The sequence below is a fragment of the Pongo pygmaeus genome, chromosome 9, assembly GCF_028885625.2.
Source record: "Pongo pygmaeus isolate AG05252 chromosome 9, NHGRI_mPonPyg2-v2.0_pri, whole genome shotgun sequence".
Taxonomy (NCBI): Eukaryota; Metazoa; Chordata; class Mammalia; order Primates; family Hominidae; genus Pongo; species Pongo pygmaeus.
The window spans coordinates 126,086,321-126,230,499 of record NC_072382.2 but is presented as its reverse complement, the minus strand read 5'-3'; the positions used below and the strand labels follow the sequence as shown (position 1 = coordinate 126,230,499).

Genomic DNA, 144,179 nt, shown 5'->3' with positions numbered 1-144,179 from the left:
CAACAAGAAGAGAAATCAAACACAGAAGAGGCATGGGTTAGAGAATGAACAGGACAGAAGAGGATAGAGGAGAGGAGAGGAGAGGAAGCAACACAGCTAACCCATGGTAATTTCAACTCTGGCAACATTTTGGTTTCTTCTGATTTTCCACCTCTACCCCATGATTTGATCACCTGTATTTTTGCTTGATTGTTGCTGTCCTGGAGGAAGAGACATTGAGCTCTTAAGATGCCAGAATGGCAAACATTTTCAATTCAACAAACATTTATGTATTAACTTATATATCTATTTTAAAAAATAAGAGATGGTTTGAGCTCAGAGAGGTTGGAAATTATAACTCTTATCCTCACAAGTAAAAAGCCAAACAAACTGAAAATCAACCACTTTTCTTAGAGCCATCAGAGAACTGAGGTCATAGAACAAACTGACTCCCTGAAAACTGTAGAAAGAAGTGAGAAGAGAATAACTGCTTATCCAGAGCAGAAGCTACTGGAGTTAGTATGCATGTGTGTACATAGCTATATGAACACAGAACACTTGAGAGGTAGTTGATGAATTGCTGGAGTCTGAGTGTGGACCAGCTTGAAAGGTAAAAACTCCAGGGTACCCAGTCTTGGTGGGGGAGTCCCCACACCGTTGGGAGTTCTACCTCCAGGAGACCCACCGGGTTTTCATGGTGAAGATCAGAGTCTACTTTCACTAGTGTTGGACAGGGAGAGGGGAAAAGGTACCATTTCAAAATACACTCAGAGCTTTTTGTTCTCACTTAACCTCCCAGAAAACCATACTTCAGTCTACACAATATTGGAGAAGTGAAATTCCCAACTTCAGTCCCCTCCCGCTCCCTCTCGTCTTTCTGTCTCACCTAAGGAGTAGAAAGAGCTGAGAAGCACTTGTGAAGGTGACAACCCCACGGAATAGGCCAACGAAAAGGCCGAGACTTAATCATAGCACTAGAGAATGTTTTGCCTCCCACCACACTTTACTATCACATCCATTAATCTCCTGTATAAAAACAGGGGGTTAGAGCACAGCTCAGACTCTGTTTAAGAGAGTTTCTAGGGAAATCCTGAGACAACAGGGGGAGACAAGATGGTACTAGAGAAAGTTGAAGCTTTAGACACCTACAGCTACAGTAAACAGTAAACAGACAAAACAAGCAACCACACTAAGGTATAAGGGAGGATGTTGGAATGATCAGACTGGGAATTTAAAACAGCTATGATTAATACGCTCAGGGCTCTAATAAAAATAGCAGACATCTGGCAAGAACAGATGAGCAATGTAAGCAGAGAGATGGAAACTTTTAAGAAGGAATCAAAAGGAAATACTTAAAAAAACAAAAACCACTGTAAGAGAAATGAAAAATGCCTTTGATGGACTCATAAGTAGACTGGGTATGGCAGAGGAAAGCATCAGTGGTCCTAAAGATATGTTAACTGACATTTCCCAAACAGAAATGTCAAGAGAAAATAGAATGAAAAAAAAAAATGGAACAGAATATACAAGAATTGTGGGACAATTATAAAAGGCATGACATATGCATAATAAAAATACCAGAAGAGAGAAAAAAGAAAAAATCCAGAAGAAATATTTAAAATAATAATGGCTAAGAATTTTCTAAAATTAATAACAGACATCAAAACTATAGATCTAAGAACCTCACTAAACAGTAAGCAGAATAAATATCAAAAAGTCTACACCTAGACATATCATATTCAAATGGCAGAAAACCAGACAATAAAAAAAAATCTTGAAAGAAGCCAGAGGAAAAATACCCATCTTACTTCTATCATCTTATCTATAAAAGAATAAGGATAAGAATTACATTAGACTTCTATTCAGAAACCTTGCAAGCAAGAAGAGAGTGGACTAACATATTTAAAGTGCTGGAAAAACAACAACAGCAACAACAACAACAATTCACCAACCTAGAGTTTTGTATCTGGTGAAATTACCCTTCAAAAGTAATGGAGAGTTAGGTAAAAACTTCTTCGGACAAACAAAAGCTGAGCGAATTTGTTGCTGGTACAGCTGTCATGCAAGAAAGGAGTTCTTCAGAAAGAAGATCTACATAAAAAAAGGGAAGTCATTAGAGGGGGAATAAGTGAAAGTTAAATAAACTACTTTTTCTTAGTCTTAATTAATCTAACAGAGAAATGACTGCTAAAATGATAATAGCACTAACATATTAGGTAACCATAGCTTATGAACAGGTGAAATTAATGACAGCAATGTTATAAGGGATGGAAGGGAGGGATTGGGAATACTCTGTTATAAAGTACCCGCACTACCCAGGATGTGATATGGTGTTATTTGAAAGTAGACTTCTATTAGTTGTAAATGCACATTGCAAACTTTAGAGTACCCACTAAAATTTTTTTTAAAGTATAATTGATCAGCTAACAAGGGAGAAAAAGATAGAATCAATATAAAATTCTTCATTAAGACCAGAGAAGTTTAAAGAAAAAAAAAGACAAGATCTTATCAATAGATGCACAAAAAACACTTGACAAAATCCCACACCCATTCATGAAAGAACTTCCTGAAAAACTATGAATAAGGGGAAGTTTTGTATCTGATAAAGAACCTCTACAAAAAAAACCTACTGATAGCATCATATTTATTGGTGAGAAACTAGGTGCTTTCTTCCTATGATCAGAACAAAGACAGGATGCTGCTTCTCACCACTCCCATTTAACATGGTATTGGAAGTCCTGGCTAATGCAATAGTAAAAGAAAATGATGTAAACAGTATACAGATTGGGAAGGAAGAAATAAAACTGTTTGCAGCTGACATAAATGTCTGTGTTGAAAATCGCAAAGAATGAACATAAAAAAACCCATGGAACCAATAAGCAATTAAAACGAGTTTCAGGAGACAAGGTTACTATAAAAATAGAAAAAAAATATAAAAAGTTAATTGCTTTCATGTATACCAGCAATGGATAAATGGAATTTGAAATTAAAAACACAAAACCATTCACGTTAACACTTGAAGTGTTTAGGAATAAATCTTACAAAATATGTACAAAATCTCTATGAGGAAAACTATGAAACTCTGATGAAACAAATGAAAGATCTACATAAATAAAGAGCTAGTCCATGTTCATGAATAGAAAGACACAACCTTGCTAAGATTTAAGTTCATTCCAACTGATTTATAGATTTAATGCAATCACAAAATCCCAGCAAGTTATTTTATTTATATGAGCAAGCTGATTCAAAAAGTTATATGGAAAGAGACAAAACTCAGAGTAGCCAACACAATTCTGAAGAAGAAGAATAAAATCAGAAGACTGATACCACTTGATTTCAACACTTACAACGACGCTGTATTATTGAAGACAGTGTGGTGTTGGTTAAAGTATAGATACACAGATGAAGAATATAAATTCATTGAGGGCATGGTTACCTCAACATTGCTTGGAAGAATGACTGGCCGTGGATGCTTAATAACTATTTAGTTGGTGAAAGAATGAAGATTCCAGGAGGTTGAGAAAATTATTTTTTACAAGGCCACGTTTGATTTCCTGAAGCCATTAATTTAAACACATTTAAAGAGAACAGATAGCATCTCAAAATATAAGTGAATAGCCCATTCTCTTCACAGTGGTTGCTCTCTGTTCTTGAGAGTTAATTCTATATCCACCCCTCTGTCTTCTTTATCTCTGAGTGAGAAGGATCTTTTCCTAAAGGGATTCAGGTGTAAGTGGGAAGTGTAGTGCACACAGTCAGAAATTAGCCTCATTAGGGCAGCACTTTATAAAAAGTGGAGATTCTACTTAAATGTTTTTTTTTTTTCTACTTAAATGTTTTTTGTCAACTCTCACCTTCATAATCTTTATCTAGCAGTCAATTAGGGTCCTCAGAAAACCGGCATCTTTATGTAGCAAAACTTGAAAGAGCACTTTAAGTTTGGACTTCATAGGGACTGCAAAACTTCTTATTTAGAAAAATTGAACCCACTCTTTGGTGGGAGAACTATATATATAAATGACACATTGTAACACAAACACTGTCCAAAGGGTTTATTCCTAATTCAAAATCTCTTTCCTTTTGGTGAAGGAAGTGGGGATCCAACTTGATCATTTATGGAAAGGAGGGCAACATAGCCAGTGAGTCGGAAAGGGATCCTGCAATCAATCAATCGAGCTAGATTTTTCTTTAGGGTGCTAGGAACTTGCTCTCACTTTTCACTTACCTCCTTCTATTTTTGTAGGTGGCTTCTTGCTTTTCTGGACTCTTATAGGGTTTTTAGGCTTTGTTCCTGCTCAAAGTCTGAATTTTAAGAAATATAGATATAAAAGAATACATATCTAGCAGTTATGTATGATTTAGAAGCTCTAAATTCAGTTCAGCTCACATGCCGGAGTTGTCCTTGTCAGTGGTAGTGGGGCTAGAGTATTTACGCCTTCACACTAATCAGTCATTCCTTCTGGGTTGCCTCCAATGAAGTGCAAATTTCCAAGTAATTTTGCATCTCCTGTGTAGGTAAACCACACTTCAGCACCCTGAGGCAAGCTCTCTGGAAAACAGAAGCAGGAACAGGTGTTTGAATTTCGTGAAAACTTACTTGAAGCTATTGTGCATAAAAATCCGATAAGAGGCCAAGCACGGTGGCTCATGCCTCTCATCTCAGCACTTTGGGAGGGTGAGGTGGGTGGATCACTTGAGGTCAGGAGTTCGAGACCAGCCTGGCTAACATGGCGAACCCCATCTCTACTAAAAAATACAAAAAAAATTAGCCGAGCATGGTAGCACACGCCTGTAATCTCAGCTACTGGGGAGGCTGAGGCAGGAGAATTGCTTGAACCTGGGGGGTGGAGGTTGCAGTGAGCCGAGATTGTACCACTGCTTCCAGCCTGGGCGACAGAGTGAGACTCCATCTCAAAAAAATAAAAATAAACATAAAAATAAAAATAAAAAATAAATAAAATCTGATGGGGGACATAGGAGGAACACTGAAAGGATGTGGTACAGCTCCCAGCTGACAGGTGTTTTCAGGTTTGCTGTTGTGATGTTAGTGAAACCCACATCCCCAAATCCAAACTGCATTGCATTTGAATTGTTTGTCTCTTGAGCTTTTCCTTTGTTTGGTATACTTATCTATATTTTTAGTTTCTATTTGTTGAGTAAAGTTTTGGTTTTGCCCATTGGAATCAATTATTCCCCCTTAGAATGGAAAAGAGGCCTGTTTTACTGTTGGCGATATCCTTGCTTCCTCCGTCTTTACTCTTCCCATTTAGAGCTGCAACCACGATTCCGTCCCACTTACCCTGGCACTGTTCCATTTCTGACGAAAACTAGCAGTTTTCAACAGATCCCGCCCCCCTGGAGGACTTGGATGTCTTCTTGCTGTTCCCGGCCTCCCGTTCCATATGCCTGAGATAGTTGGGTGGCCTACATTTTATCATTTTACTTGTCCTACCCATTTGGGCCTCATTTGTAGGGTTGTGTTTCTGACTGTGCTGATTGCCCTCTGTTCGACATTGAAATGCAGTCTCTGCACTTATCTGTCCTGCACTGTCCCCTGGGAGTCCAGCTGATCTGAACTGCATTAGCAGACTTTCTTGCCCTTTGTCTTAGTGAACAATGCAGGGGGAAAAAAAAAGCAAGGCAGGATATTTATTTCTCTGTCCTCTTCCTGTGGGAGTGCTGTGGACCGCATCCATCCACCAGGAGTCACATTGATGCCAAGCGAGGCCCTCCCACACAGCTCTCTCCTTGTCCACTTCAGCCTACACATCGTAATGGTGCCTCCTTTACTAGCCCTGCACTAACCCTGTGATTTTCCTACATCCCACTGACAACACTGTAAACCATATGGGTTTATGCTGTTCTGTAGATTCTGCACCAGAGAGCTGAGCTGGTGAACCAAAAGATCCATTTTCCAAGCTCTTGGCTGGCCAGTGTGGGTATACTCACCTACTTTACCAGGCTGTAAGATAGAGGCACAAAGGAAAGATGAAGATTATGATCAGCAGTTACACATCTCTCTTCTCTGCTTGCTCATGGAAAGAATGGTGGAGTAGAGTTTCTTGTCCATGCTCTAAATTCAGGAATCTCATCCTAAGTTGGAAGTGCTGGTGAATTGCTTCAGAGCAGTGTTTCTCTTTCTCAAAGTTATCTACGGTGCAAGCAGGCTTGTAATATAGCTCCCAGAGACATCCCAAATAGGGTAGGATGTCTCTGAAGTGTTTTTGATTTGAGAAACATTTTGTTAAGCTATCTAAAAAAAATTATACCCAAATATCCTGACCTCCCAGATCGCAGTTCACATCACTGACTAGTACAGGAAAATAGGTAGATTGAGGGGAAGCTATGTTTTTAAACTTTCTATTTACTTCTTTGGGGCTTTAAAAAATTAGATATTTTGCACTCAAACACAAGGAGATTTGAGTTATATTTACGGAATGTTGGGAACAAGATTTTACCTGTGGCTATGCATATATGTGAGATACATGTTTCTATGTTGGCCCATAAGAGGAAATATGACTTTGTGCAAATAAATCCTGTGAAGGGGCTGATCTTTGGTTTAAAGCAGATGATTCCATTCCTCTTTGACTGGAAACCTATCTTTCCATGCCCTAGGGGAGCATAGAATGAAAATAATTCTTTCTTGCTCACATTTCCTTCCTTACTCTTTCTAAAGGGGTTGTTATGCTCCCGACTGCTAGGACTGGGAGACCAAACCGAGCATGTGACGTGTTCTCGCCCAATTTGTAGGGAAGTGATCATAGCTGGGTTTGTAAAATTACTCTGTGGCGTTAGAAGGCATTAGGGAATTCCATTGTAGTTGCAGATCCAAGCTCTGCCTTCCAATCAACTTTTACCCAAATTAAATCTCCTCTTTTGATCTCCTTTTGACTACTGTATCTTATTTCTCCATTAGTTCTCCCCTCAGAGTGCTGAATGGAGACTGATTATCCCTGTTACCATTCCTCTCACCCAAATATTCTATCGACCTCTTTATACACTCAGTGATTCATCTCCTAGTATCACTTGCTTTTCCCCAAATGTGTAGGGTTTGGGACTCTGGTCATTCCTCTGCCTGGAAAGGTCTGCCCTCTCCTCTACTGGTCAGCTTCTACCTATCATTCAGGACTCATAGCAATATGTTCCTAGCATAACATAAACCTGACCATGTATTTCTATAGTAACAATGCTATAATGAGACATGGTGTCTGAGGGGAAATTTAGCGTCAAATAAAAATATTATCAATGATCTGTCCTAAAAGCAAAAAGATACATCATATACAATAAGCAATAATTATTTTATAATTAAAATCAGATCTCTGATTTTATAAAATGAACAATAAACTACTTCCTGTATTGATTACATAGGGCACCTCGATAGTCATTAACCAGTAAATCATAGCCCATGAAAAATAGATCTTTGTCATAACATAGACCATTTAAAATCTAAATGCCAAGTATATTCATTTTAATTCAACATTAAATTGATAACTATGTCATTAGATTTAATAAGCATTAACACATTTGGTGGATTAACTGATGGTTATTATTTTACAAAACTGTCCAGAAAATGTTCAGTTGATATATATGTATATTCAATATATTACCTCTGTGTAGCAAATGAACTCTTTTTATGTTTATTCTATCATCATGAAAGCATCAAAGTTTGTCTTACTCTTTTGATTTTATTTTATTTTTAAGTTCGGGGGTACATGTGCAGGATGTGCAGGTTTGTTACATAGGTAAATGTGTGTCATGGTGGTTTGCTGCTCCTATTAATCCATCACCTAGGTATTAAACCAAGCATGCATTATCTCTTTTCCCTTATGCTTTGATAAAAGACTTACTCTTTTAAGAAATACCTACTGTTATCAACAGCAGATGCATAAATAAATTACATATTTATACTTAGTGTAGGTGCAGCAATAAGAAGGAATGATCTACTGCATCACCCAACATGGATGATGCTCACAGACATAAGGAACCAGGCATAAAAAGCTATGTATTAAATGGCTCCGTTTATATAAAGTTCAAGGACAAGGAAAAGTAATTGTACGTGATAGAAGACAGAAAAGACTGGGAAGGGGATGAAGGAATCTTCTGATGTGTTGGAAATATTCTGTACCTTGAGCTGGATAGACATTGATTTAGACACTGGAAATTCCTGCATTTTACCTTTTTTGTTCCTACATTTTATTCCTGCATTACATACAATCTAGAGTGCAGGAGTGTATGTGTGCATATCTTACAGTGATAAAGGGCTTAAGAATCCCACCAAGAATTTTAGGTGTGAGCAGATGAAGAATGGCGGTCTTCAGAATCTGATCTTTTTATCCATTTTTTTCCTCAAACTCTATCAAAAGCAGCCTGGAAGGTTTAAATACATCCAAACAGAGCACAGTTTTTGTGTGTGTGTGGGAAGCAAAAGGAGGGTCTGTCATCCCGTCACTAAGGTGATGATGTATGGGGTTTATGGGAAATCACTGGGGCATGAGAGAGCTGCTGCACAGCCTGGACACTGGCCTCCTCCCACCTCTTCCACAGCCCTGTGCCAGGCCAGCTTCCACTGTAACCAGTCAGGGTTCTTAGGTGCAAACAACTGTATATGACACTGGTTAACTTGCGCAAGAGGAGAGTTTATTGGAAGGAAATGGGCTATTGGAAAGAACTAGGTTTGAGAACAGGCAGGATTCAGGAGAAGGCAGACAGCCGGAAACACAGCCAAGTCACACCGCAAACTGTCAGGATGCTGACGGGCACATCCAACACCACCTCCACAGGCAGCTGAGCACTGCTGGCAGCAGTCCCACCCCCAAATCTCACCACACTCCAGAGCTGTTGCTGGAACATGTTGCCTCTGCCTTCTCCATTATGAACTCTGCATTTCTTCAGAGACATGGTCATGAGTGGAATCACCCAAGTGGCTGAGCCTGGGTCATGTGTTCGATGGTGGCTGCTTCCATCACGTGGAATCAATATTTAAAGTCTCACTTGAATATGCCTGTCTCAAAGTCCAGGTACAGAGGGAGGCTCGCTTTTCCCTCCTCAATCTACGTAGGGCTATCTTTCTCAGTGTTGGCTTTTGTTTGAGAGTCTATGTCTCCCTTGGGAGACTGACACTGCCAATGCCTTTGACTTTGCATATGAAATCCTACTACCTAGCAGCGTTCATCATTGTTCTCACAGTAAATGAGGGAGTTAGAGTTTGAAGCAGCTTGGACTGGCCTTAAAACCTATATTTTTGCACTGAATGATATGGCTGTATCATTTTAATTTCTCTGAGAATAACAGAACTAATTATTGCCTGGATCCCACCTTATTATAACCATAACCTACTAATCAGTTATAATTTTTAATCTGTTATAAGTTTGGTTATATTGCAGCCTGTTATACTGATAATGGCATACTCTCCTCAGATATAGTAGGCATGAGTTTGTAGCTCTGCTCTTTTACTAACCAGATGTATTGGAGCTAATTATTTTACTATATTAAACTCAGTTTAGTTCCTTGTAAAATGGGAATAATGCCAGTCTCATATGGCTGTTACATTAATGTATGTAATTTATGGAAAGCACTTTTCTTAGTGTCAGATACTTCTTTTCAGTTGATTTCCTTCCTTTCTAAAGGAAATATGAAGTTTTATATTCGAAATTAAATTTAGTAAAATTTATTTTTGAAGTACTATATAATAAGTAAGAACATAAAAGGGAGCCACTTCTTGAGTTGGACACCAGTGACAGGTAAGTTCTCTTTTCCCATTTAACAGATACAGTAACTGATGCTTAGACACATTCAGTAACTTGCTACTTACAGCTAACATTCCAGAAAAGTTGTGGAAATATTATCACACATTTTTTCTTTTTTCTTTTTCCTCCCTTCTCATAGAAACAGTTTTGCAATTTTTCTGCCCTTCCCAACCCTGGCAGAAGTCTTAAAGTTTACTCTGTGGGGAGTTTGAATTGGAGGACCCCTGGACTCTGGATACAAGGCACAGTTGAGGGTAAGGGGACTGAGCTCAAAAGACAGGGATTATGTGAAATTCTTGGAGTTAATCACTGAACTCTCTTAATATGGCTGGCATCATTATTAAGGCCGCTCTCTCTCCACCCCATAAATTAGGAGACTGTGGTCTCCTTTCTGGGGAGACTTACCAGCCTATAAGGAAAGACCTAGAGATACTGAAATTGGTGTTCCTCCAAAAAATAGCCCACATGAACCACAATGAGTGACATCCTCCAGTTTCCATGCATGACACAAGCCCACTGAGTGGCTATCAATGTCTATAGTCATTTCCCAGAAGGAGAAATTAGAGAAAACTACTTATATTCTTAGTTTTGAGAAAACATTTAGGGATCATTGAGCATTTGAAGAAAGATTACAGGATGAATAAAAGAAACTCAAATGAAGCAGAGAATGTTACGTGCATTTATTGTCTATCTAATGGCACGAGAATCTTGAGACTGCTGATCTAATGTGGCAGACCGGAACTTATCTTGTCTTGACCAGTCTGATCATGTTTGTGGTCACTGGGAAGTTCCTACATGGGATGACCATGAAGGTAGCCTGTCTGTTACTGAAGTTACTGGGAAAGAACTCCTGATAGGAGGCTCTGGAACAGGAACACTCTTTTCCATCATTGCTCTGCAGGAATGGAGAATGAGAGCAGCAACACAACCAATAAGGCATTTTCTGGAGACCACGCTTCACTTCTTTAGAAACTTTTGGACCTGGCAGGCACTGTCTGCCACCTCCTGTGCCCAGGTTTTCTGGAGGGGCCCCGCCAAGCCACGGAAGGAATGCGAACAGCACTCTGCCATCTGCCCCAGGCCAGCCAAATGCACTGACTCTGGATTCTGCTCTGGGAATTCTTCTCCTTCCACACAGCTACTGAACCAGACAGGCCAGCCGTGGGTGGCATCAGCTAACCTGCATTTTGGCATCAGGCTCTTATAGTTTTGATGTTGATATCTACCCTGGGATAGGTGACATCCTTTAGAGGATTTATGGCCTGGATTTTGAGCCTAGATGCAGGCTGGGGGTGGTTTTGAAGGAAAGGAGAAGGAGCAGGAAGAAAGCCTTTGGGATTGGTTTCCCATTATCATTTCCCACAAGGAGAAATTACAGGAGCTGATGCATTCCTCATTTTGTGGTGAAAAAACAGGTGACATGAGGTTGGGGCTCCCTCCATGGATAATTCAGTATGCAAATCACATCACAAGAAAAAAGAGGGCCAGGTCTCCCAGCTTGCTGTTGTTCCACATTCTCTCTCTCTCTTTTTTAAGAGTTTTTTTTTTCAGAGTAGTTTTAGGTCACAGCTAAATTGAGAGGGAAGTACAAAGAGTTCCCACATACCCCCTACTCCAACACATGCACAGCCTCCCCCACTATCATCATTCCCCAGAAGAGTGGTACATTTGTCACAAAATTGATGAAGCTGCACTGACACCACATTATCACCCAGAATCTGTAATTTACAGCAGGGCTCACTGCCTGTAGTACGTTCTGTGGGTTTGGACAAACGTATGATGACATGTATCCACCATTATAGTATCATACAGAGTAGTTTCACTGCTCTGAGAATCATCTGTGCTCTGCCATATTCTCTGTAGTGGATTTTGTAGTGGATGAACAAGTTGAGGCTCCAAATTATACATGTAATAATGGTTTGGATGGGGTTTATAAAGAGATAGAAAGGAAAGTAGAGAAGAAACAGAAACAACATTTATTCAGCACATACTATGTGCCAGGCAGTGTTGGGCACCAATCATGTGTAATTAGAGCTTTGGAGGTGGGGAACAGAAAGCCACTCAGAGAGAACAATGCCGCGCTTAAGAACTTTTGAAGCTCTGGGCCCTGAAAAGATTACTGTGGCCCAAATTCCAAGATCCATATGATTTAAAACGTTATTTTTAAAGGTAATAAAAAACAAACCTGGAGATAAAATATCTTATTTCTAGGTCTTTCATTGAATATTATAGAGATGATAATAATTCATGTTCACTTTCTCACAGTTTTTTGGTCCCTTCTTTTTTGGTCTCCAAAATACATGTTTCAGACAAAGATTTTTCGAACCGTGGGTTATAATTCAAAAGTGGACCACTAGGGACATCAGGGCATCAGTAACAAGGGGAAGCCTGCTGCTAGGAACATGACTGTCAGATCCAGGGGCCACTCCTGGCTCAGCCCCTGGAGGTGGCGCCTGTGTGGTGAGGCAGCAGGGCACCTGAGAGTGTGTGCTCTGCAATTGCATGTGTAAGGAACATGATATTGCTGAGTGTGCGGTGTGCAGAGCCAGTCGGTTGCAAGCCCAGGATAGGCAGAATGAGGATGCAACAGCTTCAGGCAGCTGGCTCTGGGGAGAGGATGCTTGCAATTCCAGTCTTGGGAGGATCAGTGCTAAGAGCACGAGACAATTCTCCAAATACAGCAGTCCTCCCTTATCAGCAGGGGATACCTTCCCAGACTTCATGCCTGAAACCATGAATAGTTTTTTTCTATACATACATATCTATAATAAAGTTTAATTTGTAAATTAGGCACAGCAAGAGACTAACAACAATAATAACTAATAAAATAGAACAATGATAACAATATGCTTTAATAAAAGCCATGTGAATGTCTCTCTGTCTCAAATTGTCCTATTGTGCTGGACTCACATATTTTCTGACCATGGTTGACCATGGGTAACTGAAAGCAAGGCCATGGGGATAAGAAGGGACTACAGTATCTTGCCAGGCTGTGAGCCAGAACACTGATAATGACAGGGAGGTTTGCTCTTGAGTAGGTCGCTGGAGGAGGATGCAGATGCTGGCTTCACTGGGGACTGGTGCCAGGATGCTCTCCCTGGGCTGGCCCTGAATAGGTGGAGCCCTGTGGTTTTATGCTGCCCTCTCATTACTGAGGTGTGGGAGGTGGTGGGGAAGGGGAGTGCTTTGGGGCCAGGCCACCCATTTAATTGGAATGGGTGTGGAATTTGGTTTGAGTTTTTAAAAAATGCATTGAAGGCCTTCATTTTGTTTTCTGGGGGTGAAATTGGAGACACAAGGTTCATCTGGCATTGCTTCCCTTCATCGAACTCTTTGTCCCAGGGATGTTTAGATCTGGGCCCTGAATAATTCCTCCAAACTGCCTTGCATTTGGTACAAACTTTATTTCTGTGACCCCAATCTTTTTCCAAAGTGTTTCAATATCATTGTTAGCATTTTCTTTTATACCCATAAGTCTTCTGGAAAAGTTAGGAGAGGCTTGGCCAGGTAGGATATTGAAAAGGTGATGAACTTTGAAATTTAAAGGCAAAAGATCCCTACTTGAGTTAAAGAAGTTACATATGCCCCAGCTTCCTTTCATGTAAAACAGGAAAATAATACACTCTTCCAGGATTGTGAAGACTGATTAAAATATGGCATGAATTGATTTTAAAATATATGGTACAGTACAAGGGTCAACTCTTGCTTTAAATTTGGGCCACATCAGTGTCAACCTGTAGGTTTTGGACTCAGTGGGTCAGGGTGATAGGGTAGGCAGAAGTACGTAGAAATACATCCTCGAGGGCAGGAAGACAATTATTTATGCAGGACACAAGATTTTGCAGTCAAGTGTATTCCTGCCCTGATCATACGGAAGAAACTATCTCTAAAGGGAGGAAGTTGTGGGCAGACAGTGGAAGGAAAAGATCTGAAGCTATTTTTAAGGAGCTATTGAAATTTGAAGTACATGTTTATGGCAAAACCAACAAGCTCAGAGGAAATGGATTAGCAGTTGGCTAAGAATTTGGGAACTAGAGTAAGACAATTTGGATTTGCTTCCTGGGGCTATCACTTCTGTAAATGCCAGAAAATGACCAATCTCTGTAAATATTAGTTTCCTCATTTGTAAAATTAGTTAGTAACAGAATTTATTTCATTAAGAATTAAATGAGATAAAGCATATAAAGAGTAACATCTGGCTTGAATTAAGCATCCAATACATGTTAACCATTCATATCATTACTATGAATTTTAAAAAGCTCAGCTCTTATTTATTTATTATTAGCACACGTCAAAATTACATTTCACTTATTAATGAGGCAGCCACCAGGAGGACAAAGAAGCTAGTTCTAAGAGCATTTAAGGTATGGGGACATACCTACAAGATTTTATATACGTATCTACAAAATCAAACACATACATGCACGTAGTTAGAAAAATCAGGCTGAAATAAGATTGCTTGTTATATATGTGAATGGTTAACGTCCTACAGAGCAGTACAACGACACTCCTTTTAGAGTTAACTCTTCTATTGAGCTGTACAAATCATAATGATATCAATTTATGCAAAACTGTTACCTTATAAAGTTGTAAAATGTCAGTTGAAATTTCAGTTGAAATATCACAGGACATTTGACTAAAGAGTTTCAGATTAAAGTCAAACAGATATTTTAGAAAGTGATCTAGCTTGATATTCAAGAATCAATGATCTTATTTACATTTTTCCATAAGGGGATAAAATTTTATTTAACATCATTCAAGGAATTTTTTGAAGATACTGAGCAGAAATGAGATACTAAAGATACTGAGATACAGAGATACTAGAAGATACTGAGTGGAAATGATAGGAGGACAATTGATGATAGGAGATAGGGAAATACAGAAGGGAAAGAAGGAAGAGGAAGGACTGATTAAGGTGAAGGGCTGGGGCGGGTGGCTGGGGTCAGTATATCTAAGGAACATTTGGTCAGAACCAAGGTAGAGAGAGGACTGAGAAAAAGTAATTTACTTCTGGACTCCCAGGAGCATGGTTTCTGAATATAGGAAGGGAAGAAGTCTTCGGCACTTTTTGTGAAAGTCTCCTTCTACCGCAATTTACAGGAAGCAGTGGGAGATGAGTGCTGTATCACAGCAGTACGCTCACGTGGGTTCTAAGATGAGAACGATTCTCACACGGAGATATAGGCGGGACAATGTTGGAGGGCACTCTTAGGAACAGCTGGAATGCATCTGAGAAGATTGCTAGAAGTATGACTACTAGAAAATAGGAATGAAAACCACTTAATGGTTTTGTAAATCTCCAGAGAGCTTCTTTCCTGTATTGATATCGTATTGGGTTGATTAGCAACTCAAGATAAATAATTACATCTGCAACAAAATTTACTCCTTAGTGTTTTCTGCATGGCAGCTTTTACCTCCTTGTTTTTCAGGCTGTACATTAGGGGATTCGGCACATAGATTACTGTAGTATAGAACACAGAGGCCACATTCTCTTGGGCCAGGGAACTGGTTGTGGAGGGTTTTAAGTACATGAATGCAGTCTATCCGTGGAACATCCCCATAGCTGCAAGGTGGAAGCTGCAAGTGCTGAAGACTTTGGACCTGCCCTCAGTGGTGTTGATTTGGAGGATGCTGAAGAGAATGAAGGTGTAAGAAACAACAACTGTTAAGATCATGATTCTCAGGTTGAATCTAGCAAAAAGGAAGACTGCCATCTCAACATCATAGCTACTAGATCAGGAGAGCTTCATGAGAGGATGTCACAGAAGCAGTCTGGTGAGGAGTTCACAATAGGGCAGTTTTAATATGAGCCCAGTCTCTATTGTGGAGACAATGAGTCCCATGGTGTAGACCACAGCTACCAGCAGGGAGAAGGTGACATGAGACATGATGACATTGCAAAGCAAAGGGCAGCAGATGGCAACATAGTGGTCATAAGCCTTCACCGTCAGCATGTAACACCCAGCAATTACAAAAACCAGGAAAAAGTAGAACTATGACATGTACCCTGCATAAGAGATCCTGTTCTTCTTTGACACAAAGTTCACCAGCATCTTAGGGTTAGTAATGGAGGAATAGCAGAGATCCAAGAGTGACAGATTGCTGAAGAAGTAGTACATGGGGGTGTGAAGCTGAGAGTTCAGACAAATTAGAGTGATCATGCCCAGGTTCCCCACCATTGTGACCATATGGATATCAAGGAAAAGGAGGAAGTGAAAGAGCTGGAGGTCTGGCTGCTTCGTTAATCGCCTGAGACTGAACTCTGTCACTATAGAATGACTTTCGACAGTCATTCTCCTCTGGGTGGGATGTTTGTAGGAATGGAAAAGAAGAGCCCTGTGAAAGGTCATACCTGAATTTACCTGTTGAAGCCAAGCAGGAACATCTGCTCTTGCTTGAGCAGTCCTGGACTCATTCCTGTTCCTTCTCTTTTCTTTCCTTTTTTCTCTTTTTTTTTTTTTTTTAGACAGAGTTTTGCTCTGTCGCCCGGCTGGAGTGCAGTGGCGTGATCTTGGCTCACTGTAACCTCCACCTTTTGGGTTCAAGTGATTCTCCTGCCTCAGCCTCCCGAGTAGCTCAGATTACAGGCGTGTGCCTCCACGCCCAGCTAATTTTTGTATTTTTAGTAGAGACGGGGTTTCACCATGTTGGCCAGAATGGTCTCCATCTCTTGACCTCATGATCTGCCCACCTTGGCCTCCCAAAGTGCTGGGATTACAGGCGTAAGCCACCGAGCCGACCCTTCCTTCTCCTTTCAGTTGAACCAACCAGAGTCTTCTTGACTTCAGAAACTAAGAATATGAGAGAAAAAAGGGCCAAGACCTGAAGCTTTTACCACCTACAACAATGACTCTCAACCTTAGTTGCCCATTGGAACTGCGTCCAGAATTAGTTCCTTCTGGTGGGTTCTTGGTCTGGCTGACTTCAAGAATGAAGTCACAGACCCTCCCCGTGAGTGTTACAGTTCTTAAAGATGGTGTGTCTGGAGTTTGTTCTTTCAAATGTTCAGGTGTGTCCAGAGTTTCTTCCTTCTGGTGGGTTTGTGGTCTCGCTTGACTTCAGGAGTGACACTGCAGACCTTAGCAGTGAGTGCTACAGCTCATAAACGCAGTGCGGACCCAAAGAGTGAGCAGTAGAAACATTTACTGTGAAGAGTAAAAGAATAAACATGGAAGGTAACCCCACCTGGTTGCCACTGCTGGCTCAGGTGGCCAGCGTTTATTCCTTTATTTGGCCCCACCCACATCCTGCTGATTGGTCCATTTTACAGAGTGCTGATTGGTCAATTTTACAGAGTGCTGATTGGTCCATTTTACAGAGGCTGATTGGTCCGTTTTTACAGAGTGCTGATTGGTGTGTTTACAAACCTTTAGCTAGACACAGAGTGCTGATTGGTGCATTTACAATCCTTTAGCTAGACGGAAAAGTTCTCCAAGTCCCCACCCAACCCAGAAGCCCAGCTGGCTTCACCTCTCAGAACCACTTGAGGAACTTTAAACACTGCTGCTGCCAAGGTGCATCTCAAAATTTCTGATTTAATAGGTTTGTAGTATGGCCTGAGAATCAGGATTTATAAAGAGCTTCAGGTGATTCTACTGTGCAGCCATGTTGAGAACTTTTGGGCTGCAATTTGATCAAATAGTGTAAGAGGTGAAAACCAGCCTATTTCATTAGTTGAGTTTGCTGATGTAACTTACTTCAGAAATTAATTCTCTCTTTTCATCTGGGCAATCCTCAAATGCATGCCAGGGTATAAAAAATATGGCTCCACAATCCCAAATTCAGGTAATGGTAGTGTGGCATGGTTGATAGAGACTGGTATTTATATTTAAATAATTAGCCCTTGAATCTCAGTTTTAACTTTTACAGAGTAACAAGTCAATTTCCTTAGTTGTAAAGTAAAGAGAAATCATAAATTTAAGGTTGTTTTAAGGATTGTTTAAGGTAATAAATATGGAAATATTTTTCAATTTTTAGTATGCTTTTTAAATGTGGATTGTCATTCAAGCATTGGGTTTTATTTTCGACTTTTAGCTGGATTTGTAGTTTGTGGTCCAATGTAGTAGAGGACCCAGAAAATGTGGGGGGAAGTCAGATAACAACTAGAGTTGGGGGAATAAACTGGGGTAAAAGCATTTTTTTATTGATGCTTGAGCCTCACTTTAGGAAAGGTATGAGGATGTCAGCATCACTAGAACTTGGCTAAAAGTAGTCAGATATTAAGAAAATCATTGAAAAACGTGCTTGTTTTAGACCCTTCTGTAGTATCTGTGCTGTGGGCAGGATGTCCTTAAAAAGACTTCAAAAAGGCTGTAGTATTTTTATCATCTTCTACTCACTCCGTTTGAGAGAGAAGGATTCCTGCCCTACGGTTATCAAGAGGGCTGAACACAACAACACTTGGCAATGGACAGAAGTTTATTAGTCATTTATACTCATAGCCCAGGGGAGGAAAACATTATGCCATGCGGGGCTACACAGGGGCTGTACTAAGAAATAGGGTGAAGAACCAGGGGCTGTGGGAAAAGGTTTTGTAGTGTCAAGAGGGTGGGGCGGTGCTGGTTTTTATGAGAAGATAGAATTGGTTTATTTGAATAATTCTGCAGGCTAGCAGGGAACTGAAACTCTAGGACAGGCAGGGATAAGCAGCGGTATCTTCCTGATCCCCATGATAAAGAGGGTTGTTTGGCTAGTACGTTTTATCAGTGGGACCAGAGTTGGGAGGGGACTTGCAGTGAGGCCATTTGAGGCTCTCTTAATTTCCCCCAAATATCAATGCATCACATAATGTTGGGCCTTAATTTTAGGCCTTATACCACATACCGCATGCACATATTCACAAAAAGTCACATATGTATTCCCATTTATGCAAAGTTATGCATATATATGTGGGTATATATATTAAGAATTAAAAAATCAAAAGAAAGAGATGTAGCTCTTTGATTATTGATGCCAAATAACTAGTTTTGCTTTACATATGGTAACAAACTAATGAATGACAAGTTTTTAAAAAATCATAGCTGTTAAGTCAAGTTTTGGGTTAATAATCAACATCTATAATTCTGGTTGGATAAGGAGGTCATATCAAGAACAAAAAGATTGTGTTAAATTTGGTTGTTAATTTTGTATCTTGGAGAGTTGGCATAACTAAGCTGGGGATACGGTTTATTTTGCATGCAACATAGGAAATGAGAAAAATGTTCTCTTCTTTTTTTGGTGGCTGGAGCAGCCCAGATAATGTTAATGTCAGATGAAGACTAGGACTAGTGCACCTAGAAACAGAATATGGAGCTTTTGCAGATTGGGTGTTGGAGTGGGGAACATGCTTCCTCACTGGCTCTGCCTTCCTTGTATGCTCTTTGATGTTGGAGTCTCCAGGCTTCTGTCTGTTCTTGGTTTTCTCATGCTACTTGATTTTCCTGAATAATCTCAACCACTTTCATTGCTTTTTCTTCCCTCTATTTTTATACTGTTGATTTCTATTTCTAAATGTATACTTTTTTATAGTTTTCAACTTCAGGGTCAATTTATGCATAACACATGGAAACCTGAAACCAACAGACATAGGTAGATGGCAAGGCTACCTGGAAAGAACTGGACCAAAACAAAAAAAAGCAAGTTTAAGTTTGGTCTTTAGATATAATTGTTATCATTGTCTTTGTGACTTCTGACAACTTTATCTTCATTTCTCCTTTGCTTTTGAATGACTAGAAGACATAAAAAAATACAAATTGAAATTTTCCTCTAAAAAATTACTTGATAGAAGTGAACTGAGTGCCCTTGTTGAGTAGAAAACAAGAATCTAAGGGTGATAGATTTCTGGGCAAATGGGCAATTGGATAGAGTTACCAATGATATAAGTTTTATTTGTTAGATATTATGATTTTAAAATATGACTGGCAAGGAAGGGTGTGAGTGGAAGACATCTTCTATAAAACTGGAGGATTATATGTGATATAGTGATTCCGAATGGATAAAAGTTAGTAAGCTGGCTGTCCTGAGGTGTTTGCATATTTTGAAATCTGACTTTAAATTTCATTTTTTGAATGTAATCTCTTATTGCATATTCAAAACAAGAAAAAACAGGAAAAAAAATCAGAAAAATTAAGAAAAATGCGATTAAAAACTAAAAATAGTATAACCAAAATAAAAATTAAGCTCAAATAGAAGAGTTGGAAGATAAAGTTGAGAAAATCTCAAGAAAAACAAAGAGAATAAAGAAATAGAAAGGTAGAAAGGTGAGTTCATTATTTGAAAATTAACACTTTATGAAAAAAACGTTTACTGCATTTAGCCTTAACAAAAATAAGTTTGAAGATATGTTCTAGGGGTATATGTTTGAGTGAAATACATTCTTGAATTTGAAAAATTAATAATAACATTGAGTGCTTAGCACATGATAAGTAATAATCTTATTCCTCTCTCTGCCCCACATTCTTCTCCAGTTCATTAAAAACCAGCTTACTTAATGGTATTGTGATTATGTTAAAGGGAAAATAGGCATATGTATTAGAAACACATGCTGAATTATTTTTGTTTGAAATAATCTTGTATCTGGGACTTGCTTTGAAATGCTTTAGCCAACAAATATGTATTAATAGAAATATACGACACAAGATTGTTAAAATGAGGATAATCATTGACATTTGGTGATGAATATATGGAGGTTTGTTATACTATAACTTTTGTATATGTTTGGAAAGTGTTCTAATAAGAAATAAGAAGGCAGCTGATGGTAAATAATCAAAAGAAATAACTTTGATAAATCAGTCATCGGGCAAATTGAATTGGCAACTGAAAAAGTATCCTTTCGGGATCTGTTGACTGATTGGATTATAGAGGGTGAGAAAACGGCAGAATGCAGGATGACATTCAGATTTTAGGCTAAAAAAGTTATGCCTTCATTAGGTAGACAACACACAGAAGAACATTTTAGGGAGATAAATTTATTTTGCTTGGCCGAGTTTTAGTTTCCTGTGAGATCTTCAAGTGGAGATGTTAGTCTATTAAAGATATAGGACCTAAGTCAGACCTAGATATGTACATTTGGCAGCTGTCAATTATCTAGCATGAGTTAATCTCATGCGGTATGGATTGACTGCATGTTTATCTCCAGAGCTTCCTGGGGCATGATATTGAACATTGGCCAATGCTATGAAGAAATATATGTATTAAAGATAAATGATGTTCTATAACCATGAGTCCATGAGCTGTTTTGGAGCAGGAAGTACTAGCTTACCAACATTGTCTAGAAATAATCATTGGAATATATTAATAAAATAATAAAAATAATTTCACCTGGTTTCATCAGAGCCTAGGAGGTTTCAATGGTTCGGGTGGGTCACATAGGTGGACTGTCTACAAGATCATCTCATAAAAGTAGCAGCCTTTGGACTTCTTAGTACCAAGAGGCTTCCCACGTATGTTGATGGTGGCTCAAGATCTGGTGGCAGTGTGCATCTTGTGCAACACAGTGATGAGATGGCACATGAGCCTGCTCCAGAGATCTCTGGATCCCTTTAAATACAAACCCTTCTCTTGTTGTTGCTGTATTGTACACTTTACTTTACTAATAAAGCTGTTTTGTGATCATAAATGATTTGAGTCTTTTGTAAGTTTTTTCAGCAATTGAATACTTAAGGCAATTAACATAACAGTAGGTGATATTTGAGCCATAGGAATGAATGGAATTACTCCAGGAAATTATATGAGATGAGATAAGAAAGATGAGGTTGGAAATTTGAGGAAGTTCAATATTTCATAATGGGCAGAGATGAAGCCATTAAGTGTGATGCATACAGTATCATAAAGCAGATAAGTCAGGTTTTGATACTTCTGTTTACAGAAGAGGAAATCTCAGATTAAAAAACATTTTGACTTTTCCAAGGCCACACAACTAGATCTTTAGACACATAAAGCCTGGCTTCTTCAAGTATATCACATTGCCTCTTGATTACAAGTAGTCTTTAGAAAAAGGTTCCTTAGAGAAAGCTTTGAAAAAAGTATGTCAATATTTTACAGAGAGGTTTTGTGGCTTTCCTGACCTGTAGAGCTGTCAGAAAATAGCAGTCAGCCTCCACCATGCTGTAATTAGGATTTCGGAAACATCTCTATCCAACAAGGAAACTCTGTTGCTTTCTGTAAGATTTGTGAATCTTTATGTTTAAGGCTTACTCTTTTTAAAATCAATTGACATTCCCACGAATGCCTAGAATAACCCCCATTCCATCAAATAGCCTTTAAATAAGACCGTATCTCCTTACATTTTCCTTCTCTAGCACAATTTTGGAACATGATGTGCCTTTAATACACCTTGAAATCATATATTTTACATTGCGAGTCCTAGTATAATTTGCTTTTTATAGCACATATATTCCTGAGATGAATGTCACTTAAAAATGGATTCCTATTTTAAGAGCTCCAAACTGTGGGCTATGATGAAACTGAGCTCTGGGCAGCTCCTAACTTCAGAAGCCTTTGCAACTCTTTCTGTCACTGAGTAACTTTCCTTTCTTAGTCCTCAAAATATCAGGAAGCTCCTTTTAATCTGTAAATATCTTGATCCTGAAAGTCACACCCAATGGGCACACACCACGTAGCATCACTGTCAATTCAGTGTCAACATTCGCATATTCAAAATGTCAATTATACTTATGATAAAACTAGTTATGTATAATCTACATTATTTACAAATCTTTTGAAAATGGGTTTAGCCACATAGCTATTTATAAAAAATCTCTAAAAAGCTCCTTCAGTATTTGAAAAAATTAAATATATCCCTTAATTTATCATTTTTAAAATCTAGGCTTTTATTGAACCATATTTATATTTCTTTCTACTGAAACTAGTAAATATTAATGAACAATATATGCATTTATCATTGTGTTCCATGTTGGGAGTGTAAGTAGTATTTGAACATACGATATTTTTCTTTTTTAATTTACATTTTTAAAATTGACATAATAATTTACATATTCATGGAGCACATAGTGATGTTTTAATGTATATATATCAGATGAGGGTAAATAGCATATCCATCATCTCAAACATTTATCATTTCTTTGTGTTGGGAACATTTACTATCCTCTTTTTAGCTATTTGAAATTATAATTATTGTTAACTATAGTCATTTTACAGTGGTATAGAATACTAGAACTTATTCTTTCTAGCTAGCTGTAATTTTGTATCGTTTAACAAATCCTTGCCTATCACTCCCTTCCTCCTACCTTTCCCAGCCTCCAGTATCCTCTGTTCTACTTTTTATTTCTTTGAGATCAACTATTTTCAGCTTCCACATATGAGTGAGAACATGTGGTGTTTAACTTTCTGTGCCTGGTTTATTTCACTTAGCATAATGTCATCCAGTTCCATCCATGTTGCTGTGAATGACATGATTTCATTCTTTTTTATGGCTGAATGGTATTCCGTTGTGTATATATACCACATTTTCTTTATCAATTCATCTGTTGTTGGACACCTAGGTTGATTCCATATCTTGGCTATTGTGAATAGTGCTGCAATAAACATGAGGGTGCAGATGTCTCTTCGATGTAATGATCTCCTTTCCTTTGGATAGATTCCCAGTAGCAGAATTGCTAGATCATCTGGTAATTCTATTTGTAGTTTTTCCAGGAACTTCCATACTGTTCTCCTTAGTGGTTTTACTAGTTTGCATTCCCACCAACAGATGTAAGAGTTCTCTTTTCTCTGCATCCTTGCCAGCATTTGTTATTTTTTGTCTTTTTGTTAATAGCCATCCACTGGCGTGAGATGATATCTCATTGTGGTTTGGATTTGCATTTTCTTGATGATTTGTGATGTTGAACATTTTTTCTTATATTTGTTGGCCATTTGTATGCCTTCTTTTGAGAAATGTCTGTTCAGATCATTTGCTCATTTTTTAATTGGATTGCTTGTTTTCTTACTATTGAGATGCTTCAGTTCCTTGTATATTCTGGACATAAATTGTCTATCAAATAAGTAATTTGCAAATATTTTCTTCCACTCTGTAGGTTATTTTTTCACTCTGTTGATTGTTTCCTTCACTGTGCAGAAGCTTTGTAACTTGATATAATCTCATTTGTTTATTTGTGTTTTTGTTACCTGTGCATTGGAGGCCCTATTCATAAAATCATTTCTTTTATCAATGTCCTGAAGCATTTCCCCCATGGGTTCTTATACTAGTTTAATTGTTTGGGTCTTACATTTAGGTCTTTGATCCATTTTGAGTTGATTTTTTTTTTTGTATAGAGTAAGAGATGAGGGTCTAGTTTCATTCTTCTGCATAAGAATATCCAGTTTTCCTAGTAGCATTTACTGAACAGACTGTCCTTTCCCCAACAAGTGCTCTTGGTGTCTTTGTCAAAAAATCGGTTGGGTGTTGATATGTGGATTAATTTCTGAACTCTCTATTCTGCTCCAGTGGTCGATGTGTCTATTTTTATGCCAATCCCATGCTGTTTTAGTTACTACAACTTTGTAGCATATTTTGATGTCTGGCAGCATCATTCTTCCAGCTTTGTTCTTTTTGCTCAGGACTGTTTTGGCTATTCAGGGTCTTTTGTGATTTCATAAAAATTTTAGATTTTTTTTCTATTTTTTGTGAGGAATGTCATTGGTATTTTGATAGGGATTGCATTGAATCTGTAGATTGCTTTGGATAATATTGTCATTTTAATAAAATTAATTATTCTAATCCATGATCATGGGATGTCTTTCTTTTTGTTTGTATCCTCTTGAATTTCTTTCATCAAGGTTTAGTTGTTTTCCTTGTAGAGGTTTTTAATTTCGTTGGTTAAATTTATCTTTGGGTATTTTAATTTTTTGTCACTATTGCAAATGGGATTGCTTTCTTGATTTCTTTTTCAGGTAGTTCATTGTGTATAAAAACACTGCTGAGTTTTATTGATTAACTTTGTACCCTGTAACATTACTGAATTTGTTTATAAGTTCGAAGAGTTATTTTAGTAGAGTCTTTTCTATATATACATATGTCGTCTACAAAAAAGGACAATTTGACTTCTTCCTTTGCAATGTGGATGTCCTTTATTTCTTTTTCTTGCATTATTGCTTTGGCTAGGACTTCCAGTACAATGTTGAATGAGAGTGGTGAGAGTTGGGCATCATTGTCTTGGTCTAGTTATTGAGAAAAAACTTCAAAATTTTCCCTGTTCAGTAAGATGTTAGCTGTGGGTTTGGGATATAGGGCCTCTATTATGTTGAGATACTTTCCTTCTATACCCAATTTATTGAGAGTTTTTATCATGCAGGAACGTTGAATGTTATCAATAGCTTTTTTCTACTTGTATTGAGATGATTATGTGGTTTTTGTCCTTAATTCTATTGATGTGATGTATGATGTTTATTGATTTGTGTATATTAAACCATTCTTGCATTCCTGGGAAAACTTGTCATTGGTCTGTTTAGGTTTTCTGTTTCCTCCTAGTTCAATCTTTGTAGGTTATATGTGTCCGGGAATTTTTGCATTTCCTCTAGGTCTTCGAATTTATTGGTGTATATTTGCACTATAGTCTCTAATGAGCCTTTATATTTCTGTGGTATTTGTTGTGACATCTCCTCTTTAATTTCTAATTTTATTTATTTTGGTGTTGCCTCTTTTTTATTAGTAGAGCTAATAGTATGTCAATTTTGTTTTTTTTTTTAAACAGCTGTTTGTTGATTTTTTAATATTTTAGTCTCAATTGTGTTTATTTTTGTTCTAATCTTTATTTTCTTCTACTAATTTTAGATTTGGTTTGTTCTTGCCTTTCTAGTTCTTTTTGGGGAATTATTAGGTTGTTTATTTAAAAATTGTTGTAGTTTTTTAATGTAAGCATTTATTGCTATACACTTGTCTCTTAATACTGCTTTTGCTGTGTCCTATAGGTTTTGGTATGTTGTGTTTCTATTTTCATTTGTTTCAAAAAATTATAAAATTTCTTCTTAATTTCTTTCTTTGCCCATTGATCATTCAGGAGCATGTTGTTTAATTTATAGTTATTTATACAGTTTCAAATGTTCCTTTTGTTATTAATGTCTAGTTTTATTCCATTGTAATCTGAGAAGATACTTAATATTATTTTAATTTTTTATAATTGTTGAAACTTGTTTTGTGTCCTAACATATGGTTAATCCTGGAAAATGTTCCACGTGCTGATGAAATAAATGTGTATTCTCTAGCTGTTGAGTGAAATATTTTGTAAATGCATTAGGTCCTTTTAGTTTAATGTGCTATTAAAATCTGACTTTTTTTTGGTTGATTTTCTGTCTAGATGATCTGCCCAATGCTGAGAGTATGGTGTTGAAGTGTCCAACAATTATTTAATTGGAGTCTTTCTTTCTCTTTAGATCTAATAATATTTGCTTTATATATCTGAATGCTCAGGTGTTGGGTGCATATATTTTTACAATTGTTATATTCTCTTGTTGAATTGATCCCTTTATTATTACTGAATGGCTTTCATTGTTTCCTTTTTATCTCTTAACTTGAAGTCTGTTTTATCTAAGTATAGCTACCCCTGTTTGCTTTTGTTTTTTGTTAGCATGGACTATTCTTTTCAATCCCTTTACTTTCCATCTATGTATGTCTTTATGGGCAAGATGAGTTTCTTGTAGGCATCATATAGTTGGGTCTTTTTTTAAAAAAAATATTGTTCAGTCAGTCTATATCTTTTAAATGGGGGAATTTAATCCATTTACATTCAAGGTTATTGTTGATAGATGAGGACTTATTACGGTCATTTTATTAATTGTTTTCCATTATTTAATATAACATTTGTTCTTTACTTCCTCTCTTATTTATTTTTGCAGTTGAGTGATTTTCTGTAATGATAAGGTTTGATTCCTTCCTTTGTGTACCAGCTCTATAGTTTTGCCTGTTTTTATGATGGTGGTTATCATCTTTTCACTTACAGATGTAAGATTCCCTAGAGCATTTCTTGTAAGGCTAGTCTAGTGGTGATGGATTCCCTTAGTTTTTGCTTGTCTGTGAAATATTTTATTTCTCCTTCATTTCTGAAGGATAGCTTTGCTGGGTATAATATTCTTGGGTGCCAGTTTTATTTCTTTCAGTACTTTGTATATATTATCCCATTCTCTGTTGGCTCACAAGGTTTCTGCTGAGAAATTCACTGTTAGTCCTATGGATATTTTCTTATATGTAACTTGATACTTTTATCTTGCTGCTTTTAAAATTCTTTCTTCATCTTTGACTTTTGACAATTTGACTATAATGTACTTGAGAGAGAATCTGTTTGTTAAATATATCTGGGGTTCTTTGAGATTTCTGAAACTGGATGTCCTTTTATCTGCCAAGACTGGGGAGATTTTCTGATATTATTTTATCAAATATGACTTCCTCATATTTTTACTTGTCTTCTCCTTCTGGAATACCCATAACATGGACATTTGTTTGGTTAATGATGTTACATAAATCCTTTGATTCTTTTTTTTTCTGTCTGCCTGTGTTTTTTCAAAATACTTGTCTTCAAGTTCAGAGATTCTTTTTTCTGTTTGGTCTAGTCTGTGATTGAAGGTCTTAATTGTGTTTTTTTTTATTTATGAATTTTTCAGCTCTAGGTTTTCTGTTTGGTTCTTTTATAATATCTGTCTCACTGTTGAATTTCTAATTTAAATCATGAATCATTTTCACAGATTTGTTGAATTGTCTAGAGGTATTCTCTTATATCTCAGTGAGTTTCCTGAGGAGAATTATTTTAAATTCTTTTTCTGGAAGTTTATACATTATGATTAGGGTCTGTTACTAAAAAATTCTTATCTTCTTTTAGAGGTGACGTGTTTTCCTGCTTTTTTATTTTTGATATGCCCCTGTGTTGATTTCTACTCATCTGGTGGAAAAGTCACCTTTTCCAATTTTATGTAGTAGGTTTCTTAGGAAAAGTCTTATTTGTTTAAATAAGTCTTGGGGTGACGGTTCAGTGGAATGTGTTGACCTTGGTTCTAGGTAAACCCAATAGTGTAGTCTCTGTATAGTTTCTTATAAATGAGTCTTGGGGTGTTGGTTCAGTGGAATGTGTTGGCCTTGGTTCTAGGTAAGCCCAATAGTGTGGTTTCTGTGTAGTTTCTTCAGCTGTAATCCACACTAGTGACATTTGTGAGTTTCTTGGTAGCCTAGGCTGAGAGAGTTTATGGCAGTGGTGGTACAGCTTTGCCAGGGGTGGGCTTGCTGGGCTGTTTCTCAGGTTAGGCACATGTGCATGCACTTGGTGGGCCAACTAACTTAGGGTCTACCTTGCTGCAGTTGAGGCCATGGGGCTGTTACTCTTGATGGGTGCATGGGAATGTGGTTGCTTGGCCAGCTTGGTGACATGTCTGCCAGAGGTAGCCCACAGGGGTGTTTCTCAGGCCCCAGACACAGTCACGTGGCTTCTCAGCTGTGGTGTGTGTGTTTGCTGGGGGTGGCCCACAGGGCTCTTCCTCCAGCTCAAGACATGGGTGTACAGCAGCTCATTCAGCCTGAGAGTGTGTCTACCAGGGGCAGCTCATGAGACTGTTTCTTAGGCCTGTGATGTGGGCACAAGTCTGCTTGGCTGGCCTACGGTTGGTTGCCAGGGCTGTTTCTCAGGTCCAGCACATAAGTACACAGCTGCTTTGCTGGCTTGGGAGTATGTATTTTCCCTGTAATGAGAAGTCCCTCCTGTTTCTGGGCCAGTCGGATCTGGACTGGGGAGATATGGATGCAGAGTCTGCCTTCTTGGATTTTCCATCATCGCAGATGCATCTCCACTCCCTTGCTGCACTCTGGTGCTCTCACATGGACACTCCAGTCTAGTCTTGGCTGTTTATTCACTGTCTTGGTCTTTTCTTGTGGGAGAGATGACAGTCAGGTGTCTCTAATCAGCCATCTTGCTCTGACTAGATTTTTAAACTAGATATGATTTTTTTTTTTTTTTTCCTAGAGACAGGGTCTCGCTCTGTCATCCTGGTTGGAATGCAGTGGTGTAATCATAGCTCACTGCAGCCTTCAACTCCTGGGCTCAAGAGATCCTCCTGCCTTAGCCTTCCAAGTAGTTGACTCTATAGATGTATGCCACAACCCCTGGCTATTTATTTATTTATTTATTTATTTACTTTTAAGAGACAAAGTCTCTCTATTTTTCCCAGGCTGGTCTCAAACTCCTAGCCTCAAATGATCATCCTGCCTTAGCCTCCTAAGTTGTTGAAATTACAGGCATAAGCCCCCAGCTCCGAACATATGATCTTGACTTCAGTAGCTTATAACATAGTTGTGGCTGGGTTAAGTAACTTCTAAAGCAGGATAAATTAGACTAAGTGGATAAAAAAGATGTGTAGTAATAATACTTCAGTAAGTCTATAACACTTTGTTAATTCGAAGCTACTTATTGAACACTGTGATAGTTGATCCTCACACAATCTTGTATGCTAGGTGCTAACATATCTGATTTCAGACGGAGTTACTGAGGTCCAAATAGTGTAAACTCGCTTGGCTAGTGGGAGACCTAAGAAGATCCCAGGTCATTTTGCTACAAAGCCTGCTCAGGGTACCATATTTGCCTTCTCTGACAAATTTACTAACAGTTTTCTCCTTCCCTTTTATTGATCATGGATAATTATATGGTTCCATCCTTTACCCTTGACTTGTAGTTTCTGCAATCACTTTTATTTATATGACTTCTCAATATGTGTCTTGATATCTTTTTCTCAGCTCTGATCTCATGCTGATGACTCACTACTGACCATTTGCTCTTACATGTACTTTCAGCACATGAAAGTCAGGTCTAAATTCTACTTCTTTATTTATCTCTTTACTTCCTTATTTCTAGGTCCTGGGGTTGAGACTTCAGTAACCTTTGACACTTGGCCTTCCCTCTCGATTCTTCCTTTATAACCATTAATCTAGCAAATTTATTAATCCTCTATCACTACAAATACTTGAGGCCTAAAGAGACGAGGTTGTCACAACTAACAGATAAACAGGTTTGATTTTTTTAATTCAAGGAAATGTTCTTGTGCAGAGTAGGATAATAAAAGTAACCATTTAATATAACTTGTGAAAACTAATGGCATTAATATGTGTAAAGCATTTAGCATAGTTCCTAGCACATGGTCAGCACTTACAAAGTATAACATATTAGTACTAGTATTAGTATTCTTAATACTAATGATACTAAAATATGACTGGATGATGTTTTTTAAAATGTCAGCTTTGCACTTTGTGCAGATTACTCATTTTCTACAAATGACATAATGTATATAAAACTTCCTGCACAGTGGTTGGTACATATGTGTTTATACATGGTAATTATTCCCCAACATAGACCTCCAAGGTCCCATCTAACTCTAGAATTCTATATTAAATACATATATAATTTATGCATAGGTTGTATATCAATGAGTTGAAAATAATAAAAGTAAAGTGAGATTAAGTATAATGCAGAAACAGATTACTGCTGATATTGCTTTCTCAGGAGTGAATGAAGGCCATATCAAATGAAGACTTTCAGTTGCCATCTTTTTTCTCTGATCAGGTTCTGTAATTTCTTATGAAACTTGTACTTGGTCTTCTTCGTATGTTGTGATGGTTGCTGCAGTTGGGTCCAACCTTGTGCCACCAGAAGTCTGAGGGTTAATGCGTGTGTGTGAGAAACATTGTATTGACTCATATTCATGTGTCACATATGAAATCACACAAATTAGAATGTAATTTTAAAAAGATAGGAAAAAATAGAAATAAATAAAACAAAGCAGCACTATACAGAAATTCAAGTTTTGGAAGGAGGGCAGTTCTGCAACAAAAGGAACAGAGTTAAGAATAGTTCTTCCTACACTGCTTCCTGCTTGGGCTTCATCTGCTCCTCAGGCAACAAGACTTTAGTAAAGCCCCAGTTGAGAGGATTTTGAAGCGTAGTTTCCATGGCAACAGGCTTTAAAATGACATACATCCAGAAGAACTTTTCTTGGTTGTTCTATCATCCAAACAAGAATCCTCTAAGGCTCCCAGAGAAAAGTCAACTTTTAATGAAGCCGGAGTCTTGCTTTCTGTGCCCTAAGGAGCACCTTTCCTGTGGGACTCATTTCATACTTGTAATAATGACTTACTTTCTTAAAATGTGAGTTGACTACAGTGGGAATGAGAACAAGGATTGAGGTTTCTCATAATCACTGAGGGAGTGGCAAATTTCTAGGTATAAGAGTTACACTTGAGGCATCTTGTTTCTGAGCAATGACTAAAATACATTCCACATGTGGCAGAGGAGCAAGCTCTGAGGTATGTTCAAATGTCACCCAGCACTTATACACAAAACACACACACGTGCATACACACACACACCCCCACTACACACACAGGACTGGGAGAAGGGTGGTAATTAGCTTGCTGCATGGAGGTCAGACAGCTGCCAATGGGGCTCTAATTGTGAAGCCACCACTTCAGCTGCCTTATCCTGACCAAAATGTACCTCTCATTAACTGAGTGCTGTTTGAAATTTCATAACTAGAGATCTATTTTTTTTTGCTAAAGACTTTGTCTTCATTTTAAGAAATGCCTGGAAGAGGGTGAAGAATGTGGATTGTCCCCAGCAAGTTTTAGTAGACTGTGTGCTGATGAATTTGTGAGATTCTTCTTGAAAACTTAGTTTTGACATAGAATTGAAGGAAAGTAGGCACTAAGATTGTGAATGTTGGGGAAGAGGAATTTTTGCTGAGACTAGGAGACTAGAGATGGGTATAGGAATAGAAAACGGGAGGCTGTAAAGAAACCCTTATCTGATTTTGGAATTTGGCTTTTGTGGTGTGATAGAACGTGGATATTTGAAAAACAGGCATTGGTGGTAGGACAGGAAGTAGGGACAGGGTAATATACTCAAGGGCCTGATACTGTCTGTGGATTGGGTTATGTTGGAAAGACAGGCCTTAAAGTTTGAAGAGTGTATTGTTCCCAAGCTCCTCTCACTCTTGTCAGCTGTCTTCCTCTGCCCAGTGGCAGGCCCTCTCTTGTCTCTTTCAGGCTCATCCAGCTTTAAGCAAGATTTTTCCTTCCCTCATGCCATCCCTAGGATATATGCATTTCATATTTGTTTTATGTCTATTTTCTACAGCATTTATCAGGGCTCTTTCATTTGTCAACCACTCTGCTCGGCTCTTCCACTTTCATCATTTAATTTAACTCTCACAACAACACTGTGAATTATCACCATCATCCCCATTTTATAGATGAGGAGATTGAGAATTAGAGATTAATGAACATTTTGTGAGCTATATGGTTTAAAGATATAAAAGTGAATAAAACTACAACGTTGCTAGCATCATTATAGTTCATGGAGGGATAGGACAGTAATACATTGTGAGTAGAGCTGCAAGAGATCTAAGAACAAAGTACCACAGGATTTGTCGTGGCTAATCCCTATTAAGGTGTGAGTCGATAATTATTTGAGATTGCTCCTTCTGGCATTTAGCCATTTTGATAGGTCATGCTCAAGACATAAAAATTCTCTGAAACATGGTACTGAATAATTTCAGGTCCTTGATGAAGTTAGTGATGCATATTTAGTTTCTTGTCCTGGAATCAAAGAGCTTTGGGTGAGGATGCTTCCTCCCAGGTGGAGTGAGGAACATTTTGTTGAAACCTGCTCCAAATACTGTTTTAGGAGTACCTTACCTGGGATTTCCACAAAAAGCTGTGCTGGGGACAAGGCCATGCGTGCAGATAGCTTATTTTTAGAAGTCATCCCAGGGAAAAGAGAGAGAGAAAAACAGGGAAGTATAGAAAACCAATAAAAGGTTCTGTTATATATTACCTTAATGGGGAATTTAGGATTAGTTCCTCTGAGATCTTTTGATGTACTAAGAAGAATGAACCACTGGAGATACAGAAAAGGGAGACATTTACCCACTGGCTCCCAGGGGTGTTAATTCCTTCACACTTACAGGTCAGCACGTGTACCAGAATGGCTGAATGGATTCTCAGACATACCACTTTGTGGTGGCAGAGATGTCCTAGGGCTGAAAGGAGGGGATACGTAGTGCAGTCAAGAAACATTGTTATTGGGCTATAGCTGGATGCAGCTCACTGCCACAGCAACAGCAGAAGCCCAAAAGATAGGCTGAGTAATATAAAATGAGGCATAAAACATGTGCAACACAGAGAGCTTGGTGATGGGACCTGAACTCAGGCCTGGTGAAAATATTCAGGATAGTAGGCAGAGAACAACACAGCTAGAAGGCAGGGCCAGCCTTATGTGACTTGTAATGTGCCAAAAAGCTTAGAAAGGCCTTTTGCTCCATTTACCTGTTACTTGTTTTGAAAATTCATCCTTTATCTTATTGCTGGTGCTTTGAGCTATGGCATCGTGTCTGAATTACACATTAAACATAGCATTTGGGGGGAACATGGCATCAAGTCATCAACATCCAGTAGCCCAATAGACTAATTGGTCTCCCTCCCCACAACTCTGACCATGTCACTCTCATATTCAATATATTCCATGGATTCACATTGCATACATAATTCCTGTCATGACATTCAAGTCTCTCCACAGTAGGAACCTGGGATGCTATTCCAGGGTTGATGCACAACTATATCCCTTCCTGTACTCTATATTCCAGCCAAATTAAAGGCCAGGTGAACTTCCTCCAGACAATGTAACTGGGAAGATTGGAGACACAAGTTTTATTCTGGACTCCACCACCAACCAACTCTGACTGGTGGACTTCAATTTTCCTGTCTAGAAAACATAGGGTAGAGTATTAGGGCATTGAATCCCAAACCTGCCTAAACATCCAGATCAATAAGGTGAAACCTGTCTAAATACCCAGATCAATAGGGTGAGAAATATAAGTTATAAAACCTCACCCCTGGAGATTTTAATTTATGATGCCTGGCTTGGGGCAGCAGGATCTGTACTTTTAATAAGCATATAGGTATCTAATTCAATTGCACAGCCAGGTTTATGGACCACAGGATTAGATGATTTTTAAATATTGATTCAAATTTATGGGGCTCCAAGAATGATAACTAGCTGTCACTGAGCTCAAGCAAGGCTCTGAGAGGCTAGAACACAGAAGGGATGACTTTTTTCACGAGAGAGGGGAGTTATGAAAAGAGCAAAGCAAGCAAAACAAGAAAGCAAATATCCTGTGGGAAGAAGGAGAATCAAGCGACAAGGCCTTCAGGCTCACGATGAGGGGATGGGAGCCTGAGGAAAGCTGAAAATAAGACTGGAAAGAGCAACGATAGAGGACAGGGGCCATCTAGGGGAATCCCAACAAGTTAGCAATTTTGGAAAAAACTCTTCTTAACTAATGGAGATTGATTTTTATGGTCAAGCTCAAATTCCAAGAAAAGACAGGTTGGTTTGTCTTCTGGACTGGGTACTGTGCAGCTTAGCAATGAACTGAAATATAAGTGATAGGTTGAATGTCCTCCATCAGAGTGGCATAGCATTTTGTTTTTGCCTTTTCTGGATCTTATCACATGCTTTTGCTTAATTATGTGTGTTCTAGTGTCTTTTTCAAGACATGGTCAGAGTCTTGAAGGCAAGAACTGGGCTTTACATACTTCATTATCTTCTACAGGGAGGTGTTAAACTCAGTTATTAAGAACACCAAATCTGGAGTAAGATGGACCTAGTTTTAATATGGCCTTTGTAACTTAGCATTTGGGGAGTTACTTCATCTCTAAAATGAGGGTGATAAAACCCAGCTCATAGAATTTGGGGTAGAATTAAAATGAAGCATTATATGAAAAATGGTATTGGATCCTGGCATGCTGAGGTCAGTGCATAATGCTAGGACAAAAAAAGCATTAGGTATACATTAAGTGCTCAATAAATGGTAAATTATTGTTTTTGCACAATGCTTTGTGTATTTCCGAGTAGATGTTAATTGAACAAATATTTTCATGTTTCTAAAAGCCTATTCAAATATTATCAAGGGTACGAGCACAACTTTGTTATATCCAGGGCTGTGATCCCAGGGAAACTTCTGCTGCTCTACTTCTAATCAGTTCCCCAGATATCCAAACTCAGAATAAAACTGCTCAGTCTCCTGTCATTGGCTGCCACTGATAATGGTAAGGATGCTGTCGCCTTTCTGCAAGCTAGAGAAAGGCCCCAGGGCACAGCCTCCATCAGATGTCATGTACTGTAGCTCAGAAAGAGTTCTGAGGCAGCTGAGGCTCCAGTGCTGCCATCGGGATAGGGCGCAGCGGCCTGGTGCTTAGTCTTTCATCTGTGATAGCTCCGCAGCCAATCTATCTGAACAAGTGAAGATAAGAGCTGGACCTAAAGGTATATCACTGAAACTCTGGGCTGAAGAGGATGAGAGGCTGAATCCGGATGAGCAGTCCGAACTTTTCCTGAGACCCCAGTCTCAGGTACTAAAGCTCTGGGTAAGTCCACCCCACCCTTCTGCTCTGTCCAGGATGACACTAACCCTAACTCTCCAGGCACAGGTGGGCTGGGTCTGGCCTCTAAGAGGACTCTTCCTGGAGACTGGCCCCAGTTTCTGTGAACTTAAGTAGAAACTGGAGTTGAAAGGGCACAACAAAGGGATCAAAGTAAAGATGGGAGGCCTTCCCAGCAGCACTTGCCCTGGCCATGGAGGCGGGGCTTGCTCCAGAGGGAGCCGCAGCAAAGCCCCCTCTGCTGAAGTTCAAAATCTCTCTGTGTGCCTCCTATTCTCAAGAAGGAAGGAAGGATGACTGGGAGGGCAGCCGTGGTCTCTCTCTTTCTCTCTAAATAACTTTTTCCCTTGTCCCCACAGAATGCCTTAAATGACAATGGCTGCTGAGAATTCCTCCTTCCTGACAGAATTTATCCTCCCAGGCTTAACAGACCAACCGGGAGTCCAGATCCCCCTCTTCTTCCTGTTTCTAGGCTTCTACATGGTCACTGTGGTGGGGAACCTGGGCTTGATAACCCTGATAAGGCTCAACTCTCACTTGCACACCCCTATGTACTTCTTCCTCTATAACTTGTCCTTCATAGATTTCTGCTATTCCAGTGTTATCACTCCCAAAATGCTGATGAGCTTTGTCTCAAAGAAGAACAGCATCTCCTACGCAGGGTGTATGACTCAGCTCTTCTTCTTTCTTTTCTTTGTTGTCTCTGAGTCCTTCATCCTGTCAGCAATGGCATATGACGGCTATGTGGCCATCTGTAACCCACTGTTGTACACGGTCACCATGTCTCCCCAGGTGTGTTTGCTCCTTTTGTTGGGTGTCTATGGGATGGGGTTTGCTGGGGCCATGGCCCACATGGCGTGCATGATGGGTGTGACCTTCTGCGCCAATAACCTTGTCAACCACTACATGTGTGACGTCCTTCCCCTTCTCGAGTGCTCTTGCACCAGCACCTATGTGAATGAGCTTGCAGTGTTTGTTGTTGTGGGCATTGATATTGGTGTGCCCACAGTCAGCATCTTCATTTCCTATGTTCTCATTCTCTCCAGCATCTTCCACATTGATTCCACAGAGGGCAGGTCCAAAGCCTTCAGCACCTGCAGCTCCCACATAATTGCAGTTTCTCTGTTCTTTGGGTCAGGAGCATTCATGTATCTCAAACCCTCTTCTCTTTTACCTATGAACCAGGGCAAGGTGTCTTCCCTATTCTATACCACTGTGGTGCCCATGCTCAATCCACTAATTTATAGCCTGAGGAATAAGGACGTCAAAGTTGCTCTAAAGAAAATATTGAACAAAAATGCATTCTCCTGAGAAAAGGGCAATGCTCAGGAAAGAAACATTGTTTTTCCTATAAGTGATTTGGACTCCATTGGTTACATGGAAGAAATATAATTTTTCCTCAAACAGGTTCATCATCCCCATTTTAAGGGTTCCTTAATTTACAAATATTCTTAAGAGCTTTGAATACTCACACAGTAAGTCTTGAGGATCATTTCACTCAATTCCCCACTATTTCTGAGGATAGACTCAGGCTTATGTACCTTCCCCGAGATTGCTCAGCTGCTCAGCAGTGGAACTGCGACTAAAATCCAGGCTCTTTATTTCCAGTACTGGCTGCTTTTCATTATGGCTCACTTTCTTCCTCCCTCAGCCTCTGGAAGATTTCATTTCAAATGTGAGCTGGCCTAGGATGTTAAAATCTGATTCTGTCCTCAGAAATTACATGCAACTTTTCAAAGGCTAATTTTAAATGTCGCATTTTTGCAAGTAGGTAGGAAGTATATAGAATTTTTTGTTGAGATGGCCTTGGCCAAATGACCAGGGAAATTCTTGAAGCATTTTGAAGAAGGTGCAGGGGAAGTGTGTTAGGACCCAGGGAGCAGCATGTATGGTGCCTCTTAAGACAGTGGGGTGGAGCTTCAGGGACTTGGACTTGAAGGGTTTTAGTGATGCTGGGTGGAAGAACTTATAGAAAATGTCAAAGTTATGAAGAACGGAATTTGGGAATTATTTCACATGCAATCACATACAATCATTGCCCTGTTTTCAAAAGTCAAGGTGGGGACCAGATGCAGTGGCTCATGCATGTAATCTCAGCTACTCAGGAGACTGAGGGAGGAAAATCGCTTGAACCCAGGAGGTAGAGGTTGCAGCGAGCCAAGATCATGGCACTGCACTCCAGCCTGGGCAATGGAGCAAGACTCCATCTAAAAAACAACAACAATAAAACCACAAGATGGAGAAGTCCACAGCCTAGGGTGGTCAGTTATGGATCTGGAGAATATTTCAGAACCACAGAGAGCCTTGTGTTACAAGTCAGTAGTCAGGTGAGACCCACACGGCAGTCAGTCAGTGGAGGGAATGACCACCAAATGGTATAATGCTGCATGTAGCAGAAACCATGTGGGGTATTTTTTGCATGGTTTCACAGATCAACTTTCTGCCCCTTGGCGCCTCACGCCGAATCCTGGGAGGTATTCCTTAACCGGTCCCCTTGCCCTCTGGTTTCAGTTGGGTTAGACCAATGGCAACATCAGCAGAGGAAATCAGAGGGTAGGAGGAGTGTGATATTATGCTATTTATTTCCCTGACTTCCTCCCAGCTGGGCTACAGTGGCAGTAACTGAATGCCTCATTTCTTACTGGGTTATAATAACTGCTCCCTCCCTCGTCTCTTCATGCCAAGGAGTGATAATGTCTCCCTGCTGTTGTTAACCCAGAGAGCTTGACCATCTCTTTGTGGTTTCTCTCAATCACTTTTGCTTAAACGAATGCAAATAGTTTCTCTATTGTATTTTCAATTACTGTATTTGTGTGGATCATCTGATTTTTGCAGAAACTCTGACTGCTGCACCTTCCAATAAAGGGTGGGAGAAATGATGTGGCTCAGGTTTATAAGCCCACAGCCTAATGGTGCTGTATAAAGGAAGGTAGAGTAGCTTTTCAGTTTAAAAAGATTATAAATAGTAGATTTCTTTGTGAAACAATGATATGTGAAATGCTGTGAAAATGTGTTGACTTACGAGTCTCTCTTTAGGAAGATTCTCTTCTATTTAGAAAAAGTAAAGTTTGGATGGATGTAGAGTGTTGCCCTTTGGGATGGTGCAGATTAATAAGGGTGAATTCAAAAGAATGAGGGACTGTGTCTTGGACAGCATGGACTAGATAAACAACACAGAATTTAGCTGACTATGGGACTGAGAGGGGCAGAGCAGCATAAAGACTCAGAAAGAGCAGAGCCCAGAGAGTTGGATGGTAGAATCAAATTTGAACCTGAGTTTCTCCTCAGTTGTGTTACCTTAAGCATTACATGATGTCTCTGAGCATCAATTTCTTCATCTTTAAAAGCATTTTTCCCAGAGGTATTAAGAGAATTAAATGCCAGATTCTTGGTAAATTTGTTTCTATCCCCGCCAGTTCCTTTTCATTTTAATATCAGCACTTGCACTAATTTATTATGTGACCTTGGGACAATTGCTTCATTTTTCTGGGCCTATGCTTGCTTATATGAAAATGATCATGTTCTATCAGATTATTTCTACATTCCATTTACAAGATATATTTATTTATATATTGACCAGATAATACATTTGCTATAGGCTGAACACTTGTGTCCCCTCAAACTCAGATTTTGAAATGACGGATGTTGAAAGGAGGTGGGGCCTTTGGGAGGTGATTAGGTAATGAGGGTGGGGCCCTCATGAATGAGGTTAGTGTCCTTATAAAAGAGTCCTGAGGGTGGGTGTGGTGGTGCATGCCTGTAATCCTAGCACACACACACACACACACACACACACACACACACACAAAGCCTGAGAGAGATCTCTCCCACCTCTTCTACCATGTAAGAACAAAACAAGAAGGCTCTGTCTATGAGGCAGAAAGTGGGCTCTCACCAGACATGGAATCTGCTGCTGCCTTAATCTTGGACTTCTCAGCCTCTGCAACCATGAGAAATAAATTCCTGTTGTTTAAAAGCCACCTGGTGTGTAGTTTTGTTATAGTGGGCTGAACAGACTAAGACAATGTTTATGATATTTAAAACTAGTACCAAAGAATAATCTGTGAAAGGAAGCCTCCTTTTACTTCAGTTTTCTTGTCATGCAGTCCTCTTCTTTTCTAGGGGTTATCATGGTTGTATATTTTTGTATATGGTTGTATATTAGCTGTATATTTTTACACAGTCACTGCATGTACAAGTTGTGTGTGTCTGCACATAAATACACACAATTTTTAAATTTGTTTCCAAAGTCATGAAAACCTACTTTGAAATATATCCACTATGAAAATTAATTAGAAGAGGAATGAATTAGGCTTTGTTACTAAGATAAATAAATGGAGAGAAAAGCCTAAAAATGTACATGAAGGGTTGTGGTTAGGAAAAAAGTGGGGGGAGAGAAAGTGATGATGTGAAAACAAGGGAGCTTTAGCTCTGGCTGCAAAAGTGTACACCCCAAGAAAGACACAGCCCACAGCAAGAATGTGTTTGATCTATTGCCTCCAACTCAATTTTCATGATTGCACAAAATTCCATCCTATGGATGTATTATATGTAATTAACAATTTTCTACTACTATGTATTAGGTTATTTCCATTTTTCCAAATTATAAATAATACTTGTTTAACACACTTATTCAGCAACTCTTTGAGTTTTCCCCATACTTTGGATATATTCCTAGATAGAGACTGATTGAATTGCACAAGATTCTTGAATTTGGTTGCAAAAATCCTTCTTGAAAGTTTAACTCAATGTGCACTCTCATTACCAGAATAAGCATATCTGGAAAATCTACTCTTGGCCAGGTTCTGTCCTAGTCAGGGCACTGCTCATAGAAACATGTTACTTTTAGTTTTGGTGATGATAGTGTTTATATTATTGTCTCCTTCTTTTCACATCTTTTTTCCTCTTACTTTATTTCATCAACTACTTGTGGTATCTGGATCGATAAAGAAAACAGTGAGCAACATTGAAAATGTTGTTTTTTCCTTCTACATTTCCTTCCATATAAACTCGCCTTATTTCTTAAATGGCTTTTTCTTGGCTTGACCATATTTCTGGTGATCGGTTTAATCAGAGGAAGGGCAGACACCCTTGGCCTTTGTGGTAATGTATAAATATGAGGTCTCCTTCTGGAATATCTTCCTCCTGTCTTCCTCTTGCCGCTTCTCTGTGCTTTCACAGCACACGGCACATAACCTAGTAAGTGCCGGACCATGTGGGACTGTTACTTGCTTACTTTTCCACATCCACTCCCACCACAAATTAGACTGTGAGTGTTGTACAGACAAGGTCCCTGGCGTCTGTTTTGCTATATCCTCCATACCCAGCACAGTGTCTGGCACATATAGAGTAGGAATTTAGCAAGTATTTATTGGATACAAGAATGGAGTGTCTAGCAGTTTTAGAAGCTGCCTTACTAAAGAGGCTTTCCTGTTTTCATCCTTCTGGCAACACATTCCTTTCTTTCACCACATTGATGAACATACATCCATCACCCTGGTCCCCTCATCATATTCTTCCTGTTCACTCAAGATCCCCAATTTTAGGCTCATGTCACCTGGTGGCTGTAGTAGAAACTAGTCTCTCCCTTAGTTTTGTAAACCTCAACTTTCCACCCCTTTATATGGTAAAATGTATAGCATAATATAAAATAGGTAACTTAAGCTCTGAATCTTTATTCAATTGAACACAGGGCTTTGAAGGATTTTATAAAATATCAACAATTGAGTATTCATTTTGTACTCTCCATTTAAACTGATATCCCAGAGATAACACATTGAAGAAAAATTTGCATGATGAGAAAATGAATCATTCATGCATGGAGCTCTCATTTTCCTCAGAATACTTGCCTGAACACTCGCCTTGAAAAGATGAATGTACTTAGAAAAAAGCCACCAAGACCATAGCCTGATTCATCTTTGCTGTCTTTGCAGGGTACAATACTGCTTTCTCAGAACAAATCTTCCTCTTTTTTAAAAAAAAATTCTCACAAATGAGTATGTTTTATGTCTTCCCAGAATTGCTTCTGGGACATTTGATAATACAGAGTTTTTTTGTAACTAAGTTCCTCAGTAATTTTAATGGCAAAGATTGCCACTTTTTCTTTTGCAATTCACTGTACATTATAGGGAGATGTTTTGAGACTATGCAAATATTTTGTTCCTTTTCAAACTTTCACACATTGGTTTTAGCATTCATTAATGATCAGTTATTGCCTGAATCAATTATTATACTAATGTCTAAAAAATGAAGATTTTTCTAATTCCATCAGTCTGTCTTTATTTGTTAGTGGGCATTCTGTTAAGAACTGTTTATTCTCATCAGTTTGCTCATTCACTTATGTCATTATGGACTCATGCTTTCTAATTTTATCTAATTGGTTATGATTCATTATCATCATTGTTTACTCTGATGCTCAATTTGTCCCTGATTTGGCCAGTGGAAACCACTTCACACTGATTTCTGTGTCCTTTTAATATAGCACCATCAGATTTTGAGCACTTTATCACTGTCTGGCAAAATGGTACATTTCAGGTTCTTGCTGCCCGTTCCCTGCTCAGCATTGGTTCTGTTTAGAGATTGATGGCATTTACAACTAAGAGATGAGTGGAAGGTGAGATGAGCTATATTTAATGTCATTCTGTGAGCAGATATTCAATGGAAGAACATTCATGTCTGTAAAATACCATTTACATATTTGTCCCTCTGAATACACCTGTCTATGGGCAAATAATGGACTTGCTGTCTGTGAATGGGCCAATACTCTGTGGCCAAAGCCAGTGATTCCTAAGTGTCACTTGTGGCCCTTTTCTTACCACTTTTTGCCTCCTCACATGACAGCTTCTTCCAGTTCCTATTAGTAACTGATGGGACTAGATGAGAAGAAAATCAGCCTGAGGTGGAAGAAAAAAAGCCCTGAGACTTTTACCCACACAATTTGGTTGTAAATGCCATTCTGTCTGGCCTCCTTAAAGACATGACTGCTTGTCCCATTTGCTTCTTTCATTCTTGTAATATTTTGCAATACCTTCCTTTCCTGCTTCTTCCCTTTTTAAAAATTTTCCGTACTACCCTGATCTGAGAATGAATGTGGACATATAGATAATAATTTAATATTCAAGGGACATGAGTTTTTCAAACCCTAATAATAACATTTTTGAGACTTTATCTGTCTTACGAACTTTAGATACAAGTTCTCATTTAATCTCCTGTACAAATGCGTGAGATAATTGTCCCTGTTTTATAAATGGGCAAACCGAGGCTGTAAAAAGTTAAGGTACTTGCCTAAGATTGCACAGATAGTCAGTGGTGGAGTAAAGAATTGAATTTAGACTGCAGGACTCTAGAGTCGCCCACACTTTCAACACTAGCTGCCTTCCAGAAAGCTCAGTTTGGGTGTGCAAGAAGGAGCACGTGTGATGCATATATATTTTCACCTTGTACAAAGTCCAAATTCCTGCTGCCTTTGAGCTGAACAAGTCCCTACATTCACTCTCAGTTGAAACAATTTGTCAAAAAATATGCTAAGATAAAGACATTGAAGATTTTTCTCCTTATTTAATGCACTGAGCATTAGCTCAGTCATTATTATTAGGGATCAGTAATATAAACATATCTGAGACCTACTGATCTACTGTTATATGGATTATGCAATAATGTATTTCGAAAATGTTTCTTGAGGTTATATTCCCAACTTCAGCCAGGTGATAATGCCTGCTAGATATAGAAGATGCTAAATACACTTTGAAGAAATCCTTAAACCTTAAAATACTGAAATTATGCAGTATTTTTTAATTTTTTAAAATTATTTTTCTTAAATTTGCAAAAGCCATGTTTTACTATTGTAGGACTATGTGAGATAAGGAATATGTAGCAATAAGCAAAAGCTTTAAAAAAATTCCACACTCCTGGCACCTAAATATGACCACTTTTAGCATTTTGGTGTATATTTTTCTGGGTATGTCTGTGTAGTTGTGATGGCAGAGACCAGTTTGCAAAACTATATATGTATATATAGTTTTATATATGTGTATATATAACTATATATGTGTATATATATACACACACATATACACACACACGCATACACACACACACATATATACAAAGATGTGATCATGTTAAGTTCCCTTTTGCAATTTTTTTTTTTTAATTGACTTTTAATTTTAAATTTTGTGTAGAGATGGAGTCTCACTATGTTGCCAAGGCTGGTCTTGAACTCTGGGCCTCAAGTGATCCTTTTGCCTTGGTCTCTGAAAGTGTTGGGATTATAGGCATTAGCAACTGCACCCGACCCGCAATTTTATTTGCATTGTGTAAAATGTTGTAAACAGCTTTCTGTATGATTAAATATATATACCAAAATTATGGTTTTTACTTTGTTGTGTTTATAGCTATCAGGTCAGTAGAAAGACAAATGTTTCTGTTTGCCTCACAGAAAGCATAGTTTCCTTCTTTGCAAAGAACTTTGTAACAGTGACATTTCATCTGATGATCCTAAATTCCTTTTCTAAATTCTAAAAGTAGCTTTCCCTTTCTTATCCTGAGGTGTCAAATTCTGCATATCCCTTGCACCATTCTAGTTCGGGTTTCTTGTCTCCAGTCCCATCTGTCTCATTTCTAAAAGCCAGAGGGCCAGCTTGGTGATGTCAGCACTCTCCCATCTTGCTCACCATTGACCACAGTCAAGTCCAAATTGTGGTAACAACAGATCTGGGCCCAAACTGTGATTCTGGTCTCCTTTATGCTTTGCACCTCGCATTCTCTACAGCATGCGGGGCTTTCTGTCCCAGAAGGTAAATCAGGAAGCTGCTGAGGGAGAGGAGTGGTTTATAGGACTGATGAGAAATTGGGAAAATGAACTTGAGGCCCAGCCTTCTTCCTACAGACCCTTTCCCTTTTTAACCTAGTTGGATACATATGTTCTCAGGGCCCCCACTAATCTCTTGTATTTGCAACCTTTCTCCTTTGTAGTGAAGACAACTGTTGTCCAGCTCAGTTTAGACCTAAATTCACAAGTTTAATCTATGGTGTGCATTGAGAGAATTACAAGGTCCTATTGCACATCCAAGTTGGGTTTTCCAATTAATCTTATCAGCAATAAAGGTGGCATTTTTTTTTCCTGTGTGACTGCTGTCTGTATTTTTTCAATTGATTCTGGACTCAGAAAGGGATATGATTAATTATGTCAACCCAAGATAATCAAAAGGGTCAGAATCTAATTTAAGGAGAGCTCATTAAAATGGAAAGTATGAGGGCATGGTCCAGGGAGCAGAGCTACACCAAAGAATGGTGATCTGTGCTCCTGGTGTGGTGAAAAATAAGGATAATTTATACAAAAGAAAACGGAGGTGCTGAATAGGTTACACTTTCCATGCAAAGGCAACATACAGATATAAGATTTGATTGACTACTATTGGTTCCACTCTAAGGGGATTGTTTTACATGTTATTGTAAAGAGGAAACAGTCACAAGGGTCTCTATTTCCAGTGTCATTTAGTCTAGTTTGAATAAAGAACAGGGAGTTTAGTTACTGTATAACATCTCAACACAAAAGTCAGAAAGTAACAGTCATGCAGCAGAGAAGAAAAACAGTCATGTTAACATGAGTGAGTCAGCTTTCAGGGCTTAACTTTTCCCCTTAGCATAATGAATCTGGAAGGTACTGACATTTTATTTTCTTTCTACATTTCTCATCATTAACCTGGTCCACAATTTCCAACCCCTCCTTGCCCTGTATACAGCAGTTCTGTTCTCTATGTCACTTGGCACTCCTAAAATTTGCAGTGTTTTTTTCCTTTATAACCTTTTCCTTTCCTTTTGTGGTTCCTTTTGCTCAGAATGCTTTCCTGAGTTTCTCTGCTGGTAACCTTCTACTTGTTATTCAAGACTAATAGCAATACATTTCTAAAACTATGTCATAAAGCAGATTGTGAATTTCCATAGTAACAATATAATAACTGGAGATGTTCTGAATAAAGATTTAGTATAAAATAACCTGTTATAAAATCAAAGATATACTTTCTATAATGGCTTATAATAATTTTTAAGAGCAAAATTATTCTCCAAATTTTATAAGATGTGCAAAAAGTTATTCCAGGTATTGATTTTATAAAGGATCTCAAAGCCAATAAAGTGAATATAGAGCATATGAAAAAGCAGAACACCATCATAACTTTGACTAATGTAAACTTACACTAGCTATTATTCATTAATAAAAGTAGTTATTGAGCCATTATCTTCCTTAGATGTTAAACATCATCTTTTTGTTTTATTTATATATGGCCCACATTCCATTAAAAAACCTGGCCAGATAATTCGTTAAATGCATTTCTGTTTAGCCAGCAAAGAAGCTTATATTCATTCCACTGACAAGCATAATTTAGCTTATTTAGAAAAAAAGGAATCATTGAAGAATCAAAGGTTTTAAGAACTTTCTTGCAAGAGTATGAAGAATAGCAGTCTTTGGAAACTGGGATGCTTGTTTATTATATTTTCCAAAACACATCCAAACATATCCCTGGAAGGGGAAAATCATTAAAAATAGACCAAAACTTTGAGGAAGGTTTTCACACTCTGTGCAGATGATTGTGGGGAGTGTGCTTATCCCGACATAGGGAGATGAAAAAATTGCCCCACAGCCTGCGATGCTTTTCCTGTCTCTACTCCTTTCCCACAGACCCCTTAGCCACCAGTCCCTATTTCAGTAGACAGAGATCTTAGCTGCAAGAAGCAGTTGATTCTGGTTAACTTTAGTAAAAAAGGGAGCTCATTAGCAATAAATGGGGTAGTTCATAGAATCTTAGAACAGGCTAGGGAACTAGTTTTTGGAGCCAGACAGGTGGAATCTTAGCCAAGTTATACCACACAACTATCTGGTTAGGCTGCACCGATTGTTCATGTTGGCACCACTAGTACCTAACATTTTTATTGACTGGTAGATTTTTGTTTTTGATTTTGCAAAAATGAAATATAAATTGTTCCTGTTTATTTTCTGTCACTCGCCCCAAACTCAAGAGTTCTGCCTGGGAACATCTGACTGGCTGAGCTCAGATCTGATGTTCTCTGGGGTGCTTTCACAGGAGGAGGCTGGGTCCTTGCTTCAGCCAAGGCTCACATAGGGGCAGAGTCCTCAATTTGGAAGGAATTCCAATGCTGGACAGTCACAAACAAACAGCTATATATTTTTAAATCTCTACTTAAATTTAGCTTTAAAACTGAATTTCACTTCTTTAGGGAGGCCTTCTCTGACCTTGAAGACTTGGTAGGGCCCACTTTAAATGTTTTCATAGAACTCTATAACCTCTTCCTGGCACACTTACTGTATTTCTAATTATGTGTCAGTATCTGTTTCTTCTAGCTTTCTCCATCCAGATTATATGTTTGAAAGTTAAGGGGTTGTGTCTGTTTTCATTGTTGCCTTGTTTTTAGAGCAAAACATGGGGTTTAAATTATTTTAAATGCTTGTGTGTATACCACACACACACACACACACACACACACGTTGGAACTTCTTATTTCTACATATCTTAAATTGTATTTCTAACTCATAGTCTCTCCCACACTGATGTTGACTTTTCTGGACAATTTCTTCAGATCTACCTTCCAGTTTACTTATTTTCTCTTCACTTGTGTCTAACATAAGCTCTCTAACATATTCATAGAGGTCCCAATTTTAATCATCATATTTTCATTTCTAAAAATTCTATTTGATTCCTTAAAGTTTGGAGGGTTCTTTCAGTTTTGATGGTTCCTTCGTTATACTTTCAGTTTGCTTTTTAATTTTTAAAAACATATTATATACATCTATTTTGTTTTCTGTCCCTGACAAGCTAGTAATTTTGCAGGTTTGGCTAGGTACATAAATTGTGTTTTATCATTCCTGGTGAGTCTTATTGATGGTGGATTATTTTGTGTTTGTTTAAAATTTTCATCATGAGCTCATGATCCTTGGATATTTATCTGGGGAAATTATTTTGTATCTGGATTTAAGTTGTATTCTCCAGAAAGAACTTTTTGTTATTGTCATATTTGTAATATGAATTTTTTACTTGAAACACAGAGGTGATTAGAAATTGTCAGAGGCTATTTTGTCTGTTTTTCTGCAATTCTAGAGCCAAGGCCAAGTCAGTCACATTTCTAGGCCTGCTCCTGCTGTGGGCATTTTTTTTCCAAGTTAGCCACGGAGAATTTTTTTTTTTCCTGGGGAGTCAGAATTATGTCAGTCATGGTTCCAAACTTTCAACCTGCTTAAAGTTCCAGGCTTTATCTTTTTATCTCCTGCATAGCTAACTCATTAAACCCCAGCTCTGACCCCCAGGAATCCGCTAGTTCCCCAAAGGCAAACTCTAGCTCTGGGGTTTGTGCATCCCTCTGAAGTCTTACTTTCTTACTTCTTCTCTTTTGCTCTCACAGATTTTTACTTAGTTTTTGGCAGCTCAAATATGAACAAATAGATGCTTTTAATATTTTGTCCAGAATTCTTGGTTTTTGTTTTTATCCCAAGAACTCTTTCTGAATATAACTGTGATGCTGAATACTGTCAACTTGATTATATTGAAGGATACAAAGTATTGATCCTGGGTGTGTCTGTGAGGGTGTTGCCAAAAGAGATTAACGTTTGAGTCAGTGGGCTGGGAAAGGCAGACCCACTCTTAATCTGGGTGGGCACAATCTAATCAGCTGCCATTGAGACTAGACTATAAGCAGGCAGAAAAATGTAGAAGACAGACTGGCCTATCCTCCCAGCCTACACCTTTCTCCCGTGCTGGATGCTTCCTTCCTTCGAACATTGGACTCCAAGTTCCTCAGTTTTGGGACTCGGACTGGCTCTCCTTGCTCCTCTGCCTGCAGACAGCCTATTGTGGGACCTTGTGATCATGTGAATTAATACTTAATAAACGCTTCTCTCTATGTATCACATTAGTTCTGTCCCTCTAGAGAACCCTAATACAATAGCTTTTGCAATATTACTGGAAATAACTAGCTTTAATAAATATTTGTTGGATGATTAATAAATTGATGTCTACTCTAATGAACAGAAGATTCTCTCTTCCATGTTAGATCATTGCTGCATACCTAATAAACTGCCATTCAGGATGGGAAAATGCAATGGGTAAGGAATTATGTGTACTAAAAAGCAATGCTTGTTTTCTTCATAAAAGTAAACCTCATAAACATTATTCACATATGGAACTGGAAGGAGACTTCCTTGGTAGTGTGGGAGAATTGGGCCAAGTGATCCAGACTTGTTCTGGTGAGTCCCCTGGCTACTTCCCTTGAGTGTTTTCCCAAGTGTCCACTCACTGGCATGTAGGTCCTAAGGGGCTCCTGCCCCTCAACAATGGACAAATGACCACACACTTGCTACCTTATAGTGTACGGTAAGTCTGCACTCAACATTTTTGGTAGGTGCTTGGAAACCACAACTTTAAGTGAAATAATGTACTGTATAATGAGAGCAATTTTCCTATAGGGTAAGTGACATAAACAAGAGTTAAGTTCCTATGGCATGTAATTATGTGATTTTATCTTGCAACAAGGCTAGAGGGTTTTAACATGACTTTCCTGAAGGTTAAGGGATGTCAAAAGAGAAATAGATGTGAGGTGCGGGGAGAGGGGAGAGAGAGAGAGAGAAAGAATATATATATATAGAGAGAGAATGCATGCCTGGTGGAAGCTCTACCCTTTTATGACCTAACCTTGAAAGTCACATAGCATCACTTCCACCATACTCTAGTGATTGGAAAAATCCCAAGTCCCTGCCTAGAGGCAAAATTAGGGCATATAGGCCTCATCTTTTGATTGGAGGAGTTTCAGTCCTATTATATCAAGAGCATGTGGGATGTAAGGTATACATGCGTGACTGTGTATGTGTGTCTGCCACACACATACACATTGTATAGTTGTTATAAACAACATATTACATCAGAAAACATCCAGCATAAGGCCAGGCACTCTGTAGTTGCTCCATATGCATTAATTTTCTTTTCTCTTGATTTCTTCCCTTTATATTAAAAAATGGTTTTTTATTTTAAGTGACATAAGATGGAAAAGAAACATGAACGGTGTTATTTTTCTTGCACATTCTACTATATTGAGTTGTCAGGGCAGTAAATATCCATTTTACAAATGGGGGAATTATAGCTCAAAGCTGTTGAGTAATTTTTGTCTTAAACTAATTTGGTAGGATGATTTATTTTTTGTTCTCCACTTACATTTTAAATAAACTTTTTATTTAAGTGTAACATAAGGATAGAGCTCGATGAATTTTTGCTAACTGCATACATCTGTGTCACCAGCACCCCTGTCAGAACCAGACATTGCCAGCAACCCTAAAGCACCTTTCACATCCTTCTCCAGTCACTAGCCCCTGCCTGCCCAGCCAAGAGGAACTGCTGTGTGACTTCTAGCACCATAGATAAGCTTCCTTGTTTCTAAACTGTAAATAAATGAAATCATAAAATATTCCGTCTTCTGTGGTTGGCTCCTTTCACTCCCTATTGGTTTGTGACATTTATCTATGTCATTATCTTTCATGGCTATATGGAATTTTATTTTATTAACATCGTACCATTTATTATCCAGTCTACAGTTGGCTGACAGATGGGGTGATTTCAGTTTGTAGCTATTAAGGACAATGCTGCTGTGCACAATCTTGGCATGTCTTTAGGTAAATATGCCTACTTATTTTTATTTAGTATACACTTAAGGGTGGAACACTGGGTCAAAATGTATGTATATGTCCAAGTTTGTCAAGTACTGCCAACCAATTTATTGTACTCATATACAGTGATGTACAACAATGTACTAATATTTGTTCCTTATACCTAGGTAATTCCTATCCCTTTATTTTTATTTTTTTTCCTTTTCACTGATTTTAGGCAGGTAACTAGGGGTTGTACTTCTTTGCTTTAGGATTTTTGGGCTAGATATTAATCAGAAGCAGCTTGCAGTTAATGTCTTTCCCATTTTTGAAGACAGGTTTTCCTTAAGAGATAGCATTGGTTGTCCAGAAGGGCAGGCTCAGTTAAGGAAGACCTTGAGGGCAAGGAGGGTGAAAGACAGAGACCGTCCAAAAGGGGATGAAAGTCAGTGGATTTAGGAGACACTGGGGGCCAGACCTGAAAAGCTACTTCTGCTCTTTTAATCCAGTGATCACATAATTTGTTGTCCAAGTCCAGACACTTCTGAGAGTGAAAGGGTATGTTATTAATAATTATACAGAGATAATGAGTGTAAGTCAGGACCGTCCCAGACGAACTGGGATTATTTTAGGCAGCCTTAGTGAAACTTACAAATGCAGATGCTCCCATGTCTTTGAATTTTTCTTAAAATATTCATCTAGCAGATCATATGGAGAGCAGCTTTGTCATCTGAAAATGGCAGGATTAAACCCTTACATCCATCTCCCATTATACCTTAAGACTGCATGCCTAGAGAGTAACTCTGTGTAGGGGGGGGTGTGTGTGTGTGTGTTAGTGTGTGCTTTCTAGCATATGTGTTGTGATATTTTAATCTCTTCATATATAGTAAAGGCCTGTCTGCGGCCCTTATTAGAGCTGCGAGTAGGTGGTGTTTGTGGTGGAGGTGGTGTGGTTTCTGTTCTGAGCAGCGCATGGTCCAAGAAGCCTTTTATCTGAGGTGCTCTCTATAGATCTGATCTGACCTTTTTTGAGGGGTCCTACTCTTATAGCTCCCTGTGAAGATTTGGAGATGGTGGCTAAGGTTGGGGCTATTCACCCTTAAATTCAAGCTTAGGCTCTGAGAGTTAATGAGAAAGGAAAAAATGAGTCCTCAAACTCAGCACTGAATAACATGAAATCCCTGGAGTAGAGGGAAAGTTTGAGTGGGACCCCCACTCCCAAGATGCTAGGTAAGCACTGTTATCCAGGCTGTAAACAAAGAGTGCAATTCCTTCCCTATAGAGACAGATCTTGGAGAAATTCCCAGGGGAAACTGTGTCTAATCAGGTCCCTGAGATCGTCAAGCAGCTTAAATTCCTCTGTGATATGACAGCTGGGGTTCTGGTCAAAATGAGAGTTCCTAGTTTTCTTTCCGGAAGTTGCCGAGACCACCTGGGAAAATCCACAAACAGAAACCATAGTCTATTCCTTGAGCACCTTGGAGCCTGGGGTCTGTAAAAGCTCTGATTCTCAGCACCAAGGGAGTCAAAAGAGGTAATAGGCAAGGCTGTGTGCATTCTGCACAAGCAGCACCATTTTTGCTTTCTGGCTAACGGAAAAAGAGACGGTATAAGGCCCAGCACTGAGTGGGGCCCGGGAGAAGGAAGGTGAAGGTCTGAATCCTGTCTTTCCTGATGGTTTCTTTGAAACCCACAACCAAGGGCTCTGGGAAATATGGATCCCGTCTCTGCTCTCAACACTGACGCTGATGTGAGATGGAATGGAGAGTCTTCGAGGAGGTGGGTGGGATGTAAAGAGCCAGTAGGGAACACTCTTGGCTTTCTCTCCAGATGGAAATCCACTATCTAGTTGGGAGATGGAGGCAGAGAATGGGAGGGCATCCTGGGGACCTTGAGAGCTCTGGTCTCTCAGCTCCTGAGGCAGTGGCCCAGGTTGTGCTCTTGGTTCTCAGGGTGTCTTTCTGAGAGTCCCTGGGCAGCCAATTCAGGTGTGTTGTCTCCCTCCTCATCTCTCAAGCAGAGACAGAATTCTTGCTGCCCATGGTAACAGATGCTAGCTTGAATTCATGATCGGCCCAGCAGAGCTCAGATCCTCTCACAGACACGTTGTCAATACCTCAGGGTGGGGAGGTGTGTAGATGAGGGAGGACGGAAGAAAGGGCATCTGCACACTGGCTGGTCTGCTAGAGTCTTCTTCCCTTAGCCATGCTTGTGCCTGTCATGACTCTTTGTGTTTTGCCCTCTGTTTCCACAGACAACTCGCCAAGAGAGAATGACTCTGAAAAACAGCTCCTCAGTGACTGAGTTTATCCTTGTGGGATTATCAGAACAGCCGGAGCTCCAGCTCCCTCTTTTCCTTCTATTCTTAGGGATCTATGTGTTCACTGTGGTGGGCAACTTGGGCTTGATCACCTTAATTGGGATAAATCCTAGCCTTCACACCCCCATGTACTTTTTCCTCTTCAACTTGTCCTTTATAGATCTCTGTTATTCTTGTGTGTTTACCCCCAAAATACTGAATGACTTTGTGTCAGAAAGTATCATCTCTTATGTGGGATGTATGACTCAGCTATTTTTCTTCTGTTTCTTTGTCAATTCTGAGTGCTATGTGTTGGTATCAATGGCCTATGATCGCTATGTGGCCATCTGCAACCCCCTGCTCTACATGGTCACCATGTCCCCAAGGGTCTGCTTTCTGCTGATGTTTGGTTCGTATGTGGTAGGGTTTGCTGGGGCCATGGCCCATACTGGAAGCATGCTGCGACTGACCTTCTGTGATTCCAATGTCATTGACCATTATCTGTGTGAAGTTCTCCCCCTCTTGCAGCTCTCCCGCACCAGCACCCATGTCAGTGAGCTGGTATTTTTCATTGTTGTTGGAGTAATCATCATGCTATCCAGCATAAGCATCATCATCTCTTACGCTTTGATACTCTCCAACATCCTCCGTATTCCTTCTGCAGAGGGCAGATCCAAAGCCTTTAGCACATCTGGCTCCCACATAATTGTTGTTGCTCTGTTTTTTGGGTCAGGGACATTCACCTACTTAACAACATCTTTTCCTGGCTCTATGAACCACGGCAGATTTGCCTCAGTCTTTTACACCAATGTGGTTCCCATGCTTAACCCTTTGATCTACAGTTTGAGGAATAAGGATGTTAAACTTGCCCTGGGCAAAACCCTGAAGAGAGTGCTCTTCTAATGGGTCTCTTCGTATCACTGGCAACCGATTCTCAGTAAGCATGATACTCGAGTGTCTTTCTATTTATAGGTGGAGGAATTTTAATATTTTTCCTCAAAGAGGGTCTCCTCTCCACTTTTAAGAATTGGAAATCTCCTTCCTATACTCTCCTTGAGGACTATATTATTTTGCAACACTTAAATTGGCTCATTGCATGCAACTTAGCATCTACGAAATGCCTTTTGTTTACTGAACTCTGTATTAGGCCCAAGAGATGAGTAAGATGAGGCTCCATGCCTTCCATTCTTTTCTTGGTAGGCTAAATGGGTTTTTCTGAGCAAGAACGTTTCTGGCTGGAACAAGGGGCAGGTGGTGATATAAAGGTTGAGGAGTGTTTTCTCTTTAGTTACATGAGCAGACTTTATTAAAGATCAATGGTAGATACCTTGGTGCCAATGCTAATATAATCTTCCAGCTCTTCAGGAGGTTGCTTGCTCAGGAAGATCATAAACCCTCCTTTTCATATACATGTGTGTACATAAAAGAAGCCCTCACACAAGAATTTTCTATGATCTGCTGTGTAAGGATAAATCAAATTCACATCTTTTATTTCAAAGTTTTAAAGCTTCTGGGCCTTGGAATAGTAATCAGGGGTAGGTGATCCTGTATAATTGGGCCAATTTCTTAGGCTCTGGAGACTCAGGCTGGAAGAAAAAACAAAGAAGAACTCCACAGATTTGCATGATCTGTAAAATGTGGCCTCTGCCTTGCTCTGGAGATACTGAGCACATTATTGGATTTTAGGAAGATTGCTTATTCTTTAAAGTGGATTTAGATTTTACAGTTCTGACAACGTGTGTGCATGTTTGTGTGTGTGTGTGTGTGTGTGTGTGTGTCTGTATGTGTATTACAGTTAATCAATACAGAATCGGAAAGAAAGAGGAGTCATATTATACGTCCCACTCTCAGGGAGTCTGGAAGGGATCTGGATTTTGAGTGCCAAAGACCACTCTGTATTATTCTGCTAAAGATTCTGCTGTTCTACATTGAAGAGCTCAGTGCTCCAGCTTGTGACCAGGAGACATTCTGAGGGAGAGCTGAGAGCAGGGCAGAGAAACAACCGCAGCACAGGGCTGACCAACAGGAGATGTGAGACAAACTCTATCTTCTCCAAATCTGCTAGAGGAAGAAGATCTTTGGAGGAGAAAAATTCTGATACTTGGATTATGCTTTGTTAATGATAATAATGACACTTAACAGTTACTGAGCTTGCACTATGTGTTCGTGCACTGTTTGAGGTACCTTAAATATATTAATTCATTTATTGGAATTGATGTAATACCTTACTCAACCACTGCTGGTCAGTCCTCTGGGCTTTGCTGAATCCCACCCTCCAGTGGACTGTCTATGTCTAGGTCCATGGGGGTCTTGGGATATTAGAAAAGAACCAAGAATAAGGAAGGACAAAAGTAAATCTACTTTTATATGGATAAAGAAAAAAAAACAATTACCATTGGTATAAATGAGTGGGAACAAGAACTAAGTCAGGGCATAGGATATGAATGGAAAGGAACAATTATGTAATCAATGCATTAAAGTCCAAGAATAACTTTCCCTGTATTCACTCCATATTGGCACTGGGGTGAGTAGCCGTGAAAGTATATTTGACTTAATGAAGACACTGGCTTGGATCTTTTGGAAAGAAGTTCCTTTGTGACTGAGGATCTGACAAGACAAAAACTCAGAGAGACTTTTCTTGGCTCTTGTAACAGCCAAATAACAGCATCTATTGCTTCCACAGAAAATACAACATTAAATAAATTCAGAAGGCCTGCACTTCTGTCTCCAACCAAGGATGGGTCATCTTGCATATTGTTTTGGGCTGATGTTAAGGAATTGTTTGTTCTCACAGTGTTAAACAAATAGAAGGAGGGTTGAGGGCTGTTGCATTACAGTAACAGAGAAGTAATTTGAAACTGAGTGTCAGATCTGTCCTAAAATGAGTCCTTCTGTCACAAGACCACAACTCCGTCATCTCCTCACATCATGACATTTTAATTTCTAGCAAGGCTACTTTTTTCTCTTTAGGAAGCATCTTTAAGGTTGAGATTCCTCTAGGTTCAGTTCTTGGTCTCCTTCTCTTCTGGGCTCTTCCTGAGGCATTTCTCTGACTCAGGTGACTTCAACAACCATGCATTTCATGGTGACTTTTAAATCTATAACTCTGACGCTGAGCTACAATCAGAATCTGTAATCAGTTGTAAACTGGAAACATGCAAGTATTATTAACATTGATGTCCAAATAGAATTATTAAACAATTAAGTGATGACATAGTTTTGGAGTATCAGGAGGAGTAAACTGTTGTCTCTCACATTTCTAACCAGGTGGGAGAAGAGAGGTAAGTGACCCTCCAAGTAGGAAGAGCGAGAGTACAAGGAGAACTTCCAGTGGATCTTTGGAAGGAAAAGGAGGTGGTTTCCCTGTGCTCATGAGGCAGATGAGAGGATGTCCGTGGCAGACTCAGCATTAACTCTTAGCTTAGATGCGTAGCACCCTTTCTTCCCTCAAACTTCCATAGCAGAAATGTATCATTTACAAACCACTTCAGCTGCTGGTAACAAAAGTCTGACTGCAGTGGCTGAAGCATATAAGTGTTTATTGTCCTCCAACATAAACGGCATCCAGAGGTGGGCAGTCTAGGACAGATTTGACAGTGCTGAGTCATCAAGCACTCAGTGTCTCTCTCCATCTTTTTTCTCTTCTGTCTAGCTAGAGATTTCATTCTCAATAATGCATCATGATTTCCAGATGGCCATTAGACCTCTTAAGATTTTGTCCATATTTCAAGCAGCAGGAAGACACAGGAGTGAGCATAAGCAAATGGGTACTTTACCTATTTAACATATGACTGTTACTGACAAGTTATTCGCGATCCCTACCTGCAAAGGAGGCTGAGAAACAGCATTTCACTTGATAACATTATCATCCTTAAAAAGTAGAATTTTGTTGCTAAGGAAGAAGGTGCTAACATGGCTATTGTGTAGACAACTAGCAGTATCCACCAAAGGACAGAATACCACTTGCCAGGAGGGAACAATTCAGAAGTGAATACACTCTATCCATATTTTTGCTTTCTTACTTGGTCCACTCTATGAGAGAAGGTTAGATTAATTGGACAGGTAAGATTGAAAGAGACTGACAAGTTGGTCATTGATGGAAATGTGCCCAGTGTCTTCATCACCAAACTATTGGTACTAATGTAAGGCAAGCTCATGGTGAGGACAAGCCAGAATCTGTGCTATTTCAATCCTAACCTCTACTCTTGCCTCCCACTGGGTTAAGTTAGAGTCCGGGTTCTGAGAGGGAGGTGCGAGTCCTGACATCTTTGCCTCTTCAGCATGGCTATGAATAAAGATGCAATGGTATTTTCATCCTCTTTTGGCTCCAGTCATTCTCACTAATTAGACCCACAGGAAAGGGGGAGTGAGTGATTAATATTGCCAAATCTCCCACAGTAGAGCTGTCTCTGCACTTTTAGCACAAGGACTTCTGGTAATTGAAGCTCTCATTTGAAATGACCCCTCTTGCTCTGGTAGTGGGTTATTGGAAACCATATGAAGAATAAAGTGTCTGAGAGGACACAAAGTGCAACTCAAATAGGGCTCTACTCGTTAATTTTAGGTGTCAACTTGACTGAATTAAGGAACACCTAAGGAACTGCTGGGTGTGTGAGTGTGAGGATGTTTCCAGAGGAGGTTGACATGTGAGTTAGTGGACTGAGGGGGGAAAACCTGCCCTCAATTTGAGTGGGCATCATCCAATCGGCTGGGGGCCAAGATAGAACAGAAAATGCAGAAAAAAGGATTTCCTCTGTCTCTTGGAGGTGGGAAACTGTTCTCCAGTCCTTGGATATTCAGAACTCCAGGCTCTTTGGCTCTGGGACTCCAGAACAAACTCCAGTGGTCCCTGGATTCTCAGGTCTTTGGGCTTGGACTGAGAGTTATCCCATTGGCTTTCCTGGTTCTGAGGTTTTCACACTTGGACTGATCCACACTGCTGGCATCTCAGAATCTCCAGCTTGCAGACAGCTTGTCATAGAAATTCTCCGCCTCCATAATCATTTGAGCCATTTTCCCTAATAAATCCCCTCTCATCTATCTATCTATCTATCTGTCTATCTATCTATACCTAATCTGTATTTGTATCTCTGAGCTACCTAATCCAGTTGATTCTTTCTCTCTGGAGAACCGTGACTAAAATACAAGGGCCATGGAAGGAGGGTTCATTGTGAGCTAATAGGGAAATTTGACAGGAAAATTTAGGCTAGGGGACTCACAATTTCACAGAATAGCATGTGGAAGACATGAACAGAAAATGGTGTTCCAGTTGATGGCAAATAGGGTTTGGTACTATCTGTGATTTCAGGTATCTATTGGAGACTTAGAATATATCCCCTAAGAATAAGGGGGTACTGTGTTTTAAAAGACACCTATGTGAGGCAATGTATTTGTTAACTAGCTAGATTTAGCCATTCTACATTGTAAATGTACTTCAAAACATCATGCTGTACATGATAAATACACACAATTTTATCTGTCAAATTAAAAAAGGTAAATGTTCTAACTTCTTCGTTAAAAGAACACGAGTCAGACTGGATCAAAGAGCAGAATACAACTCTATGCGGCATACAAGAAACCCATCTATAACCAGGTGATTCAGAAAGATTGAAAATAAAATGGTGACTAAAGATATAACAGGTAAATATAAACAAACAAGCAAACAAACAGGCTGACTTTCAGTCAGAATGGAAATTCAATAAAAAAAAGTTAAATGCAAAAGCATTATAATGGTATACGATACAATTTACAATAAATATGTAATGGTTATGACTCTCTATGCATCACATAGTAGAACATCAGGAGTTATAAGAGAAATTAACATTATTGGAAGGGAACTTTAAATTACAGCTTTTAGTCTCTGATAAAGCAGGTTTATAGAAAAAGATAAAAGATGTAGAAAATGTCAAGAAGATAATAGAGAGATAAATCTAATTACTTACATAAACTAGTTTTTTCTATATAAACATCCAATTTTTTATGTGTATGTGTGTGTGTGTATGTGTAGTTCTGTGTCCTAGATATTAAAAACATACCTTTTAATCAAAGGGTCAAAAAACAGTCACATGAAGAGTGAATATTAGGTCACAAAAGCAAACTTCAATAAATTTGATATATTAAAAATAGTCCCATCAATGTTCTTTGATCATCATGCAATAAAACTAAAGCATAATTATATAATTAGAAAGCAAAAATACTTTATTACTTTGATATTTAACATTTTCTTTTAAGCTACTTGTAGGTCAAAGAAAAAATATAAAATTGCAGAATGCCTAGAAAAAAGCTATGAAAATGTAACCTTTTATAACTTATGAGATAGTATACAGCTAAAACAGAAAAATAATTTTAAATATTATATTAAACAAGCAATAAAGATAAATAAACAATTAACTTATGGGTCAGAAAAAGACATAGTAAAATTAAAAGAAAACAGAGTAGGAATTAATAAAGTTAAAATCAGAAAATATTGAATTAGAAAAAAAGTAGAGACAATAAATACATTCAAGAGCTTGTTCTTTCAACATTAGTAATATATATCAGCTGCTGTCTATCCTAATTCAGAGAAAAAGAAGAACAAATAAGAAATTACAAAGAGAGAAAACCATAGAAATAGAGGACATTAAAATAATGACATTTTGAGCATTAGTCAAGTGAAATAAAAGGCCTGAATGAAATGGACTGTTTTCTAGAAAAATATAATTAAAGAAAATGAATTCTCGATCAGGTAGAAAATCCAAAGAGTCAGTTCCACAGAAGCAATGGAAAAAGTTGTCAGAGTTACATCACAAAAATTACTTTCCCAGATGGTTTCACAGGAGAAGTCTACCACAGAAGAGATAATTCCAATAGTATTTAAACTGGTTCAGAGCTTAAAACAGAAGAAAAACTCCCTCCAAAGTCATTTTTACAAAGTGAGCACAACATTGATGCAAAATTTGAAAAGATTGCATACACAAAAAGAAAACCACAGACAAATATTACTTTGGAATATCAACACAAAATACTGAATAAAATATTAGCAAACATTTAGCAGCAGAAAAAAGAGTAATCATATCCAAGTGGGATTTATTCCATAGATGCATGGACGCTTCAACATTAGGAAATCTACTAATATAACATATTTTAAAATACAGCTGAGGATAAAAATCAAGTGATCATTTCCATACATGCTAAAAAGATATCTATTCAAATTTATCACCCATTATTGATTAAATTTGCTTTATAAAATAGGACTTGGCCTGGAGCGGTGGCTCACGCCTGTAATCCCAGCACTTTGGGAGGCCGAGGCGGGCGGATCACGAGGTAAGGAGATCGAGACCATCCTGGCTAACACGGTGAAACCCCCGTCTCTACTAAAAATACAAAAAAAATTAGCCGGGAGTGGTGGCGGGCGCCTGTATTCCCAGATGGGGAGGCTGAGGCAGGAGAATGGCGTGAACTCAGGAGGTGGAGCTTGCAGTGAGCGGAGATCGCGCCACGGCACTCCAGCCTGGGTGACAGAGCCAGACTCCATCTCAAAAAAAACAAAAAAACAAAACAAACAAACAAACAAAAGGACTTGATAGAACTAATTTGAAGTTTGTACATCTTTTTTTTTTCTTTTCTAACCTAGAGCTAAAAACGTTGTTGGCTTTTTTTCCTTTTATTTCTAAGGATCTATGACATTCATCAAAGTACTCTTCGTCTTTAAGAAAAATTCACAGAATTTTATTTTTTATATTACTAATATAAAAAATATGCTGTACTAGGTGTAGCATAACATTGTTACTGCCTTATTCATGTGTATTTATAGCTTCTTTTATCTTCTAGCTATTTCCAAATTTTGGATAAATATTCTGGGCTCCATAATTGATAGAGTGAAAAACACAGCATACTATCTTTAGCTAAGGACCAAAGGGCTATCTACAGAATGAAGTTTCTTTGTTTTCTTAACTGCAAACACAGTTTCCTAGCACAAACGGTCTTTTAATCCTGAAACTGTGTGGAGTGGATTGAATACCTTTCCATGTAGCTCCCACTTGTCATGCTTCTTAAAAGGCAGAAATAACATGCATTCTGCTGGCTGTCATCTTTTACAGAGGAGTAAATTGATATTCAGAATTAAGGAATCAGCTGAAGGTCCCCAGAAGGTGGCAGATTCCATTTTTAAATCCTTCTTTATCTGGCTCCAACTGCTGTGCTTTTTTTTTTTTTTTTTTTTTGCACCAAGACACATTGCATTCCAGAAAGGAGTGGTAAGAAATAGTATGAAACAGAGAAATAGAGAAGTAGAGAATGGCAATCTGGAGAAATGACTGGCAATCAACATGAAAGAAAGAGTGATCACAGAAATGGTGTTCCAAATCCCCATATGTGAGAAATAATCTGTGTCGATTTAGACGCCAAAGTCGACACAGGCAGGTATCCTTAAAGAGTTTGTCCCCAGGGCTGGATGAATAAGGTTTGCTCCAAAGAAACATTTAAGCATGGTTTGTTTTCAACAATAGTTCTCACAATGAAGCCAACCTCATTCTGGGAAGGTGTCACTCTTTAGAAACATTATGTAAAATAAAAGAGGTTACCATGTTACTGTATATATTGAAATAAGTGCAAACAATTTTGTAATACAACTTAGTAATACAAATTGTTCTGGTGAAAACACAAAAGATAGATGCTATCTTCTTAACATCATTTATTCCAATGAGTTGAGAGTAAGGCTATTATTTCTTTGGGATATACAGTCTTGGAGATTTGTAAAGTTTATATTTTTATCAAATGATTTTAAGATGATTATAAACACTGTTTTATAGGAATACATTTAGACCACAGACTATACAGCTATTGTATAATCAAGAATTCACCTAACAGTTCACTCATTCAGCAAACATTTATTGCGCTCCTAATATGTTCTACGTCTTGGAATAGAGCAGTAAGCAAAACAACAACAGAAATACTTAGAGCTAGCATTATAGTAATCTATTATATTGGAATTACTTGCTTATATTTGTGTATATGATTTATACTGTAATTGTCATATCTTAGCCATTCTTCTCCTTTGTACAATATAGAAAGTGCTTAACAAGTTTTGCAAATTAAATATATTCAACCTGTTTAAATTTTGCTCTAATGGACAGCTTTTTTTTTTTTTTTTTTTTTTTTTTTTTTTTTTTTTTTTTTGGAATTATGTATTCCAATTTTCTTTATTATAAATTAGACACATGTGTTACAGATAAGCTGAAGAACAGGTTCAAGATCATGGAGTTAATTAACGGAAAGATAATTAGAAAGAATTATTTGCATTATGACTCCTGGTCCAGTGCTATTTCTACCCAGTTAGACGTATAGATTTATCACTGAAAAAAAGTTAAAATATTATTAAATTTTGGTGTTCCTTTATAGAGCTACTATTTCCCGTTTTTAATATTCCTTTGCATTATTTATGATTACTTTAGTCACTACACAAGTTTTAAGAAAAACAATACAGGGCCATAAATGTCGTATTTCCTTAAACTCAGCTGGAAGTCTACATTCAGGCATTGATTTCACTATTTTCAAAATACAAACCTACAACAGCTCCTCTCCTCACTTATCTACTTTTTTTTTTTTTTTAATTTTTTTTTCTTTTATTGTAATTATTATTATTATTATTATTATTATACTTTAGGTTTTATGGTACATGTGCCCAATGTGCAGTAAGTTACATATGTATACATGTGCCATGCTGGTGCACTGCACCCACCAACTCGTCATCTAGCATTAGGTATATCTCCCAATGTTATCCCTCCCCCCTCCCCCCAACCCACAACAGTCCCTGAAGTGTGATGTTCCCCTTCCTGTGTCCATGTGTTCTCATTGTTCAATTCCCACCTATGAGTGAGAATATGCGGTGTTTGGTTTTTTGTTCTTGCGATAGTTTACTGAGAATGATGATTTCCAATTTCATCCATGTCCCTACAAAGGACATGAACTCATCATTTCTTATGGCTGCATAGTATTCCATGGTGTAGATGTGCCACATTTTCTCAATCCAGTCTATCATTGTTGGACATTTGGGTTGGTTCCAAGTCTTTGCTATTGTGAATAATGCCGCAATAAACATACGTGTGCATGTGTCTTTATAGCAGCATGATTTATAGTCCTTTGGGTATATACCCAGTAATGGGATGGCTGGGTCGAATGGAATTTCTAGTTCTAGATCCCTGAGGAATCGCCACACTGACTTCCACAAGGGTTGAACTAGTTTACAGTCCCACCAACAGTGTAAAAGTGTTCCTATTTCTCCACATCCTCTCCAGCACCTGTTGTTTCCTGACTTTTTAATGATTGCCATTCTAACTGGTGTGAGATGGTATCTCATTGTGGTTTTGATTTGCATTTCTCTGATGGCCAGTGATGGTGAGCATTTTTTCATGTGTCTTTTGGCTGCATAAATGTCTTCTTTTGAGAAGTGTCTGTTCATGTAATGGACAGCTTTTTAAAAAAGTTTATGTTTTAACAAGGAGTTTAAATTTTCATGTAAGGAGTTATGTAAAATCCATGGCTATACATGTTAGGGGCCCGAGAAATCTCAAAAATTTTTTTTTTTTTTTTTTTTTTTTTTTGGTTTAAGCAATGTTACTGAATCACCAGTACAACCTAGTGGCTACTTCAGTGAATTGCCTGGTTCGGTATCAATTTTTTTTCCTCCGGTTGTGTTTTCTTTCTTGTACTGGACAGGCATTTAAAAAAAGTATATTTTAAAAAGCACATTACAATTTTATAAGCATTATAAAACACATAACTTTTTGTAAGACAAGTATAGGTGTTTTCAACATACTGTATGCACTGCTCTTCTAATAACAATATGATTAGAAAACTTGTCTCTCCATAATAATTAATTTCTTGGTGGCAAGAAGACTGTCATGCACTTTTAAATTATGATCCTTATCTCCCACAGGAATACAAGGATTTTGTGAATTAAAAGCAATTGCTGTTTTACTGATTTTCAACATTTTGAATGGTTTAGTGGGTTTTATAAGTCATTGATGAGTTGATAGAGTCTAGGAAAGGTATCTTTGTCCGATCTATGATATTTATAATCTAAGGATTGGCAATGACACTTCCTTCGAGTTATCATGACTAGAAATATCCAGGCAAAAGCTAAATGATCATCTGACAGAGATGTTTTAAGATATATTTCACCAGGCACAGGAGTGTTTGCACTAGTGTTTGCAGGAGTGTTTAACCTCTAATCCCAAGATATTAAAACCACAGACGATTCATTAAAATAGATAATTTTCATCTACCTGTGCTCCCACTAAGTAATGCAGGAATCCAACTCCTCTGGCGTCCCTTTAAGAATTTCCGAGTCTCCAAAAACATCTGATTGTGCTCAGGAACCAGTTGCCTCACCGGCAGTGCCCTAGTCTTCCAGGCATCCACTGACTTTTCTCCTGCAGCCTCCTCCTTCCCCCAGTCAGAGGATGTAGACTGCTCTGAAGGGGGAGAGGGGAGAAAGGGGCTCAATGCTCATTCCCTGGTGTTTCTGACAGCTCAGCCTGCTGCCCTCTCTCTCCTGGGCTCAAGAACAGTACGTGGGAATACGGACACATTCCCCAAAGCTCTGTTACCAGCTCCTGACACAGAATTCCACCTTTTTGGCCCCTCATTTCCCACTTCCCATGCTAATCTGCCGCTTCTTGGATGGTGAGCGATTTTATTCCTTTTCTTTCTTTTCATTTATCTGTGTGAAAAAACATTGCTGAAGTGAGCACCAACAATGTACTAGGCCCTGCATTTGGCACTGGGGATATCGCATTGAACAGTGCGGCCATCTTCCCAGTTCTCACAGAGCATCCAAGTTTATTCTGACAAGTAACAGAAAGCAACCCTAGGAGTTGACAGAAAGAATATTGGGGATGCAAAGTAATTTGGAGTGGGTTGTAAAACCATACTTGCAGAATTGTAAGAAACAAGACAACCCAAGAGGCCAAGACCAGGACATATTTCAGCAAGAACAGTCTGGCCAAAATGCCACACTCCTGCTCCATACAGCTCACACTATCTCTGGATCCTGCTGAAGCCATGCAAATGGTTCCCAATGGTTCCATTTGTTTGCATCATTGTAGATTAATTTCTCAGGTGGGAGCATGCATCTAGATACTGCTGACCTAGGTCAAGGTGCCTGTTTTCTGGCTGCCAGGTGGTATGGGGAGGGACTTTCTCTCCTACATGGTTTCTGCAGTGGGAAGATGGGCATTGAGTCCCTCCAACATGACACTGAATGGAGGATTTCACCCAAAAGACACAAGCTCATACAGTTGACTGACATTTTTAACTCTGGTTATAACTTATGGCTTATTTACATAATATCAACTATAACATTTGGAGGTGTTGTTCTTGCTGTCTTTCATTGCATGTGATTAAATCATATCAAGGATTCAGGTCATTTCTCCCTAACTGATATTTCATTCGTTTTCATATTTCTAGGTGCTTTTTATTTCTGGTGGAAGCACTGAGTATTGGTTGGAACTGAATACTAAGCTGTCTGGCAAAGTAGAAATCTAATCTCCAGAGGCTCAGCTCCAGCATCATAAAGAAAAGTATATTCCCAGAGTCAAACCATAAAGGAAAAGAAAAAGAATAGGCGTATGGATTTGGACAGAGAGGAAACCGTATACATATGCCTAATGATTTATATATTGGTTTACTTATTACATTAAAAAATAATAACAAAGGACTGAGATTAACCTACTTATTCATCAAAGAGGGACAGATCAAATAGATTTGCAGATATCTGTACAAAAACTGCTATCTAGGTGTATAAAAAATGAAGACTACCTTTATGTATGAAATAATCTCCAAAAGGTATTGTTAAGTAGAAAAATCTCTCTTACACCACTGTTCCAGTCTAGCCTGATTGGTCCATATGATGACTGCACAGATATCTGGGACTCCTCTTTACTACTCTTCTGAATCTACTCTTTCTGGGTCCTAAGTCTTACTCATTCTTCAGTTGTTTCTCAAGAAGTGATAGATAGGAAATAAAAAGCAAGTTGAAAAACAGTGCATACAGTATACTACTATTTGTGTAAAATTTGTGGGATAATGCATGTGAATTTCATTATGCAGTTATGCACTGCATAATGATGTTTTGGTTGATGACAGATTGCACATATGATGGTAGTCCCATAAGATTATAATGGAGCTGAAAAACTCCTATCCCGTAGCAATGTCATAGTCATCAAAAGGTAAAGACAGCACAATGCATTACCCACATATTTGCAGTGATCCTGGTGTAAACAAACCTACTGTGCTGCCAGTCATATCAAAGGATAGCACATATTATTATGTACAGTACATAATACTTACTAATGAATGACTGTTACTGGTTTATGTATTAAGCTTACTATACTCTTTTATCATTATTTTGGAGTGTACTTTTTCTACTTATTAAAAAATAATTAACTGCAAAACAACCTTGGGCAGGTTCTTCAGGAGGGATTCCAAAAGAGGGCATTGTTACCATAGGAGATGACAGCTCCATATGTTATTGTCCCTGAAAACCATTCAATGAAACAAGATGTGGAGGTGGAGAACAGTGATATTGATGATCCTGACCCTGTGTAAGCTTAGGTTAACATGTGCATTTGTGTCTTAGTTTCTAACAAAAGCATTTATAAAGTAAAAATGTTACAGTAACCTAAAGTTAATTTATTATTGAAGAAAGAAAAATATTTTAAGATAAATTTAGTGTAGCCTAAGTGTGAAGTGTTTATAAAGTCTACAGTAGTGTACAGTAATGTACTAGACCTCCACGTTCACCCGCCACTCACTCACTGACTCACCCAGAGCAACTTCCAGTCCCACAAGCTCCATTCATGGTAAGTACCCTATACAAGTGTACCATTTTAAATCTTTTACACCATATTTTTACTGTACATTTTCTATGATTGGATATGTTTAGATACAGCAATACTTACCATTGTGTTACAATTGCCTGCAGTACAAAGTACAGTCACATGCTGTAGGAGTTTGTAGCCTAGGAGTAAGAGGCTGTACCATGTAGCCTAGGTGTGTGGAAGGCTGTATTATTTAGGTTTGTGTAAATTCACTCTGTGATGTTTGCATAACCACAAAATCACCTAACAACACATTTCTCAGAACGCAGTTCTAGTCTCTAAGCAACATAGGACTGTATATGAATAAAATATCACTGATAGCATTGATAGTAACTGGTAGCACTGGTTGCCTCCAGGGAGGACAACTAGATGGCTGAGAGACAGGCGTATAAAGGAGACTTTCCTCTGCATATCCTTTTTGAATCTTTTGAATTTTGAACCATATCGTTGCATTATGGACTTAAATCATTTAAAAAAAACCCGCAATACTAAGAAGCTGTATTTTCCTTATAGAATATGATATTAATTCCAAATATATATATATGGAGCTAAATTTAGGCAGAGGTGGTGGTGGTGATAAGAGAATGTGGTAAAAGAAAGCTCTCCAGGGGAAACAGCATCCAAGGAAGAAACAGCAGTGAAAAGCCTAAGACAGAAAAGAGAACATGTGGCATCCTAAACAGTGCTTTCCTCAAGAAAAATATCTACTGATATGAGAACATGTTCATGATAGCAAGAGATTTAAAAAACCAGAGTAAAAAATTTCCTCTGGTTCAAAGAATCAGCAGGAAAGGTTTTGAGATGTGTGAATAATGTAGAATCATAGACAACACCAAAAATTACTATGTGGGAACTACAGGTGCTGAAGACTTTCAGCTGATGAGATGTGGAGGATATTGAAAAGGATCAGGGCATAAGAAATGAAACTAATGAAATGAAGCTAGGGGCAAGAATTCAATCTTATTTATCATTTTCTATGGTCCTGTTAAAAACAGATCTTGGCTTTGTTTTTTTTTCTGGTCTTGATCACCCTATCACTAAATATATGCAGTTGCTTCTTGATTTTTCAGTGTTAGGCCTAAATAAAAAGTCAACTGGCTTTCAGTTTAGGATATCAGAATTAACTTCATTTTTTACCTCCCGTCAACACAAATATACTTTCTATTCTCTTTATCTTCCCAGTACAGTTTATTTTTTGTAGTTGGATTCATATTCAGTGTTTACATAACTATAAGAATGTAAATACTTTGCTTATATAAGTACTGTAATGTGCTATGATCATTTTTCTTTCACTACCTTTGTTCTTTCTAGAATAAATAATGGTTTTGGTTTTTCATTCAATTTTCCATGTACTTATAATAAATTCATCTTAATACTCTCCCTCTGTTGTTTAAATCATCTTTCCACACTTACAAAACTTGGTGTTCGAAAGCAAATATACACAACTTAAATATAATAAAAGTTTCCATGTTACTCATATAAGTTTAAAATAAGTTTTCCTAAATGGAGGGCAGCTCCATAAAGTAATAAACTTAGACCCAAGACCCTTTTCTCATGTTGCTATGTCATCTCTAACACATGCTCTTCTCCATCAGTGTGGCCAAAGAGGGAGCATCATGAGAGATGATGGAAGTGAAGTTTTTGTGGGTTTGGAACTGACACACTTAACTTTTGCTTATCCTCCATGGCTAGAACTCAGTTACGGCTGTGCTTAAACAAAAGGGACTCTGCGAAAAGTATTCCAGTTTTATGATCAGGAAGAAGATAAAATGAGTTTGTGGGACATCTAGCCTGTCCATACTTTGTATGTCTTGACCACACCTGGCATGTCGGAAAGTGTCTTTATTTTATACTCATATTTCAATGATACAGTAACATTCAGTATGTGAACTGCCAATTATTTCCCTCAGTTTTAGTATAGTACTTCTCCACACTCAAGTGCCTTCTATTCTAGAGATGTTTCATTTTTCATCTCTACAGAATAAACCTCCAGTCTTCTGCTGGGGTGTAGGAGGATCACTCTTCTGGATGCACCAAGTAGAAGAGAGAATCTGGGGATCTGCCTACTTCTGTAACAGACTTTCAAGCCGCCCTCCTGTTTTTATGCTCACCATCACCCCTACTTTCAGAGGTGAGCTGTGCCACCACATTACTGAGCATGTGAGACGTGCTATGGCGTAATCTGGATATTTGCTTCCACTACGGAGCTCTGAATTCAGCTTTCTGGGGACCACTGAGTCAGTTACTGATTATCACTGTGCCTTCCAGCTTTCTGATTTTTTTTTCCTGCTGTCTTTCAACTGTGTTCTTGTCCCAGTGAGTTAATGAAACATGCTTATTCTTCTGCCTTTTAATGCCTTCATTAACATTTTAGTGGGCTTTCAGAAAGTAGCAGTGGTTAAAATGGATGAGTTCAACTGTATTTCTCTAACCCAAAGTCCTCTGGCTAAGTTTCTAAGGTGATGTCTGTGAGCACACAAAGCCTGCACAATTCTGTCTATTGGCAAAAACACTCCTCTCCTGAGCTGATATACCTTTGCTTAGATAAAGGATCCTTGAGATCTAAACTCCACAAGTAAGTTATCTGATTATTTTGGAACTTTTACTTATTCATTTCATCAAATAAACATCTGTAGAGGATTTAAGTATCAAGATTCTCTGAACACAAAAAGAGATAAGATACAGATCTGCCCTTTGGTCTAATTGAAGAATCAACAGAAGAAACTGAGAATTGCACAACTAATGGGTAACTGGTGTTAACAATGCTAAGCTCTTTTATTAACTTACCTTTTAAAATCTCTACACAAGTATCTCTGTTTTACACAGGAATAAACCAAGGCTTAGTTTAAATGCTTTTGCCCAAGTCACAAAAACTAATGGCAGAGCTAGGATTCAAACACAGATCTTCCTTAATGTAAAATTTATTTCTGTAACAGAAATTTTTATGCTATACATAAAAATGGAAGTAAGCGCTGCCACAGAAATTTGTACAAGGTACAATAGTGCAATATATTAAGAGCCTTTTCATTCTAAGTGATTGCTTTTCAGTAATTACTTTCGGTAATTCAGATTTAACAAACCTGAGCCAAACCAGTTTAAACAAAAAAGTTCATTTAATGGGAAAGTCCAAGTAATGCAGGGCAGGCGAGCCCCCACATTGGGGCTTAACCTGGGAGAATTCTTGGCTTCGCTCAGAAAAGAATTCCAAGATGAGCCAGTGGTAATAGACAGCAGCTTCTATTGAAGTGGCAATGTATGGCAGCAGCAGAGGTACTGCTCCTCTCAGAGGCAGTGTGCACTGTGCAGCAGCTCAGAGGTTGTTCTGCAGTCCTATTTATACCTAGTTTTAATTGCATGCAAATTAAGACACAAGTTATTCAGAAATTTCTAGAAAAGGGGTGGTGACATTGAGTGTTGCCATGGTAATGGTAAATTTTCATGACACTGGTGGACATGTCTTATGGGGAGGTGCCTTCGGTGCCTCTTTCCTGCTTCAGCCAGTCTTCAATCTCTATGAAGGGCAGCTCCCTAAAATAGTAGATGGAGTCGAGTCCTGCCTCCTAGGGACACATTTTGCTTCAGAGTTGCCTGGATCCAAGGGGTCACAGGGATTGTGCCTCATTTTCAATTTTTCTGATGTGCTTGGTTCTATGTGGCTTTTTCTGAGACAGATTTCTCCACCTATAGACAATAAGACCCCATTGTGCTCCTTATGAACATGTGTCTCCACCTTTATTACTCTCAGCCATGGGAAGAGCCACTTACAAGAAAACTTTCAGAAAAATAGGACAGCAGAGAATGTTCTCAATTTAGCAAAAGAAACTTATTAAAAAACTACATCTTACATCATAGTTAATGGTTGAAGACTAAGTACTTTCCCCAAAAGACTGGAAACAAACTAAGATTATTCTCTCTCCTCTATGTTTGGTGAAGAGCCTAGCTTGTTGAAGTATGACAGAAAAATGAAATAAAATGCCGACGTATTGAAAAGGAAGAAGACAAATAAGCACTGTTCACCAAAAATAATTGCTTATGTAGAAAATTCTTTTAAAAATTACAGAACAAAAATACTAGAGCTAAAAAACGAATCTAGGTCTCAAGATACAAGGTCATTAAACATAAATCAATTGTGTTTCTATGTAATAGCCACAAAAATTTGGAAAGTTACATTAATGCATCATTTATAATAGCACCCCAAACTAACTTAGGAATAAATTTAATGAAAGACGTGCAAATGTCTAAATTGAAAACTTTAAAACCTTGCTCTGAGAAAGAAAAAATAATATAAATAAATGCAAGATACATGATATTCATGGAATGGAAGATACAATGTTATTAACATGTCCATTTATTAGATCTATAGATTTAATGCAATTCCAGTACACATATTGTATCAATATGTTCAAAATTCTCAGAAAAATTAAGTTTTAAACTGGAAGTTTAAATTAACTTTTAAACTGGAAGTTTAAATTAACTTTTAAACTGGAAGTTTAAATTAACTTTTAAACTGGAAGTTTAAATTAACTTTTAAACTGGAAGTTTAAATTAACTTTTAAACTGGAAGTTTAAATTAACTTTTAAACTGGAAGTTTAAATTAACTTTTAAACTGGAAGTTTAAATTAACTTTTAAACTGGAAGTTTAAATTAACTTTTAAACTGGAAGTTTAAATTAACTTTTAAACTGGAAGTTTAAATTAACTTTTAAACTGGAAGTTTAAATTAACTTTTAAACTGGAAGTTTAAATTAACTTTTAAACTGGAAGTTTAAGTTAACTTTTAAACTGGAAGTTTAAATTAACTTTTAAACTGGAAGTTTAAATTAACTTTTAAACTGGAAGTTTAAATTAACTTTTAAACTGGAAGTTAAACCCTACCACTGCCAATCAAAGAAGAAGGCAAAAAAAGAGGCAATTTCAGACAGGCAATTTCTATAAAATTTGTATTCCATGTACATTTTCTCTGGAAATTAATAGAAAAATTTTCAATCAAAATGAGGAAGAAAACTATTACAGTTGAGAGGAATGTAAGGAGAATTGAAAATTAAATGTAATGGGGTAACCTGGATGACCTGGCACAGAAAAATGACATTAGGTGAACACTGAGGCTATATAAATACAGACTTTAGTTAATGATAATGTAACAACACTGGTTTATTAATTGTAACAAGTGTACCATACTGAGGTAAGATTTAATATTAGGGGACCTGAGAGTGGGGTATATGAGAATTCTCTGTACTACGTTCTCAATTTTTCTATAAATCTAAAACTATTCTAAAAAATGAAGTTCACTTTAAAAATGGAGAGAGAAATGAAGAAACAGGAAAACATAGAATCTAGAAAACAGGTTACCTAACACAGGTATGAGGTGAAGAGAATTCCCAGAAAGATGGCGACAAGAGATCTCAAAATGTTAGATTTTCAACAAAGCTAGAGGACATCCCATTAACATTGTAGTAGATCACAAGTTTCTTAGGATGACATTTTTGAGAAGATGAAATTTTTGAAATACCCGCTAACATCATATGGCTACAACTGTATATGGTGAGAAAAGATATATACAAATGGAGTAGAAGTCATGAGGATAATTCAAGGAAATCATAGACTATCAAAGCAAATGAGAGCCCCCAAAAACAGTTGCTTCATGGAAAATGAAAAAGGAATAAAATAAAAATGATTCTGGTATCTGATCTATTATCTGTAAATAGTGTTTAAAATTGTGTTAATAATGCAACTACTGAATATTTATCTAACCAAATTTATAATTATAAGCCATATTGCAAGGATAAGATTGTGTGTGTGTGTGGTGAGAAGGAGGTTACAGAGAACAAATTATTTTATTCCATAAGAACCCACATTAGAAAATCAAGTGTAATCCAATCAGGAGGTGAAGAGAGACTTATGAAAGCAATGTATCAGAGAGGAAAGACCAGAGCAAAATTTCAAAGAAATAGCTTCTCTGGGACATGGAGACTGGATGAAGAAGATGAGTGAGGAGCAGATGCTTAAATTTAGTAACCTGGGTGGTCATGAAAATAATTTAGACAATAATGAACAGAGAAGGAGTGGTTCTGGAAATCATAAGAAAATGCTGACTGTAGTTTGGGACACTTTGAACTTGGGGAACATAAATACACATAAAATGAAAGTGTTCAGGGAGCAGGCAGGGAAAAGGTTCACGTTTTATATATATAGGTGAATATGAATGAGGAGAAGGAGAACAAACACTTACCAGACTCTTTCCATATTCCAGGCAGTGTTCTAATACTTTCCATGTACTAAATCATTTAACCCCCACGGCAATCAATTACTATTCTCATTTTACAGAGAAGGAAACAAGGGTCAAAGAAGTTACATAACATCTAAAAATCTCACAGTTAGGAAGTGCAGAAATAGTCTAGATTTAAATTGAGGCAGTCTGACTTAGCTACAAAGTAGCTACAAATACTTAGCTACTTTGCTACAAATACCTTTATAGAGGAGAAATCCACAATCACATATGGTGTCAAAGCTATAATCTACGATTTTACTAACACAATCCAAAGGTATGTAGGAAAGTAGAAATGGCAAGTGACTGTATCCCTGGACTTTCCTTTCGTAGCACTGTGCATAGACTCCAGGGGAAAATGAAGGAAGTGACAAAGGGAGCATTCACTCTTCTGCATTGGAGATTGGATTTCCTGACATGAAATTATAAACTAAGTAAGAACGCTGAGTACGGAAGGATCCAAGGGTAGGTCTGTGACACAGAATGTGCACACAGGCTCAGTAATATAAACCTTTAAGAGGCTCATCCAACTTTAGAGGAAATTGCAATGGAAAGAATCATTCTCTGGGCTTTGAATCACTTTCTCCAGAGCTGTAGGGCATGAAACAAATTTCCATTCAAGCCAGTTAGGCTTCAAAAGTTGTTTTACTGCTTGCTTGTGAAGACGGCCTTCTGGGCAAGTTTTCAAATAGAAGTCATGGAAAATTCTCCAAAGAACTCTTATAGCTTGTCAGAGACTGAAGACTGTGCTGATGGCTCTTGCCTGCTGCATCATCAGATTTGCCCCCTTCAAGACAATGGGAAAGGAGGGCCCTCGAGGTCGAGCATTGGTAGGGTCTCTAGGAAAAACAACGACGAATGTCTAAATCATCTTTGTCTTGCCGATTTCCTTCCAAACCCATAAATCAAAGATTCTAGGGGAATACTCTGGAGACAGCCCTGGTTGGAGGGAGGAAGTGCTGAAACTGCAGAAGGTCTACATGCAGTTTTCTCTGGTTAGAGACCTACAAAAACTGACTTGGGGGATGGACAGAAGAGGGAAGGACAATCTGGAATTTCAGGCCTTGGGAACCTCCTTAGGGAGTTTTCCTCCTTGGATACCTTGCTGTATGTCTTTAGACAACCCTGAGCTGACAAACCAGCAGATCCAGCTCTCCCTCTAGGGACAAAGAGGGAGGATCTGTCGTTAATGTTACTGTCTGCCCCTGTTCTTGTAGATCATACCATGAAATGAATGGCAGTGGGAAATAATTCTTCAGTGACTGAGTTTATCTTTGTGAGATTAACAAACTCCAGCTGCCCCAGTGTTTTATTCTTAATGCGGCCCCTGTAGGGAGAATTTGAACATAATTTTATGTCCCTAAATTCTCACCTTCATACCCCCACACACTTTTTCCTCTTCACTCTATCCTTCATTGATGTCTGCTATTCATTTGTCTGTACCACAAAAATTCCAATGGGCTTTATCTCAGAGAGGAACATCATCTCCTTTGTGGGATGGCCAACTCAGCTACATTTCTTTTGCATCTTTGTCAAAGAACCTAGAAGTGGGGTCATTGTGGGAATAATGTTCTCAGCCAAGATGCTTGTAGCCGAGAGATAATGGACTAGTCGTTGATGTGAAACTAGAAAAATGCACATGGCCTTAGAAAGGTCTGATTTTAGAATGGGATAAACAGGATCTGCTACAAAGAAACATTTAATCATATTCTTGTATTACAGTGATTATTTCCAGAGATAGTGAGGCTGTGGAGATTTGGGACAAGGCTCCTTAGTGAAGCAAGGCACAATCTCTAGAATTGCACGTGTACTTTAAAAAGTCTGTTACATACTATAATATGTTTTTATATTTGGAAACAGAAAAAAATAAGAGTTATTTATAACACAAATAATAGAAAATGGATCTTTACAAAATCTTCATGTTTTGTGGGTTACTCACAAGAAAAATTTTCTCTGTCCATTTGTACTTCTCAAATGGTTCAAGGAAAAATGCTCCTTAAAGGATATATCTGATTCTGGAGAATGAGCTTACCTATGTGTGCAATTTTTATCTTTGTCAGAAGATACTATTACCTTTTGAAAAAGTTGAAAACACTGCTTTGTAAGAACAGCTATAGAACACATTTATACCAGTTAAGATCTTTACTTACATCTGACTAAAAAAATTGCTATAAGAATGAAGCGTCATTTATATACATTTATTAGGTAAATTTACCTTATTGTAATGGATTTGTTTAAAACTCTTACTCTACCATGCAGAAATCTGAAGGCCTCATGTCTGCCTCTATCATTTTCTCTCCTACATCCATTAAGATGCCTGATTAAATAGCTTAAAATGGTTTGATCTAAGTTTTGCTCAAGAGCACATCTTTAAAAAACTTCACATTTTATGAAAGACAAAACAAAGATGTGCAGCATCCATGACTACATCCTTGGTACTTAACAAAAGTAAAATATGAGTTGCAGGTTTGGCATGCACCTTGCAGTCTGAATATGATATCCGCGTCACCAGCACCCCCTGGTGGAGGATAAGTCAGCAAAATGCCTGGCTCTGCTGTCAATCAACAGACTTATTTTACAGGTCCACTCTTTTCTTTTCATCATCCTGGCAAAAAATTTCAATTTTTAAAATTAAAGTTATAATTTACATAAAACTGAATTGATTAAACATTCAAATGTAGGTTTAAAAAAGTAATATAATTCGAGATTTGAAGAACTATTTCAGAATATGAAGCATTTTTAAAACCAACTTCTGGATATTTGGAAGTATTGTATCTGCAAATTGGTGACTTTCTTGAAGATATGGGTACTGTCGTACATCTTTGTTATCCTTCTTTTGTACCAGCTGTATAAATACAATTTTAATTGGAAGAAAGTTTTATTCATGTAGAAGCCCTATAAGAATATATGTGAAAGGCACAGAGGCTACAGAACCTAAAAAGATGCTCTCAGGAGGGCAAGGGTGGAGAGTATCTGATGGTATGCTTTGCCTAGCTGCAAGAACAGTTGGCCACGTCAGGTACTCACTGTTCTATTTCACAGCCTGACCAAAGAGGCACTTCACCACCTGGACACCAGCTACAGCTGTCACATGGAGAGAAGGACAGAGACCATTGTGGATAAGAGGCCTATGGAGCCGCTGGTGAAGCTTATGTTTCGGGTGCCCAAGAAGCACAGTGCTCAGCCTTAGGTGCTGCCTTCTGTGGTGGTGGGAGACCAGGCCAGAAATCCTATAGCCACTGCTCCAGGCAGAAGCCCTAGATCAGGTACTTCGTCCAAGTATCCCAGATCAGATACTTCCCTCCATATATTCTCTTACAGCAGCTGATGGAGCCTTTTGGTGGCATCTAAGCTGGTTGCAATGTGGTTACTCTAACAATGCATACACTTTCTGCAAATTAGAGCTTCTTTGTTATTTTGTAATATTTGAAATAAAAAAGTGAAATTGATTCCAAACTGATTCAACATTAAATATGCCAATGAAAGGAAAAAAACTCTTATATTTTTAAAATCTGATTTCAATAGCAAAGTTTTAAATGGTGGTAGAAATTATTGAAAACTCTTACCACTTTTCATATATAATTTCTCATTGATGATGATTGCTGTGTTTTGATCGTTTGTCCCCTCCCAAATGCATCTTGAAATTTAATTGCCATTGTAGCAGTATTAAGCGATGAGACCTGTAAGAGGCGATTAGGCCATGAGGATTCTCCCCTCATGAATTAATGCCTTTATAGCAAGAGTAGGTTCCCTACAAAAGGATGAGTTCAGCTCCAGTCTTTCTCTCTCTCTCTCTGTCTCTTTGCATTTCCCCTATGTGATAACACAGCAAGAAGGCTCTTGCAAGATGCCGACACCTCAGTCTTGGATTTCCCAACCTCCAGAATCCTTGGCCAAGAAAATTCTATATAAATTACCCAGTCTTACCTAGTCTTAGGTATTCTCTTATAGCAGGTCAATGTGAACTAAAACAGTGACTATAAAAGAAATTAGAGATATACTCATTAAAAATTCTGGAAAAAGCATTGCAAATAGCTATTTCTAGCACAAAGCCTGATGTAAAGAATTTATGTTCCAAAAGAAAGTACAAATTTTCATTAATAACTATGAATATATATATTTTCGGAATATTATCTTATAAAATTATAGAAATTTTAAAATTACGCTGGGTGTGATGGCTCACACCTGTAATCCCAGCATTTTGGGAGGCCAAGGTGGGAGGATTGTTTGAGCCCAGGAGTTCGAGACCAGCCTGTAAAACAGTGAGACCCTGTCTCTACAAAAATAAAAAAAGATTAGCTGGGTGTGGTAGCAGGCGCCTGTACTCTCAGCTACTCAGGAGGCTGAGGTGAGAGGATTGCTCGAGTCCAGGAGGCCAAGCCTTCTGTGAGCCAATATCGTGCCACTGTACTCCAGCCAGGGTGACAGAGTGAGATCTGGTCTCAAATATTTTTAAATCAATAAGTATAATAAAAAGAAAAAGAACAAAATGGTTGTTACCAGAGACTGGGGGTGAGGGGAATGAGATGTTGGCCAAAGGGTGCAAAGTTTTAGTTAGAAAGGAGGTATATGTTTTTGGAATCTATTGCACTGACTGGAGAGTATAGTTAATAATAATGCAATATATATTTCAAAATTGCTAAGGGAGTAGATTTTAAGTGTTTGCACTACAGAAAATCAGTATGTGAGTTGATTTAATTGATTTACAATTAAATTAGGTATGTTAATGATCTTAATTTAATAATTTCATGATGTATACATTTATCAAAACACCACACTGTATCCCATAAATACATACAATAATTACCAATAAAAAATAAAAAAATAAAAATTTATACATCTCTTTTAAGATGGATATTTTTGGCTGGGTATGCTGGCTCACTCCTGTAGCCCCACCACTTTCAGAGGCCAAGGCAGGTGGATTACTTGATCCCAGGAGTTCAAGACCAGCCTGGGCAATATGATGAAATCCTGTCTCTATAAAAAATACAAAAATTATCCAATGGTGGTGGCACGTGCCTGTAGTCCCAGCTACTTGGGAGGCTGAGGTGGGAAGATCTATTGAACCTGGGAGGTTGAGGCTGCAGGAAGCTGTGATTGCAGCAAAGTAGGACACAGTCTCAAAAACAAAAAGAGAGAATTCTGTATCCTGACTTAGGTGGTGGTTACATAAATATGTACATGGGATAGAATTGCATAGATTTACACACACATACATACGAGCATGTTAAACTGCTGAATAAGGTCTGTAGTTTCATTAACATTATTGAACCTATGTCAATTTCCTGGTTTTGCTATTGTCCTATAGTCGTGGAAGATGTCACTATGTGAGGAAACTGGGTGAAGAGTTCAAGGGAACCTATGTATGACTTTTGCCACTTCTTGTGATTCTAGTAATTTTAAAATAAAAAGGTAAAAAAATAGATGCCTTCTCACAAGCACAAATTCCTACCTACAGGGAAATTCTTAAAGTCACACTGTCTTGAAATGAGGGCCCATGAATAGTGATTTTTCTTATGGATTTGATTTTAACCTGAAAGGCAAAGACATGTTGAGTTAGAGCAACCCAAGGTAAATACATTTTTATGAAATAAAGGATAATTCTATGTTACACAAAATTTTTATTAAAAAATCTGAAATCAATTAAAAGTATCCTTTTTCTTTATGCCTATGAAGTATGCAAAAGTAAAAATGGATTATTTAAAAGATTATTTAAAAGGACTCACAATATTAAAAATGAGCATAACAATAAACTTCACTAAATTATACTTACATTCCTGTTAAAGCTAATATACTACCTAGGATTATAATTAGCAAAAATTCTGACAATCATTACATTTACATCTTTATACATGAGACCAGAGGCTCTTTCTCCTATGCCCTGTGGATTGTATAATCCCTGATGAGAAGTTTATATCTACTACAACAAATTAGCCTGTAAACACAGGCATACAATTTCTTCCCTGCAGAGTTTGTCATGGTAGGGGAGGTCCTGAGAGAGACTTACTGCGGGATATGTAACCAGGTCCAAAAGAATTATAAGCCTTGGCAAATGCCATGTGCTCTATGACATGGTAGCTCTGATTTGAAGTGCGGTTTTCCAACACTCTTGGCAAATTTATAAATAATAGTTTGATCTACACCACAAAATGATTCCCAGAACATTGAGAGTCTGAGATCTATGCTCAATGCTTTTGCCAGTCAAGGGAGAAGAAGATTCTTTGACTACATCTGATCAACATAGATACCTTCACAGCCATTTCTTCCTCCAGGGCAATGGAGGTGAAACACATCAATGGTCAGCACTGAGTTCTCTGAGTGGAAGGAAGGTGAGTTAATCAAGTTTCTATTTCTCTCTCCTGGATGTTGTTGAAAAATGGGGAAAAGTATTCTATTCAATAGCAAGAAACTTAGTGGTATGGAGCTCTGACTCTCGGGCTTGCATTTTTCTCACAATGTTCTCTCTGTTGGCTTCATTCTCAGCCTGGTATCAAGATAGCAATAGCAGTTCCAAGTGACACATCCAGAACAGAGGAATGCCAGGAAAGGAGATCTGTCTCTTTATTAAAAATATATTGACATGTGCTATACATATAGAAGAGTTTAAGGGTCACAAAAATACCAGTCTGGTAAAATTTTACAAACTTAACAACTAATATAAATGTACCCAAATTAATTATGTTTCTCTCATGCGCTCTTACAAAGACCTGTGAAAGCACATTCAGCTTCCTTTCTTCATCCTCTGTCCAGCTAGGATGGAATAGAGGAGAATGTGTAGAAACACTTATGTAATTTGTATGTGGTGAATCATAAGGCTTTGACTACTAACGTCTTCTGTTATCACCTGGTGACTTCATGGATTCTTATAGTAAGGTATCTAGAAACCCTATAGGAGACCCCTGTCTAGGAAACAGAATATCAGTATGGTCTCTGCCCTGAAGGAATCCTCCCTTACCTGGTGGTCATCACAAGGAAACTGAAGTGTCTAGTAGAATAATGGAAACAAGTAGAAACTAGGAAGTGGCCAGGCTCGGTGGCTCACGCCTGTAATCCCAGCACTTTGGGAGGCTGAGGCAGGTGGATCATCTGAGGTCAGGAGTTCGAGACCAGCCTGACCAATATGATGAAACCCTGTCTCTACTAAAAATACAAAAATTAGCTGGGGTGGTGGCATGCGCCTGTAATCCTAGCTACTTGGGAGGCTGGACAGGAGAATCTCTTGAACCCAGGAGGCAGAGGTTGCAGTGAGCCGAGATCCCACCATTGCACTTCAGCCAAGGCAACAAGAGTGAAACTCTGTCTTAAAAAAAAAAAAAAAAAAAGGAAACTAGGAAGTGAAGGGCCAGATGGAAGCGAGGGAGATGAGACACATCCACATAACCCAAGCTCAACAGCAGGTAGGCCTGTGCCTCAGCTACTCCACCTCTCTGTCTTCTAGTAAGAAAAGGAGCAATTGTTTGTCACATTCAGTCTGTGCAGACAAAAGACAGTGACTGAAATGTTGAGGAGTGGATGTGACAGTACATTCAGTACATTCAGACCCCATGAAACAAAGAGGAACTCACCCAAATTCCTACAGCCTGAGTTGCCTCCTCGTGAATGAGAGTTTGTAAGAAGAAAGCTGTGTTTGCTATTAATGGAATTTTCTTTGGTCCTCCAGATTTTTGAAGAGAAAAAATGGTGTCTCCAAACAACTCCTTAGTGACTGAGTTTATTCTTGCTGGATTAACAGATCATCCAGAGTTCCGGCAACCCCTCTTTCTCCTGTTTCTAGTGATCTACATTGTCACCATGGTAGGCAATCTTGGCTTGATCACTCTTATCGGTCAAAATTCTCACCTCCACACACCAATGTACTATTTCCTCTTCAATCTCTCCTTCATTGATCTCTGTTACTCGTCTGTTTTCACTCCCAAAATGCTAATGAACTTTGTATCAAAAAAGAATATTATCTCCTATGTTGGGTGCATGACTCAGCTGTTTTTCTTTCTCTTTTTTGTCATCTCTGAATGCTACATGTTGACCTCAATGGCCTATGATCGCTATGTGGCCATCTGTAATCCATTGCTGTATAAGGTCACCATGTCCCATCAGGTCTGTTCCATGCTCACTTTTGCTGCTTACATAATGGGATTGGCTGGAGCCACGGCCCACACCGGGTGCATGCTTAGACTCACCTTCTGCAGTGCTAATATCATCAACCATTACTTTTGTGACATACTCCCCCTCCTCCAGCTTTCCTGCACCAGCACCTATGTCAACGAGGTGGTTGTTCTCATTGTTGTTGGTTTTAACATCACGGTACCCAGTTTTATCATCCTCATTTCTTATGTTTTCATTGTCACTAGCATTCTTCATATCAAATCCACTCAAGGAAGATCAAAAGCCTTCAGTACTTGTAGCTCTCATGTCATTGCTCTGTCTCTGTTTTTTGGGTCAGCGGCATTCATGTATCTTAAATATTCTTCTGGATCTGTGGAGCAAGGAAAAGTTTCTTCTGTTTTCTACACTAATGTGGTGCCCATGCTCAATCCCCTCATCTACAGTTTGAGGAACAAGGATCTCAAAGTTGCACTGAGGAAAGCTCTGATTAAAATTCAGAGAAGAAATATATTCTAATTAGAAGCAGTAATGATGTAAAACAATTGAAGGACTTCAAATTTTTATTAATGTTTTTCATGAAGAGATCTTGTTGCTTCTACAGATGGTGTTAAATGTGATTTAATAAACTTGTCTTATCATTTCTCTTATGAGATCACTTGTCTTTTTTTTGTTTTTGCATCTCTGGCACTTCTCGCAATATTACTAAAGAGGTCATGGCATATTTGTAAAGGGAACATATGCACTGATATTTTTCTTTATTATTTTCTACCTTTCCTCTCTCCTGGGCTATTCTTAATTGGACAAATGTGGTAAATTTCATGAATTATAAAAATGTCAAAGTCACGGCTTTCTCACCTAAACACAGAAGTGCCAAATATGATAGAAGCATTCTTATTTTTATCAACATTGTTACAGACATAGGCAGCTGGATTTGATGAAATATATCCATTACAAATGGCAGGTAATTTAAAGCAGATTCAGTTCCCCTTGATCTTGTCCTTTTGTTCTATGTTTTCACCATTTTTCCTTTTATTATTCTGACTTTTCTTGTTCCCTTTGAGAATGGCAAAATTTGTACCACATGCCGTTTGCTTTTGAGAACCTCTATTTTTCCAGTCCATTTGATATAGCAGAGAATATGTGTATCTCCACCTTTTATCGCCAAAGGCAGCATTAACAGAGGATGATTAGAGAAATAATACATGTGCACCTCAGGATTCCAGTAAGGGGGACTATAGTTTACATTATAAAACTTCATTTATTACTGTCTAAAACAGCACTGAAAATTTTGAAAAAAAGCATGTAGTTCCTACTGTAAATGTTATTTTTTACTCCTTATAGGTAAATACTGCACATTAAGTTAGTAGAAATATTTTATACAACATTTTCCTTATCCAATGTGGTTTATCATAAGGAGTGTATATTAATGTTAATAAACTATATTTATACAAATATCCTGTGAGCCTACTTAAACTTTATCTCACCAATAAGACATGAAACACATTTTATATAAAGGTTGTCACCCAGATAGGAGTGCAGTGGTTCGATCATAGCTTACTGCAGCCTCCAACTCCCGGGCTCAAGTAATTCTTCCACTTCAGCCTATAGTTTAAGCTTTTTTGTGTGTGTATGGTTTTGGTCCATTTTTAGATTAAGTTTTGTGTATAGCATGAGGTAGAGGACTTCTTCAGCCTCCTGTGTAGCTGGGAGTACATGCACACACCATCATGCCTCCCTAAGTTTTAAATATTTGAAGAAAAAAATTTAACTCCTGGCCTCAAACAATCTTCCTGCTTCATCCTCCCAAAGCGCTGGGATTACAGGTGTGAGCCACTGTGCCTGGTTGAATTGGAGTACCTTGCTTCTTACACCAATAATAAATGTATTATTTTAATTAATAATTAACAACATATAAAAATAATGACAATTATAAATCTGAACAGCTTTGGGGTTTAATTTATATTTTTGGAGGTGGAGTGTGGTAGCCTCAGAGAAGAACTGCTCAGCTCCCCATGAAGAGACCCATCAGCGGGGTGCATAGCTGACTGAAAGTCTATAGCTGCACTTCTTTGGATCCACCATGGTGTTTAGGCATAGTCCATTCTTACTCTGAGATGCCCTCTGCCAATGACTCAGCAGGGTGGGTGGGACTTAAAGAGAGCTGGCAATTTCCATCTAACATATGTCTTTTCTGATAGGAAATTTTGCTTAGAGACTTCCTATCCTCCTGACCAAGACTTTTTAGAACTGCTCTATGGTCTGAGATTTTCCTACCCGATCTTTCAATTTTTTTCTCCTTTCACTTTGACTTTCATCCTGGTCTGAGGCCTTCATCGCTGACTCTTGCTCCCTCCAGTTTTATCCTTAATAGGCATTTATAACAAAATATGTGTTGCAAGTCTTATCATTTCTTGACATCTCCTACTTAAGGGACCCTAAATGACAAAGAAAACTTACATTAGCTGATTTTAAAAGTTAGTATAAGGCTGTGACAATCAAGGCAAATTGGTTTTGTTATAAAGTCAGGTGTCCATGGGATAGAATAGAGACTCACACCTGTAATCCCAGCACTTTGGGAGGCCAAGGTGGGTGGATAATCTCAGGTCAGGAGTTCAAGACCAGCCTGGCCAACATGGTAAAACCCTGTCTCCACTAAAAATACAAAAATTAGGTGGGTGTGGTGGCACACACCTGTAATACCAGCTACGTGGGAGGCTGAGGCAGGAGGATCACTTGAATCTGGGAGGTGGACGTGGCAGGGAGGTGAGATCACAACACTGCACTCCAGCCTGGGTGACAAAGTGAGACTCTGTCTAAAAAATAAAAAAAATAAAAAAAAACGAAATTGAATCTCCATGATGGCATGTACTGAGAAGAGATTTACAAAAAAAAAAAAAAAAAAAAAAAGGGTAAGAATATATAAAGAAATAAGAAAAAATATATGGAATTATAGGAAAAAAAGAAAAACAATTATAGTACTTGACGAATTTTTTGTGAATAGTGTTTAAAAATAGGCTTAATAATGTAACACAGGAATATTGTTACAACCGAATTTATAATTATAATCCTATTGGTAGGAATTGGTACTGGGGTCCAGGAAGAGGAGGTGTATGTGTGTTTTCAGTGGTGGTGACAGACCTGAAAGGTCCAAATTCTCACCTTTAAGGAGTCTAAGTTAGAAAACCATTAGAGTAATCCAAATTTGAGATGAAGAGGGACTGTGAAAGCTGTAGAATTGAAAGAAAGTCCAGATCATTCAAAGAGGTGTATTCTCTGGGACTTGGAGACTGGAAGAGATACTAATGGAGAAGGAGGTGCTTAAGTTTAGTTTGTGGATTATATGCCCAGAAGGTGGTAAAAATAATTTATAAAATGATGACCTGAGAAGGAGCAGCCCTGGGAAGCCTAAGAAAACACTGAACTCAATTTGGAGCACTTTGAACTTCAGACACATAAATAGACATAAAGTAGAACTTTCCGAAAAACAGTTATGGCAGAAGTCCAGGCTATACAGACAGAGCAGCGATTCTCAAATATGGGCAATGTTGCTCCCCAGGTGATGTCTGACAATGGAGAATATTTTGATTTAATGATTGGTGTGTCTGTGTGGTAGGGGGAATATCACTGGCATCTAATGGGTAAGGTCAGGGATGCTGTGCTGTGAGTCCTGTGCTGCACAGGACAGCCCCACAACCAAAACTTATCCAAAATGTAAAAAGTACCAAGATCAATAAATCCTGATTTTTATATATATGGATGAGTAACAGGGGCAGGGGTGCCAACACCTATCAGGTTCTTATTATGTGTCAGGCACATTTCTAACACTTTATGTGAATTAACTTATGTAATTCCCACAAAACGCTATGAGATAGCTTTTTAAAATTAGCCTTAGTTTGTAGATATGCATGGGTTATATAGATACAAATATACATATACAAGGGGCAGAGAAGTTCTATCACTTGTCTGAGGTCTCAGAGAAAGTTAAGAATCCTGGATGTAAACTCAGCCTGACTTGAGGGCTTGCTCCCATTCCCTCAACCATTTTGCTACATCTCTATTGAGGTGGAATCCACAAGCATGTATAGTGTTAAGGGTATGATCTAATATTTTACTAACACAACCCCGGGGTCTTGTAGGAAGGTAGCAGAAATGGCAAGTGACTGTGCCCTGGACATTTCCCCTGTAGAATTGTGCATAGACTCCAGGGAATGATTACAAAGGGAGGAGCTCGCCCTTCTGCAGTGGGGATTAGGACTTCTTGATGTCAAATTATGAACTGAGTGGAACACTGAGTCCCAAAGGAGCCGAATGCTGGATCTGTGACACAGGTTGTAAACACAGGCTTGGTAATATCTACCCTTGAGGGGCTCATTAAACTTGGGAGGAAATCATAAAACAGATAATAAATTTTTGTGCTTCTAATCAACTTTCCCAGAACTATGCAACATGAAATAGATTTTTATTTGAGTCATCTGACTTTAGGAGGCTCCTGTAAGGTGGTTGTTTTCCTGCATGCAGGAGGAGAGAAACTTCTGGGAAAATTCTCAAATAGATATTATGGCATATTCCCTAGAATACCTCTTTTAGCATGTCGAAGATGGAGGTCTGTGCTGTTGGCAATTACTTCCTTCATCATCAGCAACTTTGACCCTCTCAGGACAGTGGGGAGGAAGGACCCTAAAGGTCCTGCAGCAGTTAGTCCTCCAAGGATAGAAAGGTAAGCATTGAATCACTTTTGTCTTGACAATGTCCGTTCAAACTCAAAACTATATAAATCAAAGATTCTGGGGGAATACCATCAATTCATTGCTTTTTCCAGCTTTAATCCTTAGAGAAGTTTGAGGAGAAGGAAGGGAATATGTGCAGACACATTGGGAGGTCTACCAGCATTCTCACGGACAGACATGCAACATGATGAGGGAGAAGGGCAGGAAAAGGGAATTCTCAGGTATCATTATAGAAAGTATTAAGCCTTGGATGCCTTGCTATGTGTCTTCAGATATCCTGGGGTTTGTAAACCAGTAGATTCAGCTCTCCCTCTGGAGATAAAGAGTGAGGGTCCATTATTAATGTTTTCTACACCTGTTCCTACAGATCACACCCAGCAAGTGAATGGCTGTGGAAAATGACTCTTCAGTGACAGAGTTTATTCTTTTGGGATTAACAGACCAGCCTGAGCTCCAATTGCCCCTGTTTTTCCTGTTCTTGGTGAACTATATGACCACCATGGTGGGCAACTTGAGTTTAATTAATCTAATTTGCCTGAATTCACACCTTCACACTCCCATGTATTTTTTCCTTTTCAATCTGTCCTTCATTGACCTCTGTTATTCATTTGTCTTTACCCCCAAAATGCTGATGAGCTTTATTTCAGAGAGGAACATCATCTCCTTTCCAGGATGCATAACTCAGCTCTTTTTCTTCTGCTTTTTTGTCCACTCTGAGTGCTATGTGCTGACAGCCACGGCCTATGATCGCTATGTGGCCGTCTGCAAACCCCTTCTGTACATCGTCACCATGTCCCCTCAGATCTGTTCTCTGCTGATGCTTGGTTCATATGTGATGGGGTTTGCTGGGGCCATGGTCCACACAGAGTGCATGATGAAGCTCATCTTTTGTGGCTCCAACATCATCAACCATTACATGTGTGACATCTTCCCACTGCTCCAGCTCTCCTGCAGCAGCACCTATGCCAATGAGCTGGTGATGTCTGTTATTGTAGGCACAGCTGTTATAGTATCAAGCCTCATTATCTTAATCTCTTATGCTTTGATTCTTTTCAACATCTTTCACATGTCCTCAGCCGAGGGTTGGTTCAAAGCCATCGGTATCTGTGGCTCCCACATAATAACTGTTGGCCTATTCTATGGATTTGGGCTGATCACTCATGTTAAGTTATCATCTGATTGGTCTATGGGTCAGGGGAAGTTTCTCTCAGTGTTTTACACGAATGTGGTACCCATGCTGAACCCCCTCATTTATAGCCTCAGGAACAAGGATGTCAAACTTGCTCTAAAGAAAACCCTAAAGAAAATTACAAACTGAGTAGAGCCAATGGTGCTGCCTTAGCCCCTTCTCCAATTGCTGAGTCTTCCTCTCCTCTTCCTGCTCCTCCTCATCTGCTTCCTCCTAATCTTTTTTTCCTTCTCTCCATCTTTCTTTCTAAAGTCATGTTGGCAAGGTTTCTGCCTTTCTTCCCTCACTATGCAATGTAACTGTGTGGGTCTATCCTTGGACAGAAGAGTCGTCCTCAGTCCCAAGGTGGCCCAAGCCTGAGCTTTGTTCCCCATACTGAGGCAGGAGAACAGCAGAGGAAGTTGGGGGTGAAGGGGACCTGTTGGATGTAGGTTAGCTTGAGCAATAGCAAAAGCAAAACCTGCAAGACAGCAGCAATAGAACATATGAAATAAGGGCGTAAGCAGCAAGTAGATAAGGGAGTAAGCAGTGAGTTGGAACATGCAATGTAAGGGAAGTAAGTAGGAGGGACTTGTAGTAGCAATTTGGTCATGAGAAGTAAAAATAAAGATGAGCAATTTGGTCAGAATAGATAAAGTAAGGTTAAGGAAGGATGAGCAATTAGCTTATGAGAAATAAAGTGAGGTTAAGGCACAATGAGGGAAAGGCAAGGATGTGCAATTCATTTACGGGAGAGAAGGTGAGGTTAAGCAAGTAAGGAAAAAAACATGTAAAAGGCCATGAAATGTAACAAACCAGGGCTGATACCACTCGCGGGTCAGCCTGATCCATTGCGGATCATACCGTGCTTAATAAACCTTTTGCTGCTTTGCTATTTGCGTGTGTGTCATGTCCAATTCTTTGTTCATGGCACCAAGAACCTGGGACTTCACAACATTAGCCAGTAACAATACCAGGTGGAGATGCTGAGTTGATATACTTTCCTATCTAAGGATAACACTACCTACTATTTTTTCTTATGTGTCTCCCTCATCGAAGGTACGCCAGAGAGTTGGATGCTGTCTGACAAATTCATTTCTTTCTTGCCTTCTCTGAAACAATTACATAGAGCCCTTTCTTGTTTCATTAGTTTTATTATTTATAACCACATTAAAAGAGAGAAGGGATGACAACAATTGTGGACAAGGTAAAGTTGTAAAAATCTCCAGAATTTTTCAGGGTTCTTTTAAGAGTGGTTCTTTTTTTTAAAATTAATTAATTAATTAATTTATTTATTTATTATTATTATACATTAGGTTTTAGGGTACATGTGCGCAATGTGCAGGTTAGTTACATATGTATACATGTGCCATGCTGGTGCGCTGCACCCACTAACTCATCATCTAGCATTAGGTCTTATTCTGGATTTCTGGCCTCACATCTGTAATGGAACTGCACACCTTATTGGACCAAGGTTCTGTTCTTACAGATGTTTACAGACGGACTAGGTTCACAACTCTATCCACCTTTCTCAAATCCTACCAATAATGACAATACATTGGTCAACTTATATTTTGTTGTAATAGAATTGACATTGTTACCACCTTGTTCATGTCCACAATGTCTGTGGATTGTGATTGTGATTAAAAGTTTTACAATGATATTCTTGGCAAAAGAATAAAGTGCTATGTATAATGAGTGTCAAGATTTTCTGTCTACCTAGCTGTGTAACAGGGGTTCTTATTTGGAAAAAGAGATCCAATACTTCTTTTAAAAAGCAAACAAAATTATATGGCACAAATTTGCCTGATTAAGATTTATTCTTTTAATATGTAAATTTGACTTTTTTTTCTCTGAGAATCAAAAATGGAATCTGCGGCCCATGCTGTGTGCTGCATTTTTAACAAATCACTTTACATTTAGATCTTCTTATCCTGTTCTCCAGATGAAGAAATGATATGTGACTTGCTCAGGGTCACACAGCTAATGACACAGAGCCTGATTTTCGAAACCATTGTTCATCCCACGAATAAATTGAAAAAAAAAAGAAGTCTGGGAAGAAAGAGGGCTTCTGGGGAGTTATTTCAGAATGAGCTGGAAGAGGGGGGTTGTATGGGAATGATGGTGCCCTCAGTCAAAATGCCTGTAGCACAGATATGCTCTTCAAGGCTTCGATCCACAACTAGAAAAATGAACTTGCCCCTGCAAAGGTTTGATTTTAAGGTAGGGTAAACAGGGTGAGCTCCAAAGACATATTTCATCCAGATCTTTTAATAATAGTGATAATTTCCTAAATGGTGAGGCTGAGGAGTTTGGGTCAAGCCTTCCTGATAAGGCATGTCACTATTTCCATAGTAGTGTATGTACTGTACAGGCCTATTAGATATTATGCCTTCATTTAGAAACAAAAATAGCTACTCATGACAAAAAGAAAAGAAAATCAGGCTCTACACAGAAATTAAACTGTCTATTGCCTATTATTGATAGTGGCAGGAGACAGAAATGCCTAGGCAGATAGGGGCAGGTCCCCAGTGAAACCCTACCTTCAAGCCAAAGACAGTTTAAAGCTTGAAAGCCAAGCTACAAGTGAAATCCATGGACTGGATTGAGAACCTGTCTTTCTGTCTGGTGCACTTTCCTCTGATTGATCCCCACACTTCATCTATTTTACATTTACCTACCCTTTCCCAATTGATTTTCTACACCGTCTTCTGCCCACCTTTGAATGGTGTCTTTGCTTTAATCTTTTTTGCGTACTTACAAACCAATCAGCATGCACTCCCCATTCTGAGTCCATAAGAATCCCTGGATCTAGCCACACCGGGAGAGAAACCACAAGAATGCAGTGGTGGGGGGCCACCTCCCCACATCCCCTCTCGGCTGACAGCTGTTCTCTCACTCAATAAAATTCTTCTCTGCCCATCCTCACCCTTTGAATTGTCAGTGTAACCTCGTTCTTCTTGGACACGGGACAAGAGCTCAGGAATTGCTGAATGTGGGTACAATCTATAAGACAGGCAGGCTGAGTGGGTGAGGTGCCTCTAGCAGCAGGACATGGGCTGAGCAAGGCCCTGGCAGGGGGTAGGGGGTGTCACAGGCCATGGAAGTCCCCAGTTGGCAAAGTGGCTGAGAAAAATCCTGCATCATTACTACTGTGAATGAACTTAGGGCAAGATGCCCCTCAAAGGATATATCATAGGTAGGGGACATGATTAATTATCATTGTAATTTTTATGTTTATACAAAGATACCATAATTTTTGAAAAGTTCTAAAACATTTTGTGAGAATAGCCTTAGAAGATGATATTGCTGGCTAAGTACTTTACCTCTATGTGATTAAAATTATTGGTGTTAGAGTGAAGAGTGAAGTTTTTATATTCATTATGATATTTATCTTACTTACTTAATTTTATTTAAAACTTTTATTCCTGAAGCAGAGTCTGAATGTCTGTATTTGCTTTTACCTTTCTTGTGCCTACATTCATTATAGTGCCTGGTTAAAGAGAAACCTTAAAACTGTTTGGTTTGGATTTTGCTCTAAAGCACATATTTTAGAAGTTCATGTTTTAATGACATAGAAAAAGGTGTATAAAATTCATGTCTATAACCACCCAGTACTTAACAAAAAAGTAAAATGTGAATTGCAGTCATAGAATATACACTGTGATCTGAGTACTGTATTGTAGTCAGCAGCACTCCTTCATGGAAAATGAATCAGCAACTAGCTTGACTTAGTTCTGTGAAGTCAACAGGCTTATTTTATACATTGAATTTCTTGTGTTGAGCTGGCAAATGTAATTGATTTCACTTTTTAATTAAAACCACTTCTAATAATATTTATAACTAAAGTTTAAATTAAAGCCTATTATCTTTTAAAATTAATGTAATGAGGCCAGGCGCGGTGGCTCACGCCTGTAATCCCAGCACTTTGGGAGGAAGAAGTGGGAGGATCACCTGAGGTCAGGAGTTCAAGACCAGCCTGATTGACATGGAGAAACCCCGTCTCTACTAAAAATACAAAATTAGCCGAGGGTGGTGGTGCATGCCTGTAATCCCAGCTACTCAGGAGGCTGAGGCAGGAGAATCACTTGAACCTGGGAGGCAGAGGTTGTGGTGAGTTCAGACGGCTCCATTGCACTCCAGCCTGGGCAACAAGAGCGAAACTCCATCTCAAAAAAAAAAAAAAAAATTAATGTAATGAGAAAATTAGATATAAAATAACTTTCAAATGTGTAAGCTTATTTTAAAATTATTGAATGTTTATAAGTTTTGTATGTGTAATTTGGTAAAGATATAGCTATTGTCAAATACTTCTTTCTTATTTGTTGTATCATAGTTTCTCCATGCACACAATTCAAACTGGAAAAACATACTAACATACGTTAAAGACACACAAAATCTTTCTTTTTCACATAAAAGCTTAATTATATTAATTATATATATTTTAAACACATATTACGTTGCATTAACTTAAAATGGCAATATCCCAATGTTTAACTTTCAAGAAAAACGTTGAGTTAGAAATTATATTTTGAGGTTCATGAAATGGTGCCTATTTACCAACCAAGTTCATTTCATCACCCGAAGGAATTGAAATGTTATCAGATCCTGGATTTGACATAGCACCAAGGTTGACTTATTAATGAAAAGGTTTTGAGGTACTTCTTTCCAAACATCTCATTCTTTCTCCTTTATGAAAATAGACTGGGACAGAACTTTCTAACTACTGCATAGCAGATAGATAGAATGGCAAAAGGGGTTCGAGGTTAAGGTACTATGCCTAGGATAGTCAGGTTGGGAATTTCAGATTGGTTGCTTTGGCAGATTTAGCTTGGGAAGGGCTCCTGGGTGGTCAAGAGTAAAGAAGTCTGATGTGACGGCACACCATGGCTTTGGCAGGAGCAAGAGCAGTGAGACAAGATAGCATTCATTGCTCCACTTTAAAATCCCAACCAAAGAGATGCTTTGCCCCTGGATACCAGCTACAGCTGTCACATGCAGAGGGGGACACAGCTTATTGTAAACAAGAGGCCCAGGGGTTTGCTGAAGGGGTTTTCAGGTGCCCAAGAAGTATAGAGCCCAGCCTTAAGTGCTGCTGTCTGTGGTCTGGTCTCTCTGTTCCCAGATCAGATACTTCTGCCCATTTCCAGCTGATGTATTCTGTTAGTATCGTCTGTTAGCATGACTGGTCTAAAAATGCACAAGTTTTCTGCAAATTAGGGTATCTTTGTTATTTGGAAATATTAAGTAAAAAAGTGAAGTTGGTTCCAAACTGATTCAAAATAAAATTTGTCAATGAAAGAAAAGACCATTTGCATTATTTGAATGGGATTTCAATTTTAAATATTTGGCTGATTTTTTCAAAACAATTTTAAATTCTGTTACTTTTACATTCAAATTTGTTGTTGGTGGTGATTGCAAATATTTATTAGTTATAATTACTAAGAATTCTCATACAGTAATTACAAGTAGTTTATTCACAAAACCTGATAGAAAAAAATTACTTTCCAGGAGCAAGCACAAATTTTTATTGATTATTATGAAGATATTTTATTTGAAAATGTTATCTAATAAAAATAAAATAATCACAATTCTGATTTTAAGTGTATTTTGGGTTTTAAATAATTTACATTAATATGGTACATACTGAAAAGACTCTGTTTCCTTATTTTGTCGACAAATTTATCATATGCATTGAAAATTTCACAAAATATTCATTTATAATTTAATGAATAATGAAAACAGTCAATGTAATCACTACCGAGTTCATAAAGTATTGCCAGACATTTTTATTAAGTATTTTTCACTGCATTTTTCCCCAAGTGGTTGTTTAGATCTCAAACACCTAATCCAACAATATGAGATAGTTAAGTTGTTAAATAGTTTAGTCCAATTTAGGGCTAGTGGACTGGGTGCACTCACTACATAGTTCAACTTTTTTTTTTTTTTTTTTTGAGACGGAGTCTCGCTCTGTCCCCTAGGCTGAGGCGCGATCTCGGCTCACTGCAAGCTCCGCCTCCTGGGTTCACGCCATTCTCCTTCCTCAGCCTCCCGAGTAGCTGAGACTACAGGCGCCCGCCACTACGCCCAGCTAATTTTTTTGTGTTTTTTTAGTTGAGACAGGGTTTCACTGTGTTAGCCAGGATGGTCTCGATCTCCTGACCTCGTGATCCGCCCGCCTTGGCCTCCCAAAGTGCTGGAATTACAAGCGTGAGCCACCGCACCCGGCCATAGTTCAACTTTTGATGATAGCCGAAGAAATATTTGTATATTTAGCATTAAGAAAGTGAGGTGCTATATATTTCAGTTTGTGAGTTTTTGTAAGTCTCTTTCCATTACATATTTGGTAGACTTCAACATTATACAGAATCATGTAAATAATGTACACAGGAGAGAAAATACCTAGAGGAGATTAGATAGCTACATATATTGTCACAGGTATTTCCCTCAGAATTTTCCTGTGCCTCTTTGATTCACCTCCTTTTAATTCCTATACTTGAACCATTACACTTGTCCATTCAAAATATGTTAATAACCTTTTTTTTTTTTTTGGTCTGTCCGGGACCTTGCTTTTGTCATTAATTTTCACTGTATAACAGATCCATGCTGGACTTTTCAAAAATAAGCTGTTGGAGAAATAATAAAAAATAAAGATAAATATATACAATCTAAAATAAGTTTCCAGAGCTGAGGAGTTTTCTCCAGCTTCTGTTGGGCTTATAGTTTTGCAAGCACTTAGAAAGATTCTTTTCTTTCCAGATTTTCTCAATGCACATTATTGTTTCTCTGTGTAAGCTGGATCCATCTTATTTGCTTAAAATTAATGCATTAGTCTTCTTAGCTTGTCTATTTATTGAAAAACTCACAATTATCTCTCTTTTTTAAATGTTTCCTCTTCCTAAGTTGCCTCCATCACCGACTTCTTATTTCTAATGTTCTGACTCAGGGAAATCTCTAGTTAACCCCTGATTTTGAAGGATAGTCATACTGGCTATCCTTGAATTTTAGTGAGGTGGGCCTTTACAACTTTGGTAATCACGCTCAGCAAATCTGAGGCATTTTGTGATAATGCTTTTCAGCTGTTCACCCTTGCCAGACAGAGGATAGAAACCTTGGGCTTGAACTTTCAATGGCTCACTCGTAAGCAGGAAACATGGTTAGAATGGAACATATATAGAGGGAACACAGCCAAGAAAAGGATTTAGAAAAACCAGGCTTTGGTTACATCATCTGAACTGTTGGGTCAGGCTTCATGGGAATCCAAAGAAATATTTAAACTTTTAATTTAAATCATGCAAAAACTTTATTTCATTGTTAAAGATACTTTTTCCCCCAAATGCCAATTGACTGGTCTTATAACCATGGGATGTACACCAATGTGAACGTATTCCTTATAGTATGCAGCATTATTCAACTTAAACTTACAAAATCTCTTTTTGCTGAAAATGAAGGAAAAAGCATTCTTATTCACAAATTAAGAAATTCAAATAAGCAAATTCAAAGTATTAGCCATAAAATGTGAATTGCAATTTTATAGCTATACCAACATTTGATACTTTAATACAAGGCTTATCAATGAGTAGTCGATCTTTATACTTCATATTTCTTTTAAATTTATAGTCGAAACATAAATAAGCAACAGAAAACTTCACTGATAGAGACTTTTTCCCCTTAGAAGTTTTGAAAATGTTAACACTGGATGCAAAGAAAAGCAATTCCGGCATTCTGCTAACCATTATACTTTGCATATGCTGTAACGACTAGTTATTATAAAATATTTATATTTTATAATATATTTTATATTATTTATATTATATTTTATATATAAATATAAAATACATTATATATAAATATATTATATTTTATATATAAATATAAAATATATTATATATAAATATATTATATTTATATATAAATATAAAACATATATATACAAATATAAAATATTATTTTATATATAAATATAAAATATATTATAAATTATATTAATAAATATAATAATTATTATAATAATTATAATTATAATATATAATTATATATTATAATATATATTAATAAATATAAATATAATATTATATTTTATAATATTTATTATTATTTTTAATTGAGATGGCATCTTGCTCTGTCACCCAGGCCGGAGTGTAGTGGCACAATCTCAGCTCACTGCAACCTCTACTTCCCAGGTTCAAGCGATTCTCCTGCCTCAGCCTTCAGAGTAGCTGGAATTAACAGGTGTGTGCCACCACACCCGGCTAATTTTTGTATTTTTAGTAGAGACGAGGTTTTGCCATGTTGACTAGGCTGGTCTTGAACTCCTGGCCTCAAGCAATCTGCCCGCCTCAGCCTCCCAAAGTGCTGGAATTACAGGTATGAGCCAATGTGCCTGGCCTGTTTATTTCTTTTTAATTGCTGAAAGATATGTTTTCTAGGTATAGAAATCTAGGTTGACAGTGTTTTTTCTTTTAATAATTTAAAGATATTGCTTCACTGTTGACTGGTTTACTCTGTATTGACAAAAGCCCTGTTTTTACTCTTCCCTTCATTATTTTGTATATAATATATTCTTACCAAACTCTTACCCACCATCAGTTGCTTTTAAGATTTTTTTCTTTATTATTGGCTTTAATCAATTTGATTGTTATGTACTTTGGAGAAGTATTCCCCATGTTTCTTCTGCTCAGAGTTATTTTGAGATTCTTGGAGCTGTATAGGTTTGTAATTTTCATCAGATTTTGAAAAATATTGGCCATTAGTTATTTAAATATTTTTTATGACTCCACTTTTTTGGGATTCCAATTACACATATATTGGGTCATCCGAAATTGTCTCAGAGTTCACTAGTGCTCTGTTGATTTATTTTAGTCTTTCTTTCCTCTTTATGTTACTCTTGTTATGCTCCCAAGTTCACTAATCATTTCTTCTGTAGTAATTTTCTGTTAATCCCATACTGTGTATTATTTATTTTAATCATGATATTTTTTTATCTCTTGACATTCTTATTGGTTTTGGTAATCTCTTTCATGTGTTTAATTAACATGCTAATTCTTTCCTCCAATTTCATAGCCATATGGGATATATTGATAATAGCTGCTTATTGTCTGTGTCTACTAATTCTAGCAAATCTGTCATTTCTGGGTATGTCCTACACATTGATGTTTTCCTCATTACGGGTTAAATTTTTGGTGTTGTAAATGGTATTGCTTTTCAAAAATTTCAATTTCCAATTGTTTAATACTAATAACTAAAAAAATTATGGTATGTTTTGTGACTTTGCTAAAATACCTTATGAGTTGTCATGGTATTCATTTTTAGGCTTTTGGGGATTTTAAAATAAAGGCAATCATGTCATTTACTAATAGAGATAATCTTATTTCTTCTTTGTCAATCTAACTGTCATTTATTTCTTTTTTATTGCCTTATTTTACTACCTATAACCTCTAGGACAATATTAAATAGCAGTAGTGAGAGTGGAAATACTTTTCTTGTTTCCATTCTTAGGGGTAAGGGATTCATTTTCATCTTAAACTGTGAAGTTAACTGTAGATTTTCTTGTAAATGCCCTTCATCAGGTTGAGGAAGTCCCCCTCTATTTAGAGTTTTTCATGCTTTTTCCCCCCAGCTATTTAGATGATCATATAGTTGTATTTTTTAGTAGTCTTTTTTATGGTGAATTATATTGATTGATATACAGATATTAAACCAGCTGGGCATTGCCAAAAATAAAATGTACTTTCCATGATATATTTTTGTTTTATGCATTGATGAGTTCAATTTGCTAAAATTAAAAAAAGTTTGCATCTGCATTTATGAAGGTTATTGAGTTTTTTTTCTTATAACTACTTTGCCTGCTTTTGTTATCAAAATGCTTGTTTATAAAATGTATTGCAATTGTTTTCCATCCTTTTTAATTTTTCAAGGAGTTCATGTAGAATGAGTATTATTTCATCTGTAAATGTTTGGTAGAATTTAAGAACAAAGCTATGTGGGCCTGGAGTTTGATTTGTGGAGAAGTTTTTAACTGAAAATTCAATTTTTATTTATTTTATTTTGTTTTATTTTATTTTATTTTATTTGAGACAGAGTCCTGCTCTGTCTCCCAGGCTGGAGTGCAATGGCACAATCTTGGCTCACTGCAACCTCCACTTCGTGGGTTGAAGCAATTCTCCTGCCTCAGCCTCCTGAGTAGCTGGGACTACAGGTGTGTGCAACCACAACCAGTTAATTTTTGTATTTTTAGTAGAGATGGGGTTTCACCATGCTGGCCAGGCTGGTCTTGAACACCTGACCACAGGTGATCCGTCTGCCTTGGCCTCCCAAAATGCTGGGATTACAGGCATGAGCCACCATTCTTGGCCTGAAAATTCAATTTTTAAAATAGATATAAGGCCATTCCAGTTACCTACTTTTTTTTTAGTGAGTTTTGGCAGTTCATGTCTTTCAATAAATTTATCCTTCAATAGTGGTCAAGTTTATTAGCATAAATTTAAAAATTACACAATTTTCCCTTACTTTCCTTCTGATGTCTATAGGATTTGAGGCAATAGCTTTCATTTTCATATTTTAGTCATGTGTGTCTTTTTTCTTTTTTGTTTTACATGTCTGGTTAGTGGATTATCATTCTCATTAATATAAAAAACAAAACTTTTAGGTTAATCAATTTTATATATTGTTCTTTTTCCATTTGATTTTTTTTGGTCATTTTCTTTATCATTTATTGTTCTGCTTATTTTGAATTTAACTGGGTGTTCTTTTTGTAGTTTCATAAGGTGAACATTTAAGTCTCTAACGTAACACCTCTCTTCTTTTCCTATGTAGGCACTTAGGTGGCATAAATTGACCTGTAAGCACTATATTTAAATACATTACACATATTTTGTGTTTTCTTTTCCTTCCAAAAGTTTTCTTTCTTTCTTTCTATTTCTTCTTCTGTTATTTAAGAGTTTACTATTTTTTCCCTGGTGATAGCTTTATCAAAATATTCATATACCATATAACTCACACATTTAAAGGGTAAAATTCAATAGCTTTTTGTTTATTCACGGAATCGTGCAAGCAAAACCATAACCAAATGTAGAACATTTTTCTCACCCTCCACTCCCCATATCGTTAACATTCACCTCCCTATTTCCCCACCCGGGACCTAGGCAACCACCAATCTACTTTCATTTTATATAGATTTGCCTATTCTGGATTTTTCTTATAAAATAAATAATAAAATATGTGGTCTTTGTGGCCAGTTTTTCTCATTTAACATGTTTTCAAGGTGTATCATGCTTTAACTTGTAATGATACTTCATTCATTCACCCCTACCCACCCCTTTTCTTTGCAGAATAATATTCCATTGTAAGAATATACCATGTTTTGTTTACCAAATTACAAGTTGGTATAAATTTGGTGTTTTTTCCTACATTTTGACAATTATAAACAATGGTGCTATAAATATTCATATATGAGGTTTTATGCGAATATATGTTTTTTATTTCTCTGATGCATATAACTGAGAGAGAAATTTCTGAGTGAAATAGTAATTCTATGTTTAACCTTTTGAGAAACTGCATGACTGTTTTCCAAAGTGGTTGCAGTTGTTGGCATTGCCACCAGGAGTGTACGAAGGTTTCAATTCTTCACATCCTTACCAACACGTGGTTTTATTATTTTTCAAAAATTAATTCAAGATGGATTAAAGACTTAAACGTTAGACCTAAAACCATAAAAACTCTAGAAGAAAACCTAGGCATTACCATTCAGGACATAGGCATGAGCAAGGACTTCATGTCTAAAACACCAAAAGCAATGGCAACAAAAGCCAAAATTGACAAATGGGATCTAATTAAACTAAAGAGCTTCTGCACAGCAAAAGAAACTACCATCAGAGTGAACAGGCAACCTACAAAATGGGAGAAAATTTTCGCAACCTACTCATCTGACAAAGGGCTAATATCCAGAATCTACAATGAACTCAAACAAATTGACAAGAAAAAAACAAACAAACCCATCAAAAAGTGGGCGAAGGACATGAACAGACACTTCTCAAAAGAAGACATTTATGCAGCCAAAAGACACATGAAAAAATGCTCATCATCACTGGCCATCAGAGAAATGCAAATCAAAACAACAATGAGATACCATCTCACACCAGTTAGAATGGCAATCATTAAAAAGTCAGGAAACAACAGGTGCTGGAGAGGATGTGGAGAAATAGGAACACTTTTACACTGTTGGTGGGACTGTAAACTAGTTCAACCCTTGTGGAAGTCAGTGTGGCGATTCCTCGGGGATCTAGAACTAGAAATTCCATTTGACCCAGCCATCCCATTACTGAGTATATACCCAAAGGACCATAAATCATGCTGCTATAAAGACACATGCACACGTATGTTTACTGCGGCACTATTCACAATAGCAAAGACTTGGAACCAACCCAAATGTCCAACAATGATAGACTGGATTAAGAAAATGTGGCACATATACACCATGGAATACTATGCAGCCGTAAAAAATGATGAGTTCATATCCTTTGTAGGGACATGGATGAAATTGGAAATCATCATTCTCAGCAAACTATCGCAAGAACAAAAAACCAAACACCGCATATTCTCACTCATAGGTGGGAACTGAACAATGAGAACACATGGACACAGGAAGGGGAACATCACACTCTGGGGACTGTTGTGGGGTCAGGGGAGGGGGGAGGGATAGCTTTAGGAGATATACCTAATGCTAAATGACGAGTTAATGGGTGCAGCACACCAGCATGGCACATGTATACATATGTAACTAACCTGAACATTGTGCACATGTACCCTAAAACTTAAAGTATAATAGTAATAAAAGAAAAAAAAATTATAGCCATCTTTGTGTGTGTGAGGTAATATTTCACTGTGGTTTTGATTTGAATTTCCCTAATTACCAATGATATTGAACATCTTTTGATGTATTTATTGGCCATTTGTGTATATTCTTTGGAGAAATGTCTATTCAAATCATTTGCCCATTTTAAAATTGAGTGTTTTGTCTTTTTATTATTGAGTTTTAAGTGTTATTTAGGCATTCTGCATACTAGGTCTTTTAAGATTATATAATCCACAAATATTTCTCCCATTCTGTGGGATTTTTCACTTTCTTGATAATGTCCTTTGGGAATGACCCTTATTTTGAGGAGTTTGAAAACAGTCAGAGAGTCTGTGGCTTTTTGACTAATAAAAAAACCCTCTATACAAATACAATGATTTCCTTTTTCTTTTAATTACATAAGGACTGTGTGTGTAAATATGAACTCAATGTATACATATATTTCCCATATATGTTTTTATAATTGTTTGAATATGCTAGGGCAGCTGATTTGATTTAAAGCTTCAAAGAGTATCTCACTTAGCAAATAACAAGTATACTCTATAGTTAAATTGAATAAACACAATTTCCTATACGAACATCTTTCACAAGCTTTCTGACTGAGGTAGAAGATGTTGGTGTCTTGCCTTATAGTAGACATTGTTCCTTCTCTTCTCTCTAATGCCAGAATATTTCTCTCATGATAGTGGCTGAAAATAAGAGATAATCATTTGACAGTTCTCCCTGCAACGAGGTTGGCTGTGTGGCTTATTTCTGACTGATAAGACATAGAGGGAAGTCATTTTTAGGCTTCTGGAGAAGACTTACCTCCAAATAAAAAGGGAGGGATATGTGAGGAGAGTTATTCTGCATTGTTTTCTTGCTTTCTTCTTTGAATACAGGTGATTCTTGGAGCTATAACAGCTGTTTTGTGAACATAAAGTGAAAATCCCGAGGAATAAGGTCAGCAGACTGAGGACAGTGGGATGGATGAGGATGGGTCTTTGATGAGAGGGTTTAGTTGCTGAATCAACAGTGGGACACTCTGCCTCTAGATTTATTGTTATGTGAACAAAATGAGCTCCTATTTTAAAGAGATTCTATAATTTGAAGCAAATTTTTTTCTAACTGATAACGTGGGTTGAAAGTTACATTTCTTAGAAAGTGAATAAAACACATCATTTTTACAGATGAACATCTTGGAGTATATTCTTAATTGTTTTAGGTAAACATTGAAGAGAAAACACTATAATTTATTATGATGAGAAGGAGAGCTTGTGAAGATTTAAACTTAAATTTTAAATGTAATCTCCCCTGGCTAGTGTTTTTTGTTTTTTTGTACACTCTTACAGACTCTGAAACAAACATTGTCCAATATCCTTTCCCCATGTTTGTTGAGAAAAATAAGAAATTATACAATACCAAATGTGCTCAAAATACTTCAGTTTATCAGAATAGTTCTTTCATGGCTTCTCATCAGCTATAATCTGTCTGACTCAAATCCTTGCTAATTTTAACTGAGACTGAATAATAGTTTTGAAACTTACACTTTTATTATAGCTTCAATTGTTCAGTGGGTAATGGAGAGCCATTGGAAGTTCTAAAACTAGGGAAGGCAGAACTGCACTTCCAGAGCTTATTTTAGCAACAGAATAGGTGGCTAAACAAGAGGAACTATGTGGAAAAATGCTAGAATAACAGTTAGAAGTTACTACAATTCAATAGTACAGTTCCGTTAAAACCTACGGAGTGTCTGAACTTGTGAGGTGGCTGAGAGAAAGGCATGGAGGTCATTGTGTTTGTAGCCTCTAAGCATCTGAGAACCATGGAAGTTCGATTCTGAAGACTTTCAGCCAGATAACATAGTTTTCATAATTTTAAAGAAGGGCTGCTATGTACTCTTCTCTGCACTTAGCATTAGGAGCAAAGTAGCAAACAAGTCTGAAGTGATCTTTGTCTTTACAGAACTTATAGTTTTTAGAGGAAAACAAAAATTCAAGGGGAAAAATCCTGTGGAGAATCTGCCAGAAGTTATGAGAACAGAAATAATAATAGTTGACATTTACTGATTATTTACCATGTGCCAGGGGCTGTTTTTACCATTGTACTTATTTCATTTAATTGCCACCAGTGAATGAGATATTATTATTAGTATCCCTATTTCAGAAACTATAAACCTCAGAAAGTAAAAACCTTCTTTAGAAGCGATGTAAGCCATTCAAAGTTATTTTGGTGATGTCCTAGGAGAGACAATACGTGAAGTGAGTTACTGCGGTCCTTCAAAATTTTTACATAAAAACACGAAGTCTCGAAGTAGACCTTGTGGGAGAGTTCCCACAAGGAAGAAAGAGAGAAAAAAACCAAAACAATGATTTCCCTTCAGAGATCAAGGCGGTAGGGATGTGGGAGTTTATTTCTGGCTCTGCTTTGAGGTACGTAGGAGCCCTAGAGGGAGGGGAAAACTTGAGTAAAAATATTGAATCCCTAAGGAAGTAAAGACAGATCATGATGCAGGGTGTAAATACAGTTCCATTATTTTCTATTATACCCAGAATCTCTACCCTGGGGAGGGGGCTGAGTAAGCTTCTACCCTTTTTATAACCAAGCACATTATATCATTAAACTAATATTAAATCTTCTATGTCTTAGCAAGTGACTAAACGGGTAGTAATGAAGACTTCATTTTTCTCTACTGCTTGAGGGGAATCAAAGTCATAATCACAAATAAAGACATACAAGAAATTAAGTCTGGACTGTATGTTCTTAGAATCAAAGGAACAAAAACCTGGACACCCGAAATTACTTTTCCAGGATCACAGGGAAATAAGAAAGTGAAAGAAGCATCAAGGTATTCTGGACTAAGAATGGTGAGTTTCTGAATTCTATTTACATTAGTGTTTTCTTTTATTGAGATGGAAGTCCAGGGATCTAAGATACACCATTTCCCCTCATTTTGAGCAATCCTGAAACTCAAGTGAAATTGGAAAATGTGTTTGAAGGGGGAGCAGAGAATGTTCAGCAACACTAGTAGGCTCAGCGGTTGCAGTATTTACTGAGTAAATTCCCTTTCCATGGATAGAGCCCTCTCTGTCCTAGATTTATAACTTTTTCACTGTGACTTGAGACAATAATGTAACCTCTCCTAGACTCTGGTCCCCTACCAGTGGATTGGAAACAATGTTTTGGTTTTCACTGCTTCAGACTAATTTCATTAGAAGCCAATGTCAGTTGCTTAGGCCTCTGCCACCAATTTTACTCTTGAGGGGAGGGCTCAAGTGAATGAAGAAATGATGAGATGGGAAAAAACCAATTCTGTCCTGGTCCACCCATCTCCCTTATCCCTTGTTATTTCCAGCAGTCATGTTTGTATATGGCAGAACTGGCCTTCGTTCTCTAGGGTTAATTGGTGGTGCTCTGTAAAGGCAGATTCTGAGGGTACAGGTTAGGCTAGTGTCAGGCAGATCCACTGTGGAAAGAGCTGGGTTGTCCTCTAATGCAACCTTTTTGTTTTTTTCCCGTTTCCAGAGATTCCCTTAAAGAAGAATGGCACCTGGAAATGGCTCTTTCGTGACTGAATTCATTCTGGTGGGATTAACACATCATCAGCCAGATCTCCAATCCCCTCTGTTCTTCCTGTTTCTAGTAATCTATGTGGTCACTCTGTTGGGAAACTTGGGCTTGGTAACTCTAATTGGGCTGAACTCAAACCTTCATACCCCCATGTACTTTTTCCTCTTTAACTTGTCCTTCATAGATCTCTGTTATTCTTCTGTGTTTACACCCAAAATGCTGATAAACCTTATTTTGGAGAAGAATATTATCTCCTTCAAGGGGTGCATGACCCAACTTTTCTTTTTCTGTTTTTTTTTTTGTCATTTCTGAATGTTATGTGCTGACGTCAATGGTGTACGATCGCTATGTTGCCATCTGTAACCCACTTCTGTATCACATTGCCATGTCTCCTACAGTGTGCTCCAGTCTTATGTTTGGTTCCTATTTGATGGCCTTTTCTGGTGCCATGGCCCACACTGGATGCATGCTGAGACTGACTTTCTGTGATGCGAACACCATCGATCACTACTTCTGTGACATTCTCCCTCTGCTCCAGCTCTCCTGCACCAGCACCTACATCAATGAGCTGGTGGTTTTCATTGGTGGGCATCAACATCATTGTGCCCACTGTTACCATCTTTATCTCTTATGGTTTTATCCTCTCCAGCATCCTCCATATCAGTTCCAAGGAGGGCAGGTCCAAAGCTTTCAGCACTTGCAGTTCCCACATAATTGCTGTTTCTCTGTTCTTTGGATCAGGTGCATTTATGTATCTCAAACCATCTTCTGCTGGGTCCATGGATGAGAGAAAATTATCTTCTGTCTTTTATACAAATGTGGTTCCCATGTTGAATCCCTTAATCTACAGCCTGAGGAACAAAGATGTTAAATTTGCCCTAAGAAAAGCCCTGAGTAGTAGGAAACTTTGATAAGTAATAGTATGTGTCTGTGTGTACAGTCACAAGACAGGGATATTCTGTTTATTTAATTATAATATTACAGCAGCAGCCTTCTTATCCTATTTCTTTCTACCATGGTAAAAAAAATTTGAGTCTTCTTTAAATTTAAATTGCTTACAATTTTTTTGGAATAGATTTCTTCTTTTCTCTATAATTTTCACTATTTTAAAAAAACCTTTTCACCATGTTTTCAGTTTAGGGATAACATTAAGGAAGAAATTTATTTCTGTGTTTTTTCTTTTTCATTATGGACTTCCTTTCTCTTCTGGTGAAAGATGAATTGTTATGCAAAGAATCCGGTAAAGTAGAACTAGGGTGACACTGTGCCACTCACTGGGCATGGGTTTTCTTTTTAAAAATGTTATTATTGCATTGGTACATAATGGATGTATGTATTTTCAGGGTACATGTGAGAATTTAATTCATTGGTGTGTGGTTTCTTATTTTCTACTTATAATATCCCACTGGAAGATTGAATCAGATCATTTTATTTTACTTCTGCTTGTACATCATCCACTGGCAGGAATGTGTTCCCTTCAAAAGCCAGTGCCACAGATTTAAAAGACTCCATAGTGATCATCCAATATAACCTGTTTTGCAGCTGCACACTATGCATTTACCTTCTTTTGGTAGATATTTCTTATTTACCTTTGTATACCCAAACAGCACAAACTCAATTGTTAATATGTTTTTATTGTATGAAGAGGATACTGATGCTCAGAGAAGTTAATAACTTACTTAAATGTACAGATTTACAGAGTTTCATAATAAAAAAGCCTAGAATATACTATTTATTCCTAATTTCAAGTCTACTGCTCTCTCAAGTATGCTTTTGGTCTACTTCATTTTATTATTTTTATTTCAGTAAATATAAGTATGAAAAATATTTCTATTTTAAAAATTTGAATGTGCTTTCTCTCTGGATGATACATAAATCTTTCTCCAAGTGGTTGCTGCTTTATCTTTTGTTTAGAAAAACAACAACTGGATGATTCTTGTTATTGGGACAGATCTGGCCTTTGAGGCTAGGATAGTTGGAAGATGACTGCTTCAACTAGGGAGCTGAATTTTTCTACAACATTAAAAAAAATTGAGATGTTTTCAAGGTCTTGTAATTCAGAGAACAGGATCAGGGAGAGAAAGGAGCCCAGCAACATGACATTTAGGCCAAGACCCAAAGAGACAAATGGCAGTTGAACAACAGTTCCCTTCGTAAGGAACTATCAAAGATGCTTCACATACCACATTGCAATCTGAATTTGTATCTGTCCTGCAGAGCACTGTAATTGTTGTACACTGTTCATTAAATCTTTGATAAAATTTACCATCCACAATGACAATACATTAAAAGTATTTGGGCAAATGTTAGAAGAGTTATGGTACATTTGTGGTAAGCCATATAGAGAGAGGACCATAATTTTAGGAGCTAGTACAGTGAGGGGTAATTGAAACTCAAGTTAGAAGGAAGGAATCTGGAAAGAAAAATGATGAATGAATGAAATCCCCTTCCTATGACTCTCCTCCCTTTTCTGGAAGGCTCTAGAAAAATTATGGAGATAAAAAATTTCTCTGGATGGGATGAAAGCTTAAGTTATTTGATATTAAAGAAAGATTAAAACCACAGGTCTTGATGGCCCAGGGACAAAATGGTCATACCCATTTTTATTGGCTTTCATATACTACTACCTTATGAATTTTAAGATACAAAACCCTCAAATTACTGCTGGGAGATTAATAACAATTTGAAGGAAACATCAGCTGACAATGTTTTTGAAATAATAGGATGTTGGATTATTCTTCCTTTGAGAAAATAGGCCTAAAGATGACCAACCACTCTCAAAATTCTTAATCTGATTTATCAAGTAAAAATTTAAACATTTGAAGAATAATTATAATAGCATTTATTATTTTACTATTTTTAAAGTCTCCACTCAATATTTAGTAATTGTGAAACTTATCATGTGGTTTGTTGACTTTTCTTTTTTTAGATGGTAGGCATTGCTAAATCCTTGACTTTTGATTTTAAGACAACATTCATATCTCATCCCCTGACCCCAGTATCAATATACTTGATTTTTTAAATTATACTTTAAGTTCTGGGGTTCATGTGCAGAACGTGCAGGTTTGTTCCATAGGCATACAGGTGCCATGGTGGTTTGCTGCGCCTATCAACCCATCATCTACATTAGGTATTTCACCTAATGCTATCCCTTTCCTAGCCCCCAACCCCGTGACAGGCCCTAGTGTGTGATGTTCCCCTCCCTGTGTCCATGTGTTCACATTGTTCAGCTCCCACTTATGAGTGAGAACATGTGGGTTTTGGTTTTCTGTTCTTGTGTTAGTTTGCTGAGAATGATGGTTTCCACCTTCATCCATGTCCCCGCAAAGGACATGAGCTCATGCTTTTTCATGGCTGCATAGTATTCCATGGTGTATATGTACCACATTTTCTTTATCCAGTCTATTATTGATGGGCATTTGCATTGGTTCCAAGTCTTTGCTATTGTGCATAGTGCCACAATAAATATACGTGTGCATTTGTCTTTATAGTAGAATGATTTATAATCCTTTGAATATATACCCAGTAACGGGATTGCTGGGTCAAATGTTATTTCTGGTTCTAGATCCTTGAGGAATCATCACACTGTCTTCCACAATGGTTGAACTAATTTACACTCCCACCAGCAGTGTAAAAGCCTTCCTATTTCTCCACGTCCTCTCCAACATCTGTTGTTTCCTGATAGATGCAGCAAATCACCATGGCACACGTTTACCTACATAACAAACTTGACAATCTTGCACATGTATCCCTGAACTTAAGATAAAATAAAATTTAAAAAATCAAAGGCAAAGAATTTTGAAAAAAGCAAGAGAAAGTCATTTGCCACATTCAAGGAAGGCTCCACAAGACTACTGGCAATTTTCTTAATAGAAACTTTGCAGGTTAAGAGAGAGCTGGATGATATAGTCAAAGAAAATATTAACAAAGAATGACTTACTCAGGGAAGTTGTCCTTTAATGATGAATTGGAGATACCCTCTAGACAAACAAAAACTGAGGGAGTTTGTCACCACTACACCTGCTAAAGAGTGCTAAATATTCTTCAAGTTGAAAGAAAATGATGATAAACAAAGTAAAAATCTAACTGCTAAATACAAATATAAAGAAAAAAAAGTATTGTAAAACTTTAGTGGTGACATATAAATCACTTTCAGCACTACTATATAAAACAGAAGACACAAGTAGTAAGAACAGCTATAACAACATACAGTTCTTCATGCAAACACAATATAGAAAGAAATAAAATCGGATGGCAATAACATAGTGTTTGTGTGTGGGGGATGGCAAAGTGTAGAGTATGCATGAAATTCAAGTTGTTATTAGCTTAAAACAGACTGCAGTAACTATAAAATGTTTGATGAGAGCCCTGTAAAATATACAGTAGATTCATAAAAAATTAAAATAAAGCACATCACTACAAAAAAAATCAAATCTCAAAGAAACACAAGAGAAGAAGAGAGAAACAAGAGAAACACAGAATGGACAGAAAACAATAAACAAAGGCAAGAAAGAGTATGTCCTAATCTGTCAATAATTAATGTAAATGAACTAAATTCCCAAATCAAAAGATACAGAGTGGCTAGATGGATTTAAAAAAGCGAGACTTAATTACATGCTATCTATAAGAGACTCACTTTAGATTTAAGGACACAAAGGCTGAAAATTTAGGGGTGGAGAAAGATATTTTATTTAAATAGTAACCAGAGAGCAGGGGTGGCTGTACTTCTATCTGACAAATTACACTTTAGTCAAAAAGTGTCACAAAAGTCAAAGAAGTCATTATATATGATAAAAGGGCCTATTCAACAAGAAGATGTAACATCTATAAACATACATGGACCCAACATTAAAGCACCTAAATATGTAAAGCAAACACTGACACATCTGAAGGGAGGAATAGACAGCAATATGATAATAGTAGAGAATTTCAATTCCTCATTCTCTATAATGGATGGATAATCCAGACAGAAAGTTAATAAGAAAATAGCAGAACTGAATAGCACTGTAGACCAAATGGACCTAATAGATATAGAAAGAATTTCCACCCAGCAGCAGAGAATACACATTCTTCTCAAGGGCACAAAGAACACTCTGCAGGACAAATCATATGTTAGGTCATAGATCAAGTCTGGAGAAATGTAAGAAGATCAAAATCATTCCAAGTATCTTTTACGACCACAAAGGAATCAAACTAAGAATAAATTACAGTAAGAAAATGGGAAAATTCAGGAATATGTATAATAAAACAATATACTCTTAAACATTGAGTCAAAGAGGAAATCAAAAGGGAATTTAAAAATACCTAGAGACACAAACATGAAAACACCAAAACTTATGGGATGCAGCAAAAGCAGTACTTACAGAGAAGTTTATAGGAAAAAACACCTACACTAAAAAATTAAAAAGATATCAAATTAGCAATCTAATCTTGTACTTCAAGGAACTAAGAAAAAAAAAGGAGAAAATAAGATTGTTTAACCCCAAATTAGAAGAAGGAAGAAAATAATAAATATTTGACAAAAAACAAGTCAAATAGATAACAGAAAAACAATAACTAATTGACAAAAACAAGTTTTGTTTTTTGAAAAGGAAAAGTAAACAATATTGAGAAACCCTAAGTTAGACTAACCAAGAAAAAAAAAAGAGAGATGACTTCTTGTGATGTTTTTGTCTGCCTTTGGTATGAGGGTAATGCTGGACTCATAAATTAAATTTGGGAGTGTTTCTTCCACTTCAAATTTTTTTGGAAGAATTTGAGAAGGATTGGCATGAATTCTTTGAATGTTTGGTAGAATTAGCCAGTTATCTTTGTTCATAGTAGCTGCCAGGTGTCCAGAGTGTCACAGGTCCGGCCAGTGCTGTGAAAGAAGTGAGGCAGAAGCCAATTGATCAGGTAGCCCCAAGATAAGTTGGATCATTGGACTTCAGATTCACCTCTTTCTTAGGGAAATGCTGAGAGCTGGAGTTTTTAAACTGCTAATATTGTCTGTGTTGATCCTTGGGGAGGGGCCATGGAGATTATTAGACAAAACCGCCAAATCTGTTCTCATTGGACCCAGGATGCTATAGTGTGTTGTGTTCCATGTCCTGTAAACAATTTGAGATTTCCTGGACAGTAGCCTGTCGTCTGGATAGCCCCAGAAAAGGAGGGGCTTTTGCAAGTGAAGTCCATCTCTTTACTTCACTAGGAAGAAGCTGGGAGAGTTTTCTTTTTTAAGTCTAATCTCTGTTCTGAGCTGAGGGGGTAGCTACAGTGTATGTTAGTCTAAATTGCCTTCTGTTCTCACTGATCTCTGCTGGTCAGAGCAGGCCATGTCCTGTGTCCTGTCAGTGCTGTGAGACAGGCTAAATAGAAGCCAGTCCTCTGGATAACTTGCAGAAAATGTTGGTACTGGATGCACAGTGTATCTCAATGCCCTTCCCAAGGAAAATGTTTTGCCTGGTTGCATGGTGTTCTGCCAGGAACAGGGTTTATAGCCAAAGAATAATGCAAATGTTCCATCAAAATCAGTTTGGCTGGTTTTATGCTATAGTGGGGTGTAGGGATATTATAACTAGGTTTAGAAGTTTCACAAATGGAATCTGTCCGTGAATTGTGCAGAATTACTTTGTCCATGGGGGAAGGAGAATTGAGACCTTCCTGTTATACCATCTTGCTGACTGAGAAATGAGAGTTTATTTCTGGCTCTGCCTTGGTGGATGTAAAATCCCTAGAGTGAAGGAAAAACTTGAGCAAAATACTGAGTCCCTAAAGAACTAAAGATAGATTATGCTCCAGAGTATAAATACAACCCCCTTATTTCCCTATTACTCTTAGAATCTGTTCCCAGGGGAAGAGACTAGGCAAGCTTCTATCCTGCTTATAACCCAGTACACTGTGTCATTAAACTCACAGTAACTCTTCTGGTGTGGCAACTGTGATAATATTATTTTTGCTTATCATTATTAAAGATTTTTTTTTTGCCTGCTGCTTGAGAGAAACCAAAATTAAAATAATAAATTATGATGTATATATCAGGAATATTTTCAGGAACTATTGGAAATGTCTGGGTTGCATCTTAGAGAAAACAAAGCCTTAGAGCTTGACACTGCCCTTCCAGAACCACAAGGGTAAGGAAACAATAAGACAACACAAAATTTTTCAGGCATAAGAAGGGTGAGTTTCCTAATTCCCTTTATATTAATGTCTTACTTGCTTTGAGGTGGAATTCCAGGGATCTAAGACATTCTACTTTATTTTCCACCATGAGACCCAAATGCAACTGGCAGAAGTATCTGTTCAAGATGGGAGCTGAGAATGTTCATGGACATAAGGAACTCAGAGAATGACAAGTTTCGGTCAATAGTTTCTATGAATTGGGTTCTCACTTTTTGAGATTCATGACTTTTTTCTGTGACTTGGGGCAGTAACTTAACCATTTCTGGGTTCTGTTGCTTTTCTTTTGGAGTAGAAACAATGTACCTTGTTCACCCCAACCTGAGTCATATTAGAGACTGGCACCAGGTTGCTGAGACCCCTGCCTCTAATTTTACTGGTGAGGGAAGAACTCAAGTGAATGAAGAAATGAAGAAATGAGGGAAGGACAATTCTGTTGGGATCCACCCTTCTCTCTTCCCCATATTATTTCCAGCAGTCTTGCAGTCTTGTTTGCATATGGCAGCACTGGCCCTCTTTCTGTAGGGTTACTTCAGGTGACTCTTTGCTATATTTATCTTAGTAAGGCTCTGACAAGAGAAAGCCAGTGCCATTCAGTCTCATGACAGTGGTAAAGCCAGATTCTGTGGGTCCAGGTTGGGCTAGTTTCAAACAATCCCAGCAATATCCCATGTTGTGGGAGAAAATATTGTGAGAAAAACTGTGTTGTCCTCTAATGCAACCCTTTTCTCCTGTGTCCACAGATTCTCTTGGAGAAGAATGAATCCTGGAAATGGCTCTTTGGTGACTGAATTCATTTTGGTGGGGTTAACAGACCAGCCAGATCTCCAAATTTCCCTGTTTTTACTGTTTCTAATAATGTATGTGATCACTCTGACAGGAAATTTGGGCTTGGTAACTCTAATTGGGCTGAATTCACACCTTCACACCCCCATGTACTTTTTTCTCTTTAACTTGTCCTTCATAGATCTCTATTATTCTTCTGTGTTTACACCCAAAATGCTAATGAACTTCTTATCAGAGAAGAATGTTATCTCCTACAAGGGGTGCATGACCCAACTTTTCTTTTTCTGTTTCTTTGCCATTTCTGAATGTTATGTGCTGACATCAATGGCCTATGATCGCTATGTGGCCATCTGTAACCCACTTCTGTATAACATTGCCATGTCTCCTACAGTGTGCTCCAGCCTTATGTTTGGTTCCTACTTCCTGTCCTTTTCTGGGGCCATGACCCACACTGGATGCATGCTGAGACTGACCTTCTGTGAGGCAAACACCATCAATCACTACTTCTGTGACATCCTCCCTCTGCTCCAGCTCTCCTGCACCAGCACGTACATCAGTGAGCTGGTGGTTTTCATTGTGGTGGGCATCAACATCATTGTGCCCACTGTTACCATCTTTATCTCTTATGGCTTCATTTTTTCCAGCATCCTTCAAATCACTTCCACTGAGGGCAGGTCTAAAGCCTTCAGCACCTGCAGTTCCCACATAATTGCTGTTTCTCTGTTCTTTGGGTCAAGTGCATTTGTGTATTTCAAATCATCTTCTGCTGGGTCAATGGATGAGGGAAAAATCTTTTCTGTCTTTTATACCAATACAGTTCCTTTAATGAATCCCTTAATTTATAGCTTAAGGAACAAAGATGTTCAACTTGCTCTGAGAAAAACCCTTAGTAGGAGAAAGTTTTAATCAGTAACAGTACCTTTCCGTTTATATAGTTGTAGGACAGGGAGATTACAGTAGTTTTAGTAGCAGTCTTCTTATCCTATTTCTTTATTACTATGGTAAGGAGATTTGAATGTTCTCTCAATAATTAATTCCCACTTTTAGTATATGTGCTGCTGAAGTGAGTGCAATTCCCACTCTTAATAGAGTACACCTTCTTCCTTTTCTCATCATTTTTACTCACCTTTTTTTTACTGTATCGTAATAACATTAGGGAAGAATTTGTCTTTGGTTATTTTTGTAATCATTTCTTTTTACCATTTTTTTTTCCTCTGAAAAAAGATGAATGCTGTGCTAATGATTGAATCAGGTAACACTGTGGTTACACTGTGTCACTGTAGGAGAAACTTATCACCACTTGCCATTGGAAGCATGTATCAGGCAATGTGTTCCTATTCCCACAGTTTCATCTTCCACTGGGCAAGAATACATCTCCATTAAATGCCAGAGAGGGAAGATTCCATGAAGACTATACTACCCACTTTGTATTTGCAAACACTAGGCATTAAGCCTTCTTTGAGAAACACTTTTTCTTATTTAATTTGTAAAGTGAAGCAGCATATAATAGATCATCCATATATATTCATTGCATGCATAGGAAAGTGGGGCAAATGGTAGTTAACTATTTACTTCAAGTTACACAGTCTCTTAAAGTCCAGACTAAATACAGACTTCTGATTTCACGTCTCCCAGCATTTCTAGTATACTCTCTTCTACTTTATTCTCTTTTTTTTTGTTTCAATACACATGGCATATGAGAACAGATTTCTATTTTGTAAGTTGACTGTACTTAGTTTCAGGACAATACATGAATTTTTCTCAGTACAGGTATTCCCTTTGGCTGTTGTTTGTTTGGGAAAACAGTTTGATGATTCCTTTTTGTTAAGAAACAGGAGGCATTTGGGGCCAATATAGTTGGGGGACTATTGGCTCAAAGAGAAATTTTTATATTTGAATGAAACATTCTTTGAATAAACCAAATTGGGACAATGCCTTTTCTGGAATTTCTGGAATAATATGTTGGAGTATTTTTATTTTGAGAAACAGGCAAAAAATGACTACTCTAAAAATTCCTAATCACGTACCAAGTGACTAAACATTTTCAAAGATAATGTTATATATAGTTATTATTTTACAATTTTTCTAAACTCTGCTCAGTATTTAGGTATTTGAAGTTTAGCATAGCTGGTTTGTAGCCTGTTTGCTTTTTTTAAAATTTATTATTATTCTACTTTAGGTTTTATGGTACATGTGCGCAATGTGCAGGTTAGTTACATATGTATACATGTGCCATGCTGGTGCGCTGCACCCACTAACTCGTCATCTAGCATTAGGTATATCTCCCAATGCTATCCCTCCAGCCTCCCCCCACCCCACAACAGTCCCCAAAGTGTGATGTTCCCCTTCCTGTGTCCATGTGTTCTCATTGTTCAATTCCCACCTATGAGTGAGAATATGCGGTGTTTGGTTTTTTGTTCTTGCGATAGTTTACTGAGAATGATGATTTCCAATTTCATCCATGTCCCTACAAAGGACATGAACTCATCATTTTTTATGGCTGCATAGTATTCCATGGTGTATATGTGCCACATTTTCTTAATCCAGTCTATCATTGTTGGATATTTGGGTTGGTTCCAAGTCTTTGCTATTGTGAATAATGCCGCAATAAACATACGTGTGCATGTGTCTTTATAGCAGCATGATTTATGGTCCCTTGGGTATATACCCAGTAATGGGATGGCTGGGTCAAATGGAATTTCTAGTTCTAGATCCCCGAGGAATCGCCACACTGACTTCCACAAGGGCTGAACTAGTTTACAGTCCCACCAACAGTGTAAAAGTGTTCCTATTTCTCCACATCCTCTCCAGCACCTGTTGTTTCCTGACTTTTTAATGATTGCCATTCTAACTGGTGTGAGATGGTATCTCATTGTGGTTTTGATTTGCATTTCTCTGATGGCCAGTGATGGTGAGCATTTTTTCCTGTGTTTTTTGGCTGCATAAATGTCTTCTTTTGAGAAGTGTCTGTTCATGTCCTTCGCCCACTTTTTGATGGGGTTGTTTGTTTTTTTCTTGTAAATTTGTTTGAGTTCATTGTAGATTCTGGATATTAGCCCTTTGTCAGATGAGTACTTTGCAAAAATTTTCTCCCATTCTGTAGGTTGCCTATTCACCCTGAGGGTAGTTTCTTTTTTTTTTCTTTTTTTTTTTTTTTGCTGTACAGAAGCTCTTTAGTTTAATTAGATCCCATTTGTCAATTTTGGCTTTTGTTGCCATTGCTTTTGGTGTTTTAGACATGAAGTCCTTGCCCATGCCTGTGTCCTGAATGGTGTTGCCTAGGTTTTCTTCTAGGGTTTTTATGGTTTTAGGTCTAACATTTAAGTCTTTAATCCATCTTGAATTGATTTTTGTATAAGGTGTAAGGAAGGGATCCAGTTTCAGTTTTCTACATATGGCTAGCCAGTTTTCCCAGCAACATTTATTAAATAGGGAATCCTTTCCCCATTTCTTGTTTTTCTCAGGTTTGTCAAAGATCAGATAGTTGTAGATATGTGGCATTATTTCTGACAGCTCTGCTCTGTTCCATTGATCTATATCTCTGTTTTGGTACCAGTACCATGCTGTTTTGGTTACTGTAGCCTTGTAGTATAGTTTGAAGTCAGGTAGTGTGATGCCTCCAGCTTTGTTCTTTTGGCTTAGGATTGACTTGGCGATGTGGGCTCTTTTTTGGTTCCATATGAACTTTAAAGTAGGTTTTTCCAATTCTGTGAAGAAAGTCATTGGTAGCTTGATGGGGATGGCATTGAATCTGTAAATTACCTTGGGCAGTATGGCCATTTTCACGATATTGATTCTTCCTACCCATGAGCATGGAATGTTCTTCCATTTGTTTGTATCCTCTTTTATTTCCTTGAGCAGTGGTCTGTAGTTCTCCTTGAAGAGGTCCTTCACATCCCTTGTAAGTTGGATTCCTAGGTATTTTATTCTCTTTGAAGCAATTGTGAATGGGAGTTCACTCATGATTTGGCTGTTTGTCTGTTATTGGTGTATAAGAATGCTTGTGATTTTTGTACATTGATTTTGTATCCTGAGACTTTGCTGAAGTTGCTTATCAGCTTAAGGAGATTTTGGGCTGAGACAATGGGGTTTTCTAGATATACTATCATGTCATCTGCAAACAGGGACAATTTGACTTCCTCTTTTCCTAATTGAATACCCTTTATTTCCTTCTCCTGCCTAATTGCCCTGGCCAGAACTTCCAACACTATGTTGAATAGAAGTGGTGAGACAGGGCATCCCTGTCTTCTGCCAGTTTTCAAAGGGAATGCTTCCAGTTTTTGCCCATTCAGTATGATATTGGCTGTGGGTTTGTTATAGATAGCTCTTATTATTTTGAGATACGTCCTATCAATACCTAATTTATTGAGAGTTTTTAGCATGAAGGGTTGTTGAATTTTGTCAAAGGCCTTTTCTGCATCTATTGAGATAATCATGTGGTTGTTGTCTTTGGTTCTGTTTATATGCTGGATTACATTTATTGATTTGCGTATATTGAACCAGCCTTGCATCCCAGGGATGAAGCCCACTTGATCATGGTGGACAAGCTTTTTGATGTGCTACTGGATTCTGTTTGCCAGTATTTTATTGAGGATTTTTGCATCAATGTTCATCAAGGATATTGGTCTAAAATTCTCTTTTTTTGTTGTGTCTCTGCCAGGCTTTGGTATCAGGATGATGCTGGCCTCATAAAATGAGTTAGGGAGGATTCCCTCTTTTGCTATTGATTGGAATAGTTTCAGAAGGAATGGTACCAGTTCCCCCTTGTACCTCTGGTAGAATTCGGCTGTGAATCCATCTGGTCGTGGACATTTTTTGGTTGGTAAGCTATTGATTACTGCCACAATTTCAGCTCCTGTTATTGGTCTATTCAGAGATTCAACTTCTTCCTGGTTTAGTCTTGAGAGGGTGTATGTGTTGAGGAATTTATCCATTTCTTCTAGATTTTCTAGTTTATTTGCATAGAGGTGTTTGTAGTATTCTCTGATGGTAGTTTGTATTTCTGTGGGATCAGTGGTGATATCCCCTTTATCATTTTTTATTGCATCTATTTGACTCTTCTTTTTTTCTTTATTGCTAGCGGTGTATCAATTTTGTTGATCGTTTCAAAAAACCAGCTCCTGGATTCATTAATTTTATGAAGGGTTTTTTGTGTCACTATTTCCTTCAGTTCTGCTCTGATTTTAGTTATTTCTTGCCTTCTGCTAGCTTTTGAATGTGTTTGCTCTTGCTTTTCTAGTTCTTTTAATTGTGATGTTAGGGTGTCAATTTTGGATCTTTCCTGCTTTCTCTTGTGGGCATTTAGTTCTATAAATTTCCCTCTACACACTGCTTTGAATGCATCCCAGAGATTCTGGTATGTTGTGTCTTGGTTCTCGTTGGTTTCAAAGAACATCTTTATTTCTGCCTTCATTTCGTTATGTACCCAGTAGTCATTCAGGAGCAGGTTGTTCAGTTTCCATGTAGTTGAGCGGTTTTGAGTGAGATTCTTAATCCTGTGTTCTAGCTTGATTGCACTGTGATCTGAGAGACAGTTTGTTATAATTTCTGTTCTTTTACATTTACTGAGGAGAGCTTTATCTCCAAGTATGTGCTCAATTTTGGAATAGGTGTGGTGTGGTGCTGAAAAAAATGTATATTCTGTTGATTTGGGGTGGAGAGTTCTGTAGATGTCTATTAGGTCCGCTTGGTGCAGAGCTGAGTTCAATTCCTGGGTATCCTTGTTGACTTTCTGTCTCATTGATCTGTCTAATATTGACAGTGGGGTGTTAAAGTCTCCCATTATTAATGTGTGGGAGTCTAAGTCTCTTTGTAGGTCACTCAGGACTTGCTTTATGAATCTGGGTGCTCCTGTATTGGCTGCATATATATTTAGGATAGTTAGCTCTTCTTGTTGAATTGATCCCTTTACCATTATGTAATGGCCTTCTTTGTCTCTTTTGATCTTTGTTGGTTTAAAGTCTGTTTTATCAGAGACTAGGATTGCAACCCCTGCCTTTTTTTGTTTTCCATTGGCTTGGTAGATCTTCCTCCATCCTTTTATTTTGAGCCTATGTGTGTCTCTGCACATGAGATGGGTTTCCTGAATACAGCACACTGGTGGGTCTTGAGTCTTTATCCAATTTGCCAGTCTGTGTCTTTTAATTGGAGCATTTAGTCCACTTACATTTAAAGTTAATATTGTTATGTGTGAATTTGATCCTGTCATTATGATGTTAGCTGGTTATTTTGCTCATTAGTTGATGCAGTCTCTTCCTAGTCTCGATGGTCTTTACATTTTGGCATGATTTTGCAGCAGCTGGTACTGGTTGTGCCTTTCCATGTTTAGCGCTTCCTTCAGGAGCTCTTTTAGGGCAGGCCTGGTGGTGACAAAATCTCTCAGCATTTGCTTGTCTGTAAAGGATTTTATTTCTCCTTCACTTATGAAGCTTAGTTTGGCTGGATATGAAATTCTGGGTTGAAAATTCTTTTCTTTAAGAATGTCGAATATTGGCCCCCACTCTCTTCTGGCTTGTAGGGTTTCTGCTGAGAGATCTGCTGTTAGTCTGATGGGCTTCCCTTTGTGGGTAATCCGACCTTTCTCTCTGGCTGCCCTTAACATTTTTTCCTTCATTTCAACTTTGGTGAATCTGACAATTATGTGTCTTGGAGTTGCTCTTCTCGAGGAGTATCTTTGTGGCGTTCTCTGTATTTCCTGAATCTGAATGTTGGCCTGCCTTGCTAGATTGGGGAAGTTCTCCTGGATAATATCCTGCAGAGTGTTTTCCAACTTGGTTCCATTCTCCCCGTCACTTTTAGGTACACCAATCAGATGTAGATTTGGTCTTCTCACATAGTCCCACATTTCTTGAAAGCTTTGCTCGTTTCTTTTTATTCTTTTTTCTCTAAACTTCCCTTCTCACTTCACTTCATTCATTTCATCTTCCATGGTTGATACCCTTTCTTCCATTTGATTGCATCGGCTCCTGAGGCTTCTGCATTCTTCACGTAGTTCTCGAGCCTTGGTTTTCAGCTCCATCAGCTCCTTTAAGCACTTCTCTGTATTGGTTATTCTAGTTATACATTCTTCTAAATTTTTTTCAAAGTTTTCAACTTCTTTGCCTTTGGTTTGAATATCCTCCCGTAGCTCGGAGTAATTTGATCGTCTGAAGTCTTCTTCTCTCAGCTCGTCAAAGTCATTCTCCATCCAGCTTTGTTCTGTTGCTGGTGAGGAACTGCGTTCCTTTGGAGGAGGAGAGGCACTTTGCTTTTTAGAGTTTCCAGTTTTTCTGCTCTGTTTTTTCCCCATCTTTGTGGTTTTATCTACTTTTGGTCTTTGATGATGGTGATGTACAGATGGGTTTTTGGTGTGGATGTCCTTTCTGTTAGTTTTCCTTCTAACAGACAGGACCCTCAGCTGCAGGTCTGTTGGAGTACCTGGCCGGCCGTGTGAGGTGTCAGTCTGCCCCTGCTAGGGGGTGCCTCCCAGTTAGGCTGCTTGGGGGTCAGGGGTCAGGGACACACTTGAGGAGGCAGTCTGCCCGTTCTTAGATCTCCAGCTGCGTGCTGGGAGAACCACTGCTCTCCTCAAAGCTGTCAGACAGGGACATTTAAGTCAGCAGAGGTTACTGCTGTCTTTTTCTTTGTCTGTGCCCTGCCCGCAGAGGTGGAGCCTACAGAGGTAGGCAGGCCTCCTTGAGCTGTGGTGGGCTCCACCCAGTTCAAGCTTCCAGGCTGCTTTGTTTACCTGAGCGAGCCTGGGCAATGGCGGGCGCCCCTCCCCCAGCCTCGCTGCCGACTTGCTGTTTGATCTCAGACTGCTGTGCTAGCAATCAGCGAGACTCCGTGGGCGTAGGACCCTCTGAGCCAGGTGCGGGCTATAATCTCCTGGTGCACCGTTTCCTAAGCCCCTCGGAAGAGCACAGTATTCGGGTGGGAGTGGCCCGATTTTCCAGGTGCCGTCTGTCACCCCTGGAAAGGGAACTCCCTGACCCCTTGCGCTTCCCGAGTGAGGCAATGCCTCGCCCCTGCTTCGGCTGGCGCAGGGTGTGCTCACCCACTGACCTGTGCCCACTGTCTGGCACTCCCTAGTGAGATGAACACGGTACCTCAGATGGAAATGCAGAAATCACCTGTCTTCTGCGTCGCTCACGCTGGGAGCTGTAGACCGGAGCTGTTCCTATTTGGACATCTTGGCTCCTCCCCCCAATGTTTTTAATAATAGGTTTTCTTCCTCTCCATTATTTGTGCATTTTTTCCTCTTTCATCACTTTTCCTGCTTAATAGTAAAGTTAAGGAAATTTTCATTTTTATTTTTTTCATTAATAGTATGGACTTTCTTGTTTTCTCCTGGAAAAGATGAATAGTTTTACAAACAAACAAGTGAAGTAAAACTAGGATGACAGTGTGTCATTGGTGGGTACTGGTATCATGTCATTGCAAACATGAATCAGTCAACCTGTCCCCATTCTTGTTTCTTCATCCTCCACAGGGCAGCATCATGTCTCCTTTAAATGACAGTTTTTCCAAGATACACAAGGTTCTCCAAGGCCTGTCAAATACACCCGAGTTTGCAGTTGTAAATACTATGCATTAAACTTCTTTTGGCATACATTTTACATTCACTTTTGTACACCCAAAGTAGCTCATGGCACATGAACAACAGAAATTTTTTGTGTGGAAAGGATGTTGAAGCTCAGAGAGGTTAATGATTTGCTTGAAATTATACAGACTCTTCATGAAAAAGCCTAGAGTAAACTAATACCCTCCTGATTTTAAGTCTACTATTCCTTCTGGTATACTTTGTGCTTACTTCATTTTATTATATTTATTCACTAAGCACTGAATATTAAATGAGAAAAACATTTCTTTTGGATAGTTGAGTATGCTTTGTTTCTAGATGTTATATAAATTTCTTTCAGGATGGCTGTTGCTTTATTTGTTTGTTCTGGAAAACAGCTTTATTTTTCTTTTTACTTTAAAAGAGGAGGTCTGTTGAGGTATGTTAGGTGAGAGATAATTGGTTCACGTAGAGACCTGAAATTTCTTTTACAAGATTTAAAGAAAAAAAGAACTTGAAATGTTTTGAAATGCGTATAATTCAGAGAATAGGGGCATGGAAAGGACAGAAGCCCTGCAACATGTCATTAAGCCAGGACCCAAAGAGACACACAGCCAAGAAATAGGAGGTGCCTCTATAGGTGGCTGTAAACGAGGATTTAGAAACCACATTTCAATCTGAATTTGTATCTGTTGTGTAGATTACTGTAATCATCTTTCACTGTCATAAAGATTTGTTAAAGGTATAATCCACAATGAGCATATATTAATACTGTTTTTTGGAGTGAATGTGAAAACACATGGCTACATTTGTGGGGAGCCAGGAAAAGAAAGAACAGAAACTTCAGGAAAAAAACTGTGAGTGGTGATTGAAACACAAGAAGAAGGAATTTAGAAAGTGAAAAGAAAATTGAAGCTTCTACTTATGATGCTGTTCTCTAAATCTGAAGGCCCTAAAAATATTTTGGTGATCAGAGAATTTTTCTGAGTATGATGCAAGAAGGCTTAAGTTATCTGATATTAAAGAAAGGTTAAACCTAAGGGCTGGAGGACTGGGAACAACTAAATCACTCATGGTTTTTTTGGCTTTCATTTGCTATTTTTATATGGATTTTAAGGTTCTAAAACCTTATATTACAGTTGCAAGAGCAATGATAATTTGGAGGAAATGTTTGATGAATAAACTAAATCATTACAATTTCTTTTCTAAAATAGGATATTGCATTAGTTTCCATCAGAAAAAAAACAGGCAAGAGATGACCACTCTTAAAACCCTGTCATTTGCAACAACATGGATGGAACTGGAGGTCATTATGTTAAATGAAATAACCGAGGCACAGAAAGACAAACTTCATATGCTCTCACTTATTTGTGGGATCTAAAAACCACAACAATTGAACTCATGGACATACAGAGTAGAAAGATGCTATTGATGCTCAGGATTAGGTTTAGAATGGGTGTGATTGGGGTGCACTATGGTGGTTAAGGGCTGACAAAAGTTAATGGGATTTTGAATTCTACATCCCTATACTTCCTCAAACCGCAGTATCAATTGAAGTCCATGCTGCACTCTCCTTTACACACACTTGTTACACTGCACACAGATACAGTAAGCATTTCATATTCACCAATGTCTAGAAACTTGTTGCAATGTGCTGTATGTCACCAACATAAGGCACTCTAAGGAGGAAGATATAAAGATGGATTTTCACAAAGCAACATAGAGTTATATCCTACATGCAGGCAGATTCTAAAGTAGTCTCATATAGTAGAAATTATTCCTGAAAATTGATTGTTTTGGGACTTGCATGGTATTTTTCCATAAGTCTAGCACAGTCTTCTCTCTAGCATTTAGGGCTTTTCACTGTTAATTCAGCTCTGTACCAGATGAAGTAGTTGATAGTTAAGGCCATGTTATATAAAACATGCACCTTGAAACATTAAAATCTTACTCAGTATAAGGAGGTTTTACATCTGAGACAGAGCCTATGTCTTCCTCCATGAGGGGGATGCTGTTGGAATCACTTATACTGTTTAAAGACTCTTTGACATAAAATTCAATTAACCCACTCCAAACATCAGTGTAGACACGTGAGGTGTTACAGTTGCTCCTTGGAGGAGAGTTGTGCACAGTTTCCTCTGTACTGCCCCATCTGTCAGTCTCTATGCTCCTCACTGAAGAACTGAAAGGTAAACAGGGGAGGAAATCTCAGATCTCATTTCATATGATGGGCTGGCGCTCAGAGACGTTCATGGCTTGTTCCAAACCACAACTTATAACATGTACAGCTGATACTAACACTTGAGTATTTGACTCTAAATTTATCAGGGTTTATTTTTCAATTATACATAATTTCTCTCCTTTTTTTTTTTTTTTCTTGAGACAGAGTTTCACTCTCGTTATCCAGGCTGGAGTGCAATGGCACAATCTCAGCCCACTGCAACCTCCGCCTCCCAGGTTCAAGCAATTCTCCTGCCTCAGCCTCACAAGCAGCTGAGATTACAGGCGTGTGCCACCACGCCCAGCTAATTTTTTGTATTTTTAGTAGAGACAGGGTTTCATCATGTCGGCCAGGCTGGTCTCGAACTCCTGACCTCAGGTGATCCACCTGCCTCGGCCTCCCAAAGTGCTAGGATAAAATTTCTCTACTTTTAAAAATTGATGAAAAATGAACAATAATTGCATTAAATAAAAAGTATCTCAGAATACAAATAACAACAAAATACTCAAATAAGAAAAATGTCTTTACATTTTATATTATATAGCTCTATTGGCTAATTTAGAATGTATGATTCTATTCTTGTTTTATATCAGCCTACACAATAAATAGAAATACATAAGGGTGGCCTAAAGTAATGATTCTTGTTTTAGTTGCTTACAAACTCCCAGGGTCAGCTGTAAGTTCCTATATTCAAGATCTTATTTAATCTCATCTCAGTGATAATTAGTAGGCGCCATTATGATTAGCCCAGTCTGGCAGAAATTGCTGCTATTCACTCTACTTCCAGAACACACACTTCCCAGTTTTTCCTGTAGCACATTATGGTATGTGACTGTTCTAGACACGATGAACACCGTTGTAGGAAAGAATGTTCCCTTTTCACAATCTTTTTGTCTTTCTGTCAGTTGAACGCAGAGGATAAGGTCCTAATTAGGTGACAAAGCTATAAAGAAAGTCAGGAAATGATTGCAATCAAGTATAGAGAAAGAATGGGAGAGTGGTTGGTAGTGAAATCAAGTAGGAGTACATTGAGGGCTTTGAGATACTGGTAATGTTCTATACGTATACCTGCTTGGTGGTTATAAGCTGTTCATTTTACGTAATTGCTTGAAGTGTATATTTTATATGCCTTATACATGTATTTATGCTAAACTTAACAATAAGTTGAGGTTACAAAAACTTTGATAGAGCTCTACTTAAACTGAACATTAAGCTAATCCATAAACAAACACTGAAATTAATGGCCAAGCATACAGGACCAGCCTTAGTACAGAATGCATTACATAGAAGACCAGTAGGAGTAGCATAACACAGCAGAGTAATCCAGGCCCAAACAGAGCAGAGACTATTCCCTTTACTAACCCAATGAAGAATTTCCACTGTGGGAAGAAGAAAGTCAATGTACAATCTCTTGTATAGATTTGTAGTATGTTATATATCATTATGTTTCAGTTAATGGCATATTAACAATGATAGAGTTCTTTTTCCCTATTATATAATTTCATTTTCTTCACCTTTTCTAAATTCTTGATAAAGATTTTTCTTAATGAACTTATTCATGCACTATTTTTGACAGATTTATGATGAAAATAATAAAGGAATATAGAAATATAGAAATATTTAGGCCTATGGAAAAATACTGTGCTTCGAAAGCTAGACTTGTTACAAAACACAATGACTGAATCAGAACCGGGTACCAAAAATTATAATTTGAGTTCAGAGGTTATTCAGCAGTAACTTTGTGTTGAGTCCCAGAATATTGAGTTAGAGCATTTTCTATTTCAACTTCCTAGGGAAGCACTGTTCCTGGAGTAGGATATCCCTGAATCTGAAGGTGGAAAGCAGGTTGATTCAGTTAAGAAAAGTGGAGAGTGGTCTTTGCATATATATATACTCATAATACAATCATTGTAAATTTTTTAAATGTAGGTGATAGATAAAAGATTAATATCCAGTACGGTTTATAATTAAATAAGAAGTGAGATAATAGTACCACTGCAAACGGGGAATTTTGGAGTCTATTGAAGGACTGCACAGTAACGCTGCCAATTTCAGCTCTTAGTACAGCAGCAGCTACACATACTCCACCACCCAGCCCCCGGGGAACCAGTCATGCTAATGTTCCAGGAACAGCTTGCACACAGCTTGAGAAAGTCAGCATAGGGAAAAAGGACCCCATACTCTGCTCTGATTGCTGATTGCTGCTCTAACTATAGATGTACAAACAAGAGACTTTAGCCATATTGTTGCACCTCCTACCCTGTTCCAAGCCCCTACCTCACTGGCTTAAGTGACTTCCAGGGGATTTAAAAGATTGGTGGCCTTTTTCTTTTTCATTTTTGTCTTTTTCACCTTTTGTGAGCCAGATATTAAAAAACTAGGACCATGCAAAAGCAACTGTATATAAAGGGGAAATTTGAAAGTCATTGTGCACGCCAGAAAAAGTTGCAGGCTTAGAAAAGACCTGAGAGGAAATTGAGTTTACTCCTCAGACTGATGTTTGACATAGGCAGCCTACAACAAATGCAAAAAACTGAAAACAAAAAATAAACAAAAGTAAAAAAATAGCAAACCCTGGTGAGAGGAAGAATCTGGCTTCTAGATTTACCACACTATAAGATTTTTCAACAAAAAATACAAGGTATACAAAGAAACAGGAAAATAAGGTCCATTAAAGGGAAAAAGTAAATAAATAAACAGAAACTGTCCTTGAGAAAGATCTCATGAGAGATCTACTAGACAGTCGTTAAAACAACGATCTTAAACATGCTCAAAGAATGTAAGAAAAATTAAAGAAAGTCAAGAAAATGATGTATGAACAAAATAGAAATAAAAGATAGAAAAACCAAAAAGAAACAAAAAAATCTGGAGTTGAAAAGTACAATAGAGGAAAAATTTACTAATGGTATGAAAAGACAGAAGTATTAGTGAACTTGAAGATAGGTCAATAAAAATTACTGAGTCTGAGAAACAGAAAGCAGCATTATTTACAATATATAAAATGTGGAAGCAACCCAAATGTCTTTTGAGTGATAAATAGACAATCAAAAAGTGGTATATACATACAATAAAATATTATTCAGCCCTACAAAGGAAGGAAATTCAGACATATGTTACAATCGGGATGAGCCTTGAGGATACTGTTACATGAAATGTCAGTTACAAAAAGACAAATGTTGTATGATTCTACTTGTTTGAGGTATTTAGAGTAGTCAAAATCATAAACACAGAAAATAGAATTGTGAATGTTAAGAGCTGGGGGAAGGAGAGAATGTGGAGTAATTGATTAATAGGTAAAGAGTTTCAATTTTGCAAGCGGAATAGAATCCTTGAGATGGATGATAATGATGGTGGCACATTATAAGTGTATTTAATATCACTGAATTGTATGCTTAAAATATTTAAAACGGTAAATTTTATGTTTCTATTTTATCACAGTAAAAATGGGAAAAAAGAAAGAAAAGTAATTTGTTCTAAAAGATTATAAAGTGTTACAAATAGTATGATTATAAATGCCATGATGTTTAAATTACATGTGTGTATGTGACATGTGTGTCAGCATGTAATATAATATATTTTTGGAGAAGTATTTCAAATAAGGCATTAGTCCTGTGTTAGCTACTTTACCTAAAAGACAAAGAAGCACTATGAGAAAGAAGAGTGAAGAGAAGTTTTCTACCTTATCTGCCCTAGGAGAATGTACAATCTCTGATACCAAATTTTGAGTGCAGTACTGTCTCCAAAGACATCAGGATCAAAGCATCTTCACCCATGTATAAAAGTTCCATTATTCTGTCTTTTTTAAATCAGATCTGAATTATGCAGGGACTTTGGGAAGCCTCTGTATCAAGCCTCTGATAGCTTGAAGCATAGAATAAAAAAGTGTACGTGATGCTCTCTGTCATTACTTCAAAAACAGAGTGCTGTTTGATTTTTGTTTTGTAGTTTAATGATTACTTCTGGGCAAAATTATGGTTAAAATCATAATTTAAAAAGTCATAATTTTTGTGTGACATTGTTACACAGTGTAATGCCTACATGGCACAGCTGAATTTTACCCTATTTTTACTGTTTATCTTTGTGAAACAGGACACCTGCGATAAAAAGTCCCTTTGTAATCAGACCAGCTGAGCCTGGTTAGGACGAAGATAACCAACAGAATGGCTTCAGAAAGACCCCAGGCTTTATCAAAATCTCATTTCCATGTGAAATGACACTCCCACCAGTATCATGACAGTTAACAATTGCCATAACAATGACTGGACAAAACCATAAAATGACAAAAAGGAAGGCAGTACTCTGGTTCTGAGAAGTTTACTACCCATTTCCAGAAAAGACATGAATATTCCTTCCCTCACTTTTAACATCCAGCCCTTTCATTATGGTAATCCTATACCTTAACCCCTTCACCCCTCATTAGTTGAGAAGTTGATTTTTGAGCCATGCTTCCACTTCTCAGTTCCATGGCCATTGAATAAAGCTTGCAAAACTTAACACTCGCTTTCAGTTTCATGTATTGGTTTCATGAAACCAAACAGAAAAAGTCCCCATCTTTTAGGGTACTGGTTTTGTTGGTAACAAAACTAGCAACCCAGATAGTCCACCTCACAGTTTGGAAAACCCACATAACTTGCTGGAGACCTGGCAACTGGCATCCAATGGCATTGGCTGGCAAAGGACACACATTCATCCTGACTCTCAGTGCCAGGGATCAGCTTCAGGGAAGGTACTGTATTGTTGTTGGGAGCTTCACAAGTAGGCAGGCAATGGCTTATGCAGCTGTACTAGAAAGGATCCCCTGAGCTAAGTACAGTGCGGATGCTTGTCTAAAATCAGGGTTGTGCACACAGAGGGCCAGCATCAGGTCATGGTCTCATCCTCAGTAGAGGGACCCCGTGGGAGTCTTTGAGAGGCCCTTGGCAGCTCCATCCTGAGTAGAGATTCTCTTAAGAGTCTTTAAGAAGGTAAGAGAGGAATGCAAGGGTGATTCTGTCCTTAGTAGAGGCCCTGCAAAGGGCTTTTGAAAAGATTAGGGAAGAATAGAGGGGTTCACAGTCTAGATTACAAGATCAGGAAATGACCTACTGGTAAGTCTTTTGTGTGTGTGAGTCCTTCTCTCTTTCTCTTGGTTTACTTCTTATAGTGATTGTTCTCTTATGCCTGTAAATTCTCCTCTATGCCAATTTTCTTGCACGGGAGGAACTGGGTTTCTCCCTTCTCAGAAGTACCACCTCTTCCTCCTCCTCCTTCTCCTTGCAAAAACCCTGAGGACATAATGGCCTTGGCTGCTTTCCTGAGAGAAGGACAACCCAGAGGCTGTGAGGTTAAGGAACCCTTCAAAGTACTTTAGCCAAATTATGCCAGAAAAGCCATATCCCATGAATCTCATTGCTCCCCATGGCCCTGTTAAACATAAAAACAGCTGCAAAACAAAAAATTAAACTGAGCCTTTATGAGCTAATGTATGGCTAATGGGTCCAGGCCTGGTCAGGTAACCAGAAGGTAAAGGTACTCAGAAATATGGGGGAAAAAAAGATATACCACTCAAATTTAAAAAAATAATAAAAGCCCTTTGGGCCTATAGAAACTAAGAATTACCTTCACCCCCAATTACTTAACCCCCAGTTCAGAATTACTGACCCCCAATCCTTTCCAACCTGTGGATTAGGTCTACTTAAGAAACTGGAGAGAGGGGAACCACAAGGTAATTTAAAACTTCAATGAATGGGCCCATATCTGTTGATTCTCACAACTAACTCTGCCTTAAAGTTACAAGGATTGACACCATCACACCCAGATAAAAGCAGCCACAGAACATAAGGAAGAAAGTCCCACTTACCAAGCTGAACCACTCTCAGATCTAAGATTCCTGTTCAAAAGGACAGACAAGAAACCTCAACCAGATAGGTAACCTTGGGCCTACATGTTCTTTCTGCCAGGACTTGGTCTACTTGCCTTGCTTATAGGTAGTCTTATTTTTGCTTTCAGAGTTTAGAGCTTATCCGTCTTTGGAAAACACATGACATCAAAGAGAGTGTACCCTAGGGCACCTAATTCCCAGGTAAGTCAAAATCTTTAATTGTTTTCTAATCTTTTCCCACCCAGTTATATATACAGCTATATAAACTGTAGCCTACAAGACTGGTGATGCCCTTACCCACTTCAAAGCCAATATTGCGCTTGATAACCGTCTGGCTCTTGATTACCTCTTGGCAGAACAAGGTCTGGTATGTGTAGTCACCAACTCTTGCTGTTGTGTTTGGGTACATAATTCAAGATTAATTAAAAAGGACATTGGGCCGGGCGTGGTGGCTCATGCTTGTAATCCCCGCACTTTGGGAGGCCGAGGCAGGCAGATCATGAGGTCAGGAGTTTGAGACCAGCCTGACCAACATGGTGAAACCCTGTCTCTATTAAAAATACAAAAACTAGCCAGGCATGGTGGCATGCGCCTATAATCCCAGCTACTCAGGAGGCCAAGGCAGGAGAATCACTTGAACCCGGGAGGCAGAGGTTGCAGTGAGGCGAGATCGTGCCAGTGTACTCCAGCTTCGGTGACAGAGCGAGAATCCATCCGAAAAAAAAAAAGACATTGAAGTCATTTATGATCAGGCCAAGTGGTTGTATCAATTTAACCAAAGGGGTGTGAACCCTCAAGGTATATGGGAAATTGTTAAACAGGCCTTCCCTAATTTCACCCAGTTCTTATTCTTCCTGGACCCTTCAGCTGCCATCTGCCTTCTCTTGATCTTTGGGCCTTGTATCTTAAACTGTCTGATCTCTTTTGTGCCTCAGTGAATTGAAGTCATGTAGAGATAGGGACAGCTAGATTTCACCCAGGAAGTAACCGGACCTACCTAAGACAAGCTAGGGAAAAATTTCACTCCTCTAATGGGCCCCATATCAACATACGAATTGAGCTTGAAGGAGTCATAGAAGACAGACATTTGTTCATCTTGCAGCACTCCTCAAGAATGAAGAGTGAATACAGACAAAGGGGAGATGTGTTCCATGGTATAATGCCTATGTGCCATAGTAGAATTTCTACCCTCTCCTAGCTCTGCCTATCTTTAAGAAACAGGATGCTTGTGAGAAAAAGTTTCCTTTGTAACCAGACCAGCTGAGACTGGTTAGAATCCGCTTAAAAATGGCAAGAATAAGTCCTTACCTATGAGTTATTACTTTACATGTAAGTAAATGGACTAAACTTCTAAATCAAAAGATATATAGTGGCTATGAGGATTAAAAAAAAAATCATATTATATGCTATCTACAAGAGACTCACTTTAGATTTAAGAACACATGAAGCCTGAAAATAAAGCAGTGGAGGAAAATAGTTTATTCAGTGATGACCAAAAAAGAACATATCAGACAAAATAGACTTTAGTAAAATGTGTCACAAGCGTCAATAAGGTCATTATATAATGATAAAAGACTTTATTCAACAAGAAGATGTAACAGCTGTAAAGATGTATGCACCCAACATCAAAGCACCTAAGTATAGAAAGCACACAATGACAGATATGAATGGAGAAATAGACAGGAATATGATAATAGCAGAAAACTTCAATTCCTCACTCTCTATGATGAGTAGGTCATCCAGGCTGAAAGTTAATAAGAACACAGCAGAACTTAACAATGTTATAGACCAAATGGAGTTAACAAATATATATACATACATATTCAGAACTTTTCACTCAGCAACAGAATACACATTCTTCTCAAGGGCAAATAAAAAATTCTCCAGGATAGATCACATTTCAGGTCATAAATAAATCTGGACAAATTTAAGATTAAAATCATTTCAAATATCTTTTATGACCACAAAGGAATGAAACTAGAGATCAATAATGGTACATGGGAAAATTCAGGAATACGTGGAAACTAAACATTTCCACACTGAGCAAACATTGAGTCAGAGAGGAAATCAAAAAGAAATTTTAAAAAATACACCTAGACACACAAAAACAAAAATACAACATAACAAAACTTACAAGTTGCAGCAAAAGCAGTGCTAAGAAGGAAGTATAAAGCTACAAACATCTATGTTAAAAAATTGAAACTATCTCAAATAACCTTAAACCTTAAGGAACTAGGAAAAAAACCCAATATGTTGTTGTGTTAAACCCCAAATTAGAAGAAGGAAGGAAGTAATAAAAATTTGACTAGAAATAAACCAAATAGAGAATAGAAACACAATAAAAAATCAACAAAAATAAGAGTTTGTTTTATGAAAAAAACAAAATTGAGAAATCCTTAGTTATATTAACCAAGAAAAAAAGAGAGAAAACTTTTCCTGTGATTTTTCTTCTGGCTTTGGTATCAAGATAATGCTGATCTCACAAATTAAATTTGAAAGTGTTCCCTTGTCTTCAATTTATTGAAAGAGTTTGAGAAGAATTGGCATTAATTCTTTAAATGTTTGGTAGAATACACCAGATACCTTTGTTCTTAGTAACTACCAGTTGTCCAGAGAGTGCAAGATCCAGTCAGCACCCTGAAACAAGTGAGGCAGAAGCCACCCGGCTTCTGATACACCTCTTTCCCTCCTTAGGGAAATACTGAGAGTTAGAGTTTGCCTTAACTGCTGGTGTCTGTGATGAATCTTGGAGAGAGGCTGCATTGGAAGAGTGCAGTGTATCTTTTTCCCTCTCCAGGGAGAAGTTAGGTGGGTCTCTCTCCCCTCCCTCCCTTCCTTCCTTCCTTCCTTCCTTCCTTTTTCCCTCCCTCCTTCTCTCCCTCCCTCCCTCTTTCCCTCCTTTCTTTCTCTTTCTTTCTCTCTCTTTCTTTCTTTCTGTCTTTCCTTTTCTTTCTTTCTCTTCTGTCTCTGTACTGAGCTATTTTGTCTAAATTGCCTCCTCTGTTCTCACTGGCCCTTAATGATCAGAGCATGCTATGTCTTATGTCCTGTCAGTGCTATGAGACAGGCTAGATAGAAGTCAGTCCTCTGCATAACCTGTGGAAAATATGGGGCATTGGATGCATGGTGTACCCCAATGCCCTTCCCAAGGAGAAGCTTTTATTCCAATTGCATGACGCTCTGCCAGAAATAGAGATTATGGCACAAGGATAATGCAAATGTTCCTACCAGATTCCATGTGGCTGGTTTTATGCTAGACTGGGGTGCAGGAACATTATAACTAGGTTGAGGAGTGTCACAAATAGAATCTGTCCATGAATTGTTGTAGAATTACTTTGTTCATGGGGGAAGGAGGATCTAGGGCTTCCTGTTGCACCATCTTACTGACTGAGAAACTGAAGCTTATTTCTGGCTCTGCATGGCTGATGTACAATCCCCAGAGTGAAAAGAAAACTTGAGTAAAATATTGAGTCTCTAAGGAACTAAAGGCAGATTATGGTCCAGGGTGAAAATACAATTCCCCTGTTTTCCTGTTACTCCTAAAATCTGTTTCCTGGGGAAGAGACTGAGCAAGCTTCTATCCTCTTTAGAACAACTTGTATTATTATCATTAAACTCACAGTAAGTCTTCTGGTGTCTCATTAAATGGCATATATGATAACAATAAAGACTGCTTATTTTTTCTGACGCTTGAGAGGATTCAAAGCAATAATAATAAATTAGATGATCTGTAGTTCAGAAAAAATTTCAGAACATACTGGAAATAGAGTTTGGGTTGCATCTTCTTAGAAGCAAAAAACCCAAAGCCTCAGACCCTAAAATTGCCCTTCCAGGACCACTGGGTAAGTAATCAACAGAAAGCACCGAGGTTGTCTGGCATGAGAGGGTGTATTTCTGAATTCTATTTATATTACTGTCTTGCTTTGAAACGGAATTACAGGGATATAACATATTGCCTTTTATTTTACACCTTGTCAGTCTTGAGATTCAAGTGCAACTGATGTAAGAATCTATTTAAAGTGGGAGCTGGCAATGTTCAGAGAAAACAGAGAAAGCGGTGGATGCAGTATTTAGTCAGTAGTTCCCTTTCCATGAATGAAAATCTCTCTCTTCTAGATTTATGGCTTTTTCTGTGACTTGGAGTAGTAATGTAACCTTTTCTAGACTTGGTTCCCCTACCTGTGTATTAGAAACGAGATTCTTTCTCCCTACCACACCAGAGTCTAATCTGCATTGGAGATGGGCACCAGGTCGCAAAGGTCTCTGCTTCCAATTTTAATGGTGAGGGAGGACTCAAGTGAATGAAGAACTAATGAGATGAGGGAAGGATGATTCTGTCCCGGTTCATCCTTTTTCTCCCTTATTCTATCACTTCTTAAGAGTTACGTTTGCATATGGCAGAACCAGCCTTCACTCCATAGGCTAAGTTGGTGCTATATCTGGTTTAGTAAGATTCTACCATGGGTAAGTCAACGTCACTCAGTAACACAGTAGTGGTAAAGGCAGATTCTGTGGGTCCACATTAGTCTAGTTTCAGACAATCTCAGCAATATTCCAAGGTGTGGGAGAAAATACCATGGGAAGTTCTGGGTTGTCCTCTTATGCAACCCTTTTCTCCTGTGTCCATAGATTCCCTTAGAGTAGAATGGCTCCTGGAAATGGCTCTGTGGTGAATGAATTCATTCTGGTGGGGTTAACAGAGTAGCCAGATCTTTAACTCCCTCTGTTCTTCATGTTTCTTGTAATGTATGTTGCCACTGTGATAGGAAACTTTGTCTTGGTAATTCTAACTATGCGAAATTCACATCTTCACACTCCCAAGTACTTTTTCCTTTCTAAATTGTTCTTCACAGACCTCTGTTATTCTTCTGTGTTTATACTCCAACTGAGGAACTGTATTTCAGAGAAGAATGTTATCTCCTACATGGTTTGCATGATCTAGCTTTTCTTTTTCTTTTTTTTTTTTTTTAAATTTATTTCTGAATGTTATATGCTGACGTCAATGGCCTATGATTGCTGTGTGGCCATCTGTTATCCACTTCTTTATCACATTGCCATGTCCCCTAAAGTGTGTTTCAGCCTTATGCTTGGTTCCTACTTCCTATCCTTTTCTGGGGCCATGGCCCACACTGGATGCATGCTAAGGATGACCTTCTGTGATGCAAACACCATCAATCATTACTTCCATGACATCCTCCCTGTGTTCCAGCTCTCCTGCGCCAGCACCTACATCAATGAACTGGTGGTTTTCATTGTGGCAGGCATCAATACCATTGTGCCCACTGTCACCATCTTTATCTCTTATAGTGACATCCTCTCCAGGATCCTCCACATCAGTTCCAATGAGGGAAGGTCCAAAGCCTTCAGCACTTGCAGTTCCCACATAATTGCTGTTTCTCTGTTCTTTGGATTAAGTGCATTTATGTATCTCAAACCATCTTCTGCTGGGTCTATGGATGAGGGAAAATTCTCTTCTGTTTTTTATATGAATGTGCTTCCCATGATGAGCTCCTTAATCTACAGCTTAAGGAGCAAAGATGTTAAATTTGCCATGGGAAAATCCCGAGTAGGAGAATGTTTTTGCCATAAACAACATTTCTCTGTGCATGTAGTTACAGGATGGGGATTCTCTGTATTTTATTATAATAATTTAGGAGGAAATACTTTTTCCTATTTGTTATCATGATGATGGTTAGTTGAGTATCATCCTGCCAATTTGTCTCCAATTTTTTATAGTAGATTTTTTCCCTCACCCTTTGCACATCTTTCCCCTTTTCATCATTTTTCCTGTGTAATAATAAAGAAAGCTTTTCTTTCTTTCCATTGTCATTATGGACTTCCTTTTTTCTTCTAGAAAAGATGATTGGTTTTTCAAATAATCAAGTAAAGTAAAATTAGGATGACAATGTTCCCCTGCATATAAGAGCTTGACAATCTGTCTCTACTCTTGTCTTTCCATCCTCCACTGGGCAGCATCATGCATTCTTTAAATGCCAGCGTTTTCCAGACAGACGAGGTTCAACAAAACTTAACAAACACAGCCCACTTTGCAGTTTTAAATACTACACATGAAGCTTCTGTTGGCATTAATTTTACATTTACCTTTGTATACCCCAAATAGTTTATATAGATCACCAGTATACATTGATTGCATCTATGAGGTGCTGAAACTAAGAGATGCTAATGATTCCCTTAAAGTCACACAATTTCTTTATAAAAAAAAGCCTAAAGTAAGTTCATAGACTCCTGATTTCAAGTCTACTACTTTTTCTGGTATACTTTATTATTTCACTTATTAAACACGAGATACTGTATGAGAAAACATTTCTTTTGGACAGTTGAGTGCACTTGGTTTCTAGATGATAAATAATCTCAGGATGGTTGTTGCTTTAGTTTTTTATTCCGGGAAATTGTTTTTTTTTTGGGTGTGTGAAAGTGGAGATCTATTAAGCTGGGGTAGTTGCGAATTGATTGGCTCCATTAGGGAGCTGATGTATTTTACAAAATCAAAAAGTATATTGAGATATTTTCTGGTGTTTATAATTCAGAGAATAGAGGCATAGGAGAGAAAAGAGCCTACCAATTTGTCATTTAGGCAAGAATCCAAAGAGACACATAGCCAATATATAAGAGGTCCCTCTGTGGGGATTATCAATGAGGATTTAGAAACCATCTGAAATTCTCAATCAATTTAAATTCTCAATCTGAATTTGTTCTGTAAATTACTGTAACTATCTTTTATTAACATAAAGCTTTGATAAAATTTGTTATCCACAACGACTATACATTAAATAATGTTTCGAGGAGTGAATGTGAAAAATCTGTGGTCACATTTGTGGAGAACCAGGAAGGGAAAGAAAGGAAACTTCAACCAGAAAAATAATGAGTGGTAATTGGATCTCAAGTTAGGAAAGAGGAACTTAGCAAGTAGAACCATGGAAAATTAAAGCTTCTACCTATGACTCCTTTTTCTCTAAATGGAAGGCCTTACAAATACTATGGTGATCATAGAATTTTTCTGAGTAGGACGAAGCATAAGTTATCTGATATTAAAGAAATGTTAAACCTGAGGGCTGGAGGACCTGCGGACAGCTAAATCACGCATAGTTTTATGGCTTTCATTAGCTATTTTTATATTCCTTTTCAGGTATTAGAACCTCATATTGCAGTTGTCAGATTATATTGCAGTTGTCAGATTATGTAAACACATAATAACATACGGGAGGGTGTGTTGTAGGTTATAAACATGAAACAAATAAGGGCAATGAGTTGGAGTGAGCTAAGAGGAAGGTAGTGCTGAGTAAAAAGAAAAAAAGTGATTTCATCTGAAAGATTAGAGAGCATTATGCATCATATGGCCATGTATGTCATAATGTTAAAATTACATAACTACACAGACTGTGTGTGTGTGTGTAATATATTTTTTGACAGGCATTTCAGGAGTCCCTAACTCTGTGATAATGACTGTACCTAAAAGTCAAACAGTCACTATTAGAAAAGGAGGGGAGAAGAAAGCTCCCGATCTTTTAGGCCTGGTGGAATGTGCTATTTGTGATGTAAAATTTTGAACAGAATATTAAGCCTCCAGAGACAGCATGGCAAAAGCACCTTGGCCTGTGTATAAACGACTTCATAATTATGTCTTTATTAAAGCACTTGAATTATAGATAGGCTCCTGGAGTAGCCACTATATCAGAATAAAATAGCTTACATGATGCTACCTATAATTATTATAATACCTCAAAAACAGAGATTGCTGTTTAGATGCCTTGTTTTTGGTTACATGATTACTTCTGGGCAAAATCATAATTAAAAATCATGACTTTTATTTGACTGACATCAAAGACTGAGACTTATAAATGCCCTTAGCATCTCTACAGAAAAAGAAGAGGAGGAGCTTTAGAATAATCCTTAGGCCACTATGACCATAAGTGTACAGTTTTTGTGTGTGAGCAGAAGCTTTTATTTTTGTAGGCAAATACCTTAAATTGTGACGACCATAAGAGAAACTACAAACTGTTTTCTAACAGATGTACCATGTTGTACTCCCACCACTGATGAATGAACATTTCAGCTGCTCTGTGTACTCATTAGCATTAGATTTAGTCATTTTGTTTATTTATTTTCACTTTTCTAATAGGTTTTTAGTGGTATCTCATTGTGATTTTAATTTGACTTTTCCCAATAACTAATGATGTTGAGGATCCTTTCATGAGTTTATTTCCCATCCGTATGCTGCTTTGGGGCAATTTGTCTAGGTACAACCTTTGCTCATTTATTTATTCAGTTGTTTCTTTACTTATTTTTGAGGTTTACTGGTTCTTTATAGATTCTGGATTTACACTACTAAATAGACATATGATTTGAAAATATAACCTTCCAGTGTTTGGCTTGTTTCATTCTTTGAGTATTATCTTTCTTAGAGGAAAGGTTTTTAATTTTGATAATGTCTAATTAACTATCTTTTTTTTCTCTGATGGACTCTGTTTTTGGTAGCTTATCAGGAATCTTTGCCTTACTCTATGTCAAAAAGTTTTCCCTTTTGCTCTCTTCGAAAAATCTTAAAGGTTAATGTTTTACCTTTATGTCTATGAGTAATTTTGCGATAATTATATTAATGATGTGAGTTAGGTGTCTTAGTCTCTTCTGCATTTCTATAACAGACTACCAAGACTGAGTAATTTACAAAGAAAATAAATTTATTTCTTACACTTTCTGGAGGCTGAGAAGCCCAATATTAAGGTGGCAGCATCTGGAGAGTCTTTGCTGAGACATAACATGGCAGAGGGCATCACAGGCAGAGGGCATGAGCTTGTGTGTCAGCTTAGGTCTCCCTTTCTCTTCTTATGAAGCCAACAGTCTCATCATGGGGGGTCCACCTTAATGACATTATCTAATCCTTGTTAACCTCAGAAGGCCTCATCTCCAATCAGCATATGAGCTTGGGATTAAGTTTCCAACACATAAAATTTGGGGAACACATTCAAACCAGAGCAGTAGGTTTTGAGATTTTTTTCTTTTTGTTATGAACATCGAATTATTCCAGTGTGATTGCTTGAAAAGCCCATAATTTCTTCAATAGATTACCTTTGCACATTTGTCAAAATCAATTAGCCTAATACATGTGGGCCTATTTCTGGACTCTACATTCTGTTCCATTGATCCATCTGTGTAACCTTTTGACAATATCACACTGTTTTAATTATTATTATTATTATTTTTTTCTTTTATTATTATTATTATTATTATACTTTAGGTTTTATGGTACATGTGCGCAATGTGCAGGTAAGTTACATATGTATACATGTGCCATGCTGGTGCGCTGCACCCACCAACTCGTCATCTAGCATTAGGTATATCTCCCAATGCTATCCCTCCCCCCTCCCTCCACCCCACAACAGTCCCCAGAGGGTGATGTTCCCCTTCCTGTGTCCATGTGTTCTCATTGTTCAATTCCCACCTATGAGTGAGAATATGCGGTGTTTGGTTTTTTGTTCTTGCGATAGTTTACTGAGAATGATGATTTCCAATTTCATCCATGTCCCTACAAAGGACGTGAACTCATCATTTTTTATGGCTGCATAGTATTCCATGGTGTATATGTGCCACATTTTCTTAATCCAGTCTATCATCGTTGGACATTTGGGTTGGTTCCAAGTCTTTGCTATTGTGAATAATGCCGCAATAAACATACGTGTGGATGTGTCTTTATAGCAGCATGATTTATAGTCCTTTGGGTATATACCCAGTAATGGGATGGCTGGGTCAAATGGAATTTCTAGTTCTAGATCCCTGAGGAATCGCCACACTGACTTCCACAAGGGTTGAACTAGTTTACAGTCCCACCAACAGTGTAAAAGTGTTCCTATTTCTCCACATCCTCTCCAGCACCTGTTGTTTCCTGACTTTTTAATGATTGCCATTCTAACTGGTGTGAGATGGTATCTCATTGTGGTTTTGATTTGCATTTCTCTGATGGCCAGTGATGGTGAGCATTTTTTCATGTGTTTTTTGGCTGCATAAATGTCTTCTTTTGAGAAGTGTCTGTTCATGTCCTTCGCCCACTTTTTGATGGGGTTGTTTGTTTTTTTCTTGTAAATTTGTTGGAGTTCATTGTAGATTCTGGATATTAGCCCTTTGTCAGATGAGTAGGTTGCGAAAATTTTCTCCCATTTTGTAGGTTGCCTGTTCACTCTGATGGTAGTTTCTTTTGCTGTGCAGAAGCTCTTGAGTTTAATTAGATCCCATCTGTCAATTTTGGCTTTTGTTGCCATTGCTTTTGGTGTTTTAGACATGAAGTCCTTGCCCATGCCTATGTCCTGAATGGTAATGCCTAGGTTTTCTTCTAGGGTTTTTATGGTTTTAGGTCTAACATTTAAGTCTTTAATCTATCTTGAATTGATTTTTGTATAAGGTGTAAGGAAGGGATCCAGTTTCAGCTTTCTACATATGGCTAGCCAGTTTTCCCAGCACCATTTATTAAATAGGGAATCCTTTCCCCATTTCTTGTTTTTGTCAGGTTTGTCAAAGATCAGATACTTGTAGATATGTGGCATTATTTCTGACGGCTCTGTTCTGTTCCATTGATCTATATCTCTGTTTTGGTACCAGTACCATGCTGTTTTGGTTACTGTAGCCTTGTAGTATAGTTTGAAGTCAGGTAGTGTGATGCCTCCAGCTTTGTTCTTTTGGCTTAGGATTGACTTGGCGATGTGGGCTCTTTTTTGGTTCCATATGAACTTTAAAGTAGTTTTTTCCAATTCTGTGAAGAAAGTCATTGGTAGCTTGATGGGGATGGCATTGAATCTGTAAATTACCTTGGGAAGGATGGCCATTTTCATGATATTGATTCTTCCTACCCATGAGCATGGAATGTTCTTCCATTTGTTTATATCCTCTTTTATTTCCTTGAGCAGTGGTTTGTAGTTCTCCTTGAAGAGGTCTTTCACATCCCTTGTAAGTTGGATTCCTAGGTATTTTATTCTCTTTGAAGCAATTGTGAATGGGAGTTCACTCATGATTTGGCTCTCTGTTTGTCTGTTATTGATGTATAAGAATGCTTGTGATTTTTGCACATTGATTTTGTATCCTGAGACTTTGCTGAAGTTGCTTATCAGCTTAAGGAGATTTTGGGCTGAGACAATGGGGTTTTCTAGATATACTATCATGTCATCTGCAAACAGGGACAATTTGACTTCCTCTTTTCCTAATTGAATACCCTTGATTTCCTTCTCCTGCCTAATTGCCCTGGCCAGAACTTCCAACACTATGTTGAATAGAAGTGGTGAGACAGGGCATCCCTGTCTTCTGCCAGTTTTCAAAGGGAATGCTTCCAGTTTTTGCCCATTCAGTATGATATTGGCTGTGGGTTTGTCATAAATAGCTCTTATTATTTTGAGATACGTCCCATCAATTCCTAATTTATTGAGAGTTTTTAGCATGAAGGGTTGTTGAATTTTGTCAAAGGCCTTTTCTGCATCTATTGAGATAATCATGTGGTTTTTGTCTTTCGTTCTGTTTATATGCTGGATTACATTTATTGATTTGCGTATATTGAACCAGCCTTGCATCCCAGGGATGAAGCCCACTTGATCATGGTGGATAAGCTTTTTGATGTGCTGCTGGATTTAAATGCTCCAATTAAAAGACACAGACTGGCAAACTGGATAAAGACTCAAGACCCATCAGTGTGCTGTATTCAGGAAACCCATCTCACGTGCAGAGACACACATAGGCTCAAAATAAAAGGATGGAGGAAGATCTACCAAGCAAATGGAAAACAAAAAAAGGCAGGGGTTGCAATCCTAGTCTCTGGTAAAACAGACTTTAAACCAACAAAGATCAAAAGAGACAAAGAAGGCCATTACATAATGGTAAAGGGATTAATTCAACAAGAAGAGCTAACTATCCTAAATATATATGCAGCCAATACAGGAGCACCCAGATTCATAAAGCAAGTCCTTAGTGACCTACAAAGAGACTTAGACTCCCACACATTAATAATGGGAGACTTTAACACCCCACTATCAACATTAGACAGATCAACGAGACAGAAAGTCAACAAGGATACCCAGGAATTGAACTCAGCTCTGCACCAAGCAGACCTAATAGACATCTACAGAACTCTCCACCCCAAATCAACAGAATATACATTTTTTTCAGCACCACACCACACCTATTCCAAAATTGACCATATACTTGGAAGTAAAGCTCTCCTCAATAAATGTAAAAGAACAGAAATTGTAACAAACTGTCTCTCAGATCACAGTGCAATCAAGCTAGAACTCAGGATTAAGAATCTCACTCAAAACCGCTCAACTACGTGGAAACTGAACAACCTGCTCCTGAATGACTACTGGGTACATCACGAAATGAAGGCAGAAATAAAGATGTTCTTTGAAACCAACGAGAACCAAGACACAACATACCAGAATCTCTGGGATGCATTCAAAGCAGTGTGTAGAGGGAAATTTATAGCACTAAATGCCCACAAGAGAAAGCAGGAAAGATCCAAAATTGTTTTAATTATTGCAGAACTACAGGGAGTCTTGAAATCAAGTAGTGTGAGACCTCCTACTCTGTTTCTTTGAAAAATTGTTCTGGCTATTTTTTTTTTGGCTATTTTTGTGTCTTTGTCTATCCATATAAATTTTGTCAACAATTTCTCACAATCAAACTTACTTGGAATTAATGTAATTTCATGGATTGTACACATCAGCTTTAAAAAGATGGACATGTTAGAAATATTCAGTCTTCCAATGTTTGGCTTATTTCATTCAAGATTGAACTTTACTTGTCATGATGTATTATCTATTTTATGTACTTTAGAATTGAATTTGCTAAAATTTCAAAAATTATATGCATATATATGCACATATACACACAAATAGTAGTAGGTTTATTTTTAACAGCCAAAAACTGTAAATAACCTAGATGTCTATCAACAGTTTAATTGATAAATTATGGTATCTTCATCTTTACAATGGAATAATACACAGCAACAAAAAGGAATATAAATACGGTATATCTTTCTATTTACATAAGTTTTCTATTTCTTTAATTAGTTTTAGTTTATGGTGTACATATCTTGTACATACTTTATTATTTTGAAGGTTTCATGATTTTTGGTGCTGTTGTAATATTGCTGCTTTTTAAAAACTTCAATTTCCAATTGTTCATTGCATAGAACACCATGTCATTTATAAATAGAAATAATCTTATTTTTTCCTGTGCAATGTATCTGTCATTGATTATTTTTTCTTGCCTTATTGCACTGTCCATGAATCCACTACATGATCATGTAGTAGCAGTGAGAGTGGAATTTTTTTTTCTTTTCATCAGACTTATAGGTAAAGAATTCACTCTTTTAAGTGTGAAGTTAAGTGTAGCTTTATTTGTTTGTTTGTTTGCAGATTCCCTTCATCATGTTAAGAATTCCTTTTTATTTTTAGGTTTAATTTTCAAAAATATTATATAAACACTGACATTTGTGAATTTTTTTTTCATTTTTTAAGATGATTATACAGTTTTAGTACTGTGATTCAAGGAAGGCTTTGAAGGTGATGGGTATGTGCATTTTCCTGATGCAGTGATGATTTCACGGTGTAAACACATGTTAACATTTGCCATATTGTACATTTTAAATATGTATAGTTTATTGTATAGCAATTTGGCCTCAAAAAAGAAGTATGAGAAAAGCTCCCTCCCCCAAATTTGTATACTTAGGATTTGTGCATACTATGTACTAAACTTACGTTTCAATAATATACTGCCAAGAAAAGTCATACACAAAACCTGAAGCAGGCAAGACCTCAGAGAATATAGTCCTTCTAAGCTAGTCTTGAAGAAAATGCTTGACAAATGAATCAAAAGAACTCAAGAAAGTAGAAGCCTCGGAGTAAGCACTGAATTATTTAAATACAAAATTAAGACTAAATAACTGAGAGTTATGGTTATAGAGCATAGCTGAATGCTACAGCCTTGAATATATAGACACATAGTTTACACAGTCAAAACCACCGGGGTTTGGAATGACAGACAAGAGTAATGTGAACACGTTGTTTCTTCACACTATAGAAGTTCACTCAATAAAGTGAAAGCTGAAATTTGATTTGAAACAAACTGCTAAATGAGAAAGATTGTAGCCTAAAAAGATTCCATTAACTCTTCCCTTAACTGTAAAGGAATAACGAATGATAATTATTTCTGGTAAAGAAGTTGTTACCTAAACTTTAGCAGTTTCTTCAAATTTCATTTCTACTTAGCTTTTATCAGGTGAAATTTAAATGAGTTATTTTATTAAGAATGATATTAAGAGCATGCTTGCACTTGGTAAAATAATTCCGTCTATTTTTGTACTGACTTCTCATTTTTTATGAAGTAAAATATTTTATTAACAATTTTTATATTGACTGCATGCTGAAAGGATAATATTTTTGACCTATTGGATTAAATAAAATATATCGGTAAAATTAATTTTACCTATATCTTTTTTTATTACACTTTAAGTTCTGGGGTACATGTGCAGAATGTGCAGATTTGTTACATAGGTATACATGTGCCATGGTGGTTTGCTGCACCTATCAACCCATCATCTACATTAGGTATTTCTCCTAATGCTATCCCTCCCCCAGCCCCCACCCCCCAACAGGCCCTGGTGTGTGATGTTCCACTCCGTGTCCATGTGTCACTCATAAACTCCCACTTATGAGTGAGAACATGAGGTGTTTGGTTTTCTGTTCTTGTGTTAGTTTGCTGAGAATGATGGTTTCCAGTATCATCTATGTCCCTGAAAAAGACATGAACTCATCCTTTTTATGGCTGAATAGTATTCTATGGTGTATATGTGCCACATTTTCTTTATCCATTCTATCACTGATGGACATTTGGGTTGGTTCCAAGTCTTTGCTATTGTGAACAGTGCTGCAATAAACATACGTGTGCATGTGTCTTTATAGTAGAATGATTTATAATCCTTTGGGTATATACCCGGTAATGGGATCACTGGGTCAAATGTATTTCTAGTTCTCGATCCTTAAGGAATTGCCACACTGTCTTCCACAACGGTTGAACTAATTTACTCTCCCAGCAACAGTGTGAAAGCATTCCTATTTCTCCATGTCCTCTCCAGCATCTGTTGTTTCCTGACTTTTTAATGATCGCCATTCTAACTGGTGTGAGATGGTATCTCATTATGGTTTTGATTTGCATTTCTCTAGTGACCAGTTATGATGAGCTTTTTTTCATGTTTGTTGGCTGCATAAATGTCTTCTTTTGAGAAGTGTCTGTTCACATCCTTCGTCCACTTTTTGATGGTGTTGTTTGTTTTCTTCTTGTAAATTTGCTTAAGTTCTTAAAAATACGAACTTATATTTGGCTTGCATTATGTATATTTTCTTTATGCTTTAATTGACATATAATAATTACAAATACTTATGGGATACAGAATGATATCTTCATACATGTATACAGGGTGTAATGGTCAAATCAAGGTAATTAGCATATCCATAACCTTGAACATTTATCATTTATTTATATTGTGAACATTCAAACTCCTCTCTTCTAGCTTTTTGACCATATACACGAAATTTTGATAACCATATTCACCCTAAGATACTACATAACACTGGAACTTGTTCCTCCCATCTGGCTTTAAGTTTGTCTCTGTTAACCAGTCTCTCCCTATCCTCCACTTCTGTTTACTCTTCCCAGCCTCTAATAACCAGAATTTGACTTCTCTTTACTTCCATGAGCTCAACATGTTTTTATCTCCTACACGTGAGTGAGAAATACAATATTTATCTTTCTGTACCTGGCTTTTTTCACTTCACATAATTTCCTCCAGGATCATCCATAGTGCCATGAACGACAGGATTTCCTTCCTTTTTTATATCTGAACAGTCTTCCACTATGTAAATACACCAAACTTTTCTCATTCATTCATTCACCAATGAATATCTAAGTTGATCCTACATGCTAGCTACTATGAATAGGGCTGCAATAAACACGGGATGCAAGTATCTCTTTATATAGTGATTTCCATTTCTTTGGATAAATACCCAGTGGTAGGATTGCTGGATTGCATGGTAGTTCTACTTTTAGTTTTTTTGAGAAACTTCAATATTGTTTTTCATAATGGCTCTACAAATGTACATTCCTACCAACAGTATGTAAGAGTTCCTTTTTCTCCACATCCTTGGTGGCATTTCTTGTTTTTTGATGATAGCTAATTTAACTGGGGTGAGATGATATCTCATTTTGGTTTTTATTTGCATTTCTCTGAGTATTAGTGATTTTGAGCCTTTTTTTGTAGGCTTGGCCATTTTTATGTCTTCTTTTGAGAAATGTCTATTCAGATCCTTTGCTCATTTTAAAATATATATATTTTTGGCTGTCAAGTTGTTTGAGTTCCTTGTTGGATGAATAGTTTGCAAATATTTTCTACCATTCTATAGGTTGTCTCTTCAGTCTGTTGATTGTTTTCTTTGTTGTGCTGAAGGTTTTTAGTGTCCCACAGTTCTATCTGTTTTTGTTTTATTACCCATGCTTTTGAAGTCTTACCTACAAAATTTTTGCCTAGACCAATGTCTTGCAGGGTTTCCTATATGTTTTCTTCCAGTAGTGTTATAATTTGGGGTTTTACATATAAGACTTCAATCCATTTTGAGTTGAGTTTTGTATATGAGAGATAGGGGTCTAGATTCATTCTTTTGCCTATGGATATTCAGTTTTTCCAGAATTATTAATTGAAGAGAGTGTCCTTTCCAAAATGAGTACATTCTTGGCATCTTTGCCAAAGCCAGTTGGCTGTAAATATATGGATTTATTTCTAGGATCTCTATTCTGTTCCATTGAACTATATGTCTGTTTTTATGTCACTACCATGCTGTTTTGGTTCCTACAGCTTTTTAGTGTATTTTAAAGTCAGGTCATGTGATACCTCCAGCTAGGTTGTTTTAGCTCAGTATTCCTTTGGCTGTTTAGGGTCTTTTGTGATTCCACATGAATTTCAGAATTATTTTTTCTATTTCTATGAAGAAAGT

At 37.8% G+C, this 144,179-nt stretch overlaps 5 protein-coding genes and 3 pseudogenes across 6 annotated transcripts; 7 read left to right on the top strand and 1 right to left on the bottom strand.

The window, feature by feature from the left end:
- Nucleotides 1-15,073: 15,073 nt before the first annotated feature.
- LOC129008766 (olfactory receptor 8A1-like) lies at nucleotides 15,074-16,027 on the bottom strand (annotated as a pseudogene).
- A 14,824-nt stretch (nucleotides 16,028-30,851) lies between these two features.
- On the top strand, nucleotides 30,852-39,095 carry LOC129009043 (olfactory receptor 8B8). Its single transcript, XM_063672248.1, has 3 exons — nucleotides 30,852-30,972; nucleotides 34,941-35,076; nucleotides 35,466-39,095. Exon 3 carries the CDS (start codon nucleotides 35,476-35,478, stop codon nucleotides 36,415-36,417), a length of 942 nt encoding a protein of 313 aa, XP_063528318.1. The 5' UTR covers nucleotides 30,852-30,972; nucleotides 34,941-35,076; nucleotides 35,466-35,475; the 3' UTR covers nucleotides 36,418-39,095.
- A 12,927-nt stretch (nucleotides 39,096-52,022) lies between these two features.
- On the top strand, nucleotides 52,023-52,952 carry LOC129009042 (olfactory receptor 8B4). The gene has a single exon (XM_054441721.2). The coding sequence runs from the start codon at nucleotides 52,023-52,025 to the stop codon at nucleotides 52,950-52,952; it is 930 nt and encodes a 309-aa protein (XP_054297696.2).
- A 15,488-nt stretch (nucleotides 52,953-68,440) lies between these two features.
- LOC129009031 (olfactory receptor 8B2) lies at nucleotides 68,441-81,658 on the top strand. Of its 2 annotated transcripts, none has more exons than XM_054441711.1 (3): nucleotides 68,441-68,483; nucleotides 78,375-78,502; nucleotides 79,834-81,658. In XM_054441711.1, exon 3 carries the CDS (start codon nucleotides 79,851-79,853, stop codon nucleotides 80,790-80,792), a length of 942 nt encoding a protein of 313 aa, XP_054297686.1. In that variant the 5' UTR covers nucleotides 68,441-68,483; nucleotides 78,375-78,502; nucleotides 79,834-79,850; the 3' UTR covers nucleotides 80,793-81,658. The 2 variants fall into 2 exon arrangements, with proteins under 2 accessions (XP_054297686.1, XP_054297687.1); XM_054441712.1 differs by lacking the exon at nucleotides 68,441-68,483 and adding an exon at nucleotides 75,381-75,439.
- A 3,730-nt stretch (nucleotides 81,659-85,388) lies between these two features.
- Nucleotides 85,389-86,321, top strand: LOC129009039 (olfactory receptor 143-like). The gene has a single exon (XM_054441718.1). The coding sequence runs from the start codon at nucleotides 85,389-85,391 to the stop codon at nucleotides 86,319-86,321; it is 933 nt and encodes a 310-aa protein (XP_054297693.1).
- A 16,225-nt stretch (nucleotides 86,322-102,546) lies between these two features.
- On the top strand, nucleotides 102,547-103,484 carry LOC129009033 (olfactory receptor 8B3-like; annotated as a pseudogene).
- A 7,006-nt stretch (nucleotides 103,485-110,490) lies between these two features.
- Nucleotides 110,491-111,423, top strand: LOC129009038 (olfactory receptor 8B3-like). Its single transcript, XM_054441717.1, has one exon. It carries the CDS (start codon nucleotides 110,491-110,493, stop codon nucleotides 111,421-111,423), a length of 933 nt encoding a protein of 310 aa, XP_054297692.1.
- A 20,359-nt stretch (nucleotides 111,424-131,782) lies between these two features.
- On the top strand, nucleotides 131,783-134,259 carry LOC129009030 (olfactory receptor 8B3-like; annotated as a pseudogene).
- The last annotated feature ends 9,920 nt before the right edge of the window (nucleotides 134,260-144,179 follow it).

Bases quoted from the DNA above. Each gene is read 5' to 3' on its own strand.
- LOC129009043 (XM_063672248.1), top strand. From the start codon at position 35,476: ATGACAATGGCTGCTGAGAATTCCTCCTTCCTGACAGAATTTATCCTC.
- LOC129009038 (XM_054441717.1), top strand. From the start codon at position 110,491: ATGAATCCTGGAAATGGCTCTTTGGTGACTGAATTCATTTTGGTGGGG.
- LOC129009031 (XM_054441711.1), top strand. From the start codon at position 79,851: ATGGTGTCTCCAAACAACTCCTTAGTGACTGAGTTTATTCTTGCTGGA.
- LOC129009042 (XM_054441721.2), top strand. From the start codon at position 52,023: ATGACTCTGAAAAACAGCTCCTCAGTGACTGAGTTTATCCTTGTGGGA.
- LOC129009039 (XM_054441718.1), top strand. From the start codon at position 85,389: ATGGCTGTGGAAAATGACTCTTCAGTGACAGAGTTTATTCTTTTGGGA.